This window comes from Puma concolor, chromosome E2 (assembly GCF_028749965.1).
Source record: "Puma concolor isolate L17-30 chromosome E2, mPumCon1.1.hap2, whole genome shotgun sequence".
Classification (NCBI taxonomy): Eukaryota; Metazoa; Chordata; class Mammalia; order Carnivora; family Felidae; genus Puma; species Puma concolor.
Window position 1 is genome coordinate 51,922,196 of NC_141681.1, and position 114,060 is coordinate 52,036,255.

The 114,060-nt window shown below is 55.9% G+C and overlaps 7 protein-coding genes and 1 pseudogene across 19 annotated transcripts; 2 read left to right on the forward strand and 6 right to left on the reverse strand.

Annotated features, from left to right (window-relative positions):
• The first annotated feature begins 431 nt into the window (after positions 1 to 431).
• On the forward strand, positions 432 to 20,381 carry MEIOSIN (meiosis initiator). Its single transcript, XM_086688648.1, has 14 exons — positions 432 to 828; positions 1,943 to 2,013; positions 7,745 to 7,835; positions 10,850 to 10,961; positions 12,719 to 12,853; positions 14,136 to 14,381; positions 15,108 to 15,216; positions 16,083 to 16,183; positions 16,641 to 16,796; positions 17,337 to 17,410; positions 18,275 to 18,439; positions 18,515 to 18,759; positions 19,567 to 19,656; positions 20,234 to 20,381. Exons 2-14 carry the CDS (start codon positions 1,943 to 1,945, stop codon positions 20,379 to 20,381), a joined length of 1,743 nt encoding a protein of 580 aa, XP_086544774.1. The 5' UTR covers positions 432 to 828.
• Positions 20,382 to 21,159: 778 nt separating this feature from the next.
• Positions 21,160 to 25,258, reverse strand: SIX5 (SIX homeobox 5). Its single transcript, XM_086690135.1, has 3 exons — positions 24,404 to 25,258; positions 22,611 to 23,440; positions 21,160 to 22,467 (listed from the first exon to the last, which is right to left on the reverse strand). Exons 1-3 carry the CDS (start codon positions 25,198 to 25,200, stop codon positions 21,857 to 21,859), a joined length of 2,238 nt encoding a protein of 745 aa, XP_086546261.1. The 5' UTR covers positions 25,201 to 25,258; the 3' UTR covers positions 21,160 to 21,856.
• A 62-nt stretch (positions 25,259 to 25,320) lies between these two features.
• Positions 25,321 to 26,445, reverse strand: LOC147573672 (uncharacterized; annotated as a pseudogene).
• DMPK (DM1 protein kinase) lies at positions 26,102 to 36,619 on the reverse strand. Of its 6 annotated transcripts, none has more exons than XM_086690141.1 (15): positions 36,276 to 36,619; positions 33,949 to 34,040; positions 33,564 to 33,647; positions 33,379 to 33,474; positions 32,679 to 32,827; positions 32,221 to 32,314; positions 31,724 to 31,930; positions 31,391 to 31,639; positions 30,584 to 30,669; positions 28,923 to 29,034; positions 28,094 to 28,269; positions 27,901 to 27,998; positions 27,691 to 27,737; positions 27,308 to 27,393; positions 26,102 to 26,969 (listed from the first exon to the last, which is right to left on the reverse strand). In XM_086690141.1, the coding sequence occupies exons 1-15, from the start codon at positions 36,433 to 36,435 to the stop codon at positions 26,810 to 26,812; spliced, it is 1,896 nt and encodes a 631-aa protein (XP_086546267.1). In that variant the 5' UTR covers positions 36,436 to 36,619; the 3' UTR covers positions 26,102 to 26,809. The 6 variants fall into 6 exon arrangements, with proteins under 6 accessions (XP_086546267.1, XP_086546268.1, XP_086546264.1 ...); XM_086690142.1 differs by having other exon boundaries at positions 27,308 to 27,397; positions 36,276 to 36,618; XM_086690138.1 differs by having other exon boundaries at positions 31,376 to 31,639; positions 36,276 to 36,618.
• Positions 36,620 to 37,775: 1,156 nt separating this feature from the next.
• DMWD (DM1 locus, WD repeat containing) lies at positions 37,776 to 44,859 on the reverse strand. Of its 2 annotated transcripts, XM_086690136.1 has the most exons (5): positions 44,341 to 44,859; positions 42,875 to 43,057; positions 39,606 to 40,886; positions 38,667 to 38,741; positions 37,776 to 38,323 (listed from the first exon to the last, which is right to left on the reverse strand). In XM_086690136.1, the coding sequence occupies exons 1-5, from the start codon at positions 44,779 to 44,781 to the stop codon at positions 38,276 to 38,278; spliced, it is 2,028 nt and encodes a 675-aa protein (XP_086546262.1). In that variant the 5' UTR covers positions 44,782 to 44,859; the 3' UTR covers positions 37,776 to 38,275. The 2 variants fall into 2 exon arrangements, with proteins under 2 accessions (XP_086546262.1, XP_086546263.1); XM_086690137.1 differs by lacking the exon at positions 38,667 to 38,741.
• Positions 44,860 to 46,779: 1,920 nt separating this feature from the next.
• On the reverse strand, positions 46,780 to 63,939 carry RSPH6A (radial spoke head 6 homolog A). Of its 2 annotated transcripts, XM_086690151.1 has the most exons (6): positions 63,121 to 63,939; positions 59,511 to 59,745; positions 54,131 to 54,895; positions 52,498 to 52,642; positions 51,638 to 51,755; positions 46,780 to 47,193 (listed from the first exon to the last, which is right to left on the reverse strand). In XM_086690151.1, exons 1-6 carry the CDS (start codon positions 63,786 to 63,788, stop codon positions 46,956 to 46,958), a joined length of 2,169 nt encoding a protein of 722 aa, XP_086546277.1. In that variant the 5' UTR covers positions 63,789 to 63,939; the 3' UTR covers positions 46,780 to 46,955. The 2 variants fall into 2 exon arrangements, with proteins under 2 accessions (XP_086546277.1, XP_086546278.1); XM_086690152.1 differs by lacking the exon at positions 51,638 to 51,755 and having other exon boundaries at positions 46,953 to 47,193.
• A 149-nt stretch (positions 63,940 to 64,088) lies between these two features.
• Positions 64,089 to 99,868, reverse strand: SYMPK (symplekin scaffold protein). 6 transcript variants are annotated; one of them, XM_086690148.1, is made up of 28 exons: positions 99,710 to 99,841; positions 95,605 to 95,727; positions 95,254 to 95,377; positions 95,044 to 95,109; positions 93,498 to 93,551; positions 93,333 to 93,406; positions 90,402 to 90,528; positions 89,462 to 89,711; positions 88,729 to 88,899; positions 87,230 to 87,469; positions 83,763 to 83,917; positions 81,229 to 81,379; positions 79,640 to 79,844; positions 78,620 to 78,770; positions 77,544 to 77,779; positions 76,449 to 76,530; positions 76,118 to 76,231; positions 74,945 to 75,092; positions 73,486 to 73,646; positions 71,893 to 72,001; positions 71,542 to 71,642; positions 70,851 to 70,941; positions 70,112 to 70,213; positions 66,412 to 66,599; positions 65,360 to 65,536; positions 65,088 to 65,183; positions 64,506 to 64,835; positions 64,089 to 64,336 (listed from the first exon to the last, which is right to left on the reverse strand). In XM_086690148.1, the coding sequence occupies exons 3-28, from the start codon at positions 95,356 to 95,358 to the stop codon at positions 64,202 to 64,204; spliced, it is 3,819 nt and encodes a 1,272-aa protein (XP_086546274.1). In that variant the 5' UTR covers positions 95,359 to 95,377; positions 95,605 to 95,727; positions 99,710 to 99,841; the 3' UTR covers positions 64,089 to 64,201. The 6 variants fall into 6 exon arrangements, with proteins under 6 accessions (XP_086546274.1, XP_086546271.1, XP_086546272.1 ...); XM_086690145.1 differs by lacking the exon at positions 99,710 to 99,841 and adding an exon at positions 99,066 to 99,610; XM_086690146.1 differs by lacking the exon at positions 95,605 to 95,727 and having other exon boundaries at positions 99,710 to 99,868.
• A 767-nt stretch (positions 99,869 to 100,635) lies between these two features.
• Positions 100,636 to 108,139, forward strand: FOXA3 (forkhead box A3). Its single transcript, XM_086690153.1, has 2 exons — positions 100,636 to 100,855; positions 106,751 to 108,139. The coding sequence occupies exons 1-2, from the start codon at positions 100,787 to 100,789 to the stop codon at positions 107,732 to 107,734; spliced, it is 1,053 nt and encodes a 350-aa protein (XP_086546279.1). The 5' UTR covers positions 100,636 to 100,786; the 3' UTR covers positions 107,735 to 108,139.
• The last annotated feature ends 5,921 nt before the right edge of the window (positions 108,140 to 114,060 follow it).

The following is a 114,060-nucleotide window of genomic DNA, read 5'->3' on the forward strand; positions in this document are numbered from 1 at the left end:
AATCCCCAGCCTCCAGCACGATCCTTGGCACCGAGCAGGCCTTCCTCAGCTATGCGCCGAAGGGAAAAGGTGGAATGAAGGCCGGAAAGGATCCCGGCCAGATCCTTCTCTGTTCCTGAGAGTCGGCAGTTGGGGAGACTCCGCCTCCTCGGGATCCCGGGGTCCTGGACCTCAGGAATCAGCTGAGGGGGCGAGGCCAGACGGGGGCGGGGTGGCGGGCAGCTGACTGAGCGCTGATTGGTTGGCCCTTTGGCGCGCACCGGCAGGGGCCTTGTCTGGAGGCGCGAGGCGAAGCTCCCACGGGCGCTGGAAGACGGGGCCCGTCCCCAGGCGCGCTTGCGCACGGCCCCTCGCACCCTGCCGTTTCGCCTCTGCAGTCTCGTGCCCCGCACACCTTGGCGGGAACCGGCGGGGGCGTGGCCTGGCCTCAGAAGCTCGCTTTTGCTCCCCTCCTGGGGCCTCGCCCGGGAGCCTCGAGCTAAGGGGGTTCGCGGCCACCCCACGCCCGGGTGGGGAGCGCGGTGGCCGAGGCCGGCCTGAGGCTCGCGGGCGCAGCCCGCCTCCCAGGAGGCGCGCCGGACGCTGTCCGATCAGGCTCCTGAGCGTGGAGCTGGCGTGAAACCACAAGGGGGGGCCTCGCGCCATTTTGCACGTCCTGAGGCGGGTGCTGGAGGCCGAGGCGAACTCGCCCTCCAGAAGTGGGGAGCCTGGGGTCCGTTCAGGAGCTGCACTCTGTGGTCGTGGCCTCCCTCCCGGAGGTGCAGGGGGACAGGAAGGCGGACGTGCCCGGGTGCTCGGAGCAAGGCAGGCCAGGGGCCGCAGAGCGGGGTGGGTGTTGGGTTTGAGGTTGGGCCGAGGTTTGGGGGTCCAGGCTCAGGTTTGACATACTGAAGACCCTGAAGAGTATCGGGGCTGTCAGATAGGGGATCCGGGACCTGGTATCTCCGGCTTTGTATCTGGGAGTAACTAGTATTGGAGTCTGGAGGTGTGGGGGCTTTGTGACTGGAAGCTTTCCTGTTGGGATCGGGAGATCCTGGGGAGATTTTGAGTTCCGGGGTACCACTTGGGGGCCCCGGGGCCTGATATGGGAGGTTTGAAGCCTTGCGTTGGATTTAGGGATCTAGCATCCCAGTGTGGAGTAGGAGGTATGAGATTTCGGGGCTGAAGTCACCATTTGGGACTTTGAGGCTTAACTTTCGGGGCCTGGAGTCCCCACGCTGAGTACGGGGCGTCAGTTTGGGGACTCACCTGTGAGATCTCGATTGTAGGGTTGGGGGGGGGGTCACAATTTGAAGGTCTGAAAGGATAGTTCTGGGGTCTGGAGGTCTTTGTGTTTGGATCCAACGTCACCGTGGGAGACTCTGGTTTGCTCTGGGGGCGTGGGTTTCTTATTTTAGGGTTTGGGTTCTCTGTTAAGGTTTGTGGTCTGTGATCTCAACTGGACTGGGATTGGGGTCGTATTTGGAGATCAGAAGTAGCCAGTATGGGGGTCTAGAGTATCTCAGTATCACTGTTGAGGGTTTTTAGGTTTGGGAGGGCATCTTTGGGGGTTTTAGATCTTCACTTTGAGAGTTCCAAGTCATGGTTTTTGCATCTTAACCTCACCGTTTTAGAGAGCTCAAGCCAGGTTGCAGGCCTGGCCGTGTGACGTGTCACTATTAAGACAGAAGTTCTGAAGTTAAAGTGTGGGAATGTGTTTTTAGTTTTAGGTACAGATCACAACTTGGCCCAAATTTACAGTTTGGGATTCAGGGACTTCGGTTGAGAGTTCAGGGGTTTGACTTTGGTCTCTGGGCCCATATTTGTGGGGGTCGGGGACCCTTGGGCTGTCGGAGTGCTCAAAGGAACAACTTGGGGAAAATGAAGGCTGCCCACCTTGCTAGCCATTCCTCCTGGAATCCCAGAGGTCACTAATAATTCTTTCTTTTTTCCCTCTTTGCAGATGTGGCATTCCAGTACACACTTGTGTTCCCCTGAATGGCCCAGAGCCAGTCCCCTGGGTCCCAGTGAGAGGTAAGGGCTCTACCCTGTCCATCTCCCTTGCAGCTTCGGCCACTCTCGTTGAATAATAACAATAATGTTTACTGAGCATTTACTGTTTGTCAGACTCTCCCCTAAGCCCTTGGTTTGTATGCTATTTGTATGGGCGAATGTTACCGCCATTTTCAAGATGAAAGAGCATCTCTGAGACCCTTGCAGGCTTTGACCTTCTGAGTTGCTTACACGCCCTCCTCCCTTTCTTTTTTTCCTGTATTCATTCATCCGGCAAACACCTATCAAGGGCCAGGAATCTCATAGAGGGGATTTTCACAGCAGATTGAGAGTTGGGTCGGGTTTCTCCTTCCCTCCAAAGCCTGGCTAAAGCAAAGAGAGCCACAGCTCATCTTATCCCCATTGTCTCCCCAAATGACTTACTGTCCATCCATCTCCCCATTCATTTATTAACTCTGAAACTCAGCATCTGCTTTGTTCAGGTTCTTGACTTAGGTTCTGTGCTCAGAAGGAGCACTATGAAGACAGTGAAGAATGCCTTTCCTGCTGCCCATTCCTCCTGGAATCCCAGAGGTCACCAACAATGTATTCCCTTTTCCCCCTTTCTAGATGGGGGGAGGGTGTTGGTCATTGTATTAATAAAGACTCTTAGTTGCAATTAACGGGAAACCTGCTGAAACCAGCTTAAGCATAAAAGGGTCATTGGTTCCTCACTGGGTCCTTTAAACAAAAAATTCAGGGGCATCCGGCTTGGCTGGGTCCAGGCAAGGAACCTGCCTCGCTTGGCTCTGCTGTTGCCCTCTGTTGGCTCCCTTCTTAAGCAGGCTCTCTCTTTGTGAGGGCAAGATGGCTTCCAGAAGCTCCAGAACCACATCCTGCCAGCCTGACAACCCCAGCAGGGAGTCTCTTTCCAGGACCCTTGATTCCGATTGGCCAAAGCTGGGTTAGGACCCCAATCCCAAACCAATCACTGTGACTCTTCTTAGCTGGACCTTAGTTCTATGCTGCCCAGTGGAGGGGGAGGTTGGGTTTGACCTTTCTGGGCCACATAGACTGAGAGTGGGGGAGGGGTGGTTCCAAAGGAAATTATTACCAGACAAGGGGGATTAAATGTTCATCAACCAAAACCAACAGGTTTGCCAACCTTCCACCCCCTCCTTCAGCATCCTTTCTCCCTAGAAAATTCTGACAAATGACCGTTCACCTTCTATCTCGAACATTTTGTGAGCACTCTCAATGTGCCAGGTGTTATGCTCAACACCCTCCAGACAAGATAAAACTTTCTAGCCACCTCCATTTTATAAATTAGTTTAAAACAGCCTCAGAGAGATCAAAAATTTTTCCAAAGTCACACAGCAAGTGACAGAGCTGGGATTTCCATCTAGATCTGTCTTATTCAAAAGCTGGAGCTTATAACGAACTATTATGCTGCCTCCGGGCACTGCCCCCTGCTTTGTCCCACTTTGGGGCAGCTCTTACTCTTAAATGTCTGCACATTAGGATCTGGGCCTTAGTTTTCCTATATCTAATACGAGATATTTGGACTGGCTCTTCCAGCTGCCGTAAAATAAAAACTAGGGAGGGTTTAGCCTGATTAGCTCAGGGAAGAGGAAACCCAAGAAATAGAGTCATTTGCCATTTCAAAGGCTGAGGCCATCAGAAGACAGAAGGAACATCCATAAATTCAATAATTTTTTGTTGAACACTTACTTAGTGCTGGTCATTATTCTAGGAGCTGGGATATAGTCAGGGCAACACATGACTTTCATGGGCCCTAGGCCATTTGCCTTCTTGAACCCCTTCCTCCATTAGAAATGTATTTAAAATTATTTTTTAATTTTTAAGAAGTTTTGTATTAAAACTTTTTTTTATTTAATGTTTATGTATTTTTGAGAGACATGGAGCACGAGTGGAGGAGGGGAAGAGAGAAAGGGAGACACGGAATCCAAAGCAGGCTCCAGGCTCCAAGCTGTCAGCACAGAGCCCAACACAGCGCTCGAACTCACGGACCGTGAGATCATGACCTGAGCCGAAGTCGGACACTCAACCGACTGAGCCACCCAGGCGCCCCTTAAAAATTTTAATGTTTTATTTACTTTTGAGAGAGAGAGGGAAACACAGAATTCAAAGCAGGTTCCAGGCTCTGAGCTGTCAGCACAGAGCCTGACACGGGTCTCAAACTTACAGACCAAGAGATCATGACCTGAGTCAAAGTTGGATGCTTAACCGACTGAGCCACCCAGGCGCCCCCAAAAACATATTTTAAATTATAGTTTACAACAACATCAGTATCGATTTTAAAAGAAATTAAAACATTTTTAGGGTGTTTGACTGGCTCACTCAGGGGAGCATGCAACATTTGAACTCAGGGTTTTGAGCTCAAGCCCTATATTGGGTGTAGAAATTACTTAAAAACAAAATCTCAAAAGAAAAAAGAAAATATTTTCATGAGCCCTTAAAAGCGGCACCAGAATTTATGTACTGTACTTACTGTACCTAATGGATAAGTCAGTGTGGGATATAACAATTAATAAAAAAGACCAAAATCCCTGCCCTGTGGTATTTATAATAAAGAAAGATTTCAGGTTCTGATAAATGATATGGGGAGGTGACAAAGAATGTGTTTAGTTCGATCAGTTGGTCAGAAAAGGCCTCTCTGAGGGGGTCATATTTAAGCTAGGTTCTGAACATACCAGCCATACAACAATTAGGGCAAAAGAACATTCCCGGTGGAGGAATAGTAAAAGCCCTAAGGCAGAGAGAAACTTGGCGGTTTAGAGAAACGGAAAAAGGACCCATGTGGCTGCAGCTGGCCTGTTCCTGAAGCCCCAGAGGGCAGAGCTGGAATTAGCGGGTGAAAATTATAGACACTATGAGGAAAGAGTTTGTCTGAAACCCGAACCATCCAGTAAGGAAAGAGGCAGCCATGGGAGGAAGTGCCCGGAACCCAGAGGCCCCTGGGGGCAGACCCCAGGTTACACCTATTCAGGACTACTGCCCACAAGATGCCAAGATTTTGTGATGCCTAGTCATCCTTTTTCTCCCTCTAAATTTTTTTCCTGGAACTTCTGTGTTTGCACACAGAAGGCTCTCTCGGTGCTTTGCAAAACCCCGAGTAAACACCCAGGGACTACATACAGTTGAAATGAAACTCTTTTTCCCAGACATGGTCAAATAACACCTTGAACTTAAATAGGCCTGGACACTTTTTCCTTCCTTGCTTCTCGCTGGGGCTTCCAGGGGCTCCTCTAGAACAGAAGGAAAGTGGTATGCAAAAAGTAAATATCAGGGCCCAACAGGACTTTAGAGGTCAGCCTAACCCAGTTTTCCTCCAAGGATAGAACGCTAACACCCTAGCCCCTCAAAGTTGTGGTTTCTACCAGGAAGTAACTTGAGACCAGAGATTTGTTTTTCTTTTATTCCTCCATTCAGTTGACTAATATGCATAGTCTTCTGTATTCATAGCAGTTTTGAGAGGGTACACTAATGATATCATCCCCTGTGTAAGGCCCTTTTATGGCTTCCTGTTGGTCTTCAGATAAGGGCAAAACTCTTCTGTACCATGAGCCTCTGAGACCCTGCCTCATCTGGCCCCTATCTTCTCCAGCCTTGTGTCACCCCACAAGACCCCTTGCTTTCTGTGGGCCAGGACACTGGCAGCTTTACTTCCTTTGAGTTCTCCATGCTTCCTCGTGCCACAGGGCCTTTACACATGTTCTCTCTATCTGAAATGTTCTTGTTCTCTCTTCACCTATACATCTCCACTCATCCTTCAGCACAGGTTCTGGCCAGGTTTACTTCCTCAGGGAAAAACCTCAGATTAGATCAAAGACACCTGTTACAAGTTCTCCTAACACCAAGCAGGTGTCTTTGTCTCCATCAGGGCCAACTTCATGGGTGTGCAACTCATGCAGTTACAGAGCCCTGTGCTTGGCAGAGCCTGATTCTTGGTTTGATGCTCTGCTCTCACCATCTAGAAATTCTTAATTTTTGAAAAAGGGGCCCCACATTTTCATCTGCAAGGCTCCCCTCCCCAGTAAGTTTTATAGCTGTTTCTGGTCCCAATTGGAATTTTATGTTTGTTTGTGTGACAATTTGATTAATGCCTTTATCCCTGAGTGTACTGTGGGCTCTAGAAGGAGCTGTATTTTGTTTTTTATACTTTTTAAATAAAGCTTACTTATTTTGAGAGAGAGAGAGAGCAGGGGAGGGGCAGAGAGAGAGAATCCCAAGCAGGCTCCGCATGGTCAACATAGGTCCCGGTGTGGGGCTTGAACCCACGAACCATGAGATCGTGACCTGAGCTGCAGTCAGATGCTTAACCAACTGAGCCACCCAGGCGTCCCTTTGTTTATATACATTTATCCCTACTGCCTATCACCATTACTGGCACATAGTAGGTGCCCAATCAGTAATTGCTAAGTGAATGAGTGAGAAAGATTCTTTTAGAGCTCCAGAGTTTGGTTAGGGAGATAAGTGTGTGTCCCTCACTACTCCCCCATCTCCTCGAGGGCAATGACCATGATTTCTCTCACCTTCCATGGTGTCCAGCGCGGGGCCTGAAAAGGAGGAGGTGTTAGTTTGTGGATGTGTGAGTAGGAACTAAACATCTGGCTGTAATCAAGGGAGTGTTTTGGGCGTGGCCATGCTGCAGGTGACAAAGTCCTGTGGCCATTCAGAGCAAGGGAGGAAGGCAAGGGTGGTCGCCAGGGGCTGCCTGGGGCAGGTGGCAATTGAACTGAGCCCCAAGGAAGGTGAGACAAAGATGGGTGGAAACGGGGGGATCTGGGCATTCAAAAGGAGTCATGGGAGTGGTGGCAATGGTGTGTAATTTGGGAGAGAGGCTCCATTGTCTTTGTGTCTCCATCTGTCAAGATTGGGGTGGAGGTGTGTATACAGGGATATATGATGAATTATGGATTCAGGGATTAGATCCTGGAAGTTCTGCATCCCCCCAGGAGTCAGCTTCTGCCATGCCCTTATTTATTTATCTAGCAAAGATGTGGCGAGTTCCCACGACGTGCCAGACCCTGTTCTAGATGCTAGAGATAGAGTGGTTCCCCCCTCCACCACCTCTCAGCTCAGAGCAGGACCCAGAGAAGTGCGTGAGCATGGATGGGGCTGAGGGACCTTAGCAGAGGTATCCCACCTGTCCTGTGGAGTTAGAGTCACTTGATGGGAGAGAACCAAAGAAAGTAAGAGATGAGACCAGGATGGTCAGCAGAGCCAGGCCTTGAGGGGCATTATAAAAGCTGTGTTCAGAGTTTAAACTTGACCTTTAATAATAGGATGGCCTTGAGAGATTTGAAGTACTTATTAGTCAAGTAACATATCGGGCTCTGTGCTGGGCGGCTTCACACACACTGATTTATTCAGTCCTGTTGATGATCCTCTGAGCCTGAATGGATCTCCTCATTCCCACTGCACAGATGAGAAAACCGTGGGCAGATCTGGTTTTCAGAAAGGTCACCCTGACTCTAGGAGACAGTATGGGCTGGAGGAGGCCAGACAGGAGGCCGGGAGAGCTAGGGGAATGTCAACATGTGGACCAGGCCAGGGGCTGGGGGTGGAGAGGAGGGATTGCAAGGGGAACGGGTGAGATTTGATGACTGAGGGGATGAGGATTCTGTCTGGGGTGTCAGGGGAGGGGAGCTTCTCTGAGAAGGGGAACACTGAGACCAGTGGTTTGGGGGTCAGGGGCCAATTTCCATTTTGGCTGTCCTAACCCAAACCGGCTCTTGGCCCAAAACAGGAGGCAAAGGAAAAACCACACCAGCAAACTGCAGGAGCTGGCATTGCTGCTACCCATGGCCCTGAAGAAGGGTACCAAGAAGCTCACCAAGGTATGGGGACCGAGGGAGGGGAGGCGGACGCAGGAGGCAGATCTGAAGATATCCGTAACCAGCTTAGCCTCCCTCATGCTGGGAACCCTCGACAGGCCCTTTCAGGGACGGCGCCCTCGATGGGGCATTTCTGTGATCCCATGACCAGAAGACGGGTGGTGGTGGTGGCGGGGAGGGTGGGGGGGTCTGTTTTTGCAAAAGAGGCAGGGGGACCTGGGAGGGGAAAATCGGCAAGGAGCCTGGTAAAGGTCATCACTTTGGGACTCAAACAGCCATGGGTTTGAGCCCTTCAGCCCCCAAACGATAGGACTCTGGGCCGGGCGCTCAGCTTGTCAGCCTCTCCAGCATCATGCCTCTCAGCTGTAAAACAAGAAACAATAACATCTACTACCCAGCAATACTGTGAGGCCAAAATGACATAATAGCCATGACCAAGTGTCGGTTCCCTCTCTGTGAGTCCCTTGTTTTGTGTCCTGTGGGCATCTTCTCCACGAGGTAGAGATAGATAAGGCTTCTCTGGGCATCTGCAGTGGCTCCTCAATAAAAGTATGCAGTGCTGAGCTGACACCTTGCTCCCGCCACTGGGAGCAACTTAATAAGGGACTCAAAGATCTGGAAGGCCTGGTGTGATGCTTTCTCACCCTAGTTCCTCTCATTCCGTCCTGTCATTCGTTCATTCATCAGCTGGTTATGGAAAGACGGTTGGATGTCAGAAGCTGTTCTAGTCTCAACAAGGGGAGGCAAAGAAACTTGGGACCCATCCTCTGGGAACTCACAGAGTTCCCAACATGAGTTCCCCATTGGCGGAACTCACCCCTCTGAAGCACAGAGGGGTCGAGGACACAGCTGGTTAATAGCAGAGAGAGAGAGTCAGGTTTGTGGCATTCCAAAGGCTCCCCTCCTCAACGGTTCTGTCATTCAGTGCTCCATAGGTGTTGAATGAAACAACGAGTAGATGAATGAGTGCATGAATTCCCTGAGTTGAAAATGTTACAGGACCATCTATCTTCCCTTCAGAAGGTCTCGGGGATTTGAACCTCTGCTGGTAGCCCCCATACTAACCTTCCTGAAGTATTGATCACTGAGCCTTTGGTCTTGGAGTCTGAGGTGATGCCCAATTGCCTTCTGCATAAAAACAATACCAGTATGAGGTGCCCGGGTGGCTCGGTCGAGCATCCAACTTCAGCTTAGATCATGATCTCACGGTTTGTGAGTTCCAGCCCGTCAGGCTCTGTGCTGACAGCTCAGAGCCTGGAGCCTGCCTTGGATTCTGTGTGTCTCTTGCTCTCTGCCCCTCCCCCCACTCGCTTTCTCTCCCTCTCTCTCTCTCTCTCTCTCTCTCTCTCTCTCTCTCAGAAATAAATAAACACTAAAAAATTATACCAGTAATAAAAAACATTTCATATTACTTTATAGTTCATAAACATTTTAGCTTAGCGAGTGCCAATCGTGTGCCAAGCCTGGTGTTGGAGATACCATACCTGATCTTGAGAAACCCACAGTTCGGTTCTCAAGAGTTAGAAAAGGTCCTCACTTAATCCTTTGAGAACCTGATGAAAGTGTTCTCATCCATAGTGTATCAGGCTCTGTGCTGGGCAGTTTCACACACACTAGTTTATTCAGTCCTAACGATGATCCTCTGAGCCTATGTGAATATCCTTATTCCCACTGCACAGATGAGAAAACTGAGGCACAAAGAGGTAACATGGCCTGCTCCCAATACCCAGCCAGGAAGTGGCACATGGGGTCCAGGTCCTTCCAAAGTAATACATAGTCTCCTGCCTGTGTCACAGATATTCCTTAGTTAGATTACAGCTTCCTTCCGTGGATCAGGTCAGATCATTTCAGCGACCATCGGTGTTATATCTTCTGGAATGGTTTCACACGTTTCCCTTTGTGGGATCGTGTTTCCTGATCTAGGGTTTGGAAGATTACTGCTAATGGTTTTGTTGTTATTCTAGGGATCCAGTTCAATCCAAGAAATACTTGCTGGCATTCTTCCCTCTCCTCTTCCCCAGGCTAACCCCTGTCATTCTTCAGGTCTCCGTTTAAATGCTTTTTCAGACACTCAAGTCCACTTTCAGAATCTCTTGTTACACCCTTATTCATAATGCTTATCACACGGTTGATAATTTTGCATCATTTCTGAGTTTATTAAGGCCCACTGCCCTCCCTAGATTGTAAATTCCAGGAAGGTAAACAGAAGTGTGTTGGTTCACCCCTACATACCTGGCCCTCAGTGGGTAGTAGTCTGTTTGAACTTCGTGTCTCCAAAACCAACTGAGTCAGTACTTGGTGGCTGGCTGGCTGGCTGATGCCCGCTGGGCAGAAGGCATCATGCTCAGTGCTACAGGGGAGGTCAGTCTTCAGCGAACACTGGCTAAGCTACCTCTTTATTCTGTGAGTAAGGGATGCAGGAATCGCTTAGCTACAATCTCTACCCTCAACTAGTTCAAGGTCAATGAGAGAAAATAACGCATAAACAGGTAATTATAAAACAGGCCCAGGGTATTACAAGAATGCTGAGGAGGGACATCTGACCCAGCCTGGGTGAGAGGGGTCAGGGAGGTGGAAAGTTTCTGGAAGGGGAGACCACTGTGCTGAGTAAGGCTCAAAGGTGGAGAAGCCAGAGCAGGGGTCTGTGGGGAGGGGGGAGGGGGGCTTTGCAGATAGAGAATACAGCATATGCGAAGGGTCAGGGGTGGAAAGCCAGATGGTGTGTGTTGAAAAACTGGGCCAGGAGGCAGGCAGACCCGAGTTCAGATCCCAGCACTGCCACTTCCTCTCTTTCGCCTTAGCGTTAGCACTCTGAGCCTCAGTTTCCTTAGCTGTAACAGAAGTCTCCCTGAGCGGCAGCAAGGACTAAACAGCAGAATAGGAGCACCTCTGCCAGTGGAGGGATTGTTGGGGTGGGGAACGCGGTCCCAGAGCCTTTCTGTCTCTGGTCCCCAGTAGCCTCACACTGTCGTGGGACCCCACTCTTGTGCTCAGCCTTGTCTTTCTTTTGAGGGCAGAAGGAGATTCTCCTGCACGTCCTGCACTACATTCAGTACCTCCAGAAAAACATCGATGTGGCCAAGGCCTTGCTCAAATTCCACACCGCCAATGGGGAAGGCAGACTTGGGGGTAAGTAAGTTCAGTCCCCATTTCCCAATGCCTGCCACAGACCAAGAGCTGTGCTGCCGTCGGGGGGCACCGAGCGAGTGACTTAGATGAGTCCAGGCCCTCCGGCCTCTCAGAGCCTGGCAGAGGGGACAGAGACAGAGAGATGTGTGTGATGCTGTGAACTTAGGGGCATCTGGGAAGACTGTGGCGGGGAGGGGCCTTGCAACTGGGCCTTGGAGGATAAGGGCAGGGGGACCCCACCAGGCAGAAGCAGCAGTGGGCGTGTATGAGGAGACACCTGTGGAAGGTCTGGGACAGGCCAGCAGCGGGCACGCTTGGAGGGACCGCGTAACATCAAGATGACGCGCGAGGTTCTTGAACCGGATCCTGACGCAGACACAGGTCTCGGGACCTTAACCTCTCAATGCCTCAGTTTCCACGGCTGCAAAATGAAGCCGATAGTAGTACAGTTGAACCTGGACTAACGTGGGTTTGAACCGCATGGACTCACCTCTACACAGGCACCTCAGGAGAAATATCGTACGGAACTGTAAATGTATTTTCTCTTCCTTACGGTTTTTTTTTTTTTTAATTTTTTTTTCAACGTTTTTATTTATTTATTTATTTTTTTGGGACAGAGAGAGACAGAGCATGAACGGGGGAGGGGCAGAGAGAGAGGGAGACACAGAATCGGAAACAGGCTCCAGGCTCCGAGCCATCAGCCCAGAGCCCGACGCGGGGCTCGAACTCACGGACCGCGAGATCATGACCTGGCTGAAGCCGGACGCTCAACCGACTGCGCCACCCAGGCGCCCTTCCTTACGGTTTTTTAACATTTTCTTTTCTCTAGTTCACTTTGTGGTAAGAGGTCAGTAGATAACACATATAATATGCAAAATATATGTGAATCAACTGTTTATGTTATTGGTCAGGCTTCTGGTCGGCAATAGGCTATTAGTAGTGAAGTTTCTGGAGAGTCCAAATTAGCTGTGGGTGTTCCACGGCGCAGGGGGATGGGCGCCCCTAACCCTGCTTGTTCAGGGGTCACCTGTACTTCCTTCCCGTGTTCGTCATGAGGCTTAAATGAGTTAATACACATAGAAAGTGTCACACGGTGCCTGGAACAAGCCGGTTGTCTAGTGCTACATGTGCCGGGTGCCGTCCTTGTTTCTGGCATAAAGAATCCACGGGCCACAGTGAGAGGAGGTGAGGTGAGGGTCCAAGACCCTGAAGGGCTTTGAGCCAGGAAAAGCCAGGATCAGATTTTCTTTTTTTTTTTTTTTGGAAGACGAGCCTGACATCTAGTGTGTGGGATTGGGTATTAAGTGAGAAACTGGAGTCAGGGAGGTCAGCGAAGAGGCCTTTAGGAGTGATCTGGACAGGATCACTGGACAGACCGATCTAGCACTGAGGGTAAGGCTGTAGACAGAAGTGGTACATTTGGGAGATGCTAACAAAGGACAGTTGAGAGGCCTGATCGGCCCCAGGCAAGCCAGGGTGGGCAGCGGAGTCTTCAGTGCCCTGAGGAAGGTAGGAGGAGGCACTGGTTGGGGATGAGGCCTATGGGGAAGCATTTGGGAAGCACTGAGCCCATCTTCCCTCTTGGCAGAGGCCCAGGATGGCCCTGGGGACACCTGACTTTTCGCCCTGTACCTCTACTGCCTGGATGTGCAGCCTCACACCCATCCATCCGATCTCTTCCCAGGAGCTCAGTTTCCACACTTGTAAAGTCAGCTGGTTGGGGCAATCCGACCTGACTCTTTCTCCATCCTGTGCAGGGCTGGCTCGGAACCCGGCCGTGGGCCCAGCAAAGCTGAGACGCTCCACCCCTTCGCGCTCCCCACACTGGAGGAAGTCCCGTCTTCAGGGAGGCTGCCGGAAACCTCGGAAGAAGAAACTGACCGGATCGTCAGGTACAAGTGAGGCTAGACAGGAAGCCAGGTCACTGGGAGCAGAGCTCCTTCCCCAGAGCCGTTCTTACTCCGGGGAGGCCCAGGCAGCAACCCAGAGCCCCTGACCGGGCTTTACAGTGAGACAGACCCACCTGGTTCAACTCCCAGCCCCTGGAGCGGTTACTTTCCTCCTCCGAGCCTCAGCTTCCTGGTCTGGAAATTGTAGTACCTGCCACTGGGTGGTGTTAAGGATGAGCCTGTGTACACACCCCTCGAGCAATGCTGAGTGGAGAGGCACATGGTCAGCGCTCAGTGAGTGGAAGCTGCTGTTAGCACGTAGTCTTTTACACCCAGTCATGCATCCTGGGCCAGGACATCAGGGAGCGCGGGGTGATGGAAAGACCCACGTGCGGAAAGCAAGCATCCTAGGGCTGGCCTCAGCCTTGCTACTGACTCGCTGTGTGTCCCTTCCCGTCCACATGCCTCAGTTTACATGTTTTTAAAATGGGACTTGTACCTAAACGATGATTTCCAGTCTTGGCTGCATATCTAATTGAATCATCCAGGGTACTTTTAAAAATGCTTATCCCTGGGGCACCTGGGTGGCTCAGTTGGTTAAGCATCTAACTTCAGCTCAGGTCATGATCTCACAGTTTGTGAGTTCAAGCCCTACTTCGGGTGAGCTCGTGCCCCGCTTCAGGTGAGCCCCGCTTCTCTCTCTCTTCCCCTCATAGGATTCTCGCTCTAGCTTTCCCTCTCTCTCTCCACCACTCACTTACTTGTGCCCTCTCTCTCTCAAAAAAAAAAAAAAAAAGAAAAAAGAAAAAAAAACCCAATGCCTGTCCCTGGGGCTCCTGGGTGGCTCAGTCAGTTAAAGGTCAGACTCTTAGTTTTGGCTCAGGTCATGATCTCCTGGTTCGTGAGTTTGATCCCCACATCAGGCTCTGTGTTGACAATGCAGAGCCTGGTTGGGATTCTCTCTCTCTGCCCCTCCCTTACTCGTGCTTTCTCTCTCTCTTGAAGTAAATAAACTTTAAAAAAATGCCTATCTCTGTGCCTCATACCCTGAAAGTCAAGTTCCAGTGGTCTGGGGTGGAACCTGGGCATCAGTATTTTTCCAGAGCTCACAAGATGATTCTAACGTGTGGGCAGGGGAAGGGAGCCTACGTTGAGCTGATCTCCAACTGAGGCCCAGGCTTACCTGGGCAAAGCTTTGAATAGGTTGTGGAACCCAGAGCAAAGATAGCCCCCCATCTGAGCCATATTCTGGCCCCCTCTGACGCCTGTCTCTCTGCTCCCCCAGAACGCCAGACCCGGGCCCAGAAGCCTCGCCGCTGCCTGGCCCTGGACAAGCCCAAGAAGTGGGTAACCCCATCCCCAGACCAGCAAGGAGGAAATGTGGGGAGGACCACCACTCCTTCAAGATGCACCACCTCCAGCAGTCACCCCAAAGCTGCATCAGCCCTGCCTCAAGATGACAGAAAGGGAGGAAGGTCCCGGCTGACGTTGCTGGACATGGCTGAGAACAGCACCCACTGTGACATCTCAAGTTGGTCTCCTTCCTCACTGTTATCTTAGCCGGTTATTTATACACTGCTTGTCAGGTACCAGCAATGTCCTGAGTCCGGTCCCAGTAGCTGGGGACTCCATGGGGCACAAGAGAGACGCTATCTCGAGCCTCTTTCCCTGTTCTCTTTTCTTCTCAGGCTCTGTTGTGGGACAGCCTCAGTGTGGCCCTCATGTGAGGCTGTGGGTCACAGAACTGGGGGAGGGCAGGCAGTCGCTCTCGTGACTCTGGTCCGTGTGCCAGGTTGAAAAGTTGCAGACACACACCCAGCAGGGAGCCAGGCGAGAAAGGGGTGCTTGGAAGGCAAGGCCCTGAGCTGTTCTATCCCCTCTGTTCACTTAACTGTGAAAGGCTTGTAAAAATGGCGCCTTTCAGCCCAGGGCTGCCGACTGCCACGTAAAATGTCTAAAACCTCGCTGGCACGGTAAGCACTCTGTCCTTGTCTTTGCTATCGTCATTTTCATCGACACTATTCCACTTCAGGATTTTAGCTCCCTTCCAGCTTCTGAGAAAGAGGTAGGGTTCCAAAAACCCAGGGGTCATTCGGGTTGTCCTGGAGCCTCACGCAGAGGCCCCGCAGCCTGAGGTCTTGCTAGGATCTGGGCGGGAGAGGCTGTAGCAGGGCCCCGGCACCTCTGCATCCCTGTGTCTGTGAGTCCCAGGAGGTGTTCCAGTCACAGGAGTAAGCATCCCGACTTGCCCCCGTAGGCTGCTGTTGCAGAGTCAGTGCCCAGGGTAATGGGCCCTACCCTGCCTTCAAGGCCCAACAAGGGGCCGAGGGGATCCATTTTCTCAACAGGACACAGCCCTGTCCCAGGTAAGGGAACCCCAAGGGCTCTGAGTGGGGGAGGCTGAGGTGTGTGGTCTGGAATGGCTGAAGGGCAGTGAGAAGCGAGGTTGATTTACATCCTCGCTGGTATCTGTGGAGAGAGTACCTCTGTGGGCCTAGCTTGGTGCAGGCGGTTGAGGCTCCAAGGAGGGCCCTGCTTCCGGTCTGCCGGACCAGGGCTGCAGCCCCTCGCCAGCCTCCCTGCCTCCTGTCTCACCCCTTCCAGCCCGTCCTCCCTAGTTGCCTGACTGACTTCTCTAACCACACACTGTGGTCACATCAGCTCATGGCTTTAAGGCCTCCCTCAGTGCCCATGGGGAAGAGCCCAAATAGAACTTCCCTGGCCCTGGTTCATCTTGCCAGCCCTCTCTGTTGCCCCTCACCCATGAATCTTACCCTTAACACCACGAAATATTTGCCACTCCACAGGAGCCACACGCCTGCCGCCTCTGGGCTTTTCACCCTCTGATCCCTCTTCCCGGCAAGCCTGTTTCCCTCATCCCCCTAGAAAGCCTCCACCCTTTCGGCTGACCTCAGTGTGGTCCTCCCTCCTGCCTTGTCCACCCTCTCTGTCCTCCTGGAACGCCACCCATCACAGCCCTGCCCCCTGTGTCACCAGCACCCCATGACACCTGCCTCTCCTCACAATCTGAAGCCCCTTGAGGGCAGGCGCCTCAGCTGATTAAGCTTCCGGCCCGCCCTGCCCCCCCCCCAGCAGCCAGCACAAAGCGACCCCCATCTTCAATCACAGTGGGTGACACCAAGACACCCCAGGGAGAAACGGCTCGCCCCAGGTCACATGCAGCTCCCAGCCCAGGGCTCCGGGTCTGCCTCTTAAATTCTACCTCTTGCAGACAGAAGATGGTGTTCTACGATTCCAGCGAGGAAGTGGACAAGGAGTCCCCAGATGCTGACCCTTGGCTTCCTGCCTGGACCCCAGAGGGCAGCCCCCATGGTGACTGGATCTGTCTGTCCTCCCTGTAGGCTAGTGTGGGGGCCTTCCTTGGTCGTTTCCTCCTGAGGCTTACTGGCGGGGAGGAGACCAGGACTGCTGCTGCGGGCAGGGCCACGTAAGCTTACCTGCTATCACTGAGCCATCGGTTGCTACGGCAGACATTAGTAATCAACCATCATTCTTTCTGTTGAGCCCCGAGACTGCCTCAGAATCTTTCTTAACACAGAGCTCCGGGGAGCTACAATCAATCTATCATATTTGGCACACCAGATATTGATGGTTTTGGATTTGGCCATCCACAGCATCATGCCGGGCATCTTGTCTCTTAATTTCCTCTCCCAAGCGCTCCAAATGAGCAATTGACAGAGTCACCTTTCCCAGTGCCCAGCACCACCTCCTCAAAGCCATCTGCTGTGTCGGGGCTGACACACCCTCAAGCCTGATGTTTCCTTTTCAGGGAGCTCGCTGGCCTTGGGGCCTCCCCAGGTTAACAGCTGGGCTGTGACAGGCCACCCGAGTGAGATCCTCGGGCTCAGCCCCTCCCTCTTCAGCTCCCCAGGAAACACGCTGCCAGAACAGATCCTGGAGGACGGTACTGAGTACCTGGTGCAAGGTGAGAGCCCAGGGCTAGATCTGACGCTTGGTTCATTCAGAAAACATTCGGTGAGGGCCGCCTGGGTGGCTCAGCTGGTGAGGTGTCTGACTTTTGATCTCAGCTCAGGTCTTGATCTCAGGGTTGGGAGTTCAGGCCCCACATTGGGCTCCACGCTGGGTGGCGAAGCCTACTTGAAAGAAAAAAAAGAAAGAGAGAAAACATACGGTGATGCCCACCCAGTGTGCTGCCCTGTGCTCGGCAGAACTGGGTCCCCAGGGGTGAATCCCACCCAGGCCCTGCCTCGGGAAGCCCACAGCCTCGTGGGGAAGCAGCCCAGGCCAGTGTGGTGAGGAGAAGGCTCCAGGAGCCTGCGGGGGGGACCCACTCACTCGCCTCAGGTTGGGGGTGCCCCAGGGGAGCTGGCCTGTGAGCTGGATTCGGACCTGGGACGGGAGATCCCAGAACAGAAATCTAGACAAGGGCGCTGAGGCTCTCCGGCCGGCCCTGCGAGGGAGGCATTTCCATTCCAGCCCCCGCCCTGGTCTCCCTCCCTGACAGGTCTCTTTGAAGAAGTGTTCCTAGATCCTGAGTCTCCACTCCCCGATGACTTGCTTGAGGTGCCACAGAACAAGGTAGGCATCTGTCCGCAGACACGTCCATCCTTCTTTCCGCACGTGTCACTCACCTGTTTCGTTTACTCCTCCGTCTCCTCTACCGTTAAGCCGCCTTCCCCCACCCACTCACCATCCACCTGCTCACCCTTCTCCTCGTCTTTCCAGAGATTCATCTACCGTCTGTGCCCTCGTCTGTCCGTCCTTATCCTTTGAACATTCACTGCTGGCCACCAGGCACCCCACTCTGTGCTGGGCATTTGGAATAAACTAGACACAAAGGATAAGAGCTAAAAGCTGCCAGGTGCCCATAAGAGACCCCACGTAATTTTACAACTGCTCTGTGAGGTGGGGTCTCTTGTGACCCGCATTCAACAGATGAGGAAACTAAAAACGGCAGACTGAGCTCAGGAATCTTCAGCTGGAAAGAGGACCCCCACACACACACACACCAGGCCCCAAGGCCCGCCACTCACCCAGCTGGTCCCCAGATAAGTGTTCCTTCGTGTGGGAGGCGGCCCCCTGCCTCAGCGAGTAACTGAATCACAGCATAGACACCTTTGGCGGAGCTCCTAGTAAGCACCGGGCACTGTGCTGGGTGCTTCTCGGCCCTGTGAGGCACGTGTAGTGACCGCCATTCTGTGGGCAAGCGTGATGCTCAGAGAAGCTTCGCTTTGCCCAGGACACAACGGCTGCTGAATTGACGGCGTCGAGAGCTATTGCCCCGGAGGACCCGAGCCCCACCTAGCCCCTCTCTGACCTGCTGCGGGAACTTGAGAACATTTGCCTGCATGTCCAGGAGGTGTTTGGACCAGGGAGTCTTAAATTTGAGCTGGGACACTGCGGTCTCCCCCACATCTCCCGTCTTTCTCCTTCACTCCCCAGGAGACACCCTCTGAGGCTCCCAAGGACCCCCCCGACTCCCACAGCCTGTGCCAGTCCTCTGTCTCACTGGACCACTGCTACCTGTCGCTGAGCGAGAACAGCAAGGCGCCGTCCAGCTCCAGCTCTGAGAACACGGACGAAGAGCCAGTGTGGAGGCAGCCAGAGGTGAAGGGGGGACAGCCATCGGAGGGGTCGGTCCCATGTCTCCGGCCCACTCTCACCTCCCTGTCCCCTGCCCAGGACGATGAGGCCGACCCCGAGCGCCTGCAGTCCTCCAGCGATGAGGATGGAGACTACACATGGACCCCCACCAGGCGGGCCGAGACCCAGCCCTCTGCCGGGAGAAAGGCCAGGAAGGGCTGGGCGGGCAGGGGCCAGGTGAAGCCCAAGGAGAACGAGAAACCCCCCTGCCCTACCCAGATGAAGAAAAAGTGTGTCAATGGCTTCATCATGTTCTGCAGGATGAACCGGAAACAGTACATCCGGTGGGTGGGGGTCCTTTGGGGCCCTGGGTGGGGCCTGACCTGCACTGTCCACCCGCCCCCCGCCCCCAGAGTGCGTCGTCCCTGCTGTCTGACACATTTGCCCCTTCCAGAAACGACCCAGTGACCCTTCCTCGGCCACACTCCCCACCCCCCCGCCCTGCCCCCCAGCATCTAACCTGGTCCCACTGCCTTGGTCAAGGCCTGCGAATTATAAGCAGTGAAACCCGACTCACACTTAAAGAAAAAGACAATTGGCTTATATAACCTGACAGAAGGGGAGAACGCGATTGCTTCAGGTGCCGCTGGGCCTAGGGCTCAGACGTTGCTGGCTGTCTGGAAGTTTTGTCCCCATCTCCTACTTGGCTCCTCTGGGTTGGCTTTGTCCTTCAGCACTCAGGGTGGGGTCAGTGCAGGGTCACACCAAACAACCTGGTGGGAGGAGAGCTCCTTGTTTCTAATGTTTCCGGCAAAAGTTCTTGGGGCTCACCTGCTAGATCAGTCGCCCAGCCCTGACAGCGGAGGGGGGGGGAGGCCCCCCGATCCACAATGGGGAGACGGTGCCCTGACAGGAAGATCCAGGTGCTGGTACTGGACCAGCAGATCCAGGTCCTCCGCACGTCCCAAGACACGGTGTCCCCTTCCCAACAACCATTTAGTCCCACTCCCTTTTCTAACAACTGAGCCCCAGAGGGTGTGAGCCCTTTTCGGGCCAACGTGGATGGGAAAGCCAGGACCCTGAGAGGGCCGGGAAACCTCCTTCACGGGCTCCCCTGAAGGCCTCTCCTGACCTCCTCCCCCCTGTCCCAGAGCCTGCCCTGGGACCGCATCCACGGCTGCCACCAAGGAGCTGGCCCAACTGTGGCGGGTGATGACCCAGCAGGAGCGCAGACCATACTGGTGAGGAGCCCCTGCCCTGAGCCGAGGGCCCTCCCTGCTCCCTGCTGCTGCTCTGTTTCCCAGAGCCTCCAGCTTCATGGTATCGGAGACAGGCTGGAGCTGACTGGGGTGGAAGAGTTGGGTGTTGCAAATGCCTAGGAACGTGTTAGGGGGTGATGGGTAGAGAGGGGCCCTACCTCGCAGCTTAGAAGGGCAAATAGCAGTCTGTGGACCCCCTTCTGCCCTTGTTGCCGCAGGGAGCTTCTCGGGGCTTATCGCCCTGTCACTAGGCCTCCTCCCTGCCTCCCCCTCTCTGCCACCCTCTCCTGTCTAACATCAGAGCTGTCACCTGCCCCTTTCTCACTGGCCCCTGAAACACATGACGTGTCTGTGCATGGTTTTTAACACCTCGTGGGAGTCTGAGGCTCCCGCGAAGAGCCCTCGACTCTTTCCATCGCACAGACCTGGACTTGGAGGCCCAGAGGTTGGCCTGATGGGGCCAGACAAGGCTCCCGTCTCCCCCTCAGCCAGGCTCTGGGCCAGGGGAGGTGGGACGGGGAACGGGGAAGGAATGACAGATCTGCCTCCCCTCCCCCAGCGTCAAAGCGCGCAGGTTCAGCCTCCAGCACAACCGGATCGTGAAGCAGGACAGCTCCAGCAGCGAGGACGAAGACTGGGGGACCCCCAAGCCCTTCTACCAGCTGCTGGCTGAGAAGCAGACCATTAGAAGTTACCCTCACAACTGAGAGGGTAACCCTGCCTCGCCTCTCCTCTCCTCCCCCCCCCCCCCCCCCCCCCCATCTCACAGCTCCTGCAGCTATGGATGGTTTGCAATGAGGAGCCAGGACAAAGAGGTTGTCCCCTTCTGGGCCTCAACCCTCCTCGAGCAGGTCCCTTGGCCAGTTCCTGTGCGGCTGGGAGGGGACGTATTTATTGACCCTGATGCTTTATGAGTTTGCCTCCTTGTACTAGGGCGGCCTGAACTGTGCCTGCCCGCAGTCCACTGCCCTTCCCTCACCCCCTTTCTAGCCAGTATATCCTGGGAGCTGCAGGGTGGGACGAAGCCCTGAATGAAATGCAGTAAGGTAAAGTCTACACGGAGGGTTTCGCCCTGCCCTTCCTTTGCCCACCCCAGAATCCAATGGTTTCAACCCCATTCATTCTTGCCTCACCCCACACCTCCCTCCCCTGTTCTATTTATAGACTATTTATTGTTCTCCACAAAATAAAGTAAGTGGAACCCTTGTTACCAGCAAGAAAGACAAGGGAGGCTCCTTTGGCCCCCTGGCTTCCTCAACGCTGGGTGGGAGGTGCTCCTTCTGCAGGATCTAGAGGCCCCGAGGCCTGCAGTTTGAGAAACACCCTGCCCACACCTTCCCAAGCGGCACCACGGAGCTAAACTCCCACCCCGGGCCCCCCCACCAGGGAGCAACAGTGAGAAAGCCAGAAGCTCAGGTGGGGCTTTTTAGAGTTCAGCTTTTCCTTTGAGCAAGTAATTTAGAAGGGAACCCACACCCCTGGAGGTTCTAGTTGTCTGTTAACTTTATTTTGATTGAAACGGAGGCATAACATGTCCTAGAAAAATAAAGATTTATGATACAAACTAGACACAGGGGTCAGGGTTGCCCCAGGGGTGAGGGGATCTTTGGTCTGGGGCTGGACGTGATCAGGCGGCCTCTAGTCCTGGAGGAGCCTCACCCAGGCCTCCCCGCACCTGCCTCCCTTTTCAGCAGGAAGGGCCCAGCTGGGAGGGGCTGGTGGTCTGGGGCGCAGACTGCCTGTCCTCCACCCTCCAAGTGGTTCTGGGAACGCTGGATGTCAGTGGAGCTATTAATAGTGTTTTAGGGAGTGATAGGGAGAAGGCTCAAGGGGGCTGGAAATCCAGCCACGTGGCAGGACTTTCTGCTCACAGCTAGTACTGGGTTGAGGGGGGCACAGCCCCAGAGTCAGGACCCCCAAATCTCCCCATATACTGGGGACACAGAGCAAGGAGAGGGCTGTAACAGAGGAGGCCTCCAATCCAGAGGACGGTGTCCCTGGGCAGGAGCAGACAGTGGGGAGCCCCCTGGCACCTCCAGGGCTTGGAGAGTTTAAGGGGCCCAGGGATACGTAGTGTGTGGGATCTTCAGCTCCCAGCGGTCATGTCCGAGCGATCCCCTCGTCTGGAGCTGTCCTGGACCTTGAGCACCATTGTCAGGAGAGGCGATGAGGCCCGGCCGGGTCACAGTTCCAGGGGGTCTTCCACAGGCACCGACTGTAGCTGGGTCAGAACCTTGGTCTCGGCTTCCAGCCCCTCATCAACTTCGCCCCCCGCCGTGGACCCCAGGAGCAGTCCTTCAGGGTCAGGGTCCGGCAGCCTCAGCACGGTGTGGGGGGCCTGCGTCCCCAGCCCCTTCTCTGCTTCTAGCAGCCCTTCTGTGCCTGCGCTCAGTTCCAGGCCTGCCGGCCAGATGGGCATAGCTGCAGGCGACAGCATGAGCCCTTCCGGCGGGGGCGCCGGGAAGCCCGGCAGGAGGCCGGAGGAGTCCGCAGGGAAGGGCAGGCTGGCGGCAGTGGTGGCGGCAGGGGCGGGTGGCGGCTGATGTGCAGAGAGCGGGCCGAGGGCGTGGACCTCCGGGAGGGCAGGGCTGGGCGCCACTGGGAGGGCTCCCTCGGGCACCGAGATGGCTGCGTCTGGCTTCAGGGGCAGGGCCAGGCTGGGGGCAGGTGGCAGGACCTGGGAGACCAGCATGCTTGTGGGGAAGGTGGCGGTGAGGATGATCTTGCCCTGTTGCACGGCCACGCCTGTCACGATGGGGCTGCCAGACACGGGGTTGGCCAGGAGAAAGTTTCCTGTGGGGACGAGAGGTGGGCCAGGCGTCGGGAGGGTTCTGGGACACACCGCCAGGGACAGGCTGCCCCACCTCCCAGAAGCCCACCGACAGCACTCTCGGCCAGCCCAGCCGTCACCCAGGCCCCAGCCAGGCAGGAGGTACCTGGGGCCGCAGCCGAGGGCAGCTGCAGGGCGGTCACGCCCACGCCGGAGTTTATCAGGTGCACGTTGGTAGGGCCCGCGGCAGCCGCCACCTTCACAGGACTGCCCGGCCCGGCGGCTAACAGTTGCAGTGGCCCCACAGCCTGGGGCAGCGTCACCACCTGTGAGGTGGGTACCACCTGGGGCAAGTTCAACAGCGGGGAGGTGGGGCCCAGGCCTGCGGGGTACCCAGGGGGTGGGGAAAGCGGCACCACTTGGGGAGCAGCTACAGAAGGCACCGGTCCCGGGGGCAGAGGAAAGGTGGCGGCCGGCGGGGGGCCGGGCACCACTTGGGGCAGAGGCCCCGGAGCCTCTTCTCCGGCCGGCACCGAAGCAGCCCCCTGGGCCTCCTTGGTCTCCGGGGCCTCGGGCTGAGCCTCCTCTAGTCGAACCTCCCCGGTCTGAGGGTCCAGGACCAGGGAGGTCTTGCCCTCACTGGCCCCCTGGGGACTGGGCTGCGGGGGCGGTGGTGGTGGTGGTGGTGGTGGTGGAGGAGCGCCACTGCCCCCCGTGAGCAGCAGGGGGCCCAGGCTGGAGGCCTCCCCCAGGGCCAGGCTGTTGATGATGACGGGGCTCCCATTGAGGAGCACAGCTGGGGAGCTGCCTGCAGCCAGGAAGCTCCCATTCACCAGGATGGAAGAGGAGGCAGGGCACGGTGCTGGAGGGGCGGCCCCCGCCAGAAATATGGAGCCCTGGGCAGGGGCCTCAGATGCCGCTGGAGCCACGCCCCTGTCCAGGTCCTCGGGACTGCGGCTGGACTCGTCCTCAGTCGTGGGGTTCCCGTCAGACTCGCTGGCCAGAGAAAGGATCGTGAGTTGTGGTCCTCCATGCCTGAGCTTCCGCATCGGCCAGCAAGCAGCCCTGCAGGAGCACAGGCCCACCACTGCCTCCCCACCTTTCCCCGGCCCAAACTTCTCTGGCCAATTTCAGGAGGTTATAAAACCTCCTCAGTCAGACCACCCAAGGCCCCCTGAGACAGAGCGTTTCCAAGTCCAGCACTGATACCTCTTCATAAGAGCCGAAGCTGGCCACATCGGAGGGAGGAGGCCCTCCTCTCCCAGCCCCTTGGCCTCGGGGCCCCAGAGGCTGAGCACTGGGCTGCCCGAAGTCCCCTGGCTGGGTCAGGCTGCAAACAGCCCAGCGTCTTCGGAGAGTGGAGAGGCAGCCGCCCGCTCAGTTCCCGGTGCCTTCCCCCCACCCCCGGGGCGTCAGAGAAGGGAGAGAGGCCGGCGCGAGGGGTGGGAGGGGAAGGGCTTGGGTTACAGGGAAACCGGAGCTGGGGAAGGTTCACGTTTCACAACAAAGACAGACGACGGACCACGCTGTTTGGGCACACAGGGGGGTGGGGGGGGTGGTGAGGAAGAGCCTCGGTCAGGGAAAGGCCCGGCAGCCCGCGGGCGTGAAAGATGCCCCCACGCGGGATGGATGGACAAAGGCCCGCCCCCCTTTCCGCAGTCCCCCCGTTTTCTTCACTGCCTCCCCCTGGCCAAGAACATGGATGGGATTCGGGATGGAGCTCCGAATGGAGCAGAGGGAAGAGGTCTCCCAGCCTACGCGACAGAAGTGAGGTCGGGGAGAGGGCCCCGGGCGTGTGCCAGTTCCGTCCACACGTATTCCCTGCGCTGGGGGGCGGGGAGCGCCTGAAAGTGTGTGCAGGAGGTGTCCCCAGGAGCTCGGCGCGGGTATGGGGGAGAGGGGGTTGGTAGGTAGCACGTCCCCGGGAAAGCGGGACTTGCGCCGCCCGGGTCCCCTCACCTCTTGCAGGGCGCGCCGCCGCCCCCGGTCCGATCGCGCTGTCGCCGGTTCTTGAACCAGTTGCTGACCTGCGTGAGCGAGAGGCCGGTGAGCGTGGCCAGGCGGCGCTTCTCGTCCGGCGTAGGGTAGCGGTTGCCGCGATAGCAGGCCTTAAGCGCGGCGCGGGAGCGCTCCTTGAAGCAGTAGACGGTCTCCTCGCCGTCCCATATGGTCTTGGGCAGCGGGAACTTCTTGCGCAGACGGTACTTGTCCACTGCGCCCAGCGCGCGGCCGCGGGCTCGCTCGGCCTCGTGGTAGCGCGCGCGCAGGTAGAGGTCCTGCAGAAAGGCGTGGTGGGCGGCGGGGAAGGGGCGGCTCTCGAGCAGCCGGTAGAGCTCGGCGTACTCGCCTCGCTGGAAGGCCACCAGGGCCCGAGCGCGCAGCACCGGATCGCTGCCACGTAGGCGCTCGGCCGGGGGCAGTGCGCCCAGGAAGCGGCTCAAGCGGCCGGCGTGGCCCGCCTGTAGCAGCGCCTCGCAAACGCACGCCACCTGCTCGGGCGAGAAGCGGAGGCCCGTGGGCGGCTCGGCAGCGGCCTCGGGGGGCGACCCGGGGACGCCCGGGGATCCCGGGCCCTCCGCTCCCGCCGCCGCTTCGCCCGCCCCGGCCCCGGCTGCGGCCGCCGCCTCACCCTCGGCCGCCTGCAAAGTCTGCAGGAGCTGGCGCGCTTCCTCCTCCTCTTCTTCGGTCGCCGCCGCCGCCACCGCCTCCCCCCCAGCCGCCGGCCCCGCGCTCGGCTCCGCAGGCAAGGTAGCCATGTTTTGCAACTTTGGGAAGTTCCTCCCTCCTTCTCCTCCTCCCTCGGGCTTTCCCCAGCCCCCTCCCCCGCCCGTTCCCCCCCCCCTCCGCCCTCCCCTTCGCGCTTCCCGATCTTCCACCCCCCGCCGACCCCGCGTCTCCCCCAGCAGTGCCAGGCCCAGCTCTCCACTAGGGTCTCTGTCCCAGTGTCTGTGTGTGTGCCCGCCCCCCTCCCCGTCTGTCCGTGATTCTCCTTTTGTTTTCCCTCCGCCTCAGGCCGCGCTTTTTCCTCCCCCCGCGTGTGCCTCAGGCTGAGGGCCTCAGTTTCCCCATCGGGACAACGGAGAAGGTAACGGGCCGTCCGGGAAGGCTAAGGGCGCGAAGCCACCTCCGCCCCGAGACTAAGCTTCTGCACGCCTCCGTCTCCAGAGTCCTCTGAAGGCCCCCCCATGCCCCATCTCGGCCCGCGCTCCGCCCCTCGGAATTCCCGGCTCCGCAGGGGGGCGGGTCCGGCAGGGAGAAGGGGCGGGGGAAACGGGTTAGAAAGTTTGCAGCAACTTTTCTTGAGCTAGTCGCTGGGACCGAGGCGCGTGGCCCGCGCAAGCGCAGTAGTAGGAGGATGGCCGCGCGCGCGCGCAGCCGGCCCAACCCCCTTCTTGCCGGCCTGCGGGTGGCACAGCTGGGCCACAGCTGGGCAAGGGGCGGTGCCTCCGGGCGGCTCGCTAGCCACCTCCTATTGGCCGGATGCCGAAGCCACGCCTTTCAGCGTCCCCATCCCCACCCCCAGCCCGGATTCGTCTGCTTGGCGGCCCTGTAGCTTCTTGCCAGGCCATTGGGCGCCTCCACTCGCCTTCCAATTGGCCCACTGAGCAGCCTCGTTCCCGCAACGCAAAGAGAGCGGACACCGCGGAGTCCAGAGCGTTGGGCAGACGGGAGGGCCTTTTATTCGCGAGGATCGGGGGTGGGGTCCTAGGTGTGGAGAGACAATAAATACTGAGGAATGTCGGGGTCTCAGTGCATCCAAAACGTGGATTAGGGTGCTGGGGTCCTGGAACTTGGCGGGTCGGAGGACAGGTCAATAAATACCCAAACTGCCGAGGCGGGCGGAGCCTGCTGTGGCCCCGAGAGCTACGTACGTGAGGAGGGCGCGCGAGTCCCCGAAAAAGCGGGGCTGGCGAAAGCAAAAGGTTCTCGAGAAGGCGGGCGGGGCTCGCACTAGACGTTCGCCGCGGGAAGAGAACATTCCCGGAATAGTAGGGCCTCATGCACAGGGATTTGTGGTCTGCGGGCCGATAGGCGGGGGGCGCGTGGAGGGTGAAAAACTGATGGCCGAGCCCTGGCCCTGCTGTCTCCTCTAGATCGCAGTTTGCCCATCCACGGCGGGGCCTCAGCCAGGCCGGAGTTAGTAGGTGGTTGGTCTGCGATTCTCCCCAGCAGCAACTGCAGCATTCCCGGTTACAAGCCTCCCTGGAGCCCCCTGCTCCTCCCTCCCCGGCCGCCAGGGGGCGGGCCCGGATCACAGGGCTGGAGCTCGGGCGGAGACCCACGCTGGGAGGCGGTGTGAACGGGGAGGCGGTAGGAATGGCTTCTGCGCCGTGCCCAGGTCACCCAACCCTCCAGCTTGGGGTCCTAGGGTTCAGGGGGCGAAGGCGGCTCCCGGGTGGCGCCAGACCGGGGCGAGATGGTGGGCGCAGGCCACCAACCCAGTGCAGCCCAAGGCGGCGGCAGCAGCCAGAGCAACGGCGAACAGGAGCAGGGAACGCGCCTCCGATAGGTCAGGCTTAGGGACCTGCGGACAAGAGGGCGTGATCAGGTCTTGGCGGCACGGCCCCCCGATTGGCTCCTGGGACTCGCCACGCCCACGCCTATAGGTGGGTTCACAATCCTCTCTCGTCCCGCCCCGCCCCGCCCCCGCGGGCAGTTGCGGTTGGTCCGCGGGCAAGCTTCAAGTCTCGTCCGAACTCGCCACTGGCTGCTTCCTAGCGGCCTGAGCTGATTGGCTGCCCGCGCATCCTCCCTCCCCGCGGCGGCCCCGCTCGACAGAGGCGCAGCTAAGCAGAGGAGGCTTGGGGTGCTTGGTGCGAGGAGGGGGCGCGGCGGCGGGCGGGCGTGAGCAGCCGGACGTACCCTGGCAGGGAGCAGCAGGTGGCGGCGGTGCATGGGGCCTGGCCCCACCAGCGGGCATTGGCCCAGAGCCACGGCCGGGGGGCCATCTAGCTGGAGAGAGAAGGGACAGGTGACCCGATCGGAGCCCAGCCCGGCCCGGCCGCCCTCGGGCAGGAGGCGAGAGACAGCGAACGGAGTCGGGGAGGGAATCTAGGGAGATCCTAGATGGGATCTGGTTAGAGGCCCGGACCGAGGGCTGTCTGGTAGACGTGGGGCTGAGTGGAGGGTGTCTGCCGTCTGGAACCCCAAAGAGATAGGGTGATCCCTAAACCCGGACGGGGAGACGGGGCCGGGGTTGCAGAGGGGCCAGCAGGCTTGATACAGGGGAAAAAGAGGGGTCTTACATGGGAAGGTGCATCCGTGGCCCGGGGACTGGGGACCCCCGTGACAGCTGGAAGGAGAAGAGAGAGGCGTAGGGCGCGTGGAGGGACGGAGGAGGGCGGTGGCGCGGCGTGCCCCAGCCTGGGCCCCTCGCCCTCCCCCAGGTGTCCACACACGCCGCGGGCCCACCTCCCCCCGTCGCCCTCGGGAAAGGGGACGGATGGGGGACTCGCCTGCGTCTCCCCCGGCCTGCAGCAGCTCCATCCGCTCCTGCAGCTGCCGGACGCGCGCCTCCAGGTCTCGGTTCCGGGCCTCGGCCTCACGGAGCTGACTGCGGGGAGGGAAAGACCGTGAGCCCTTCCGGACCGGACCTGGGCGAGACGGGCTGCCGACGGTAGCGACCAGCCCCGGCGCCCCGACTCCGACCTGGCAAAGCTCTGGTTGGCTGTGCGGATGGCCTCCAGCTCCCGGCTCAGGCTCTGCCGTGTAAGCACCTCCTCCTCCAGGGACTCCTGGAGCTCCCGCAGCGTCACCTGGGCCTCCGCCGCCACCGCCGCCGCCGCCGCCGCCGCGGGAACGGCCTCCGGAGCTGCCGCTTCGGCCTGCGTGCGGGACCTGGCTTAGGGCTGCCCGCTCCTGCAGCGCCCAAGACTTGGGCACCGGTTCTAGGCTGGGATCTTCCCTTGTCCTCTAGATCTTTCCGGAATCCCCACAGCTCCTGCAGTGACCCAAGTCTCCTCCTTCCCTAACTAACCCCAGCCCCTGCCTTGGTCTCCGGCCTCCAGTCTGGGCCCTTCCCACCCACCTTCCACACAGGAACCAAAGGGCTATTCCTACAACTCTTACCCAACTTGACCATGGCCCTCCCCTCTTCTCCAGTCCCCGGGCGTCCTCAGGAGAAGGCCTGCCTCACCAAAAGGCCCTGTTTGGTTTGTCTCTGTCTCCCCTCCCCTCATTCTCCAGCCCCCTCTTCCGGGAACAATTCAGCCTAACTACCCTCCTTTCCGGTTCAAGAATAAACCTTTGCCTTGAGGTTCTGTCTGCTGACCAAGGGCCGGCCCCCTCCTCCCACACACAAAGGCCTTTATTTCTTCAGAGGGATGATTTCTGACTGAAGTAACTTTGTCTCTACTTTGCATTCTCTCTTTCTATCAAGCCAACTCCCAGAGGGCTTCAGGCCCGCAGCACACAAGACCCCGGAAGCCCCTGCCTTTCTCGGATTCTCCCTGACCGACCTTCTCCTCCAGAGACTCACTGTTTCCTCTGGTGGCGGCACCGTGGGCTCTGGGCTGGGCGCCCGCACAGGTGGCTCAGGCAATGGTTCGGCCTCCAGTTCCATGGCCGTGGGGCCTGGGACCTCCTCGTCCCTGGGGAGAGGAAGAGGGCGAGGGGAGGGAGAGCCAGGCCCCCTCAAGAGGTTATCCACCCCCCTGGGTTTAGAGCCAGGACTCCCTCTTCTGTGGGCGTGGGACAGCCAGGCCCTGAAGGGCCCCTGGAGTGAGGAGGGGGCGGGACAGGTTGATGGGACTGGGACGGGTCCCCTTCTTGTTAGTAAAGGCCGGCCCTTCACATGGCCTCAGGCCCCTGGGAGCTGGCCTCTCTGCACCTTCTGTGGGAACCTTGGGTCGAGACACCCATATGCGGGGTCACTCATCTCCCCGTCCACGTGACCTTTGCAGACCCCTCTCCTTAGGACTTCAGGACAATGAGGGGGACCCCACCCAGCTCTGGCCACCTCCAAAGATACAGTGTTAAGACTGGGTGTGGGATCCCAGGACTGATTCTAGTTCTCTGCACCCCGCCCCCTGCCATCCCCAGCTGCTGGAGGGAGACCCCTCCTCCCCAGGAATATGAAATTGCAATAAAAGTGGATGGCCCCTCGCACCCAGCACTCCCTCTCTGGAAACAGGTCTCAAGGACCCCAGGATCCTGGGCACCCCCCGAGACCACGCTGCAGCTGTCCATCCAGTCTGGGTTATAACAGAGAAGACGGGTTAACGGAGTCCTGTCCCCACCCCCAGAAAGGAGAGTACCGCACAGTGGCTCATGTTTGGCCTTCGTTCAGGACAAGAAGGGACATTTTGATACATTGTTCGGCAAAAGACTAGATTGGATCACAGCATGTTCTCACAGTTGTCCAGTTTGTGTGTGCGCATGTGTGAGCCAGGGAGCTCCTTTCCCTTGCCAAAATTTTCTAATTTACCAGTGACAAACGATGTATTGTTTGTATAATTAATGTTTTTAAAAGGCTTTATGGTTAGGGGCGCCGGGCTGGCTCAGTCAGTAGAGCGTCTGACGCTTGATCTCAGGGGTGGTGAGTTCAAGCCCCACATTGGGTGTGGAGCCTCCTTTAAATAAACAAACAAGGGGCGCCTGGGTGGCTCAGTCGGTTGGGCGTCCGACTTCAGCTCAGGTCACGATCTCGCGGTCTGCGAGTTCGAGCCCCGTGTTGGGCTCTGGGCTGATGGCTCAGAGTCTGGAGCCTGCTTCCGATTCTGTGTCTCCCTCTCTCTCTGCCCCTCCCCCGTTCATGCTGTGTCTCTCTCTGTCTCAAAAATAAATAAACGTTAAAAAAAATAAAAATAAACAAATAAAGAAGTAGCTTTATGGTTATATGAGCGATTCAAAAAAGTTTGTATTCCTTTAAGACTGATTTTAAAATTCTATGCTTCTTATTTTCTAAGATTCTGAGGTCCCGTGACTGGACTAGCAATCTAAAAGTGGATGCCTGGAAGATTCTGGAAGGCCAAGTCTGTGGCTCCGAGGTTTTGCAAGGGAATCTAAAACTTCACAGTACTTACGGTCTGACATTGTAAGGTCCTACAACTCCGGACTCCTAACAGTCCTTGGTCCCAAGACGCTACGCTTCTGAGCCTGATCCTGCAACCCTACTGGGAGCCCCTGAACAGAGCTTACCTGAGGGCCATGCAGGAGTAGGAGTAGCCCACAAATGGCAGGTGGACCCCCAGGGGCATGCCTTCCCGCATGTCGGACAGCGTCTCCTGTACCAGAGAAATCCAGATGTGGAGTGACCTGTGCTCCTCAGGGCTGGTGCCTCACCCCTTCCCAGTCTAGGCTTAAATGCCAGCTCCCCACCCCACCCCAGCTTGGGGCCTCGTCTAAAGTGGTCCCTCCCTCATCTTCTTTCATTGTATCCGGCTGCTTCCCTCAGGGCGCTCTCCACAGCGTCATTCTATACTTCTCCCGACTACACGTGGACCGGGGCTGGCCTGGTCCCTGTGGGTCCCCAGCAGTGCCCAGCACTGGGGTGGCTTGTACAACAGTGGAGAGAGAGATGGCCTAGGAGAGATTCCTCTACGGTGTTTTCCTGCCTCACTTCTTACCCTTCCAGGTCTCGGCTCAGATAGCCGAGGCTTCCTCCTCCAGGAAGCCCTCCAAAACTTTCCAGGCTGGGTGGGGAGCCCGCGCCCCCCTCCCCACACCCCCCCTCCCTTGTCTCACCCCTGAACTCTCCCTCTGGGGCATCACTGTCTGGGGACAAGTCTATGTTCCCCACTGGACTGCGAATCCAGATCACCGCTGGGTTCCCGGCGCTGGGTGGGCACAGAGCAGGCGCTCTGGGGGAGGAATGATTTCAAGACCCCAGGAGATGGGTACTATTCTAACCCCAGCTCTCTGGATGAGGGATGGGGGTGGGGCGTGGGTGGGGGGAATACCCTCTGCCCAGCAGGGGTCGCAGGTACCTACCCCGCCCCCGCTCACCATGGCAGTGAGCCCGTCTTCCACCACATCGAAGTTGCACGTGTCAGTGGCACCCTCGAAATCCGGTGTAAATGGGGGCACGCTGTCTCGGAGACTGTCCCAGTCAAGGCCAAAGAAAAAAGGATGATTCTGGAAATCACCTGCTCCGTCCCGGCCCAGCCGCGTCTCAGGAGGACACAGCAGCCGCTGGATGAGGTCTCGGGCCTCCTCAGGGACCCCTGCGTCGGCAAGCGGTAGAGACAGGTGCTCCTGCACGAGGGAGAGGGAGGGCAGGGGATGCTGGCCTGGCGTTACGTGCCAAGGGAGATCAGGGGTTCCTCTGGCCGTGCTCACCTTGTAGTGCACGATCTTGCCGTAGGTCTCAGCCGTGGAGTCGGCGTAGAAGGGCGTCTGCCCGTAGAACATTTCATAGGCGAACACTCCCAGTGCCCACCAGTCACACTCGGGCCCATAGCTTCCCAGCCCGGGCCCGCCGCCCACAGCCTGCAGGATCTCAGGGGACAAGTAGTCCGGGGTGCCCACTGCCACCAGCGACCGCACCTGAGCCAAAAAGGTCCAGAGCTGGGCTCGGCCCCGCCCCTCCCAGCTCTGGCTCCTCCCCTCCTCCTAACCACGCCCCGAGTGCTTTAGTCCCTCCCCTTTTCTGTTCTAACCGGGAGCGGCTCACACACTTAGGCGTGGGTCCCCTCCCTGTAACCCCTCTAAATCTGGTCGGGCCCCCACCTCTACCTGGGCGCCTCAGCCCCGCCCCCACACTCTGCGCTTCTGTCCCCCCACCTGTCCCCACTCCTCATTGGTGGCCGCAGTGCCCGAAGCGGCGCCCCACGCACCGTTCCGTCCGCCCTCAACTTGAGGCAGGACCCGAAGTCGGCCAAGCGGATGTGGCCACAGCGGTCCAGCAGGATGTTGTCGGGTTTGATGTCCCTGGGCAAACGGAAGGGTGGGGGTGGATGTGAGCCTCCCTCCATCCATCTCGGCAGGTTCCACCCCTCCAGGCAGCGCGGCCTCGGGTCCCACCCTCTTAGGGACCATGCTCTCCAGCTCCGGGCCCCCCCACTCCCTACCCCCTCAGAACCCATTTCCTCGGCTTCCACCCCTTAGGGGACTCTGCAATTCTGAACCCCACTCCTCTGGCCCTGTCCCCAGTGGCCCCCACCAAGGAGGTCCCTCTGCAGGGCCCGCCCCCTCTGGGTCCCCACCTTTGCGGTACCGTGCCCAGGTGCAACTTTGCTTTCCCTCTCTGGGCCCCGCCCTCAGCCCCCCGCCCCTCAGCCCCTGCTGCGCCCACCTGTGTACATAGCCCAGCCGGTGCACTGAGTCTATGGCCATGACAATCTCGGCCAGGTAGAAGCGCGCCATTTCGGCTGGGATCCGCTCCCCAAACTTGCTCAGCAGCGTTAGCAGGTCCCCGCCCACGTAGTACTCCATGACCAGGTACTAGCAGGGGGCGTGTCATGGGGGGGGGGTCAGTAGCACCCCTCGGCACCGATCGCCGATAGCCCGGGACAAAGACTCCCACAGATGCCCCATCCCTGGGGAGAGACCCCGCAGCCCCAGCCCCAAGAGAGCCCAAGAGATCTCCGAGGCCAAATCAGAGACACTCCCCCCCCCAAAAAAAACCCTAATTTCCCCCAGGATGTCACCGGACAGAAGGAGGGAAAAAGAGAACTCAGAGAACCGCCCCCCCCCGTGCCCAGATACCCCCTGCCCAGTGGCCCCCACATCGACTAGAGAGCTATCCCAGTCCCGGTGAGAGATCCCCGCCCCACCCCCACCCCCGACGGCGGCATCTTTTGCAGAGTCCACTAGAATCCGCCCGGGAAAAGAGCCGTAAGTGACATCTCTCATCCCGGGCAAGGAAGACCACTTCCTACCACACCCAAGGGCAGCTCCCCAAGCCTAGCACTTCCTCTGCCTGACCCCGTCTCGTTAACTGCCAGCCTCGGGGTCGGGGTCCAGCTCTCCAGTCGCCCCGGCCCGGGGCTCACCAGGTAGTTCTCGTCCTGGAAAGCGAAGTGCAGCTCCGTGATCCAGCGCCGGTCCCCGTTCACCAACACATCCCTCTCCTCGCGGAAGCACGACACCTGCGGGGCACCCGCGGGCGCTGAAGCGGGCCGGGCGGGAGTTGGGGTGGGTAATCCTCGCGTCCCGCACGTCCAGCCCCGGCCCTCACCTCGCCTCTCTTCAGCATGTCCCATTTATTCATGATCTTCATGGCGTACACCTGGCCCGTCTGCTTCATCTTCACCACCGCCACCTGAAGGCCGAAACGGGGTGACTGGGGCTGAGGTGGCGCGGGGGGGGGGGAGGGGGCGGAAACACCCGGGCTCGCTCGGATCGGACTCCACCCCCGATACAACCCAGTCGTGGCCCCGCCCCACCGCCAACGCCACGCCCATCGACCCAAAGTCCCGCCCCCCCGCCCCTCTGGTGTAGTTTTTCTAAACTCAGTCATTCATCAATTTCTAAGGACCCGCCCCGAACCCCTGTGTCCCGCCCACTGCGTGAGCAGTCGCGTCTCCCGCTCCGCCGAGCTGCAGTGACAGCTCACGGCTCACCTCGCTGAACGCCCCGCGTCCGATCACCTTCAGAATCTCGAAGTCATCCCTCTGCAGTCGGGCCTCCTTAAGCCTCTCGGCGATGGGCTCCACTGGGGGGCGAGGGGAGGTGAGAACCGAGGCTAACTGGGACTGACACCCCAGATAGGAGGAAGTCCCACCCTCTGCCCCTCAGTCTCCCCCTCTCTCCATCCTCGGTCTCCTCTGTCCCTTGTTCTCTCTTCTCTCTCTCTCCTAGGACTGTCAGTCTCCCAAGGGCTTCCCCACCAAAACACTGTGAGGGTTGGGGACACCCCAAACTGCCCTCCTACAGAAAAAGGTGGGATGCCTGGGAACCCCTTTTTGGGAAGGCCATTGGGCCGGAGGGCCCTAGTGGCTGCAGGTGGAGAGCGCGGGCTCTGCAGGACCGACGGGGAAGATAGGAGACCCAGGCCTTAGGGCCCCCTGAGCTTCAGGCCCCACCCCCACTCCGGCTGGTGGAGGGAGTGCCCAACAGGCCCACCCCAGCATTCTCAGTCTGTCTCTGGAACATTCGGTTTAATCCAGTACCTCCAGGTTTATGATGCAGGTGGCTTTGGACCACACTTTGGGAGACACTGGATTTGGGGCTGGGGCTGGGAGAAGGAACAAGAAACACAAAGCCAGCGTGGACCCCCAAATCCCAGGCTCTAGTGTATTCTCTTTGCCCTCAACTCCACAAAGAGGGCTTCTTCGGTACCCCTCACTTACAGGTGGGGAGTCAGGGCCCAGGCGGGTGAAGCGGTCGTCCCAAGGCCCCACAGCTAGGAGTTAAAGGGGGCAGGTTGGGAGGGGGAGACTGGGACATGGAGAGGGAGGGCGGGAAGTAGCAGACGCTGGGGACTTGAGAGGCAGGACAGAGAGAGGGACGTGTGCAAGTGGGAATAAGGGGAGACGGAGTGCGTTACGGAAGGGAGAGAGGAGCCCCCCATGAGGTTCGGGGAGAGTGGGCCGCAGGCAGGGAAGAACCAGCCAGGGCCCAGAACGGGGGAGGGAGGAGAGAGCCAAGACGTTGAGCCCTTTTAAGGCAGCAGGAACCCAGGCCCCCTCCCCCGCCCGGGCGGCCCGGCAGGGGAGGGGCCGCAGGATGCTGCTCAGGCCACAAAAGGAGCGCTCCTTACGGGAGAGCCAGACCCCTGCCCCCAGCTCAGGGCTCAGTTTACCCTGCTAGCCCCACTTCACGCTCTGCGAAATCAGGGCTGACAGAGGTACTAAGGGTTGGAGGAGGCGGAGAGAAAGTTCCCACAGGGGCTGAGCGGTCTGGCCTTTGGTCTCCACCTTCCTATCTGTGAAATGGGAGGGACAGGAGTGGGGCCCGGGTCAGAAGGAGATGGTCACAAGAAAGGAGCAAGAGGGAGAAGGCAAAGAGAGACACACGGAGCCCACGGACCAAGAGCAGGCCGCTGGAGGGGCAACCCAGTGTGGGGACCAAGTGGCAGGGTGTCAGAGAGACAGAAAACCCAAGGAGCCTGGGCCCTGGGGTGGAGGAAGGGCCGGGCAGACAAGGCCAGAAGCTGAGGCAGGCACATCTTCCCTCCAGACCTGTCTCCAGGGAAAGACCTGGCAAGAAGGGACTTTGTGGGAGAGCCGGGAGGTCGGAGGTCATGAGCTAGGAGAATGAGTGATGGGAGGGGGGTAGTTAGAGGGGAGTCAGGGCTCCCCATGCAGACCACAGTGAAACAGGGCTGGGGGGGTACACCCAGAAGAACCTTAAGTTGTTCCTCCTCCATCCAGTGGGTGAAGGGCGCTGAGCGGCGCCTGTCTCAGAGCTGGCTCTCCCCCGGGGCCCGCCTGAGTCACCGCACCCTCCCAGTGCCTGGGCACCTGTCGGGGCAGCTGGAGAGGCTGGAGCCAAACACCTGCCCGTTGGCCGCGCCCCTGGCAGCTGCCCCGTGCTGTCCTTTCTGCCTGCCCCTGCGCTCTGGGAAACCAGGGTGGAAGGCCATGGGGCCCGTTTCAGTGGGGGCGCCCTAAAATACGGGGCTCCCGGCATGTCCTTAGGCCTAGACTTTGTGGAGGGGGTACAGAGGGACCACGGGAAGCTGTGCCCAGCCCAGCCTCCCAAGTCCTGGTTGTGAGTCCTGGCTGTCCTGGCCTCTGCTGACCCCAGCCTGCCCTGCCAGGGTGGCACGGGGGAAGGGGCATGTCACCCTGGGACCTGGCACTGAGTTCCGGGCTCCTGAATGGGAGGCTCTCCCACGTCCATCCTGCCCCCAACCACCAGCCCCCCGTGCCCAGCCCCATCTCCTGCCTCTGCCCTGCCCCCACCGCCCCCCAATCCGGGGGCGTCCATGCAGGCGGGCACTCACCCCACTGCAAGAAGTCGGCCACATACTTGTCCTGGGCCAGGTCGGAGGCGCCCAGCTCCTGGTGGACGCCCAGGAGAAGGTCGAGCAGGGGCTCCAGCCCCAGGAAGCCGGGGTCCAGCACCAGCTGCTCGAGCCGCCTCAGCCGCACTTCGGCTGACATGTCGGGCAGGCAGCACCATGGCCCCCTCCCCGGGCCGGGGGCTCGGGGTCCTCCCGTCACGGGGCCTGGCAGCCCCTGTCCAGGCCTCGGGGCTCTGGCTGCATGTCTGCCTGTCCCTGGCTGTCCCCTGGGCCTCTCTGGCCACTTCTCTCTGCTGCTGAGGCCTCCTCCCCTTCTCCCCACCCCTCGGTTCGGCCCCCTCCCGCCTCCCAGCCTTAACCCCTCATGAGCCAGGCCCCCCAACTCCCTCCTCCCGGGGCCCCTCAGAACACTTCGGAGTGAGATGGGGGGGGGTGAAGAATTTCAACTCTCCCACCATGCACCCCCCCAAAAAAAGGCGGAGCACAGAGGAAGCTACAGGTGTGGCAGATGCCAAAGATGAGCCCTCCCATTCCATTCCGAGGGGGCCAATTGAGGTTCAGAATGATCGGGTAACGCCCCCTTCTCAAGCCCAGGAATCGGGGTGGGGTGAGAAAGGGGTGAGGCCTGGGAAGGGGGGGGTAGGAGGCCAGCTTCGCGGGTGACTCAGCCACGGAGTCAGACTTTGGGATGGTTTAAATTTAGCCCTCAGGACCTCTGCTTTACACTGACTTTTTTTTTTGGCAGGAGGTGGGGAAGGGGTGGTGAGAGAATTGGGAAGGGAGGCCCTCAGGAGCCAGGACCAGGGGTGACCCGCTGGCCAAAGCCTGGGGGAGAAAAAGGAGCCCCCAAAATAGCTCCTTGGACCCTGGCCCCGCAGCCACATTCCTGCCCGGGCTAGGATTAGAAACAGAAACATTTCGGGGGGTGGAGGGCAGAGCGGGAAGACACCACTCCCTGCAGCAGCCGGACGGACTCTCGCTGTTCTCGGGAGGGCTGGACAGCTCTCCCGGAGGAAACCGCGGTCTCTAGCTGGCTCTGGGCGCCTGGGCCGCGTGAGCCGGCCCGAGGCGGCGGGAGGCCCAGACATGCGCACTCCGGGCACCTCAGGAGCTGCCCGGAGGACCCATCCGGACAGGCCCCCCGGAATATCCGACTTGGGCCGGTTTGGGCCCTCTCAAACGGCTCTGAGGGGGGGGTCCTGGACAGACTTTCTTCTAGAGTTTGGGAGCCAGAGCAACGTCCTCCTCCGTCCCAAGGGCCCTGCCTGGGGCTGGACCGGCTGGGTGTCCCCCACTGAGTGAGCCCCCCTCCGTCCTTCAGTGTTCCGGGCTATTAGAAGGGAGCAGGGAGAGGACTGGGTGGGGGAGAGGCAGGGAGGGCCTAGCTCTTCCTTTTGGTCGAAGCAACTGGATTCTAGGACTGCAGCAAAAGTGCGCACGCACTCCCTCCACACCTCCCGGAAGGGAACAGAGACGCTGTGAAAACAGGGAACTTTAGTATAAATAAGAGGTCCCGGGGGGACAGGGAGGGCCCCCGAGGGGCTTCCATAATTTAACACTCTTCAAAAGCACAAACAACAGCACGGGCAGGGTGCGGGCCAGGGGAGGGGTAGGTCACCCCTGCCCTGCCCACAGGCCGAGGGGCACATTGCAGAGCTTGTGGGGGGGGGGGTCTCCCCCGGGAGTGACCAGTCACATGCTGGGGACAGGGACGAGGCGAACACTGATGTTTCAGAGGGAGGGGTCATTGTACTTGGCAGTGGGTGGGGACAGGGCTGAGGCCACACAGGCCACTACGTCCCCCCAAGTGCTGGGCCGGTCTGGGGGACCCTCTGATCCCCTAATCTGTGCAGGGCAAGGGACTGGAGTAGTCCATCCGTCATGGTTAGTCTTGTTAATCATACGTTGATCCGTGAGGTCGGCGGGGGGGTTATGGCTAGGAGGCGGGGAACAGAGGGGGGACCCCGACATCCATGGTTTCACACCACTGTGCCGCTCGGGGAGTTGCTGGGCTGGGAGGAGAGGCCCTGGGGAAGACGAGAGGGGAGACAGGAGGGTTAGAGGCTGCCCGGGGCTCCCGTCAGTCCCATGGGGAGGGAGCCAGCCCAGAGTCCCCAAGGCGGCTGCCGCCCTGACCTTGCCCTTCAGTCCGCCCCAGACCCCGCCCAGACAGAGGCCGCTGCTCTAGGTCAGGAACTTACATCTCAGCTAGCTTCCCTGTCCCGGCAGGCGGCACTCTTAGACAATAATTAAAGTCCTCGGGGTGATCCCGAGCAGACAGGATGGGGTAGGGGTGGAGAGGATGGGGAGAGGATGGGGCTCTTTCTGACTGGGGGGTGCGGGGGATAGAGAACTCAGGGACAATCCTACCTCTACCACTGACTTGCTGGGTGACCTGGGCCAACTTCCTTCCCCTGTCTGGGCCTCGGCCTCCTCGTCTGTGAACTAGGGAGATAGAGGGGTCTCTTTTAGGACTTGCCGGACTCCCCAGATCCCAACGACCCTGCCTCTGAGACTGTGCTATTACGTTCTAAGGATTCAAGACCCTACACAATCCTAAAACCGCTCTTCGAGGGAACCCAGCCTCGGCCCTCAGACCTGGCATCCTGGGCACTGTGCCCACATCCCCGAGAAGCTGAGCCACGAGACAAGAGCTCCAAAGAGACAAGGCGCCAGGTCTGTGCTTCCCCTACTGGGACCTTCCCGACGGGGACCTCGCCGAACCCCACAGCTACAGTGGGAGGTGGACACATCCGCCCACCACCCACCTTCAAGGCTCCCTAAGAGGTGATGGAGGTCAACGAGCAGTGACCTGCCCGAGGTCACAGGGAGCAGTGCCAGAACCCACGCTGGGACTCCCCAGGCCGTGACTCCAGCGGTGGGCTCAGGTCCAGAGTCTGAGACCCAGGCCGGAAGCCGGGCCCACGGGCTCGGTGTCACCCAGAGAATTTGACCAGCATCATGCACCAGGTTTCACAACTGGCAAATCACATGTCCCGTAGAAACAGAGATCTGGCTTCGAGTGACATGTGATCAGATGGGGCCATTCCGGGCCCACTGGCTCCCCGCTTCAGACAGCTGGCCACGGTCCCCACTACTCCCAGCTGTCTTATCCCCAACCCTCTCTCGGTCGTCACAGAGAGTTCTAGAAGCCCGGCACCCTAGGACCTGAGGGGTCTCACTCTGGGACACTAAGAGTTCCCTGGCTCCCCCTCATCCCACAGGGCTAAAGGCTGTGGCGGAGGCCAACCCCTCCGCCGACGCCCGCCTCTTCCTGGGCCCTGGGGAGGCTGGCGCGGGGCGACTCACCGCCTTGCCCGGCCGGGCCCAGGTACAGATGAGGCCCTCCTGGCAGGCGGTGATGATGCAGTCCTCCAGGAAGAGGAGGACCGTGAGCCGCTCCTGGGCGATCTTCTTGCACACCAGGGGCTCGAGCAGCGGCACCTCGTGGATGCGTGGGCACAGCGCCGTGCCCAGCACCTTGGCCGGGTCCAGCCGGCTGCGCGGGGCCGGGCCGCTGGGCTTGTCCCCGCCGCCGCCGCCGCCGCCGCCGCCCCCGCCGCCGCCCCGGCTGATGTTGCCCAGGCTGTGGTAGCGCTTGTGCTCTTTCTCTGACCCCCGGTCCCTCCGCTCCTGCAGCGTGAGCGTGGCAAAGCGGCCGATGCTGAACGGCGTGCCCGGCTCGGCGGTCGCGCCCGGGCCGCCCGCCTTGCCGCTGCCCGCCGGGTGCGGAAGGCTGTTGGAGCGGGACAGCGAGCGAGGCAGGGGGCCGGGGCCCGGCTCGGCGCCCCGAGAGCTGCCGGCGGCGGGCGGCGTGGCGCCGGGCGTGCCGGGGAGGGTGCGGGTGCGGGCCAGGGGCGGGTGGGGGTAAAGCACGTCTTCGGTGAGGTCCCACAGGCAGAACTGCGTGTCCTGGCCGGCCGAGCCGAAGCGGTAGGTGATGGGGCCGGCTTTGGGCAGCGGGGAGAGGGGGGCTCCCCCGCCCGAGCCCGGGCCCCCGGCCTCAGGCTCCTCCTCCTCCTCGCCGCTCCGCTCCCCGTCACCGCCGGCCGCGGCTGCCTCCTCGGCCCTCGTGGTGTAGGGGTCGAAGGCCACAGCATTGACCCAGGACTTGTGGCCGTGGCCCCGGGCCACCACACGGCCCTCGGTGAAGGACCACACGGTGACCAGGTCGTCTTCGCCACCCGTCACGACGTAGCGCCCATCCGGGCTCCAGCACACGCAGAGCAGGCCCCCAAAGTAGCTCTTCATGAGCCCCCGCAGGAGCATGGAGTCGAAGTGGAAGACGCGCAGGCAGCCGTCCTGGCTGACGCAGGCCAGGTGCCGGCCATCCGGCGAGAAGGCGAACTCGTTGAGGGGGCCCTCGCCCACCGCCCACTTGGCCAGCGGGTTGCGGGGCGCCTTGCTCTTGGCGGCATAGACGGCGAAGCCCTCGCCCTGCTTCAGCAGGCTGTACTGCGGCGGGGCCGAGGCGCAAGGGTGGCTGACGTTGTACAGGTACAGGTGGCCACTGGCGTGTGAGGCCAGGAACAGGCTCTCTGATTCGGGCAGCCACTTCAGATAGGTCACCTTGGTCTTGTCGATCAGCCGCTGCCAGGAGAAACCGTGGGGGTTGGGAGAAGGTAATCCGCTCCCGGCGCCCGGCAGACCTCCTCCCCAACGTGGTTCCCCCGAAGAGGCCCTCGGATGTGGCCCAGACCTTCTCGGACGGGGCCTCCCACACCGAGGGTAAGGGATGGACGCCAGGCCACGGGAACGCAGGGGAAGAAGGGTGGCCTGTGAGGCAGCCACGGGGAGCTCCATGGAGCCACGATGCCCCATCTTCTGCAAGGGGACGGTCCTGCCTTTCAGAGAACTATCCTCCTCCGTCTAACCCTCTCCACAGTCTTCACCACGTCAGGCTTAAGGCAAGAGATCGATTCACAGAACATCAGCCCCCAAAGAAGGGCTCTCGATCTGTGTGGTTCGCTGGCCTAGCCCCAGAGCACAGCGCTGTGCACACAACATCTCCTAGACACGCGAGGGGCAGCACCAGCCCGCCAGCCGCACACGCGCCTCTGCTCCCGTCCGCCTTCCAGCCCGCATCCAGTCCTTCCAGAACACCCGGGACCTGCCCTCTTCTCGCCCCACCCCCACTCCAACCACGCAGGTCCCAGTCGCCGTCAACCCTGCGCTGGCCTAACTGGCCACCCAGGCTGCCACTGCCGCTCGGCTGCCAGACAGAGGCTGTTAAAATGGAAGTCAGCACTAGGCACCGTCCAGCCCCAAACACCACGGCGGCCTTTCTCAAGCAGGGTTCCAGAGAGAACGAAGCCCTGGGCACCCGCAGTACACAACGAAGTAACTTCCTCCCCAGGCAGCGAGGTGGCTCCTCGTTGTTGGGAAAGATTCGGAAACCATCAAATCACTTCTTTGTTCTACGGCTGAGATGAACCCTAGTCAAGAAAGGCTCTAACAGCCGAACTCTTCTCTTTTCCATGGCCCTCCAGACCCTACACGGGCTGGTCCCTACCAGGTCTTTCTCAGAACCCATCCACCACCCTCCCCTCAAGAACTGCTCTGGCCACTCAGCCTTTCTGCTGTCCTCCTCCCACACTTCCCCTGATAACTTTCTGGCCTCCTTCAGGTCTTTATTTCAATGTCCCCGTCCCCTCCCCCTGCCCCCTGCAAGGAGGCCTCTCCTATTTTGTGAATGGACGAGCTAGTGCGTTTTTAATCCATTCACCGTTCCGCTCCCTTCTGCCATTCAGGCACTCTGTGTATTTGGAACACCTCCTCTGAACAGAGAGAAAAAGACAGAGGACAGGGCGCCTGGGTGGCTCAGTCCGTTGAGCGTCTGACTTTGGCTCAGGTCACGATCTCGGGCGGTTCGTGAGTTCGAGCCCCACATCGGACTCGCTGCTGTTGGCGCAGAGCCTGCTTTGGATCCTCTCTCTCCCTATCGCTCTGCCCCTCCCCTGCCTGCACGGTCTCAAAAATAAACAAACATTAAAAAAAAAAAAAAAAAAAGAGGACAAGAGCAGCCCCTGCCCACGGATGAGGTCGTTCATCGGCACGCCCTCTTGTGCCGAATCCAGCCAGGACTGGGCAATCCCCACATATGATTTTGTAACAACAGTCCTGTGAGGTAGGGATGAGAATCCCATTTTGCAGAGGAGTAAAACTGAGGCTCAGGGGGCGGGGGGGAGGTGTCACCTTCCCAAAACCACACAGCGAGGAAACAGTGCGGCAAGGACTTGAATTTGGAGACCAAATTCTGACGTCAAACGAGTCCCAACAGCTGACTAGGCTCAGCTGTCTTCTCCGCAACACGGGCACCACGAGCCCTAACCCAGCAGCACAGGACTTGGGCACAGCAGGCGCAGCTGTCATTATTGGTCTTTTTCACGCTAGCTGTTACCTCGGCCCACACATCCGTCAGCCCATCCCCTCTCTCTCCCATATCCTGCACCGCCCCCCCCACCCCCACCCCACCAGGTCTACACGGCTCCCAGGCAGCTGCAGTCTCGTGGCCACAGTGTACGGGTGGGTGAATGGGAAGGGGGGAGCCGCTCTAGGCCCCGGGGGCCCATAATCACCTCTTCATTGAATAGCTTGCTGGTGTCCTTCTTGATGAGATCAAGGTACTGCACCTGGCCGGCTGAGAACCCCACCAGCAGGGAGATGGTCTCTGTGGCAGCAGTGAACTGGTTGAAGTCATGGCAGGTGGGCTGGGTGCCCTTATAGATCCGCTTGTCAATTGGCTTGTTGAGATCAATGGACTTGAGCAGCGGGAGAAAAGCAGTTAATAGCTTCTACTACTGAGAGGAAGGAAGAGGGTGTTGAGGTTGGGGGAAACCACTAAGAGGAAGCAGGGTTAAATCCCTGAGGGAAGTGGGTAGGTGGATGGGTGAGTGGGCAACCACAGACAGGAAGGGGGAACCAAATCACAGACCCAGTAAAGGAAAAACACAGACAGGAAGGTTTCCCCCCCCCTCCACCCCACATGAGACCACGGTGCTTACCCCCAAAGTTGGACCCCCTAACTTTAGGGGACACCCTTGCCCGTAGTATCAAAGCTTGCAGACCCCCACAGTCCCATTCCTTTCCAGTCCTGCCCCACGGCCTCAGCAACTCCCCTGGATCTTAGCACCTCAATATCCAAGCTTCCCCAAACTCAGGGCCGCCCACATCCCCAGGACTCTAACGCCCAACATCCCAGGATTCTGTTTCCTTTGGAGTCCCTAAATCTCGGGACCTCCATCACAGTTCACAGACGCACTAAACCTCATGGTCCCCCACATTTTTGGTCCTTCATCACCTCTGGGCTCCCAGGATCTCCATCACGTCTGGGGACCGCCATAACTTCCACGGGCCTCATCCCCCTCTGGGACCTACATCTCTCTAGAGACAACCATCACACCTGAGGATGTCCCCTTGGGCTCTCATCACCCTCAGCTCTCCATCAGTTCAGAGATTCTCACTCCCTCCAGGACCCTGTGTCTCCAGAACCTGCATCCCCTAAGATCCCATTCACCTGCAGGATCCCTATGACCTCTCAGAGCCCCATCAGTTCCGCAATCATCCTCACCTCTGGGCTCCCAAAGTTTCAAGACTCCCCCCCCCCCCCCCCCCGCAATAGCTGCAGACTTGCAATACCCCTGGGTTCTCCATCACCTTCCAGCCTGCATCACCTCAGGAATCCCTATCACCTGCAGATCCCTACCACCCAGAACCACACAGGGTCCCATGCCATCTGGGAATCTCTCCAAAATACCAGCACAGAACCCCCCACGCATAACTCGGAGATCCCACATGACCTCACGATTCTCCATCACCTCTACGATGGCCAGCACCTCGGAGGGTGCTAAAGGGCTAAGAGGCCACCACCTTTTAGAATTCTGCATAACCTCCAGGCACCTTTGCATCCTAGGACATCCGTCACATCTAGGATGCCATTTCCAAACCCCACATCAATCAGAGACCCTCCCATCACTTCTGGATCACCTCAGAGGGCCCTATCCTCTCTGCCAGCACCGAGGCCACCACGATGCAGGCCGCTCACCCGTTGGCTCCCGCGGCGGCAGCAGCCGGGGTAGAAATACAGCTCGCGGCCCAAGTTGAAGCAGACGCGGTCTCCTCCGGCACCCAGCCCCGCGGGCGTGGCGGGCGGTTCCCCGGCCCCGGCGCCGTCGGGCTCCCCGAGGCGCACGAGGCTGAGGCGCACGGCGGGCAGCGCGGGCCCTGGCCCCGGGCCTGCGGGCGGCGGGGACGGCGCGGAGCCCGCGGCGCCGGGGCCGGAGGAGGAGGCAGGGCCGGGCGGGGGCTGCGGCGGCTGGGGCGGCGCCGGGGTCTGGGCGGAAGCCGGACCCGACCTGCGAGCGGCGCCATCGCCGGGGAGCAGCTTGTAGAAGCCCTCGCGGGTGCGGAACTGCGACTTGATTTCCGCGCAGTCCCCCATGGCGGCGCCGGGGCCCGAGCCGCCCTCCGCGCCGCCCGCCGCCATCTTGGGCGCCCCCCTCCCGCCCGGGCCCCGCCGCTGCCGGACCGCCGCCCGCCGCCGGGCCCCTGCCGGAAGCCGCGGGCTCGCGCCGGAAGGGGTGGGGTGGTCACCCGGGCGACGCCTCTTCGATTGGCAACAGGATGGGGAGGCGGGATGAGCTCGGGCCGTCGCTCCGGTAACGGTTCAGGGACTGGGGGCGGGGCGCAAGATGGGGCGTGGCCTTTGTGCCAGCGGCCGACTTGTGGTTGGCTGCGGGGCGGGGCCCAGCGGGGGATGGGCGGGGTCGTGGAAAAGCTCAAATCCCTAGCAACGGCGCCCAGGGAACCGTTTGCCTAGCAACGGAGGGACCCTCAAGAGGAGGCCTCCTTCATAACTGGCCTTCCCATCGCTTCACAGACGACCCCAGGTGGTTCTAGTGCCTTCTTAGACTCGCAACATACACCTTTCTGATCTCCAGTGTTTCGCACTGACATCTTAAAATCCCTGACTGACGACAGCATCTCCAGACATTCCACCCCACCCTGGATGATGTCCCAAATCCTGCTGATCTCCAGTGTCTCCATAAAACTCTTAGGGCTACACCCACCCACTACTGATTAGTGTTAACCCCAAACATTTTCCACATTTCCCTCCAACCTCCGATATATGTCTCCATGACTTCACTATCTTTAACAATCTCACTTGGTTCAACACCCTCTTCTGATGCCAAAATTCCATCGATCCCCGCAATGCCCGCAGTGTCCCGATGACCCACTAGTAATCCATGACGCCCCACTGATTGCCAGTGCCCTTCACTTCTGCTGAAGCCACCCTGACCCCATCACAGATCTTCCTAGACCCATTCTCAGTGGTCTCTCAGATTTCTCATCAAAATGTCCCAGAGGCATCTCACACTCAGCAAGACCTACAATGAAGTTGAAATCTTCCTCCAAATCCTGCTCCTCTCCTGTGTCCCCATCTTAGAGTTCACAATGCCATCCCCCCACTCACCCAGTCTGCAGACCTCAGTGTCTCCCTAGACCTGTATCATCTTCCTTCACCCCCTGCTTCTAGCCCCCAAGTCTTTTGCATTCTGTTACCTGAATTCCTCTTTTCTAGTCCCTTTCTCTGCATCGCCCTGGTCCAAAGCCCTCCACTCCAGTCCTGCCCTCCCAGCAGCCTGGTCTCTGCTCTCCCAGACTCCCATCCCAACACTCCACTTGGCATCTAGGGAGGTCTTTCTAAACATGAGTATGACTGGGGCCCTCCCTTGCTCCAAGACCACCTGTGGCTCCCTAGTGTTCTTGGGGCAAAATAAAGCCCTGAGTGATCTGCTCCTGCCAACCTCTCTTTCCAACCTCATCTCTTACAACTAACTCCTCACCCCATGTCCCAAACATGGAGATTCGGGAAACTACCTCAACGTAGAACTCTCTCTTGCCCTTGGTCTTTGCACATGTTGTTCCCTCTGCTTGGAATGCTCTTCCCCACTCTGTTCTTGACCCTTTGAGAGCCAGCCGAGGAGCTCGGTCAGTTCTCTGGGCTCCCCCATCCAGGTTGTCACTGCCGAGAGATGTGACCGCCTCTCCTTGTAGAGAGTGAGACCCCGGGAAAGCAGAGCTGGAGCTGCTTGGCCCCCCCTGTGTCCCCAGCACAGGGCTGGGCTGACAGAAGGCACTTCAATAGTTGTTTGGGGGCACCTGGATGGCTCAGGTCAAGCATCTGACTCTTGATTTTGGCTCAGGTCATGATCTCACGGTTCGTGAGTTCATGCCCTGCGTTGGGCTCTGCGCTGACATCGTGGAGCCTGCTTGGGCCTCTCTCTCTCTGCCCTTCCCCCTCTCTCAACATAAATAAAGAAACATTGAAAAAAATAGTTGTTTGGTGGCCAGATGAATGAATGAAACAGATGGGAGGGCCTATGCAGCAATGTCTGTTCCCAGCAGAGCTCAACAGCCCTGACTTGGGGGCCATGTCAACAACTGCAGTGAGAAAATGCAACACACAAATGAGAAACTAGGCCATAGTGCCATGGGGAAATTTTATTTTAGAGCAGCTACCTCCCTCTTCTACTCCTGCCCTCCAGGGGCAGAAAGCAAACCGACAGTGGGGGGAAAAAACAACACCCCATCACTAACTATGTATAAGGGAAAACCTACTATCTACCTGCTTGCGGAAGGGGCTTGGGGGGGCCCCCTTCAGTCATCCAGATCCTCCTCCTCGTCTTCCTCCTCATCTTCTTCCTCTTCCTCCGCGGCCGCCAGGGCCTGCTCCTGGGCTGCTTTGAGGGCCTGCTCTTCCTCCACCGTGGGGTCACTCATCTCCAAGATCTCGGGGCTGTTGGGGTACTCCTGCTGAACGGGGGCTGGCAGGGGTGGGTTGAAGTTCTCGGGGCTGTACTTGTGGCCCCAGCCAATGTAGATGTTCTCAAACTTCCTGGAAAGGCAGGGAGATACTGAGAGATCCTTCCTCCAAGGCCCCAGCCTGGACTTCCACTGAAGGTGGGACCCCGCGAGGGTTTGGCCTGGCTGCACAGGTGTGGGTGGTGGGGTGGAATGTGCTGTGCCCACCAGGTCTCTCCGTTCACGTGCTCTTGAGTGTTTACTGAGCATCTGTCTCCTAAGTGCCGGGCTGTCTAGAGCTGTACCCTGCAACAATGCATGTCACTGCTGAGCACTTGAAACGTGGGACCAAAAACCTGAGTTTCTTTCCTTTTTTTTTTTTTTTTTTTTTAGTGTTTTATTTATTTTTGAGAGAGAGAGAGCCGGGGAGGGGCAGAGAGGGAGGGGGGCGGAGGATCCGAAGCAGGCTCCAGGCTCTGAGCTGTCAGCACAGAGCCTGCCTCGGGACTCAAACTTGTGAACTGGGAGATCATGACCTGAGCCGCAGTTGGATGCTTAACCGACTGAGCCACCCAGGCGCCCCAAAAGCCTGAGTTTCTAATTGTATTTGATGTTCTAAGTTCACCCATGCTTTCTCCTTCGGCCCCCTGGTCACTTAGGGGGTGTGTTGTTTAATTTCTACATATCCGCGAAAGTCCCCCAAATTCCTTTGTTATTGATTTCTAATTTCGCTCCAGTGTGGCCAGAGAACATATTTTGTATAATCAATCCGGTTAAATTTATCGACACTTGTTTCCTGGCCTAGCATATGGTCTAATCCTAGAGACAGTTCCATGGGCACTTGAAAAGAATGTGTGTTCTGGGGCACCTGGGTGGATCAGTCGGTTAAGTGTCTGACAGGCTCAGGTCATGACCTCATGGTTCATGAGTTCGAGCCCATGGGGGTGCCGACAGCTCAGAGCCTGGAGCCTGCTTCAGATTCTGTGTCTCCTTCTCCTTCTGCCCCTCCCCCACTCGTGCTCTGTGTCTCAAAAATAAATAAATGCTAAAAAAGAAAAGAAAAGAATGTGTGTTCTGCTGTCGTCTGGGTGGATTTTACTTCATTTTAATGAATTCAAATGTAAACAATAAAACCGATATTCAGTTCTGTTATTGGATAACGGGAGAATGTCGAAGTGTGCCTGGGGCAACTTGGGTCCATGAATCTATTTTCTCAGCTGTAAATGTGGTGAAATCTGAATCCAAGGTCAAGTACTTCTGATGAGAACGTAGCATCCAGATGGAATGTGCTGTAAGTGCGAACTTCACACCAGATTCTGAAGACAGAGTATGAAAAGTTTAAAAAAAGAATGTAAAATAGCTCGTTAAGTTTTACATTACCGATTTCACATAGCGATGACAACATTTAAAATATAATAGGGTGGGGCGCCTGGGTGGCGCAGTCGGTTAAGCGTCCGACTTCAGCCAGGTCACGATCTCGCGGTCCGTGAGTTCGAGCCCCGCGTCGGGCTCTGGGCTGATGGCTCGGAGCCTGGAGCCTGTTTCCGATTCTGTGTCTCCCTCTCTCTCCGCCCCTCCCCCGTTCATGCTCTGTCTCTCTCTGTCCCAAAAATAAATAAACGTTGAAAAAAAAAATAAAATATAATAGGGTAAAATAAACTATTAAAAGGAACCTTGCCTGTTTTTACTCTTGAACATGGCTAGTTGTAGGACATTTTATTTATTTATTTATTTACTTACTTACTTACTTATTTATTTTAAGTAGGCCGCACATCCAGCATGGAGCCCAACGTGGAGCTTGAACTCATAACCCTGAGATCAAGACCTGAGCTGAGATCAAGAGTCAAGACGCTTAACTGGCTGAGCCACCTGGGCGCTCCTCTAGAAAATGTAGAGTGATGCAGGTGGCCTGCATTTTATTTACGTTGGACAGTGCTGGTCTAGGTGTGGGGACGCAGCAGCGAACACATTAGACAAAGATCCCTGCTGTGGTGCCTGCATTCTAGAAGGAGGAGACTGATAATGAACAAGAACAGAAGGGGTTGGGGCCAAGCCTGCCAGCCCGCCTGTTCCCAGAATTTTAACTAGAGGAGGAAATGGGAGGAAAAAGAGGGGACTGGGAGATAGGGAGAGAGGCAGTGAGGGGCAGGGGGTGGGGGGGAGAGAGAGGGATGGAGAATTTGCCCCGCAGGCTGTTTGGCTATGCCCTTATTTTCACAGCCTTGCTGTTCTTGAGACCTTTGCTTTCCTCCAGGTCTTCCTAGAACCTTCGAAAACACTGCTTCCTTGGAAGCCTCACCAGGGAGGTTGAGCTTCTGTAGAAAGACAGACCTTCAGAGGGGCGCCTGGGTGGCTCAGTTGGTTAAGCGTCTGACTTTAGCTCAGGTCAGGTCATGATCTCACACTCCGTGAGTTCGAGCCCCATGTCGGGCTCTGTGCTGACAGCTCAGAGCCTGGAGCCTGCTTTGGATTCTGTGTCTTCCCCCTCTTTCTGCCCCTCCCCTGCTCATGCTCTCTCTCTGTCTCGAAAATAAATAGAAACATTAAAAAAAATAAAAAGATAGACCTTCAGGCCCCAACCCCACTCCTGTGTCACCAGAACCTTCACTTGAATCAGATCCCTGGGGTCGTGTACACTCACAGTCTGGGAAGCTCTGGTCTACCTGCTTCCCCCTCCCCCGCTCCTTACTTCTCTCTTTCCCCAGAGATTTCACCTCAAGGTTGCTCTTCCCAGGAATCCCACTTTGATCCCCTTAAGATGACAGGTATGAGCTTTTTTTTTTTTTAATGTTTATTTATTTTTGAGACAGAGAGACAGCATGAATGGGGGAGGGTCAGAGAGAGAGGGAGACACAGAATCTGAAGCAGGCTCCAGGCTCTGAGCTGTCAGCACAGAGCCCGATGTGGGGCTCGAACTCACGGACCATGAGATCATGACCTGAGCCGAAGTCGGACGCTTAACTGACTGAGCCACCCAGGCGCCCCGACAGGTATGAGCTTTAATTGGTCCCCGCACTGTCCCTAGTGGTACTTAGTTTGTAACAGGGTATTTATTTGGCTGGTGGGGGGGGGCGCTATATTATTAGTTTCTGTGCTTCCTCTGCCTGCTCTCAGAGGCAGGATCCATATCGCCTTTTCAATAAGGGCCTGGGACCTAGCATACATCTGGCAAACAGTGACACCCAAGAGGGTTTTATAAAGAAAAAACAAATGGATGATGGGAGGGATGCATGATTGAGTGGTGGATGGATGGGTGAGTTGAGTTCCCAATTTGGATCTATCTTTTGCTTTCAGAAAGATGTTGGCAGGGCGCCTGCCTGGCTCAGTCAGTGGAGCGTGTGACTCTTGATCTCGGGGTTGTGTGTTTGACCCCTGTGTTGGGGGGTTGAGATTACTTAAAAATAAAATCTTTAAGGGGAGCCTGGCGGCTCAGTGAGTTAAGCATCTGACTCTTGGTTTCGGCTCAGGTCATGATTTTGGGGTTCATGGGTTCGACGCCTGCATGGAGCCCTGTGCTGGCAGTGCGGAGCTTGCTTGGGATTCTCTCTCTCCCGCTCTCTCTCTCTCTCTCTGCCCTTCCCTGACTCATGCTGTCTCTGTCTCTCTCAAGATAAATAAATTAACTTAAAAAATAAATAAATAAAATCTTTAAAAAGAAAAGAAAGCTGCTGGCAAATTAGGGTGCGGCCAGAAGATGGGGCTGGCGAAAGCAAGCCAAGGAGACTCTTCCCTGTTTCTGGAGGCGAAAAAATCGCCAAGAATGTGGTGAAAGTAGCCAGATGACACGAAATCTCATCATAGGATGGAACAGTGCACCCTGGGCACGGAGCTGGAAAGGGAAAAATCTAGGAAAACTTATCCTGCCATCTGGTGGACAGAGTTGGTAAGTGCGCCCAGCGCGGGGCTGCCCAGGGCGCTCCCTAAGCGGCAAAGCAGAAAGGCTCCGTCGCGCCCAGTGGGAGAGACTGAGGGCCTCTCTGTGCCCGGCGAGTGTGTGGTGAGTGTCTCAGTGAGTGTGCATGGGTGGGAATATGCAGCAGTGACAAATCTTTGGGGAGCAACTTGTGGGGGATCCTGGCAGGGAAGACTTCTGCCCCATGGACCCAAGACCCTTCAAATTGGAAGAACTGCCAGGGGGCCCAGGGAAGAAGTTAGGTCCCCCGGAAAGAAGCCGGTGCCCCTGGCAGGGCCACATCAAAGTGGACTCCTGAGTCCTGTCTGGCTCTGTGACTCATAGAGCTGAGAAGCCTGGGCCGGGAGGCCAGAGATCCAGGTTTGAATCCCGCATACGCTGTGTGACCCTGGGTCAGTTCCTTACCCTCTCTGATCCTCCGTTCTCTTATCTGAGGGGCTCTCACTTTTTGTCCGGGATTTCTCATTTTAGCCCTGGTTGGAAGTCCTGGAGCTGAGTGAGGGGGTCAGCCCAGGGGGCTTCTTGAAAGGGGTTCCTTCCACTCTCTGCCCCCATCCACCCTCAGCCTGGCTCGGAAGAGGTTATAGGGGCTTCCTCTTCTGGAAGGGACTAGGAGAAGACCTACTTGCCACTGGCGTAGGCATAGGCCCCTGGCCAAAGATTGGAGCGCACGACAGCCACGGAGTACTGTGGGCAAAGGCTGCAGGACAGGCGGGTGGTCCACGGTGACATGTGCATGATTTCTGCAGGGGAGTGGAGAGCACCAGGGGAGGTCAGAGCTCCCCACAGCCCTGCGCAGCCCCCTGGAGGGGAGACTGAGAGAAAGAGGGGAGGGCGCAAAGAAGGAAGACAGGGAGAGGCTTCGTGAAGGGAGTGTGGCTGGCTCCAGATCACTTTCTCACCGTGTGGCCCCAGGAAGCCACCTCGCCAGTCTGAGCCTCAGTGACCGCATCCAAGAAGTGGGTATACTTATGTCACCTCCCTTGCAGGCGCTGCCGTGCTCGGTGATCGCCCTTCCAGGTCAGCCATGGCTTTGGACCAGGGTCAGAGGGCACGGCACAGGCCCTGTGGTCCCGGAAATCCGGGTTCAAATTCGGGCTCTGCCCGTTCACCGGCTCTCGGCCTCTCCTTCCTCCTTCCTCCAGGTGCCTGAGACCCTGACCTCGGGAAATCCCCATCCAGTCTTCCAAATTCCAGCTCGGGTCCTGCCTTCTTGGGGAAGGCCTGTCTAATTGTCTCTCGCCCCAAACCCACACGGGACTGGAAAGATCATATCCCACCACCCGGGCCACTGCCGTATGCCAGACACGGCTCACAAGATGGACGTGTTCCCGCAACCCCAGGAGGGAGGCACGATCACCAGGCCCGTGTTATAGATGAGGGAGCAACTGAGGCTGAGAGAGATGCCCCCCCCCAACCCCGCTTTCTCCCCAGTCCCCACCTGGGCCGGTGGGCTGGCGTGTGTGAGGCCAAGAGGACTGTTACCTGCGTCTTCGGAGAGCGGCGTCAGCAGCGGGGGCCCGACCTCCTGCTCCACGCCTTCCATCCCCTCGTCTGCCTTCTCTTCCTCCTCCCCTAACTCCTCTTCCTCCTCTATCTTCTGCAAAGGGTTCACCCAAGTGCAGCGGCCCTGGAGGTGGTGGGGGGGTGGTCAGACCACATCCCCCGGGGGGATAGTAACCCGCCTGCACCCTGGGAGGTGGTGAGGGGCCAGGAAGGACACCGGGGCCTGGCCCTGTCCTCAGGGACCCAAGTATGGGCAGGGGGGGCAGGGCTAGTCACACGGGTTGGGGGAGAGAGAGCTATAGTTGTGAGATGGAGACTCCTGCCACCTGCTGGCTGTGTGGCCCCCCATCTGGGCATTCATTCATTCATTTGTCAGATATTTAATGAGCATCTACTACATACAGATAGGTGCTGGGGAAACATCCTTGAGAGGAGAGACCCCCCGCCCCCAATTTCTGCCCCAGGGAACTGATATTCAGCCTCCCATATGATCTTCTGCTCATCAGTGAAATGGGGGTAGCATAGGGGTTCTCTCGTTGGATTGCTGACGGGCTACACGAGGCCCTGAAGAGCTGATATGTGTCTGTTAAGTGAACGCACCTAAGTGCACAGCACAGAGCAGACTCACCTGCCTCAGCGAGGCAGTGGGGATGATAGTCGTGCAACACTCCCAAAAGAAGTTGTTTGGATTCAAGAAGGCGTGGCAGAGTCAATAAAAGTTTGTGGACTGAATGAATAAAAGCTCCTAGCACACAGCAGGGGCTTCCTTGAACCAGTGAATGCACGAATATAGAGTTCAACACATCAGGCGGTCAAAAAAGGCAGGCCTTGGGGCGCCCGGGGTGGCTCAGTCGGTTGAGCGTCCGACTTCGGCTCAGGTCACGATCTCGAGGTCGGTGAGTTTGAGCCCCGCGTCGGGCTCTGTGCTGACAGCTCAGAGCCTGGAGCCTGCTTCGGATTCTGTGTCTCCCTCTCTCTCTGCCCTTCCCCTGCTCATGCTCTGTCTCTCTCTCAAAAATAAATAAACGTTAAAAAAAAAAAAAACTTTTTAAAAAAAGAAAAAAGAAATAATGAAATCTTTTTTTTTTTTTTTTTTTTTTTTTTAAAACTTTTTTTTAATGTTTATTTATTTTGGGGACAGAGAGAGACAGAGCATGAATGGGGGAAGGGCAGAGAGAGAGGGAGACACAGAATCGGAAGCAGGCTCCAGGCTCTGAGCCATCAGCCCAGAGCCTGACGCGGGGCTCGAACTCACGGACCGTGAGATCCTGACCTGAGCTGAAGTCGGACACTTAACCGACTGAGCCACCCAGGCGCCCCAGAAATAATGAAATCTTTAAGCACCGGCTGGTGTCCCAGCCCCTCCATGAGATGAGCTGTTGCGTAATATTCTGGTATGTGTGCCCTGTCACCTTTCTGGAATCTGAAAAGCTCGGAACTCCAGGATGCATCCGGCCCCAACAGTGTCTTACAGGGCATCGTCAACCCATATCTGCCGGATGGTGAATATTATGCAGCACGTCAGGCAGAGAGCCAGCCCTTGAGAGCATTGCCTGGAGCTCCCCTTCCCTGCCCCCCCCCCCCCCGACCCCGGTGAGTCCCCTGTCCTCACCTGCAGCAGGATGTGCTGGGCGTGATGCACCCAGTTGGCCATGGAGTCCACCAGCTCGAGCACCGGGATGCCCTCAAAGTCGGGGTTCTCCTCGTAGGAGTCGCGCCCCGCGCCGCCCTCCTCCTCTTCATCGCCCTCCTCCTCCCCAAACTGGTAGAAGCCGAGCGGGCTGATGTGCGTGGCGGCCGAGATGCGGGCGATCTGGGCCCGCAGGTAGTTGGCCTCGTTGCCCGGGAAGGGCGGGTAGCTGACGACTGGCGCGTCCAGGAAGCCGGTGAAGAATTTCTTGATCTTGCGGGCCTGCACGATCTGCACGGGCGTGACGTGCGGCAGCCGCGTCCACGGCCGGCCCGGCTCGTTGCACACGAAATACAGGTACTTGTTGGTGCCCGAGCGGCTCTCCTCCCTGGGGATGACGGGCGGTGGCTTCCACATGGGCTTGGGGATAATGTCCGTGTCCTTCTCCTCGTCCTCCTCGCCCTCCTCCTCGTCGGGTGCGTCCATGCCCTCGCCGCCCTCCATCATCTCCTCCGCCTCCTCCTCCTCGCCCTCCTCCTCGCCCTCCCGGAAGGACACCTCGGCCACCAGGTAGCTGCGGCTGAGCCCCAGGATCTTGCCCCAGAAGCGGCAGGTATGGATGGGCTGCTGCTCCACCAGCTGCTTCAGGGCCATGAAGATGCGGAAACTCTCGTCCGAGCTCAGGCCCACGCCAGCCTGTTCCAAGTAGAAGGCGGTCTCCATGACGTTGGGCACCGCCGTCTCAGCCTGCAGAGGGGCGGGTGGAGGGCAGAGGAAAGAAGGCTGAAGCCCTGCTCCCTAGCCTGACTTGTGAAATCCGGAGAGCTAAACTGCTCTGTAACCCAGCTGCTCATGCGACCGCTGCAGGCCAGTGGGATGTAGGGACAAGTCCTTGGGGAGGAGGTCCCTTAAGGAAAAGAAAAGGGGTGGGGGGTGGGGGGAGAAAGAAAGGAAAAGGAAAATCACCAGGAGAAAATCCTTTGCTCCTTCATCCTTCCCCCTTCTTTCTGCCTGCAATGGGATGTGAGATCTGGAAGCACAGCAGCTATTTTGGGACCATGAGGCAATGCATGGGATGGTGTGTACCCATACCTTAATGATGGTAGAGTTGAAAGGTGGAAACTGCCGGGTCCCTGGTGGCATCACTGAGCCACCTTACCTCCCTTCTTGTTGTATGGGGCAAAGGGGCCACTTCTAGTCATGTTTTCCATTACTTGCAGCCAAATGCACCCCTAACAGATACCCCAAATCATATAACAAATTAAGGGAAGATGCAGGTCTTGAGCCCAGGAATCAGTGATGCTGGAGGATGGTGGTGATGACTGTTGCCCCCACCACCTCCTCCTTCACCATCTACTTGGTTCAGGGAGACAGAGGGGGAGAGGCAGAGAGACGGAGAAGCGGGGGCAGAAAGGGAGTGAGAACAAGCAAATTGAGGGCTGAGACTAGAATACAGTGAGGTTTGGACCCAGGCAGCCACTCCCATAGCCACATGGCCACAGGCTGACCCCAATACTTTTCAGTCAGTCCAGAAATCTTTATTAAAGACCCAGTGGGTGCCAGTCCCAGGCTAAGCAGGCATTGAGATATAGCAGAGACCAAAACACATGAGGTCCTTCCTCAGGAGACTGGCATGACCCACCCTTGGCCAACATGACTGGCCCAGGGAAACACATTGCCCAAATCGGGGAGACCACATGCTCTCTTGCCAGAATTTGAAAGCAGAAGGGAGAGAGAGGAGGTATAGAAGGTAGAGTAATGATCCCCCCAAAAGATGTCCATGTCCCGATTCCTGGACCTGTGACTACCTGACACGTCAAAAGTGACTTACAGGTGTGATTAAATTAAGGATCCTGAGACAGGGAGATCATCCTGGATGGTCCGGGTGGGCCCCAAGTCAACACAAGGGTCTTGCTAAGTGAAAGTGGGGAAGGCAGGAGGGTCAGAGAAGATGTGATGAAAGCAGAAATCAGAGTCAGAGACTGGAAGGTTCCAGAGGAGGGCCCAGGAGGAAGGAAGGTGTGCTGCTTCTGGAAGCTGGAAAAGGCTAGGAAATGGTTTCTCTTCAAGAGTCTCCATCAGTAGGGCAACCCTGCCAACCCTGACCTCAGCCTGGTGAAGCCCAATCCGAAGCAGACTTCTGACCTCCAGAGCTATAAGGTAAAACATTATGTGGTCTTAAGCCACTAAGTTTGTTACAGCAGCCATAACAGACTAATATGGGTCCACTCTGTGCGTGTGGCGGCAAGTGAAACAGGCAAGTGTGGGAGCCACATGCTGGATGACTGAGACTTTGTGTCCAAACTTCACCTTTTGTAAGGACACTAGGCATAATGGACGAGGGCTTCACCCTATTCCAGAAGGACCTCATTATAACTCATTACATCGGCAATGACCCTCCTTCCAAATAAGGTCACATTCTGAAGGGTCTGGGTGAGGGATACATCACCCTTCATAAGAATACTTCATAAGGGGGCGCCTGGGTGGCTCAGTCAGTTGAGCGTCCGACTTCGGCTCAGGTCATGATCTCACAGTCTGTGGGTTCGAGCCCCGCGTCAGGCTCTGTGCTGACAGCTCGGAGCCTGGTGCCTGCTTCGGATTCTGGGGTTTTGTTTGTTTGTTTGTTTGTTTTTACCTCAGCTCGAGATGTAGCACACCCTAATGCTCAATAGTAGGAGAATCGTTCTTTTGAAAGTGGTTCTGGCGCTTTCTTCCCATCATAAACGCAATGCAAAAGCTGGTTTTCCTGATTGGTGGTGACACCAGCCACTCAGGGGGAGTGGAGTCAAGCTTAATTCCAAGACACCTCGCTGACGGGGAGGAAGACAAAGGAAGGAGGGTAGAGCGGTGCCCAGGTGGCTCGGTGATCTCGGATTCAGATTCGGGAGTTCAAGCCCCAGATCAGGCTCTGTGCTGTCAGCGCAGAGCCTGCTTCGGATCCTCTGTCCCCCTCCCTCTCTGCCCCTCCCCTGCTCTCTCTCTCTCTCTGAAAAATAAATAAAACATCTTAAAATTTTTATTTAAAAAAAAAGGGATGAGTGTGTGCCTGGCCCATGAGCCAACAATGGCCATCACCCTCTTTCTGGGAATCCCCACCCTCCATCCACATGGCAATGGAGTGGCCTCACCAACCCTGTTTAAGTGATATCACTCCACCCTGCTCACTGTTAATTTCAGCAAGAGTGGGAAACTGCCCCCCAAGGTCAGGTCAGACTCTGCTTCTCTCCCCATCCTCTGCTATCGCCAGTAATGCGTGTCTGGGGGGAGAGAACGTACATGTGGCATCCTCCCGCCATCTCCAGATTGCTTGCACCTGACCATTGGGTGTGAGGAGAAACTTCTGTCTTGTTTACATCTCTTGTCTCCACTTCTGCAACATCGTCTGTTTCCTGCCCTCACATGGTCTATGTTGTCAAATAAGTAAAGTGTCAGCTTTTGGAATGTGATGCAATAATACTGAAGTTAGTCTGAAATTATAACTTGGAGAGTAGTCAGGAGCTTTATGAAACAGAGGCGCAGTGAGTTCCGGGGCAGAAAGCCATCTACAAGGGCGGAAGGAGAAGGATAGAGAATCCACAAACAGGTCGAGTCCGTAGAGGTGTAAATAAATCAGAGATGGCATTTCAGAGGATGGGGGGAAAGAATGCATTATTCCACCATGGCTGTTGGGGATCGTGGCTAGCGACTTGGGAGAAATAGAAAAAAGGAAATGACAGCCCTACCTCCTGTCAGAGAAATATATAAAAAATGATGAATCACTGATTTCTTTGAGTCTCTTCCTAGAAACATGCACAGGCCACAAACGTCCACAATTTTGCCACGAGTTTGCGGACCTCCCAGAAAGAATTCCAGCTCCAAATTCTAAGTGGGTGGGGCCTTCAGGGACAAGCCCATCAGGGGGCGGAGTCTCCGGGGGTTGGCATTTCAACGGGGCGGAGCCTCAAGCGCCGTAGTGCTCCAAGGGGGCGGAGCCTCTAGGAGCCAAGCGTTCTAAGGAGGCGGAGCCTTCGGGGCCTTGCGTTAGATGTGGGTAAGACCCGGAGGTGGAAAGGAAGGGTGTATTTCCAAGTGGGTGGGGCCTCCCGAGGAGAAACTGCATCTGAAATTTAAAACCATATTCCCAAGTAAAACTTGGCGCGAGGCTTGGTATTTCCACCTGCGCTTTGCTCACCCAAGGGCTCATTCCTTTGTCAGATTGTCGCTCCCGTGGTCTCTCACCATCCCACCCCACCGTCGCCAGAATCCCAGACTCTCAGAAGCATGGACGTGAGCACAGAGCAATCGCATCCGCAGATGGGGCAAAGGTTCTGTATAGCACGGGCTTGGAGGTCACGGTCCTGCTTTCCTAGTTCTGTCTCTGGTACGTCCTAGCTTCCCGCCCTCTGAGCTGAAGTCTTTGCTCTACAAATAGAAATTAAGTAGCGCTTGCTTTGCAGGGTTGTTTCGGGGGATGAGCCGAGACAAGGCTCTCAAGGCTCTTAGCGGGGGCCTAGGAGGCGTCGGAATCATCATAAATAGAGTCCCCAGCAAATGTTTCTTGAACGAGTGGAAGAGTCCTTCACCTGAATTTTATGCCGTTGTCCAAGCCTGGAAACAGAATTGTGGAATTAAATATTCTGAGGCTAGTGAAATGTTACTGGGCCAGGAGGTGAAGAGCTCTTAGCAAGGGGTTGACTTACAAAAGGGGAAACTGAGTCTAGGGATAAGGGGCACTTCAGTGTTGAGAGACTCCAGGAGGCAATGAGTTTCACAGAAAACGCCTGCAAAGCAGAATTATTTGGGGGAGGGAGGAGTAAAGGACGGCAAGAGGGAGACCAGCCTCCACCTCCGCTTAGCCCTGGAGTCAGCTTTTTTTTTTTTTTTTTTTTTTTTTTGAGAGAGAGAGAGAGGGAGGGAGAGAGCGAGTGGGGGAGGAGCTGAGGGAGAGAATTTTAAGTAGGCTCCACACCCAGCGCAGAGCCTGATGAGGGGCTCGACCTCACAATTGTGAGATCGTGACCTGAGTCGAAATCAAGAGTCTGCAGCTTAAACCGACTGAGCCACCCAGGGGCCCCTGGAGTCTGTCTTCTAAAAAGAAAGCCCACTAGCCTTTCCTCTGCTTCAAACCCTTCCGTGGTGCTCCAGCGGCCTCAGGAGTAAGCCCAATCTCCTTGGTCTGGCATTCAAAGCCCTCTGTGATCTGGTCCTCCCGCCCCACCCCCACCCCCACCCCCCGTGGCCAACCTCGCACACTGACCTGAAATTGTTTTTGGTTTCTGGGTCCTACTGTGCATCCCCTCGCCCCCGGACCTTAGCACCGGCTGTGCCTAAGCCTGGGTCACTGCCCCTCATGCCACGCGCCCCTCCCCATCGCCTCTCTCACCACCTCCTCTTCCATTTCCTGTTGGCCCTCGCCTCCGCCGCTCCGCAGGAACAGCGCCTTCTGTCTGTCCGCCATCTCGTAGGTGGGCTGCATCTCTGGGTCGTCCCGCAGGGTGTCCAGCTTGGGGTGGAACCACTGCCATTGGGTGGTGCGGTTCAGCGACTCCAGGATGGACAAAGGGTCCTCGGGCCGCTGGTTCAGGATCTTGGTCAGCAGGTTCACTAGGTGCTGATACCTGCCTCCCGTGGGAGGGAGTGGGAGGTGGGAGACATCACTCGCTCAGCTCAGTGAGCTCAGCGTACCTGGCCCCCGTGCCTGGCGCTGGGGACACAGCACAGAAAACGTCCCTGCCCTGGTGGGGCTGACATTCTGATGATGGAGACAGAAATGAACCGAATGTGCAAAACATACAGTGTGTCGGGAGGTGGTAATTTCTATGGAGACAAAGCAGGGAGGGGGGCTGGGAATGCCAGGGATAGGAGATGGCTTGTAAGTTTAAATAGGAAGGCCAGGGAAGGTCACACCAAGGTGACATTTAAGCTGAGATCTGAAAGACGTGAGGAGGCAAACCATACAGATACTGGGGGTGGGGGTGGGGGGGGGTGGAGAAGTATTTCAGTCAGAGGGAACAGCAGGTGCATAGGCCCTGAGACATCTCGTGAGTCTTACATGATCTTGACAACAAAACTCAAGGAAGGGGCGCCTGGGTGGCTCAGTTAAGTGTCTGATTCTCGATTTTGGCTCAGGTCACAATCTCATGGGCTCATCAGATGGAGCCCCACTTAGGATGCAGAGCCTGCTTGGGATTTTCTCTCTCTCTCTCTCTCTCTCTCTCTCTCTCTCTCTCTCCCTCCCTCCCTCTCTCTCTCTCTGTCTCTCCTTCCACTCATGTGCACTGTCTCTCTGTCTCTCTCTCAAAATAAATAAACTTTCAAAAAAAAAGATTAAAAAAAAAAAACTGAAGGAAACTAGGAGAAAGGAAAATTCCATGCCAATCTTGCTTAGAAATATAGATGCTGAAACCCTAAGCAAAATATTAGCAAATGACATCCAGCAAAAAGATGCTCTCAAAAAATGATGCACCATGATTAAACTGGGCTAATAACAGGAATGCAAGCCTGGAAAGATATTAGAAAAACAGAAAAAAAATTAACTCATCATGTTAATATGTTCAAAATATATGTAAGATAACCTCAGTAGGTGCAGAGAAGTTGTTTGATAACATTCAACACCCGTTTATGATTTTTAAAAACCCTACCAAACTAGGAACAGAAGGTAATTTTATTTTATTTTTAATTTTTTTCATGTTTATTTATGTTTTGAGAGAGAGAGAGAGAGAGAGAGACAGAGAGTGAGCAGGGGAGGGGCAGAAAGAGAGGGAAACACAGAATGTGAAGCAGGCTCCAGGCTCTGAGCTGTCAGCACAGAGCCCGACCCAGGGCTTGAACTCACGAACCATGAGGTCGTGACTTGAGCTGAAGTCAGGTGCTTAACTGACTGAGCCACCCAGATCCCCCTAGAAGGTAATTTAAAAAAAATGTTTATTTATTTATAGAGAGAGAGTGCACGCACACACATGTGAGTGAGAGTGGGGGAGGGACAGAGAGAATATTAAGCAGGCTCTGGCTGTCTGCACAGAGCCTGATGAGGGACTTGATCTCACGAACTGTGAAGTCATGACCTGAGCTGAAATCAAGAGTCGGACTGACTGAACCACCCAGGCGCCCCAGAAGGTAATTTTTTACAATCACATAAAGGGGAACCTATGGCACATAATGGTGAAGGACTGAACACTTTTTCCTTATGAGATTGGGGACGAGGATGCCTGCTTTCACGACTACACTGGAGGTCGTGGCTAATGCAATATGACATGAAAAAGGAAAGGCAAAAAGGATCGGAAAGGAAGAAGGAAAACTGCCATGGTTTGCAGGTGGTATGATTGGGGGTGATGTGCAGAAGCCTTGAGTGGAGGGTGTGCCTGGCATGTTGGCTGGAGTGGAAGGAGAGGGAGGGATCAGGGGAGGAGAGGAGTCAGTGACACCGCCTGATACACAGTGAGACAATACTGTGATAACAGTATTGTATTGGCTTCCTTCTACCTGAGCCAGGGACGATGCTGAGCACTTGAGAGCAGTGTTGGATTCTCACCACAATTGTACATCTGAGGAACAATTACAGTCCCTACTCTCCAGGTGAGGAAACTGAGGCTCCGAAAAGTTGAGGCCATGAGATCACACAGTGGTAGCACAGTCACGATTTGAAACCAGGTTGGTCTGATTTCAAAGCATGTGTGTCTGTGATGCGCCCGGGTGGCTCACTTGGCTGAACTGATCTCGATTTCAGCTCAGGTCATGATCCCAGTGTTAGAGGATCGAGCCCCACATCAGGCTCCAGGTTAGGTGTGGAGCCTGCTTGGAATTCTCCCTCTCAACCCCTCTCCCATGCTGTCATGTTTGAGCGTGCTTTCTCTCTGTCTCTCTCTCCAAGAAAACATGTATGTCTAACTGTCTGCAGGGTGGAAACCCTTCGGCAGTTGTCTTGGGTGTGCTGGAGAGCCATCACTGAATTGGGGAGGGTAAGGAGAGGTCAGACTTTGACCATGGCTTTTGAATAAAGGACCTTAAAGATTCCAAGGGTGGGAACTGTTGGGAAAAGCTAGAGGTTAATTCTGGCTAGACTCTAGGATCTGAAGCCAGGAGCTGACTAGAGATGAAGTTTGGAGAGCGGCAGGGGCTGAATGGCTCTTGTGAGGAGGAAGCACTTACTCCTGAGCCATGGCAAGCCCTGTGCCTGGGAGAGATGGGGTCAGTTTTGTGCTTTAGCAAGAACTGTTACTTCTCCAACCTGGCCCTTTCCTGCTCTCCCTCTTTCTCCCTTGGTTCCAGTTGTACCAGCCTCCTTGCTGTTCCTCAAACACAGCAAGCCTTGAAGCCTTTAAATGTGCTTCCTCTGTCACCTGCAAGGTGCTCTCCCTCTTCTCCTTCAGGTCCCTGATCAAATGTCACCTCCTCAGAGGCCTCCCCAGAGGCCTTCCTTGACCTCATGCTATTTCACATGCACTCCCTAACTCCCCTCGCCATGCCTTATTTTCCACCTTAGCTCCCATCATTACCTATCATTTATTATATTTATTGCCCATTCTCCCACCAAAGTGTAAGTTCCATGATGACATAATGGGGACTGAGAAGTGTATTCTAACTACAGCTAAGAGGCTTTGGCAAGTTAGTGGCTAATAGGGCCTCAGGAGCCAAATCACACATACTCCGCCACATCCTAGCTGTTATCACTTTGGATATGGGACCGAATTTTTCTGTCTTGGCTTCGTCCTCTGTAAAACGGGGACAGTAGATGTGCTAATCTCAGCTGTGAGAACTAGATGTTAATGTATGAATGGTGGCAGCCTGGTAAGTAAATGCTAGCTGTTAGCGTTTCCATCCCGACTCCTAGCCTGAGTTAGATGCCCCTGGAACAGTCCCTGGTTACCCATGAGGGGTGATCCCCGGTCTGACTGAAGGGACCTGGGAGCCTGAGGCAGAGCCTTGGCTGGGTCCTCTCCTGGCTAGGATCCCACCCCCTCTCCCCCCCCCCCCACTTAGGAGCCCCTTCTCACAGGCTGAGGCTGCAACTGACGCTGGTCTGCAGCAGGTAGGCCTTGGCGTTCTGCACGGCCAGCTCCAGAGGCTCCGGCTCGGGCACCTCCAGAGTGAAGGGCGTGAAGCCCGGCTCGGAGGGTGAGAACTGGAGGGTGGGCTCATCCCTCAAGTAGGGCCCATGCTGGCTGAACTGCAGGTCATCTCTCTGGTACGTGTTGAACTGGCCCAATAAGTCCGGCTGGGTCTCCAGGTAGGCAGACTCCAGTTGCTGGAAGAGGTTGCTTTGGCCCCGCTGTAGTTGCTGCAGCATTAGGCCGGCGTTTTGGGTGGCCTGGATCCCACCTTCTTCCAGATAAAGCTGGGGCTGTAGCTCGGAGGGAAAGCCCATATTCGGGGACGGGTACTCCACCCCACCCAGCTGGGCCTCCTCAGCCTGGAACATCGTCAAGTTCTCCTGCTGGGTCGGGCTGGCCCCTAGCGACCAGCCCTGGAGGTTGGCCTGGCTGGCCAGAATCCCCCGATTGCTCTGCAGGATGGAGGTATCAAGTGGTATCTGCTCCGCCTCCTCGGGGAAGGCGGGCTGGGGCCGAGAGAGTTCCAGACCGCGCCGCTGGGAAACCTGGGAACTCCTCCGACTTGAAGGCGGCTGGGAAGGGGGCTCAGGGTCGGACGGTGGGTCCCCCATAATTCAAAAGGGATCGCCGACTTCCAGGAGGAAGGCTTGCAGACAGGCAGGCTAGACCGGTCGCCCGCCTGCCGCCACAGGCCGGCTAGCCTCTATGCCAGCCGCCCGGTTTCTAAGGAGGGAGGGGGCGGGCCGTTACCAGGGGAGGGCGCGCGGGGACGCCGGGGCCTAGGAGCCGGTTTCCGCGCAGGCGCAGCCCCACGAGCGAGGGGCTGCCTGTCCTCCAGGCAGCGGCTGGGCGCGTTCACTAGCTACCGCGCAGTCCCACAGCTGACACGCAGGTAGAGACCAGAGACTGCATCCACGCCCCAGACCCGCGATCTTTTTAATTTTAAAGGCAAAGCCCCGCCGGCTAGGCCCCGCCCTGCCCTCCCCGAGCTCTCTGCCCCACTCCCCTTCCCCACCGAGCCCCGTCAGCTGTTCCCCTTGGTCTCGGGTTCCCCGGATTCCTCGGCGGCGGGGCTGGGGGTCTTCACGGTATCTTCTCCAGCAGGGGTGAGGGTCTGGGGGCTGCGCTCCTCCTTTGAGGTCAACCCGCCTGTTGCCTCCTGGTGACAGAAGGGGGAGTAGGTCAAGGACAGTGTGATCCTACCTCCGAGCCTTCCTTCGGGCTGTACCCTCCCCTCCCCACCCCAACCTTGGGCACTTGGCACACACCCTTCACCCCGGGGCCCTGATTGTTTTCTTCCCTTGCTGCTTTGAAGTTGTCATCCCTACCTTCGGTAGGGGCCCCTCGAGACTAGAGTCCAGGAGTGCGGCCTCGGTCAGCCCCGAGTCGTCATCCATGCTGATGAAGATGGCGGGGGTCTCACACTCAGGCCCCTCCTCCCGGAAATCTATGGTTTCCTCGGGCTGGGGAGGGCCTGGCCGGGTGGAGGAAGAGGAGGACGAGGAGGACGAGGGCGCTCCCACTCCTCCCGGCTTCAGCTTCTGTTCCTCCTCCAGCTGCCGCTTTAAGGCTTTCTCCTGGGCCAGCCGAAGGCCGATGAGGTCCTGAGGGGGCCGGGGGGCTGGGGCTGGGGCCAGGGCCAGGGGCTCCAGGTCGTCCTGGGGGTCGGGAAGGGCAAAGAGAAGCTCAGGGGAGGGGGGCGGCAGGTCACAGACTGTCAGGGGATGGTGGCAAAGAGCCAGAAGACACCCTGAGGCAGACAGCAGGGTGGGCACAAGGAGTAAGTACGGGGCAACTGTTCCGCCACCTCCCATCCCTTTCGGCAGGAGCCTCTCCCAGACAGGTGTCTGGGGTGAGGAGAACAGGGTGGGCCTTGATGGCTTGGGGAGTGGGGGGCTGTGGGCCCTCACCTCTTCCAGGGGCCCCGCGGGCACTTCCTTGGCCTCTGGCTCCTGCTTGCCACTGGCCTCCAGGATGGTCATGATGGAGTTGGGGATGTGTGCTTGCTAGGGGAAGAGCAGGTTGGGGGCTCTACGGAGTGCTCGGACTCGAGACCCCAAGTGGACACCCCAGATCCCTGATCCCTGACCCTCTGTGGCAGTGCAGGGCTCCCCTCTCCCCACCCCCATCCACTCCTCCAGGACTGAACCCACGAGGCCACCCATCCCACACCCTGGGGTACCTGGTGGGGGGTGAAGGATCGGACGTGGGCCAGCAGGGGCTCCCGGAGCTCTGGGCACTTGTCAAAGACGGCACCCAGCTGCTGGGGTGGCAACTGCAGGATGACCTGGAAGCTCTGGGGCTTGGTGCGTTGACAGCACTTGATGAAGCCCTCCCACACCTTGGGATACTTCCACACCTGGACGGGGCAGGGAGGGAGCGGTCCTGAGGGGGTGTGCAGGTAGCCACCCCCCGAACCAGGAGAGAGACCTGACCAAGATGGGGCCCAAATCCCTACCAGGCAACAGATTGCTCTGGGCTACACGCCCCGCGACCTCTGGCCCTCCAGAAGACCTTGTGACTCTCTTTCTGATCCCAAGCGGCTCATGAGGGCCACTTAGGAAAAGAGGAGAGGGAAACGGGAGTGGCCCTATCAGGCAAGCACCATCTCATTTCACTTCCACAGCAGCCTGGAGGGGCAACACCGGCCCTGCTAGACAGATGAGGCCCAGGGAGGCAGAGGCACAGGGTACCGTGGGTACCGAGGGGGCAGAGCCGAGATTTGAACCCAGGGTCGTCTGAGTCTGCATTTTACCTGTGAGCCAGATGTTGCAAAGTGGCAACCTGTGGGCTGGATCTCGTCTGAGAGCTTATGAGTGGGGTTTGTTATTTACTTCCTCTTGGTATTTCTAAACACCCAGATTTCAAGCTTCTCTTGAAAAACGGGCCCACCTCTCAGCTCTAGTGTGCCTCCTGGCCGGGTGCGGAGCTAGTGGCAAGGGGCACTGCGCCTCTCCTGGGACGCCGGCCCGTGAAGCCTGCCAACTGCTCCTGCCACTCAGTGGCCATCCTGGAGCTGAGTGAGCGCCCCCTGTTGGGCTGTCTCGTCTTGGCCCAGGCCAGGGAGGGCAAAGGGGCTGGCGGGCCTCCTGGAGCGTGCTCTCCTCCCGGCTCCCTCTGGGGGGCGGCAGGCAAGCTGGCCGGGAAAGCCTGGGGTTCTGCCCCCAATCTGTCTCCAGCGTGTCCTGCTGTGGTGTCCTGCCTGCGGGACTGGGGTGGTCAGGGGCGGGTTACCTGCTTCATGATGAGGCGGGACAGGATGTTCATGACGAACCCCCCCAGGCGGGGGTACATGGTCAGAGACTGGATGACGGTCCTCATGAGCAGCATGGGCAGGGGGCTCTGCTCCATCAGCTGCTGCATCACCACGGCCAGCACCTCCGACGTGTACACGTTCCGCTCCGCAAAGCACAGGTTGGTGGCTGCGAGGAGGCGGAAAGTGGGCCTGTCCTCTTTGCCCGCCTGCCCCCTGGGAGGTGGGAGCCACCCCCCCCCCCCGCCCTGACAGAGCCCCATTATCTGCCCATGTTGAGTGGAGACCTAGCCTTCACTTCCTGAAGCTCCAGGCGAGAGGGACTTCCTCGCCCAGCAGGTCCCTGAGGGGATGTACTGTGGCCTGGTCCTTGGAAAGCCTGCGGTCTTGGTCCAAGGTTAAAGACATGCCCAGCTCCTGGGAGCCCCACGCTGGGCGGAGCGGGCAGACCTTGGCCCTTTTTCTCCAGGGACAACCCATGGGAAGGCTGAGGCAGGAAAGACAGGTTGCCAAAGCCTGGGGGCCCATTCTGGCTTGCCCTCCCCACCCCCACCAGAGTGGGAAGGCAGCTTTGACTTCCATAAGCCCCCTCATAGGAGAGATGCTCTCCACCAGCAGGCTGGCCTCGGGGCTGCCCACTCCCCATCCTGACCAGGGCATAAGGGTTTGTGCTGGTGCTGGAGGGATACCAGGCCTGGGGCCATGTGGGAGGCACGGTCCACAGAAGAAGGGAGGAAGGAACAAGAGGAGGAAGCCTGGGCATTCGAAGAGCTCTCCAGCTCCAGACCCAGTGTGGGGAAGGGCTCAAGGAGGGTGGGCACATTATGGGCATCCATGAAGGCAGGCAGGCTTTAGGGTCTGTTCCCTCAGGAGTGGGTTGTGGCACCCCAAAATCAGGATTGGCAGTGCTCTGATCCATTGTGCTAAGGGGAAGACCCCAGGAACTGCCTCCGAACCCCTTCTTCCCCAAACACCACTTGCCATGTGAGTCTGTCAACCAGGAAGTCTTTATTGAGCCAGAAGAGAGGCCCCCAATCCTTGAGAGGCTAATGGAGAACAGGGGTGGGTGCCTATAAGGAATGAGGGGGCTCCTATAAGGAACAGGGGGAGGACGGAGGCATTACAGGAATGCAGGCAGGAAGGAGACTGGATGGGGACAGGGCAGGTATCTGGGCCAGAGGAGAGTGTAGAAGGGAAGGACAGTGTAGAAGCCAGAGTGAACCTACCAGAAACCAAGAAAGCGCCTCCTCCTCCCTTCCAGGCAGTGGCTGGCTCCTGCCTGCTCTGCCTGAAAGGGCCCACAACCAACCCCCTGTCCTCCCCTCCCCCTCTGCTCCAGTCTCCTCCTGGGCCTCCCACCCAGCCCTCTAATCCACCCTCCATAGCAGCCTGAGGGGTTTTTAAAAAGCTTACTCTGAACCCCATGCCTCCCAGAAATCAAGCCCAATCTCCTACTGTGGGCCTATGAGACACTCTGTGGATGGGGCCCAGGCATGGTTTTCTTAATGCTTCCAGTCTGACCTCTCTTGACCGGGCCCCTTCCCCTAAACCACAAGGTCTAATCAGCTTCATGTCTGCAGTGCCAGAACCACACCATGCCAGCACATCTCTTGGCCTCTGCAAATAGTCTTGCTTTCTCTGGGATCATCATCTCCCCGGCTACCTCAGTCCTACTCCTCCTTCTGTGGTTTCAGTTTTGGTGTCCCCTTGGGGCTCCCCTGTCTCAGCCCTGCTCACTGTGGGTTGTTATTGTCCGGGGATAGACTGTGAGTCCCTGAGGGAGGACTAAGGCTGTCTCCATCCCAGCACCGCCCAGCAAAGGGCTGAGCAGAGGTGCTCAGTGAGTTTTCTTAATTGCTGCACCAGGCCACCGGGGGCAGGTCCAGTTATAGAAAAACTCACCACAGAAAGAGGGTGGTTTAAAAGAGGTGTGAATGCCATGAAAGAATGCTTATCCTGGGGGGCTCAGTTGATTAAGTGACCGACTTCAGCTCAGGTTCATGATCTCACGGCTTGGGAGTTCGAGCCCCACATCGGGCTCTCTGCTGTCAGCATAGGCCCCGCTTCGGAACCTCTGTCCCCCACCCCTCTCTACCCCTCCCTTGCTCGTGCTCTCTCTCTCTCTCAAAAATAAGCATTTAAAAAGAGATAAACTTAAAAAGGCTAGGCCTTGAGGATCTCTCCAGGGACCTGGCCACTGTTCACTGGAGCAACCTGCAGCCAGGTGTTCCCCCAGGGACTACATCTGGGTCTGTGAATGGGGTTATGGGGGTGGTGGGGTCTGTGAATCCCCTCAAATTGTACACAAAACTGTGAGCGTACCGTCCTTGGGAGTGGGCCCAGAGCTTCCCTGACATCAAAGGGGTGACAGTGTGTAAAAAGGCCACTCCTAGGGGTGCCTGGCTGGCTCGGTCGCAGGAGCATGCGACTCTTCATCTCTGGGTTCTGAGTTTGAGCATCACGCTGGGTGTGGAGATTACTTAAGTAAGTAAATAAATAAACAAACTTAAAAAAAAAAAAATAAGGCCACTTCTGGATGCTCAGCTTCGAGACCCTTTTCGCTAGAGGCCTTAGTGCCTCCTCAGTTGTGGTGCGGGTTTTAAATTTCTGTTAGCTCCTGTCTTGATCTAAAAGATTCTGACAACTTGCTGAGGAAGGCTAGGAAACAAGTAGTCTTCTAAGAAGCTACTTTAGGCCACACGTGAAACTAAGTGGCGAGGGGAAGACCCCCTCCTTGTTCTTAAAGGAGACGGGTCAAAGGGGTCTTCTGAGGACAGCAGGCGACAGTAAGGGCTCCCACCTCCGTGGGAAAGCACGGCTTCTGGACCAGAAACCTCCCTCGGGGAGGAGCGGGGGTAGTGCTGAGGAGGGCTGAGGGACAGAAGGCTTCCTAGGGAGATGGCCCGAGACCCAGGGTGCACGCACAGGTGGAACTGGCAGAGCCGGATTCCAGCTCGGGTCTACTGGACGTCAGCTCCTGTTACATTCTACTACACCACTTAGCTGTGTGTGGCCCTGAGCAAGTTACTCAATCTCTCCAGAACCTCCATTTCCTCATCTATAACATGGACGTCGGCATACTCACCAGGTAAGGGGCGGTGCGCAGGGGCGGGCGGGCAGGCAGGCCCGCAGGGCACAGAGGACGCCCGGGCTCAGTGTAAGTGCTCACTAAACGGTGACAGCAGCCATTATGAAACTGCTGATTGTGGTGAGCCGGCCAGCTTGTCCCCAAGCCCCTGCCCTGGAGGCACATTCTCCTGCCTCAACCGGAGCCCAGGAGCCCAGACCGGACTCCGCACCTACTCCTCGTCCAACAAGTGCCCCGGTGCGCTCCATCTGCTCTGCTGGCCACACCTCTGCCCCTGCTCGGCCGAGGGCTCAGCTTCCTTCATTCCTCAGGCCAGGCCTGGGGAGGGAGGGGCTCCCCACCTTTCTTGAGGGCTACTCTGTGCCAGCGCATAGTAGAGAAGCCAGTTCCTTGGATGGAGGGAGGGAGGGAGGGAGGAAGGAGAGGAGGAGGGAGGAAAAGGGAGGAGGGCGGGTATCCAGAGCTGAGATGGGGTTGCAGGTGGCACAATCTCCAACTTGGCAGATTCCAGCGGGGACATGTGGGTGACTGAGGTTCTTCCCTGGGTCCACAGCAGCCAGGCCACTTGGGGGGGGATGGGGGGAGCGCCTCACCTTTGATGATGGACTTCATGTCACACTTCACCGAGTCAATGTTGTGCAACGCAATAAGCAGCTCTCCAGGGTTCAGCGGGGACAAGGCCGAGTTCCCTTCACCTGCAGCGGGCGGGGGCGGGAAGGGGAAGGAGACAGTGCGGAAGCCTAAGTGAAGAGCTGTGTCTGTGCTCCCCAGATCAGGGTAGTGGCGAATGAGGATGAGGCGCCCTCTTCTTCGATGGGACTGGGAGGACAGAGGGCTGGAGCAGGGGAAGAAAGACGGACTAAATGCCACCCCTTCTGGGAAGCCCTCCTTCACAGCCGGAGGCCTTTATCTTGCTCTCCTCCCCTTGACGGGTTCCTTCCCTCCTTAAGACAACATCTGATGTGGTCCAGCAGTTTCTCTCCCTCCTCCCTGGGCTGTGCACGCAGCAGGGCAGGACCCCAGCACAGCACAGACGTGGGCATTCACTGGACAGGCCGAGCCAGGCCGGGCCGGGCAGTGGGCTTGCTAACAGAGCTCCGAGACGGCGCTGTGGGGAGGCGCCAGGGCAGACGGCACTCTGCCAGTGCTGTGCTGAGGGTCCCAGGCGCTCTTGCGTGTGGGTTTTAAATCTCCGTGTTATGTGTGCACCAGACAGCCTCCACGCCGGCCACGGGGGTGAGGGGAGAGGAGGTCATCCTTCAACACCGGGTAGCTTCTCTATCTTGGGGTTCTACTTCATTGCTTTCTGACCACGTCCACGACGTCACCTACCGTGCTGGGTGCCCAGCAGGCGGTTGAAGACCTCTTTCACCACAATGGGGTTGAGTTTGATGAGCTTTGGCAGGGCCTGGATCACTTCTTTCTGCAGGCGGAGGGCAGGGGAGGCAGGTCAGATCGTACCCCATCCCAAATGCTCACTCTGGGGAAGTGAGGAGATGCTCTGGCCTCATCATGCCCCGACGCTTCCTTCCTCTTGCTCCCTCTCTCGCCTGGAGCTGAGCTTTGTCTCCAAGTCACTGGGCCTGACTCAGCCCCAGTTCATCGCTCCCCATCTGAGCCCTCCTTGTGTCACACGCCCTGAGGCCCCCTGCAAGCGGACAGTGTGGTCATCGTCTCTTTACACACGAGACGACTGAGGCTTGCTAGGGCCTCACAGCCTGTCAGGAGTAAGACCCAAGCAGGGGAAGCACATACGTGCTGTGTCTGCAGTTTCATTTAGGCCTGGAGACAGTCTGTGTGTGTGTGTGTGTCACTGCGATCCTCACTTGACAGAAGGAAACCAAAGTGCAGAGAAGGGGGTGGCTTGCTAAAGGTCACAGAGGATGAAGCAGAGACTGACCCCTAGTCTGATGAGCCCTGGGATGGGCCCACAAGCATCTGACTGGTGGTGCCTGCCTCCCCATCATCCCTGCCCTGCCACGTCTTCATCTGTGGGGGCATCCGGGGACACCCTGCTCCGTACCTTCTCCAGTCCATTGAGCACAGGGATGAGGAAGCGGACATCTGGCAATCGCTTGTGGTAGAGATCCCGGACCCGCTTCACCAGCTCCGGGGAGGGCGGGACTGTGGGCAAAAGAAGCAGGAGCACAGACGGGGTGGGGGTGAGCACCGAGGGGAAGGTGAAATGACGGCGGCCGTGTGCGAGGGGAGGGGAGGGCCAACTACACATCAGAGCGGGAATCTGTGGCCCGCGGTTTTTCAAATGCATTTGGCAATATACCCCGCAGCTCTGATCCTCAGGTCTTGGGAAGGGGAAGCAGGGAGGGTCTAGGGCACGGAGGAAAAGGATGAAAGGTGCGGGTCCTGGGGGCACCTTTGTCCGTGAGGCTGTGCAGACATCGTGTGACCAGTGTCTCTGCCCCCTTGGGACAGTTTTCTACCAGCAGGAGCAGCTCTGGTGAGTTCATGCCCATTCCTCGGATCTACAGGGAGAGAGAGGGAGAGCAGGCTGGGGAAGGAGCTGGGTGATGTGGGGAGGGTGAGGGGGCCCAGGAGAGCTCAGGGCAGACCCAGGCGTCAGAGGCAGGGTGGTTGGGGGGATGACAGGACTCTGGGGCAAGAACTGGGGACAGAGAGATCTGAAAAGTTCTCATCACCAGAGAAAAAACTCCATGAGCTGATGTTAACTGAACTGTGGTAATCATCACTTTGCAACACACGAAAACACACCAAAGCACCATTTTACACCTCAGGCTAACACAATGCTCTGCGTCAATTTTACCTCAGTGAACCTGGGGGGGAAAAGAAGCCTTGAAGAACTGGGGGGAACGTGGGGAAGGTGGGGAGGGGGCAGGGCGGCAGCATCCGGGCTGCGTCTACCCCCATCTCACAGGGTACAGACTTGCCGCAGCCCCCACGCCTTCGCCAGTGCCGGCTGCCTAGTCAGCAGGCCTGGCCCTTTCTCCCCGTCGCCTCTGACCTAACCCGCCCTCTAATGCCCAACCCGCCCTCTGATTCCTCGGTGAAGACTTTGCAGGCTTTTAAAGGCATCGGTGACTGCCAGTGCCCGGGCGCGGCGGCTGGCTCAGATCGGGGCTCCGTCTGCAGCCCGCCCCACTCCAGAAGCAACGAATGCAGAGAACGCGGGGCCCGGCTTCAAGGGCTCACGCCTTCCTCTGCCAATAAATGTTCATAATCATCCGGGAACCAGCAGTCTTTGCCCTCCAGGAGCTCACAGTCTGGTGGGCTCACCGTGAAAACAGGGAGAAGGATCTGCTTCTTCCGAGCAAACCACGATTATCCCCATGCTACAGGTGAGGACACCGCTGAATCTGAGCGGCAGCTATTTGGGAATTAGCATTACTGTCCTCCCTCCTTTTGTTTATGTTAGAAATTTTCCATAATAATAAAAAAAAAAACCCATCAGGGACAGACATATACAAAAAAGTGGTTTCAAATCCAGCGGCAAATTGGAAGGACAGACGCTCTGAATTGCTTCTTGGGTGGGTGGCCGAGTGGCTTGGAAGAGAGGAGCAGGAGGGACTGTGTAACGACAACTGAAGACTGCCGTAGGCAAGGCAGGGGAAGGCCAGTTCATAAATGATAACAGTGCCACAGATGTCTGCGTGCATGAGGTCACGGAATCCCTGCAGCAGCAAACCTGGGGGACTGAATTATCCTCGCTAATTTTACCGAAGAGGTGTCAGCCTGTTCAGGGGGAAAGTGAGAGGCAGAATGTGAATCCAGGTCTGTCAAACTCCAGGCCGGTAACTGCGGGGCTACCCTGCTGTCCTTTCACTGGCAGCTGGCGCACGTGGGCCACCCCCAAGCTACAGGGCCACTCGGCCCGGAGTGGCGACCACTAGTGACCAGCACACGCCGAGGTGGAGATACCAAGGGAAGGGCTGGGCGTGGGGCTGGGCCCTGCCCATGAGTGGGCAGAGCCTGGTGAGCTCAGGGGCCTCACCGGCTGTTCGATGACCCTCAGCACCGTCCGCTTGATGTCAGCGATGGCCTCAGTGTACACGGCGGCCAGTTCGTGGATCAGCTTGTGGTTCTGAGGCAGGAGAGCCAGGTAGAGGTACAGACACTGCTTTACTGTCTCCTCGGTCCAGGGCGCTGCCACCTCTGATAGGGCAGGGGGGCGGGGATCAGGGACCATTCTCCTCCCAACCACCTCCCGCCCTCGGTGTCTGTCCCTTCTTGGCGGGGGAGGGGGCGGCAGGCACAGAAGGGAGGTGGGCCTGGGAAGCAAACTGTTCTAGGGCAGGAAGTCAATCATCAGGGAAATGGGGTCGGACCAGGACTGCTCCCCTTTGAGAAACCTCTGCACCGGAAGTCCCACCTCGTCTCTGACCATCAACCCACCGGGGAGCCAGAGGGATCTTTCCAAAGTGAAGTTCTGACCCTGTCCTCCTGCTCAGCGCTCCCAGGACAAGTCCCCAGCGCCTCACCTTGCTCTACCCGCAGGATGCTGTTTGGGGCAGCCCCTGCCCCTGGGCTCTGGCCATATCCTACTTCTGACAGTCCCTCAGAGCCCCAAGTCACTTTGCACACATCACTCCTTTGCGTGTAACTCTGCTGTCCAACTCCTCTCTCTATCTCATGCTCCGGGCCTCAAGCAACAGTGTCTCTGCTAATAAGTCCTCAGGGCACCTGGGCTGTGCCAGGGCCCCTATTCTCCCAGAAGGTCCTGTGCTTCCTGTCACAACCTGAACCTTCCACTTTTTAAATTTAAGTATGGGCACCTGGGTGACTCAGTCGGTTAAGCATCTGACTCTTGGTTTCAGCTCAGGTCATGATGTCATGGTTCATGAGATTGAGCCCCACATTGGGCTCTGCAGAGACAGTGCAGAGCCTCCTTGGGACTCTCTCCCCCTCTCTCTGCCCGCCGCGCCCCCCCCCCCCCCACTTATGCTTGTGCTCTCAAAATAAACAAAATTTTTTTTTTTTTTTTAAGTAAGCTGTATGCTCTTCATGGGGCTTAAACTCACAACTCCTAGATCAAGAGTCTCATGCTCCACTGACTGATCCACCCAGGCACCCCTGAACCTTCCAGTTTAATGGTCCAAGGGCCTGGGTCTCCCCATCTGTAATTCTGGGGGACCCAGGGCTTTGCTGAAGGAACAGGCCTGTGATGACCTGTCTGGCCCTTCCCAGAGCACCATCACAGGCTAGCTGTCCTCGTCCTCTGACTCTCAGCCCAACCACTCCCTGCTCCAGGATGCTCTCCCTGACCCCTGGCTGGGGTCAGACGCCCCTCTTCCCGCAGCCCCTAGGCCTGCTCGTTCTGGCTCTTGTTGCCTGGCTCTCTTCCCTAGCAGGCTGAACAGCGCTCAGTTTCCATCCGGTTCTATTCCCAGGGCCCAGCCTGGAGCCTGGGGTTCGGCAGGTTCTCAACACGCATCTGATGAGCTGCAGCAAACCTGTGTCCTTGTCAGCTCCAAATAGCACAGATGGCGGGTTGGGGTGGACCAGGAGTTGCAGGTAGTTGAGGGCAAATTTCTCCACATACTCTCGCAGCTGCTCCTTCTCGTACATGCGCTTGATGAACAGCAGGGCCTGGGAACGCACCTGAGAGAGTGGGGGCAAGACGGTGTAGGGGGGGAGACCGCTGTACTGAGCCTGGAAGTACCGGTGGGAAACAAGTCCAAGAGCGAGAAAGGCCTCAACTCCCTGAGTCACCTGTGCCCCAGGCTGCTCACCGGCTTGGGAGAGAGGTTTCCTGGCCCGGTCAGGGCCCTGTATCACCTCTCCATCTCCCTGCCCGCCCCCTCTTTTACCATTTCTCGCCTTGCTTGCTACCTTCCAACCAGAATGAGCTTTCCTTAGTTCCTCAAAAGTGACAGCATTCTCCCCGGCTTTGAGACTTGGCACTAAAGGTCCCTGCTGCCCAGAATGCCCTGAGGACAGGGACTATTCTTGGGCCCTGCTCTGTGCCCAGCAGTACTGAAAGGCCAAGCCAGAGTCTACAGTGAGGGTCTGCTGAATGAATGGACACATGACACCAGGAAAGGAATTGGAAAACACTAGACAGAGCAGGGATGAGTCAAGAGCCCTCTCAATCACATGCATGCACGCACCTTGTCTCCTCTGTTCAGTTACACCCATCTACTTAGATTCCAGGTCTTGGCTTACCCGCTGCCTCCTCCAGAAGCCTTATGCCCTGCCCCTGCCTGTCCCCCATCAGGTAGGCCAGGCCCCGCCCCAGGGCTCCCACAGCTGCATTTGCTGCTCTAATGCCACTCGACTCCAAGAGCTCTCTGTGTCCTCCCTGCGTGCTGACAGGCCACACGGCTCCTCTCCTGTCAGCTCCCCAACCAGGTCCCAGCACAGCAGCAGGCCTTAAAAGGGGCTCCCCAACACAAGTGGCGTGAGGAGGGAGAATGGACCCCTCCTGGGAGGGTGTGTATATACGTGTATATATCTACGTGGTTTCGTGCCACCAAAAATCAAAAACTAAGCACCACTGACACACTACTGCAGGAAGGGCAACAGGCCCAGACAGGACTTCCAGGGAGAATGTGGAAGAGGCTGGGCAAGTTCCTCAGGACACGGGAAAGGCTGAGTGTAGCCCAGCTCAGGGTGGCGGGGATCACCTTGTCCTTCTCGTGGGAGCTGAGGTCTAGCAGAACATGCAGGTACTGGAACTGGCGGGACGGGCGCTTGAAGATCAGGTCTCGAAGAGTAGACATGCCCAGGTAAGTGCGACTCTGTGGCAGGAAGGAGGGAAACCAGCAAGGGGGATTTCTCCCTTGCCTCCCTCCAGATCTAATACTGGGCAAGAAAGGACCTGCCCCCTCACAGCATCCCCTGACACTAGGTCTAGGCCATGTGCCTCCTCTCTTCAGGTCCCCGTCCCTCCGCAGGGTTCCTGCATGCATCTATCTAGGTGCTAGGGGCTGAGGGAGATCTGCCGCCTGTCCTCACCTCATCCTCGCAGTACTTGCGAATCACCTCCAGGGCGCTCTCAGTGATCAGCGGTGCCTCTAGCACAACCTTGGTGAAGATCCTGCCAGAGAGGAAGGGAGGGGGAGTGGCTGCAGACAAGCTTCCCAGTCCTGCTGGAGCTGAGCCGGCAGGGCTGCTCCTCACATACAGCTCGTTCAACCCCCTGGTTAGAGAGTTTTGGAGGTAAACGGAGCAGGATTCAAAAGCTGCCGGCTGGGCGACTTACCTCTCTGAAACTCAGTTTCTCCCCTCTGTCAAACAAGGATTTCTAACGTTACTCATTTACTACAGTAATGGAAGGGAATGATGGGGAGTGGGAAGGGGTACTGCCTTTCAGATGTGGTGGCCAAAAGTGGCTGCTTTGAAGTGACCCTGATTTGACACTGGGGGTGGGGGTGGGGAGAAAGAGCCAGCCATGCCAAGACCTGGGGGATAGCATTCCAGGTACAGAAGCAGAAACTGCTAAGCCCTGCACTTGGCATGTTCAAAGATCAGAAACAGAAGGCCAGTGTAGCTAAGGTTTGGGGGCCGTGAGGAAGAGGGCAGAAAAAGAAGGAAAAGAGGTTGGTAGGAACGGGATTACGCAGGTCTCATAGGGCATAGAAAAAAGGCTGCATTTTATCCCAAGAACAACAGAGAATCATGGAGGGTTTTAGTGGGTAAATAACAAGGTAGTATTTACATTATAAAATGTCACCCAGGCCGCTGTGTGGAGAATGGATAGATAAGCAGGAGGTCGAGGACAAGGAGGAAGCTACAGAAGCAATTCAGGCGAGAGACGGGGCTGGAGAGGTCAACCTGCGATACAAGCCCACGAGGCAGGCGCTGTTATTTATGAAAATGGAGGCCCAGAGGGGGAGTGACACCGATCATTTAGAGGGCAAGCAGCAGAGCCGGGAACAAGCCCGGGGAGTGTGCCCCAGAGCCCACACTGCATCTGCCTCGTATGCGCCTCCAGAAGGTAAGGAGACAAGGGAGTCTCGGGATGGATACACGGACTTGGGTGGTAAAGAGGGAGGTGATCAGAAACCAGAAAAGGCAGGACACAGGAGAGCGCAGGGCTGTCTCCCTCACCCATCCTTCTGGTCTGGCTTCTCCTGCAGGCCGGAGAGCAGGCGGATAAGGCAGTCCTCGTACTTGTCCAGGGTGCCCGAGGCACCAGCTGCCAGGTAGGCATTGTACTCCTGGTAGAGCCAAGCGAAGGCCAAGTCCAGGCGGGCCCGCACATCCTCCAGGATGAAGGACAAGACCTCGGCCTTCAGGCCCGAGTCAAACTGTGTCACCAGACTGGCCAGGATCTTTATGCGCACCTGACAAGAGAGCGGGTGTACGTGTTGGCGTGCGGGTGGGCGATCCCAGATACCTTGTGGTCGTGTCTTGTGACTCTTCCTGCTCAGGGATGCCCGGTGCAGACCCAGCGTTAAGTGAGGAAGGCCAGCTGAAGAACCTCATACCCCCACAGGTCTCATTTGTGCGGGAGGAAAAACAAGGCAGGGGTGGGGGTGGGGGGATCAATCATCATAGAATAAAACTGAGTTTGTAAAAGTAGTATCTACATACTTAAGAAAACAGAAAGAGATCCTAAAGGCTTCCCTTAATTTGTACATGGTCACCTCTGAGGACGGGAGACTGGAGGCAGGTCGGGGAGCCAGGGAAGACGGACATGGTACCTCTACGGCCCGGAAATTTTTTGTTTTTAACAGAGAAAGTATTCTTACATACTTCTTGGTTATTTAAAATTAAACTTAAAGAAATGGGAAAAAAGTCGCCTGGCTGAGGTTACAACGCCAGCAAGTGGCAGAATCAGCACTTAGACCAGGTCTGTCTGAACCTGAGAGGAACAACACTATTAACCACCAGGAAGAAAGCACACGGCGGCAGCCCTCACTTGCAGGGCTCTCCGCGCAGCCACCCTGTGCTGGGCGAGAGCCGTGCGCGTCCGTGCGTTTCTTCCTCATCACTGGTGCGGCTGCTGCCGCCACCTCCACCTTAAGGAGGGGGACAGAAGCGAGGCACGGAGGGCTGGCGGGCAGCACAGGTGGGACCCGGAGCCAGGGAGGTTTGGGTCTAAGGCTGTGTCTTTCTCGGGATATGAGGCGAGCTGGTGGGGGGAGGGCCGGGAAGAATGGGCTGGGGGGACCGGGGCACACCTGGGCCGCCCCGCTGCAGGCCACGGCCTTCTCTGCCCGGAGGATCCGCTTCACGGCGCCCAGCTTCATAGCCTCAACCTGGGCGTCGGTCAGGGGCTTGAGCACATCGCTCAGACGGAAGATTTTCTTGCGCCCACCAGCGCCCGCCAGCCTACATGGGGAGCAGGGACACGGACACGGTGACTCAAACAGCCTTTCTGGAGCAGAGGCCCACCAGGGGCCATACGGAGACCACCCTCCCCATCCCAGCCCCCACCGCGCCGCCCCTCTAACTCTCCCGTGACTCAGCCACGGCAGGGCACAGGGGAAGGAGAAAGGAGGAGGGTGCCATTTTGTCTTTGTAAAGCGTGTAAAGGGAATGCTTATAGGAGGAGGCAAGGTGGGAGTGCAGATCTGAACGAGGCAAGGGGACAGGACGCACAAACACCTGGAGGATGAGCTTTCTAGGTAGAGAGAACAGAAAGCGCCAAGGCTGGAAGCTTCCAGTGGGGACCTACCTGCCTGGCTGTTCAAGAGGCAGGTGTGACTGCAGGAGGGAGTGAGGGGAAGGGAGGGCTGGGAGGGAGGACCAGGAAGCAAATCATGGTTGGGGATGGGCAGGGACTAGTTGGATTTTGTGGTCTGTAAGGGGGATAACAATGAGGAGGAGAACAACCACCAGCAGCACTTACTACCTGTTAGGAATCAAGCTAAATACTTTTTATCAAATTCACTTCCAACCTCAAGAGTCACCTCATTTAATGATCAAACTATCACTGTGAACCCACCCAATTCTCCCTTGATCCTTAGAGAGAGATACTACCATCCCAACTTTAGACCTAAGTAAGGGGGCATTTTTACGTAAAAGAAAATGACAGGTAAGGCTTGGTGGCCATGGCATTGACTCTGGGATCAGACAGATCCTCCTCCAGCCCCACCAGTTTATCTGTCTCTGTCTCTAACACATGCACACACACAGGTGCACGTGCGCACCAAGAACCAGGCCCTCAGTCCTGCACCTGCACCTACCAGGGAACTCACCGGGGCTGTGTGACAGGGATGATGGGCTCTGGCCTCCTCTTGGCCTGGGGCGCCTCCTCCTCCAGAGTAGACATGGAGCTCAGGGAGCCCACCACTGAGATGGCCTGGCCCTGGGCCGACAGGCGTCGCTTAATCAGGACACTCTCTGGCTTCACCACCTTTTCCTCCTTGGGCTCCTCCTTGCACTGTTTGGTCTGCTCCACACCTGAGAGGGAGGTAAGCAAACGGGCTCCAGGACTGTCACACCCACCTGCTCCCATCCAAGGACCTCCCGTGTGCTGGGCTCTATTTTAAGCCTTGTATACACGAAAGTCGTGTAAATCTGCAAAACACCATTCTGGAACAGGCATGCTTTTCATCCCCATTTGGCAATATAACCAAGGCTCAAAGTAGAAATGCCATTTACTGCTGGTGAGAGTATCAAATGGCACAGCCCCTGTGGAACACTGATGGGCACCGTCTAATAACACCGAACATACCCTAACCTATGACCCAACAATTCCACCCCTTAGTGTATATACTCAAGGAAAATGAGGGCGTGTGTGTACCAAAACACTTACACACACACCAACTACACTCAAGCACACAAAAAAGACCCAACCACCCCCGCAAACCCAACCAACCGGCCAAAAACACTCGCACACATTTGTACAGCTTCACTCGCAGCGGTCAAAAACTGGACACAAGCCACAGGCCCATAAACAAATGATGGCCTAGTCACAGAAGCAAATACTATTGAGCAATACAAATAAACCACTGGGTCACATGAAAACACGGGCACATCTCAAAAACTTATGTCGAGCAGGAGCCAGACTCTCTATGATCCCATTTTATACGAAATTCAGGACTAGGAAAAATTAATCTATGGAGACAGGAATCAGAAGAGTGGTCATCTGGGGCACCCAGGTGGCACAGCCGGTCGAGCGTCCGACTCTTGATCTTGGCTCAGGTCATGATCTCATGAGTTGGGAGTTCGAGCCCCACATCAGGCTCTGCACTGACAGCGCGGAGCCTGCTTGGGATTCTGTCTCTCCCTCTCTCTCTGCCCCTCCCCTGCTTGTGCTCTCAAATAAATAAACTTAAAAAAAAAAAAAAATGGTGATCATCTCAGGAAGTGGGATGCCGTGAGTGCGACTGGTAGGAGCAAGAAGGAATGTTCTAGAGTGGTGGAAATGGTCTATATCTCTATCTGGATGGTGACTACGTTGCTGTGCTCTCTTTACGAAAATTCACTAAGATGTACAGTTCAGAGTTGTGTCTCTCTATATAATTTATAGCTCAAAAGTACTGTTAATGTAGGAAAACACCTGAATCTCAGAGAGGTTAAGTAACTTGACCAAAGTTATACAGCTATTAAGTGGCTGAGGCAGTCTGGTTCAATACAGACCTCACACCAAGGTCTGTTGGATTCAAAGCCCAGGGACTGAAAATATCAAGCACTCAAGGTATCTAGGGGACTTGTAATTATTTACCCCTAACATCTCCCGTGAGTGTCATTTGTACCACCAGGAAGAGGTGCTCCTCCAGTAAGCAGAAGCCAGCGGCCACGGGGACAAGCCCTGTCCAGGTCAGCTCCACGTGACACTCACCTGGCCCCAGTCCCGCAGCCGTCATCTGTGTGGCCATGAGCCGAGCCAGGTGCTTGATCTGGGCTTCGGTGCCTGCTGACTCCACGGGGGTATAGATGGCTTGGAAGGAGGCGGGCATGGCCTCGGGCAGGTACACCATGCTGATGAGGACCTGCAGGATGCCCAGGGAGAGGAGTCCTTCCTTACTCACTGACTCGACAAACACCTGTTCCAGGCCCAGGCCCAGGCTGGGCAAAGGACGGTGACTAAGACGGTCCCGGGCCGGGTCTCACGGGGCTCAGACTCCTGGGTAAGTCAGACAGAAAATGAGCAATGCTGCAGCATGGTGCCCAAGAGGGGGAAGTAGAGGGTGCCATGAGGTGCTCAGGAGGGCCGGGGCAGCTTTGGCTCCCCGGGGAAGTGGCACCTAGACTGAGATCTGAGAGGAGGGCAAGCTTCAGACTGGTATACTGTGACATCTCACAGTGGGAGGGGGTGCGCATTCCGGGTATAGGAACAGCATGGGGGCGCTAAGGAGCAGCAGAATCCTGCCAAGAGCCTGGAAGCTCTGTGAAGAGTGTCCTGTGAACCAGAAATGGGCTTTACAAAAATCCATTGGGGAGCCTGGGTGGCTCAGATGATTAAACATCCCACGCTAGGTTTCAGCTCAGGTCATGATCTCATGGCGTGTGAGTTCGAGCCCCACATCAGGCTCTCCGCGGACAGCACAGATCCTGCTTGGGATTCTCCATCTCCCTCTCTCTCTGCCCATCACCCATGTACGCATGATCTCTCCCTCTCTCTCTCTCTCAAAAACAAACAAATGTGAAAAGATGGCTTAAAAAGAAATCCATATCCTAAGGAGAGCTTGTCTATTTTGGTCAGGAGCTGGTGACAGAAAGTAATTTGAAAATCCCTACATGCTTAGATGTTTAAATATATACCTGAAATAATCAAATAATTAGAACAGAGAGATACTAAAACAACTACAAATCAAAATGTGTGGGATGCAGCTAAAATGGTACTTGGAAAATCAAATCCTTAAATGCTTATGGTGGGGGCGGGGGGGGGGGCAGGGAAGGAGGGAGGGGGCGGGGAGGGCTGGTCGGGGGTAAGACAGTTGAAAACTTATAAGCCAAGCATTTAACTTAAAACCCTGGGGACCAAGATATTCAAGGAAAGAAATAAAGACAACAGAAATAAAACAGAAAAGGTTACACAAGAGTATAAACAAAACTTCAGAGCCAGTTCTTTGAAAGGCAAACCTATGGCAAGACTGAATGATAACAAAAAGAGTAAAAAGACAATATTAGAAACCAAAACGCTGCACATTACTAACAAACGGCAGTTATTACAAAAGTAAAAGAATCTTGTGAAGAGCTTTCAGCCAATAATTTTAAAAGGACAATTTCCCAGGATGTGAAGAGGACAGATGAGGTACACCGACTGAACGGAAGCATAATCAGGCAGGGCCTGAGGCAAGCTGCATTCAAATTTTATCTGGAAGGAAATGGAGAGCCACGGCAGGGGTTGGAGCAGGGGAGCCAGGGGAGCGGCAGGCCCGGTACTTCGGGAAGATGTCTCTGGCTGCCACAGGGAGAGTGGGAGTCAGAGCCAGGGAGCAGGCGGGTGGTGCCTGGGCCATGCAGGGGCCCGTGGCGGGGGTTGGGGGATGGAGAACAAGGGGAAGGACTGGAGGAAAGGCAAACAGCTTAACTCCCAGGTTTGTGGGTTGGGAACTGGGAGGCTGGTGTGCCAAGAGCACAGAGAGGGCTGTGGGCCTGGAGAAGAACATACGGAGAAATTCTGCAAGTTCACTTCTGACATAATGAGTCTGCGGGGCCTGTGGAACATCTGAGGGGAGAACGATGCATGACGTAGACACGTCTCCAGGCCTGGAGCTCACCAAAGAGATCTGAGCGCGAGAGAAACCTCCTTCTTGCTGCCCTGGTGACAAAAATTCCATTCCATGCACCCAACAACTAAGCCCCCTGGAGCCTCTAGGCAGAGAGCAGGGAAGGACTGCAGGGGAAGAGGCGCTGTCCAGCAGCACCTGATGGACAGGTCTCAGTGCCGCTACAGCCTGAGGACTGAGGTGAGACACACACCCCGCCCCCACCAACTCAAACCAGCGGTTCTTTCAGTGCACAGCAGGGTATCTTCGAGAATCTAAGGAAAACACTGGCCATCCCGCCCCACCAATGCCAATCCCACGCCACTTAGCAAACAGGTCATGGTGTTCACTCCCCAGTTAATACAACCTCCGTTCAAAGGAGAGGAGAGAGCGAGAGGGGATGAGTTTGGATGGGGACTCAGACTACCCAAAGAGGGACTGCTGGGAGTGGTGACAAGGGACCTCCTAAAGGAGTAAAGACAAGAGGAAAGGTCCATCCAAGGTTGGGAGGGCCCACGGGATCACACCCTCCCAACGGAGAACAGAGGTGTTCTGGGACTCATGCCATCTGGGAGAGGGGGCAGTGTGGAGCGGAAGGGGAGGGAAAGACTAGAAGGCCTTCTTCCCTGCCCCGTGGGAAATGGCTCCCGTCCATCCTCACCAGATTGGCCACGTTGTCAGGTGTCAGCAAAGGCTGCAGGAACTCGGCGGTGATGTCTGTATCTGACTGGCCTGAGATCTGGGCTGAGGCCTTGGAGGTTCCCGATGGGCCTGGCTCCAAGTCCTTGTCCTCATCATCTTCCCCCAGGTTGGGCTCTGGGAGAGGGAAGGAGAGGAGGTGATGGTGCTAGAGTGAGCACCGGGCCCTCCCTCCTCCCAGGGGGCCCCGGGGGTCCCTGCCTCCAGGCAGCCTCGGCAAGTAGGAGCCGTGCGGTGAACACAGACCTCAAAGCACCACAGGACCCTGCAGAATGACTTGCCTCTCTTTAGGCCTCATTCTCCTCATCTGGGAAAAGGGGAATAAGCCACACCAGCCCGGCCGATCACACCAAACTCCAAGAAGATGAAAAGGTTAACTAATAATTTCACCGAGCTTGTTTAGAAAAACCTCGATCTTGGGGCGCCTGGGTGGCGCAGTCGGATAAGCGTCTGACTTCAGCCAGGTCACGATCTCGCGGTCTGTGAGTTCGAGCCCCGCGTCAGGCTCTGGGCTGATGGCTCGGAGCCTGGAGCCAGTTTCCGATTCTGTGTCTCCCTCTCTCTCTGCCCCTCCCCCGTTCATGCTCTGTCTCTCTCTGTCCCAAAAATAAATAAACGTTGAAAAAAAAGAAAAACCTCGATCTTTGGGGATGCCCGGGTAGCTCAGTTAGTGGGGTGTCCAACTTTGGCTCAAGTCATGATCTCGAAGTCTGTGAGTTCGAGCCCCACGTCAGGCTCTGTGCTGACTGACAGCTCAGAGCCTGGAGCCTGCTTCGGATTCTGTGTCTCCCTCTCTCTCTGCCCCTCCGCTGCTCGTGCTTTCTCTCTCTCCCAAAAATAAACAAATGTTAAAAAAAAAAAAAACAAACCATGAGAAACAAAAAACATAAAAATCCTCTGTCTTTGGAATATTGCTCAACCTCACCAAGAATCAGGAAAATGTAAAAGCCACCTAATGAGATAGCCTTTTTGCCTATATGACTGACAAAATAAATAAATAAATAAATAAATAAATAAATAAATAAATAAATAAATAAATGAATGAATGAATGAATGAATGAATGAATGAATAAATAAAAAGGCTGGTAGTGACCGTTGTTAGGAGGGGTGTGGACTGTGGAAAGGTAAACTGGTAAGGCCTTTTGGAAGGGCAATTTGACTGAAGGCCAAAATTTGCCATGTACACACCTTTCCGACCCAGCAAACCTACTTCTAAGTATTGACCCCAAGCACATAGGTCACGGGCAGACTGAAGGTAAAACGTACAGGGAATTCACTTCGCCACTGACTATACAATGAGAAATGGCACACAGTCTCCATCAGGAACAGGCTGGCTCATCCAAGTACAGTGGTTCCAGCTCAAGGACCAAAACTAGTACTTTGAGTCTCAGAGTACAAACATGTTCCTGGAAACTGTATTTATAAAAAACGGAAAAGCTGGAATGTTTAACGGGGTAATGATTTAAGTAGATTATGGCAAAAATAGGATGCCACGTCACACAATTTTTTTTCTTTTTTTAAAGTAGGCTCCATGCCCACTTGGGCAACCCTATGATCAAGCATGGTGTGCTCTACTGACTGAGACTGCCAGGCACCGCTGTTATGCAGCCTTTTAAAAAAGTTTGCAACACATGTTAACGAAAAGCTGATACTCTGCGTTAACCAAGAGCAAGGGTATATACAATTCAGTTACAAAATGTCAAACAGAACAGGCACCTCACAGACAAGCAGACAGCTAACGAATGGCTAAGAAGTGTAAAAGGACTCCCAGCCTGACTCCAATACCTGCAAGAAAGCAAATCTAAGCCCAGGATACTGTTTATACCCAGGCGGTTTATAGAACATTCAGGGCTGTAAGAGTGTAGTGACTGCCATTCACAGGCTGCGGGGGTTTTGTACGTGGTGAAGTTGTTTTGGAAAACAGTCTGGCAGTGGCTATCAAGAATTTCCACACCCAGGGCTCGAGTCTTAGTTTCTGAAACTACTCCCTACTTAAAAGAATCCAGAGCTCCTTAGAGAAAAGGCTGATTCCAAAGCTGGGGTAAGTAAAGTCTAGAACATCGTGTTATGCCAGAAAGTAAAAAATGCTCAAAAAAAGTATGGGATACATTAATGTTATGTATTTTGGGGAGAGAGAGAAAGAAAGAGAGAGAGAGAGACAGACAGACAGACAGACAGACTGTGAGTGAGGGAGGGGGAGAGAGAGAGGGAGACCCAGAATCCGAAGCAAGCTCCAAGCTCCATACTGTCAGCACAGAGCCCGACGTGGGGCTCAAACTCACGAACCGTAAGATCATGACCTGAGCTGGAAGAAGAAAGCTCTTCCTTACAGAATGCCAACTAATAAATGCAGAAGGAAATCTTCTCATAACCATTATAGCAATAACAGATGCAGGCAATAATCATCAACAGATGTTAAAGCCACTGGGTCAGAATTTGAAGGGGAACATGTATTGTACACAGTACAAGTACCTCCCTCAACTTAGTATTTACAACGGGGAAAAGGGGCGCCTGGGTGGCTCAGTCATGCATCTGATTCTTGGTTTCAGCTCAGGTCATGATCTCACGGTTTGTGAGTTCAAGCCCTGTACTGGGCTGCACGCTGACAGTGTGAAGCCTGCTTGGAATCTGGGGCGCCTGGGTGGCTCTAGTCAGTAAAGCATCTGATTCTTGTTCAAATCCCATGTTGGGCGTGGAGCCTCTTTAAAAAAGAAAATCTAATTCTTTCATAAATGTTCTAGAACTGAACATCGGTGATTTAAAAAGAAAAGTTTTATAGTAAGAAAGTCTGCCATGGTTCACACCATTGACAAAATAATACAACCATTAAAAAATTACTTCAGGGGCGCCTGGGTGGCTCAGTCGGCTACGCGTCCGACTTCGGCTCAGGTCATGATCTCGCGGTTTGTGAGTTCGAGCCCCGCGTCAGGCTCTGTGCTGACAGCTCAGATCCTGGAACCTGCTTCGGATTCTGTGTCTCCCTGTGTCTCTCTGCCCCTCTCCTGCTCACGCTCCGTTTCTCTCTGTCTCTCAATGATAAATAAATGTTAAAAAAAAAAATTTAGGAAAAAAAAAAATTACTTCAGAAAACAAATCCAATTATAAAGGAAACAAAGCAAAGAAGAACTCAGAGGTATTTCTGAAAGAAAACCTAAGTGTTACTACCTAGGGAGTGGTTACTTTTGGGGAGAGGACCAAGAGGGAGACTTTTCAGTTTATTCACCTTCTGCATGATTTAAGCAATTCGTAATTCTTCAATAATTCTATTTTGATATCATTTGCTAGGTCATATCTAAACGCTATAATTTACAATGTAATATTAACCAACATAAATAAAGCTGACGGTTGAACGTAAGTAACTGAATACTGCAAACGCGGCCAGTCCCTGCCCCCACCCCTCACCAGGCCTGGCTCAGCTCCTCGGCTCACCTAACTTCATCTTCTTGAGCGTGGAATCCGAGTCGTCCCGGGGCCGCTTGCGGGCATCCTTGCCGCTGGGCATATTGCGGGCAATCTCAGCCTGAGGTGTGCCTAGGTCCACCAGCAGGGTGGTAATCTGGGCCTGAAACTCCAAGGAGGCCGGGTGCTTCAGGACACTCAACAGGTGCAACTTGAGGTTCTTGCGCACGCTGCTCACCTGGGATTTGGCCAGCGTAGGGGGCAGGTTGGCTGTGAGGAAAGAAGCAGGGGCTCTGTCCTGTGGACGGAGCTTATGGGGCCCTGCAAAGCTCAGTTCCAGAGTCCCCAGCTTGGGCAGTGGTTGCAGGCGCCCCCTAGGAAGGTTCCTGCGCTCTCAGATCTCATGTGCAGCCGTCCCCCTGCACGAGCTGATGCTTAAAACCCTCAAGAGGTCTCCATCGGGATTAGTCAACCTTAAAACAAAAAGAAAGCTCACCCTCTCTCCTATTAAACATAAAGTCTCATCTCCTTCCATCTCTGGTCTGGAAATTCCAGTAAGCCTCCCCCGGGGAAGGCTATCATCACCAACTTCACCTCCACAATGTCCCAACTGAACTGCCGTCAACAGTGCCTTGTCGGTCCCTGCCACCAGAATGATATTCTAATGTCTAACAGTCACCTTCATGAGCAAACCTTCCCTGTTCTAGAGAGAAAGAGGATGCCTGTAATTCTGCTTGCTCAGCATCCTTCCCTCCTTCATCAGCCAACAGTGCTCCCATTTTCCTTTGAGGGAACCACCCCGGCTCCATTCTCAGTCCAAGTGGGCAAAAGACTCCGAGCCAGTAAGAACAATGTAAATCCCTCGGGCATTGTGATTGGTTCAGAGACAGGTTACCAGGGTCTTCTCAGCCAATCAGGCACAATGGGCATCAGCCCTTGGACTTCTGATGGAATGACTGGGAAGGAAACACTCTGTCCCCTGGGGTTGCCAAGTGGACAGAATGGAGGCCTGGAGGTATTGGGGGCCATCTTTGCCACCCCAAGGAAAGTGACACAGAACAAAGCCAACAAGGAGAAAATAAGAGCCAAGAAATGGAGACAGATCCTGATCTGTACATATTCACGCCTACACCCCAGACATTTCAGTTTTCATACATGCACAAAAGCAGAGAAAAGAGTATAACAAATAACCAAGTACCCATCAACACTCTGCTTATCTTGGCACATCTACCCTGCCCTTTCTTTCTTTTTTTTTTTTTTTTTTTTTTTTGGTGGGGGCGGGAGAGTCTGGAATATTTTAAAGTATTTAGCAGACATCATATGATTTCACCCACACATATCTTAATATTAAAGCCAGATTTGAACCAGGTTTCTGTCATATGCAACCAAAGATTCCTGTCTAAAGAATGCTTCCTGTGTCCAGACCTACCAGAATGATGAATCCCTCAGGGACCCACTACCCGGCTCACATTTTCTCAGGAAGGAGCAGACTGGCCAGTGGAGAGTGGGAGGGCAGTGGCCCAACCTACCATGCAGGGTTTCATAGGCCTGGATCACCTCTGACATGAACATGGGCCTCTGGCGGGCGATGTTGGCAAGAGAGCCCAGAGCTGTGGTCAGGTTGATGGAGGAGATGGCGGGATGCACCATGAACTTGAGCAACTGCTCCAAAGCTGCCTTGCCCTCTTCCCACAGCACATCTAATGAGGGAGAGAAAAGAACCAGTTAGCAGGGGCCTTTCTCCCTGGCCTCTGGAGAAAGCAGTCTTTGGGGCCAAAAGGGGAGAGACCCTTCCACATGGCTCAGAATGGCTGGAAAACACCAGAAAATTTAGTGGCTGACGAGTCCTAGGAGATGGACTATTAATGAGCATAAAAACTTAGGGGCGCCTGGCTGGTTCAGTTGGTAGAGCATTCCACTCTTCATCTCAGGGTAATGAATTCAAATCCCACACTGGGTATGGAGCCTACTTTTAAGAAAACTCTTAAAACCAGCCAGCATTTACTAAGTGCTCACCTCCTCATGGGACCTCACTACAAACCCGTGGAAAAGGAAATGAAGTTCAGAGAGAAGTAACTCGCCCACGTTCATATAATAAGTGTTGAAGCTAGGATTTGACCCTAGCATCTGGGCTCTTAACCAACGTCTTATACTGTCTCCAGAAATGAAAAACTAAGAGAGAAAACAGGGGCGGAGGAAGGGGAGGAAGGTAGTTGGTGTAGAGTGACTCACAAATGGGACGGGCTGATGGGTGGCACTCACTGTACTGGATGTAGGGGTGGTCACGAGGGATGCGGTCCAGGCTGATATCATGCTCCTGGCGGCGGGGCACCTCCGAGTCTGCCATGCGGGGTGACAGGGTGACAATGAGGCCCTCCACAAACTTGATGGCGTGGGTACGGATGCCGTCATTATCAGAATCCAGCAGCAGAATGATGTCACCAGCCATGGCGGACACCATGTCCCAGCAGGCCTCCTGGAGCTCACTGATGACTCGTGACTTCACCATCCACTGCGAGAGGGACAGGGACAGAGGGACGGGGACAAGACATCGCCAACTCCATCATTACTCAGAGGTCCATACATGATGACGCATACATTCATCTGGAAAACATTTACTGAGCTACACCTCTGCCCCAGACCCTGTGCTAGGTGATGGTGGGGACAAGGCCCAGTGATGACCACGACAGGTCTGGTTCCGCCATCATGAGGTTCACGCACGGTTAACAACCCGGAGTGAAGAGGCTCAAATCTTACGACAAAGGGATAACAACGCTGACCTCACGACATGGCAGCGGAAATCAAATGGATTCATTTATTTCATTCACGCTAAAGAATACCACATCACAGTGTGTTCTTTTCCTTATAGAACTTACTAGATCTAAAATTAAAATTTCTGTGATGCTTTTGACACAAGTCGGTCTCTCTCACTAGGCCATAAGCACCACTGAGGCCCCTGTGAGTCACAGAGGAAGTACTCAGGGAATGTTTGTTAAATGCATGGATGGATGGATGAATGGGGAGTCCCTGACCATTAGGACATTAGACCCCTTTGTTGTCTGTTCCCAAAAAGCAACAGCACATCTTGCCCATGAAGAATTTGACCCGTCCCTGGTTTAACACAGCTGTCCCTGTCTAACCAAGGAGGCTATAAATGAGACCTGTCAGATCGGGACGCCCCCCGGTGGGAGGGAGCGCTTACCTGCAGGGCCACCTTGTAGAGCTGGGTCATGGTGAGGATGGCCTTCTTCACCACATTCACATTCTCATCCCTCAAGAGCATGTTGAGGTTTGCGATCAGTTTCAGGAGTAACTCAATGTCTCGTTTGCTAGGGGATGGAGAAAAAATGGCAAGGGCAAGCTGGTTCTTTGGGTATGTGATGGGAGCCTGGGGTCCATGAGGAAAGGGAAATTGGGATCAATGTCAGGAGACTGGAGTAGAGGCGGGGCAAAGTCAGGGACTGCACCTGCCCTGTCTGTCAGCAAACAATGCTTGGCACCTTCAGACTTAGCCACCCATGAACCTTCTCTGTAGGTTAGTGCTGCAAACCCCACTCTTTCACTGTTAGGACTCTGCTGTTCACGTAAGGCACGGCATCGCCAGACAACGGTGTGAATCTGGCCAAGCCAACTGTCTCGTCTAGGATACTGCTCACCTCACAGCTTGCTGTGAACACTGCAACAATACTTGTAAAGTACTTAGAACAGGAGAGAAAGCATCTGTAAATACGGGCTGGCATTACTAGAAAGCACTTCGCTTTATGTAATCACTGGTCTTCTTTACTAATTTGTTTACCTCAATGTGGGGGCTCTGAAAGCAGGGGACCCTTTCAAAGTCCTAGTGGAGCCCCATTTTCTGTTGAGAATGAAATACGTTATTTGTTTGATGAACTAAAAACTTCAGGAAGGCCACACCTAGAGCTCAGGTCATGAATGTAATTTTCACGACATTCTACAACGTGAAGTCAAATATTAAGCTCATCGGTCAAAAAAAAATGTGAAACTCAACTGCCAGCTACATCACGGCAGAAACAGTATCCCTACTTACTCACTGTTGTATTCCTACAGCCTCACACAAATGCCTGGCACGTACCTGCTGAACATTCGGTTTTTCTGCAAACTCTGGAAATTTACCAGATATTCTCCCAGTAAAAGGTGGCGATTACGAATCTGGGCAATGGCATTACAGATATGGGTTAAAATCCCAGCCCCGCCACATACTGGCCGTGTGATCTTAGGAAACTTACTTCACCTCTCTGAGTCACGGTTTTGTCTTGAGATAAATGGGCCAAATAACTAATCCATGGTGTTGTTTTGAGAATCAAAGTAGGTAACTAGGTAAAGCGTTCAGTATGGTGCCTGACAAACAGAAAACAGTCACTAAATAGGGGCTATTTTATTTCCTGCATCACAAAGCACCAAGTAAATGCTGAATGAACAAATGACTCAGCTTGAACAAATCACTTTATCATTGTGAGCCTCCGTTTCCGTTCCCTTAAAAGGAGGGTAACAGAGCCAAGGCTGCTGCGAAGATGACAAGTGAAAACAGACGAGAGGTTTTCACACAGGGCATGGCACAGTAAGCGTGCCATGTGGTCACCACTGCGATGAAATTTCTGTTCAACCAGTATGTATTCAGTTCCTCCTACGTGCCAACACTGTTCCAGGCACTGGGATAGAGTGGTCCACAACACAGAGAAGGCCTGTCCTCACAGGGTGGACATTTTTGAAAGAAAAAGCGTCAAGGTATTTCCAACTAGTAAAAACACTATAAAAAAACAGTGCAGATGGGGATGCCAGAGGTGTGGCAGCGGACTGGCGCGGCCAGGAAAGGCTTACTGAGGAAGACCAGAGGGAAGTGAAGGAGCGAGCCAGGTGGATCCCAGGGCGGGGCCTGGGGGGAAGTGAGCATCCTTTGCAGGTACAGCAAGCTGAGAGAACAGAGTTTTTTAAGGAACAATGGGGGGGAAGGGCAGGAGGGGGGCGGAGGATGTGAGTGAAGACCAGAGAGGCCACCAGGAGCAGATGACGTGAGGGGGAAGAGACTGGGTTTCAATCTAGGTGAGACAGTGGGCCAGTGGAGGTCTGACAGCAGGGGACTGCCAAGATCTGACTGACATTTTTTTTTTTTTTAATTTTTTTTTTTTTCAACGTTTATTTATTTTTGGGACAGAGAGAGACAGAGCATGAACGGGGGAGGGGCAGAGAGAGAGGGAGACACAGAATCGGAAACAGGCTCCAGGCTCTGAGCCATCCGCCCAGAGCCCGACGCGGGGCTCGAGCTCACGGACCGCGAGATCGTGACCTGGATGAAGTCGGACGCTTAACCGACTGCGCCACCCAGGCGCCCCAAGATCTGACTGACATTTTAACAGGATCACTCTGGCTGCTGTAAGAAGGAAGCAGGGAATGGTTATGGTATTTCCTCTGGGAAGGATAAAAATGTTTGAACTAGATGGGTGAATGTACTATAAATGTCACTGAACTGTTCACTGAAAAATAGTTAATTTGGGAGCACCTGGGCGGCTCAGTCGGTTAACCGTCCGACTTCGGCTCAGGTCATGATCTCACGGTTTGTGAGTTCAACTCCCGCATGGGGCTCTGTGCTGACAGCTCGGAGCCTGGAGCCCGCTTTGGTGCGTCTCCCTCTCTCTCTTTCTCTGCCCCTCTCCGGATCACGCTCTGTCTCTCTCTCTCAAAAAGAAGTAAACGTTAAAAAAAATTTTTTTTAAGTAGTCAATTTTATGTCATGTGAATTTCAGTTCAATTAAACAGGAGAGAAAGTGGAAGCAGGGGAACCAGAAAGGCCCCTCCCTGAAGTCATCTAGGGAGGAAGTAATGGTGGCTTAGAGCAGCCTAATGGCCCAGGAAGTGGTTGAAAAATGGTTAGATACTGTTTAAATTCTGAAGGTAGAGCCAACAGTCCTTACTGATGATGTAGATGTGAAGTGTGGGAGAAGTAGACGAATCATGAATGACTCCAAGATTTTGGCCTTATTAAATATTTGCTGAGGAATCAGTGCACGTAGGAGGGAAAAATGGGTCTGAGAAGCAGAGGGTAGGGCCAGGCAGGGAGCTGAAGAGGCGGTCTCCACCAGGGGTGCTCCCGGGGGCTCCCTGCACCACCCCGTACCATGCCTCCTCGATGAAGCCGATGACAAATTTGCGCACTTCAATTGACTTGTCTGCCTGGAAAGCGATGATCTCCTGCCAACATCAGGAAGGTGGGTCGGGGTTGCACCAGGATCCTTCCCCTTCCCCCTACACCCACACCTTTTCTCTCCCGTTGGTCACTCACGTCCAGGAAGTTGTCCAGTAGTGTGGGATCTTTGTTGATGATCAGTTCCTGGACCTGGAAGGAGACTGGGGATGAGGAGGAGGGCCATACGTATAAAACCAGGGGCCAGTCAGTACAGATAGGAGTGTGTAGAACACAGCACGGAGGGAGGCAGCAGATAAACTCAGTTCAAATCCTGGCTCTGCCACTCCCAACCACAGCCCAGGCAGGTTGGCTTCCCCTGAGTCTGTTTGCTCTTCTATGAAACGGGGATCTGAAATGCCAACTCACAGGGCTCCTGTGAGGCTTGAATAAGAAGATCATACAGGGGGCGCCTGGGTGGCTCAGTCGGTTAAGCGTCCGACTTTGGCTCAGGTCATGATCTCTTGGCTTGTGAGTTCGAGCCCCGTGTCGGGGTTCTGTGCCGACAAGCTCCGAGCCTGGAACCTGCTTCGGCTTCTGTGTCTCCTCCTCTCTCTCTGCCCCTTCCCTGCTCACGGTCTGTCTCTCTCTGTCTCTCAATAGTAAATAAACGTTAAAAAAAATTTTTTTTTTTAAAAAGTAAGAAGATCATACAGGGCACAGGGTCCTGGTGGGTAGCAAGCACATGATATACAAGGGGGCTAAAGAAAAGAGGAAAGTGCTGCCCGAATTCCTTCTTGAGGCCCATCCGTCAATTCTCTCCACTCTGCGTGTTTCTATTCCCCATTCACACTGCCAGTTATGACAGTGAGAACCCGTCTCCTGATGCTCTTGGACTTGCCAGGCTCTTTGGAATTAGCCCTGCCCACAGACAGTCTCATCTAGGCCCAGGGCCAGCACAGGCCTGGCTTCCACTGCTGAGGAGTCAGCTACTCAAGGCCACACGCCGAGCAAGTAGCAGAACGAGGGTTCTCATTCGGCCAACCCAAACCCCTGGCTCCTGAACTTCACCTGCCTCCCGGTCTGAACCACATCCAGCCCCCACTCCCATCTAATTCTTCACGCCTTCTTTTGCCTCTGCATAACCGATGGTGCCCTCTGCTGGAGACACTCTCCCTCTCTCACTTAGCCTGCTTCTCTCCTTGTCCTCCAGGTCTCAGCTCTGATGTCCCCTCTTCCAGAAAGCCCTCCCTGACTCCCCACCCCTAGGCCAGGTCAGCAGGCTGGGCTCCTCCATCCCAGCCCTGCCCACTCTGCTCCCACTGTCTGGTGACCTGCACGTCTTCCCCACTGGACAGAAACCCGGCAGTGAGGAAATACAGGCATGAAGAGCAGCGGATTTGGAGGTGGAGCCCAGCATTCAAGTCCTGGTTCAGCCAGCTCCAGCAGACTGACCCGAGGCTCATTTTTTTTTAAGTCCTGAGACTCTGCTGCCTTCTGTAGAAACCGGGGACCAGAGTACCCTGCCTCTCAGCTTTTGTGAGAATTAAGTGAGAACATGCCTGTATGGCACTGAGCACCACAGCAAGCACATTCTAAATGCTTAAACGTGGATGCCGGTGTTACGCCAGCATCTTGTTTTGCGCATGTTCCCACCACCCCCTACCCTCGCACTGCTCCGTCCAGCATCCCCCTACCCCCTCACCTGTTTGAGTACTGTGATCTTCGAGTCATTGGTGATCAGTGCCGCCTGGTTCAGGAGATCCACCACCTGGACGGAGGGGAGAGGCAGGGGATGGTGCCAGCCTGGCCAGCCCAGCCCCGTTGGCACCCCCTGGGCCCCGTCACCTGGGGGTGGACTGCCCCAAGACAGGGGCTGTGGCTCCCCATTCCAAGCCCTTCTCTCCGTGCTCACTCTCTCTGAGGTGGTCATGCCATCGATGCCCGGCCCCTCCTCTTGTGTGAAAAACTGGGATGCCACACTCCGGCGAGTGATACTATCTCCGCTGCTGCCTGCCATGCCTGCTGTCCCGTATCTCCTGGAAAAGGAGAGGAGAGATCAAGCTCCAGGGCCCTGCGGATGGGCTGGACCTTCACCCCCACTCCACAAGGGGCTCAACCCTCCTTTCCATTCTGCCTCGTCCCTGTTGGGTCTTCTGAAGTCCCTCCCCGATCCAGGGTCTGTCTCAGACTTGGGGGTTATAATCTGGGAGAAACTGATGCCTCCCAGGTCAGAGGCAGTACCTCGTGGAGTACCAAGCCTCACCTCCAGCACTTTACACACAGCAGGCTGACCACAAACGTCTGCTGAATGACTGAACAAATGGACACACAGCAGCCACCTCGCTGGTTTCCGTGCCCCGTCTTGCCATCTGGGCTGTACTCTGGACTAGAAGTGAGAGCAAGTCTTCTAAAACATAGCTCTGAGGAGCACCAGTCACAGAGTCCTACATGCTAAGTATTCACATCAGAAAAGGCCTAAAGAAATGTTTCAACCATTTTCTGGAATACTCTGGAGGGTGTTTGTTTGTTTGTTTGTTTGTTTAAAGGGAAGGAGGGGCGCCTGGGTGGCGCAGTCGGTTAAGCGTCCGACTTCAGCCAGGTCACGATCTCGCGGTCCGTGAGTTCGAGCCCCGCGTCAGGCTCTGGGCTGATGGCTCGGAGCCTGGAGCCTGTTTCCGATTCTGTGTCTCCCTCTCTCTCTGCCCCTCCCCCGTTCATGCTCCGTCTCTCTCTGTCGCAAAAATAAATAAATGTAAAAAAAAAATAAAAAAAAAATAAAATAAAATAAAATAAAAATAAAAAAATAAAAAAATAAAAATAAAAAAATAATAAAAAAAATTTAAAAAAATAAAAAAATAAAAAAATAAAAAAAATAAAAAAATAAAAAAAAAATAAAAAAAATAAAAAAATAAAAAATAATAAAAAAATAAAAAAATAAAAAAAATAAAAAATAAATAAAAAATAAATAAAAAAATAAAAAAAAATAAATGTTTAAAAAAAAAATAAAATAAATAAATAAAGGGAAGGAGAAGGGGTGCCTGGGTGGCTCAGTCAGTTAAGCATCTGACTTCAGCTCAGGCCATGATCTCACCATGGTCCTGAGTTCGAACCCCATGTCCAGCTCTCTGCTGCCAGCACAGAGCTGGTTCTGGATCTGCTGTCCCCCCGCCCGCCTCTCCCCTGTTCACGCTCTTTCCCTCTCCTCAAAATGAACATTTTATATTTAAAAAGGGGGGGGGGGGAGGCAAGGCTTGCGCATCTGTCCCAAAGTCACACTTGGCAAAACTATGAAATAAGGATCAATTACAGCATTATTCCCAACAGCAAAAGACTGTTAGCATCCCAAGGATTCTCCAACAGGGAGAGTGGCTGAAAAGCCATGATAAGTTCACATAATAAAATACTAGGCAACTGTATAAAGAAAGGAGGAAACTGTATAAGGAAGTGAGGAAAATCTCTCTGCGTTGATAAACAGTGGATTCCAGTGTATGTTAAGTGAAAACAAGCAAAGTGGAAGCAAATGTTTACTGTATGCTCTCCCCGCCCTTTTTTTAATATTTATTTTTGAGAGAGACAGAGCATGAGTGGGGGAGGGGCAAAGAGAGAGGGAGACACAGAATCCGAAGCAGGCTCCAGGCTCTGAGCTGTCAGCACAGAGCCCGACACGGGGCTCGAACCCACGAACTGTGAGATCATGACCTGAGCTGAAGTCGGACGTCTGACCGGCCGAGCCACCCAGGTGCCCCTGCTCCCTTTTTACAAAAGGGAAATACATACGTACGCATACATACTTTGAAAAGACTGAAAAGATGAACCAAAAAGCGGAAGTGGGAGAAAACAGTAAAATAAATCTGGTGGATCTCAACGTATTATCAAAAAACGACGTGCCTGCATCAGCCCACAGACCACAGAATAGAGTGATTCCTTTTTGTCAAGTTTGTGTGTGGACACACAGAACTAACCGGGTCTGTTTCCTTTTCTATAGAACAGGGGTGGTAACAATGTTTACCCTCCCAGGACCATTCTGAGGACTAGATAACTTAGGAAACATAACACGTGTGATAAGTATAGCTACTATTTTTATGTACACCTGAAAAGACCTGGAGGATGTTGCACAGACTGTTAAGGATCCTTTGAAGGCAAAAAAAAAGATGCACTTTCTAAAAGGAGTGTAATTCACCAGACGTCTGCTGAATGAATATCCAAAGACCTCCTTCCTGTCTCCCTGCCATCTGTCACACCCACATCTTGCTTAGAGTCAAAGCCATCATCCTCACTACAAGACCTCCTATGAGTGGCTGCTTCCACCTCTGTCCTCGCTTTCCTCTAGTCTCCGTGCCCCGGGTCTTCCCTATTTTACAGGTCAATTCCGTCTCCTTCTCTAACTGTGTTACTCTTTTTCTACACAGCATTTATTACCACCAACATACTATATATTCATAGGCTCCATGAAAGCCGGGGTGTACACGTGTGTGTGTGTGTGTGTGTGTGTGTGTGTGTGTGTGTGTGTGTGTGTTCGTTCACTTTCTAGATCTTCAGCACGGAACAGCGCTCGGCACCTATTAAGTGCTCAGTAAATATCTGAGGGAATGCCAAAGGGCTTCAGCAACCACTGGACTTAGTGTCCATGCCCTTTGGTTCTAGAATGTCTGAAAAATAATAGCTAACATTTAATAATACGTGCCAGGCACGATTCTAATACATATATTCACTTATTTAAACCTCACGGCACCAACTCTTTGAGGCAGGTACTATTTTTATTTTTATTTTTTAAAGCAGGTTTCACACCCAACGCGGGATTTGAACTCACCACCCTGAGATCAAGAATTGCATGCTCCACTGACAGAGTCAGCCAGGTGCCCTGAGGCAGGTATTACTTTTAATCTGCATTTCACACATGAGGAAATTGGAAGGCAAGGGAGGGAAAGTCACTTGACCGAGGGCTCACAGCTTCTAAAACGCAGACCCAGCGGCAGGACCCCAGGATCTGTCCTCCTCCCCACCACGCGGGGCTGCCTCTCTGAATGGAACACCTGCTCCCGTCCAGGTCTGTTCATCCAACACGAGGGGCATGGTCACCTGACAGCCAGCAGACTGCTGTCTCTTACCAGATCACAATACACCTTTTTCAGGATGAACCTTTCACTCTGTCCACGATAATAATGTGTTGACATCTCCCATTTTATTTTTTATTTATTTATTATTATTATTATTATTATTATTTTTTTTTTTCTTATTTGCCCTGCCTTCTTCCTCTTCTACTTTTTGGTTTATCCTTTGCTGTCGTGGGGGCATAAACACATTTCCCTTTCTTTCGTAAAAAAAAAAAAAAAAAAGGGGGGGGGGAGCATATAATAAGCCCTGCCTTCCATTTCAGCCGTTTTCACTTAAGATATTCTGGAGCCCACTCTCTGTATCCGTGTACAGGTATTTTCTTCCTTCCCTTCCCCCCCCCAGCCCCTCATTCCTTTTTACGGTTGCATAGCTTTTTATTACGTGGATGTTAACCAGCTTTTTTTTTCTGCCAGCCTTTCTGCCTAGTAAAGAACATCTGGGGGTGTTTGCAGTCTTTTCGCTAGTGCCAACGCTCATTGTTCCCCTTTCCCTCCCGGTATACTTCCACCCGGGAGTACGACGACTCCCCTCATTTACGCAGTAACCCCAGGACTATCTTTCTTTCATTCATTCATTCATTCATTCATTCATTCACTCAACGAACAGTACCCGGGTGTCTTCAGTGCGACCAGCGCCGTGCTGGGAATTCGGCGATGACCAACACATACTCAGTCCCTCCCTGTCCCCGTGGAGCTCACGGTCAAGGACCTAATCAAAAAGCCTCACAAATAAAGGTCCAATGGTAAATCAGACCACGTGTGACATGAAGGAAAGGAAGAGGGACCTATGAGAGCGTTTAACAGGCGGATTTCGGGACGGAGGGCGGGAAAGGAGGGCTTCGCATAGGAAGTGACGTTGGTGCCGAGCCCCGAAAGATGAATGGGAGTTAGCCAGGCAGAATGGGTAAAAGGATGTTGCGGGCAGAGGGGGACAGCATGTGCAAAAAGCCTGAGGCGGGAAGGCCCATGGCGAGTTTGAGGAACCGGAAGGCCGGGGCAGCTGTGCGAAGTGAGGAGCGGGCAGAGAGGCCGAGCCGAGGCCGGCGGGGCCGACGCGCCTTGGGGGCCACGTTGGAACTTTGCCCTGAGGGCACTGGGGAGCCACGGGAGGGTCCTGAGCAGGAGAAGAAACCGGGGTCCCGAACGTCACTGCTCCCCTTTCCTCGCAGCGCCCCAACCCCCCGGCCAGCGCCCCTGCCGCTTGGGGGTCCCTCCTCCCTTCGTTCCCGGGCCCCCACGCCGCCCCCCGCTCACCGCGGCGCCGGCCTCCGTCCCCCTCGCGCCCCCTCAGCAGCGCCTCTTCGCAGACGCCGCCGTCGCCATCTTCCGTTCGCCGCCGGGACACTGCGCACGCGCCGCGCGCGCGGGGCCGCCGGGAAATGGAGTCCACGGTGCGGCCCGAACCCGCCCCTACCTCCGGCTGCGCGAGCGGCCTTCCGCCCTCAGCCAGACCACGCTGGGGCGCCCTTCGTTTCCGGCCTTTGAGCGCCGTGCCTTAAGGGAAATGTAGTCCCTTGGCAGAGGCACTGGACGGAAAGGAAGGTAGAGGCTTTTGGGAAATGGAGTTCTCGGTGGTTCTGAGTCCCTGGACGGCCGGCGTTAGAGCGAGCGGACAGTCCGGGCGACGAAGCCCTTAGGTCCTGGAGATGGTCTGTCGCCCCAGTGGATCCCAAGCAGAGGCTCCGATCCCCTCCACCGTTGGTCCTGACCATTTACACAGGCTGGAGCACTTCCAGCTGTCGGAAGCTTCAATCATCCAGTCTGTCCAGTGGGAATGTGGGTTCGAGGGCCTCTTACGGTCCTTATAGCAGCATAAGGACCTCTGCAATCCTCTGCGCTCTGAGCCCCCTTCCCTCCGCCGCCGTCATACTGGGCTCTGGCTATTCGCCCTCTCCTGTCGAGATGACGAAACCCACTGGAGTAGAAAAGCCCCAGAGTTCTGCCCTTGGCTTTAGCATCCGCAGCGTCTCCCACCTGCAGCTCCGTCCCTCTTCCGCCACCTCCAGCTTTCGCGGCCACGGGCTGCGGCTCCCGGCGCCTGAGGTCTATCTCCTCGCAATCCCGCAGGGGGCGCCCCAGCCCGAGCGCGCCGGCCCTCGGGGAGGCGGGAGGGGAGCCCGGGGCGGGCGAGAGCGGGGGGGGGGGGGGGGGGTGTCCCAGCTATAAAGCGTGGCCGCCTCCCGCGGCGCCCAGGACGGCTGGGACCCCGGGCGGTCGGACGGGCGGGCACCGGTCGGAACTCGGGCCGTGCCGGCTGAGAGATCTGAAGCGCTCGGTTTCCCCCCCCACCCCGGGCCGGAGCGGGGGCGGGAGGGGGCGCGGGCCCGGGGGATGCTGGGCTCTGTGAAGATGGAGGCCCATGACCTGGCCGAGTGGAGCTACTACCCGGAGACGGGCGAGGTGTGTCCTCGGGGATGGCGGAGCGGGAAGCGGGGGGCAGGAATCAGGGTGCGGGTGTAATCGAGGACAAGGATGGGGATTAAATGGGGGCCCCAACCACGGTTGAGGGGCGGAGGAACTGGAGACACCGAGACCAGGTGTAAGAGTCAGGGATGGGGGGGGGGGGAAGCACGGGAGTGCGGTTTAGGCTGACCGGAGCCAGGGCTTTAATGGGAGTCAGAAAAATTTAGGCAAGGGTCAGGTCATAGTTTACGCGTGAAGACTGGGGCTCGGGGACCCCCAAATCCAAGGGACTGAAATTTTAAAAACCAAAGATGGGAATCCGAGGTCCAGGATAGGGGACCCAGCTGGGGGATTGAGAAATGGGGTTCAAAATGGGGGGTGGGGGGGTGGGGGGAGGAAGACCGGAACGAAGAGATGAGAGAAAGGGGTCACCATGAAGGAAAGCGTGAGGCGGGAACTCAAGGTTAGAATATAGTTAAAGATGGGGGTTCTGGGGTAGAAATCAGAATTGGGGGCTGGGAGATAAACACGGGGGTGGCGGTCTAAGAATCAGAAAATAGGGGTTGGTGCTCAAAGAGGCGAGACATGGTTTGGGGGAGTCTGTAATAACAGGTGGCTGAGAGTTGGGGCTCAGATAGATGGGGGCCCAGATGGGGTCAGAGTTGGGAGCCTGAGAGCAGATGTGAGCCACGGCATTGGCTGGAGAGGGGTCAGTCTCCACCCTCCAACCCTATTCCTGATCCTTACGCCTCCCGACTGAACTTCAGTGGTTTAATTGTTTTCAGAGACCCTCAGCAGGGATACTCCTAATTGGAGGCTGGAGGGTTTCAGATTTCACACCACCACCCCCCCTTCCAGTTATCTCCAGTAATTGCCAACGTCCTTACTGTCCCACCTTCGACAAGGCCGCCCTTGGAGTAGGGGGCGGGGTGTATCTTAATTCCCGCACCTCAGCTGCCCGAAAGTCCTTACCCGAGTCTAACTCCCATTCCAGTTGCTGCAAGGGCTCCCCCTTAGCTCATTCTTTCTAGAGAGTCAAGATTGTGAAGTGACGGGGGAGGGGTCCTGGTAGGAGGGTTATGGGGGTCCAGACATTTGGGTTCCTAGCCTGGAAGGGGGCTTTAGGCTTCAGGTCGGAGTGGGGCTGGAATGGCTGAGAGCTCCAAAGATTCTGAGATCTGGAGGTTCCAGGGGCCCCACCGTGCCTGAGTTCTGGGTCTGGGGTTTGAAGCTTAGGGTGGGACTCCTGGTTCCCCAGGCCTGCGGGGCTTGGCAGGGTGCCCGGGAGGGGCCAGTCCTGGGGCTGTGGAGGTGTGAGGTGCACGTGGGGTGGGGCGGGCCGACCAGGGAAGGGATTGGGGGTGCCGAGAGACGGAGCTGGGACCTACTGGAGATATCAGTTGTGCAGTGGGGAAGGCACAGACCAGGTCCGACGTGGAGGCTCCCAGGGAGTGAGGGATCCCAGCTGAACCTAGAGAGTTCAGCCTGGGGACATGATTTAAGAGAACCAACTGCCGATCTGTGTTGGTGGGGTGGGGGGGGTCACATCTTGAAGAAGTAAGCCCTGCGGGGTCTAAGGACGGAGGAGTTGTCATTTGGGGCACAGTCTGAAGTTTAAGAATTTGTATGGAATCTGTCAGATATCCAAGGACAGTCTGGAGAGTCTAGAGAGGATTAGCATTGGGGGGCATATTTTGGAAGAGTTAGCATGTTGGGGGCTGGAAATGGAAACACGATCTGATGGTACCCCCAGCCTTTGGATCAGCCACCAGCAAAGCCACCTCCTCCCCCTTGGGTCTGAACAATAGAGAAACATCTGCACTCACTCAGCGTCTAAGAACTAAGAGGGTCCCCAAACTGCTTCCTGCGCACAGCACCCTCCTGCTGGGGTGATTGACACCCCGGATCAGGCTCCCCATCTGGAAGGAAATTGGAAAGTTAGCACCCTGGGGTGTCCCCCCTGGACTCCAGTTCTACAGATCAGCTGGTCCGAGTGCTCCCCCCTGTTAGAGATGGGAACTCTGAAGCCTCTCCGAGTGTCCGGGGGCTGCTTGAGGATCTGGACTGGGGCTGGGACCAAAAACTAGGCTTCTGGTTTCACACCGCCTTCCTCTGCCCGCTGTCACACCCTTCCTCAGAGACAATAAGGAAATGAAAGGAGAGAAATTCCAGCCTCCTGGGATAGGGGTGCAGGTCCCCTGAAGGCTTCCCCCCAGTCTCAGCCCCGCCCTGGCTGGGGAGATCCGGTTCACAGGCTCACACCCGGACACTGGGGGTTCATCCCAGCCCTAGGGCGTGGGAAAGCCCAGGGTGGATTAGGGCAGCAGGAGAGCTTGAGGTCAGATGCGAAGGAGGACTTCCGGGTGGGTGGGGACCAGAAAAAGGAGGGCCCTGGGGTCCTGGTCAGTCTTCCTCTGTGATACAAAGGAGTCCGATGGAGTTGGAGAATTGGAGTGGAGGTTGCAGAGGGATTTACCAACTCTCTGTGGATGCCCCTGAGTCCACTGCCTCCCTTCAGCTCCGAAGGACCCGCTTCCCTCATTCTGGGGAGAAGGCAGACGCAGCCAAGGTGGTGGTGGGGAGACCGGTGCAGGGAAGACGGGTAGCTGTGACTCCCGGTTTCATTGTGAGGCTTCTGGGGAGACGGCGATGCTGAATGGAGAGAACAGAGATACAAAGATGTGCTGGAGGGCAAGAGACCTGGCAGGGGAATGGGGTAGAAAGAGACAGGGAGAGAGAGGGTGGGGGAGAGAGAGATGGGGTTAGAAAGAGTTAGGAGGAGGGAAAGGCAGGGGGGTTGGGGAGAGATGAGCGAGAGGGAGAGACTGGAGAAGGAGGTGAAAAGAGAGGGGCGAGAAAGAGATGGGGAGGGACAGGGCTAGAAGAGATCGGGAGTAGAGACGGAGGGGAGGGAGACGCGGAGTGAGAGAGGGGAGGAGCACAGAGGTTCTGAGACAGGGAAAGAGATGGACAGATACATATGGAGCCAGCTGGGAGATTCAGAGACAGGGGACAAAAGAGCTACCTGAAAGCTCATGAGAGAGAGAGAGAGTCTCTACCTGCCCTCAGACTAAGGTTGGTTCCCACCTGTCTCTGACTCTCTGAGTGACCCTGGCAATTCCCTTTTCTCCCAGGACTTTGGGACCTGCAGACCCTTGCAGTGACAGGGTCTAAGACGGGACCCACTGACTCACCGCAAAGGTGGCTCCTCCCGGAAATAGGAAATAGAGCCAAATAGAGCCGCAGGAGACCCCAGCGTGGGGGAGGGAGCAGGGCAGACGGGGCTGTGAGGGACAGAGGACGGTAGACGGTGGATGGGAGGGTACAGGAACACCAGAAGGGAGAAATCTCCGCTTTACATTTTCCTTGTTTATCTTGTTCACTTCCTGCTAGACTGTCAGGTCTGCGAAGGGAGGCACTTCCGTCTGTCTTGGTCACTGCTTCTATAGCACGATCCCGAGTGGTGGTCTGGAGCCAGACTGCCTAAATTCAGAATCCCAGTTCTGCCCCCTTCTTACTGTGTGACCCTGGACTGCCTCTCTGGGCCTCAGCTTGCCCAGCTATGCGATGGGTGTCATAATAGCACCTCCCCCATAGTACCTTTGTAAAGGTTGAAAAGGAGACCTTTCCCCGTGAAGTGTTTGGAGCTGTGCCCGGCACAAAGTAGGTGGCCAATAGATATTTGTTCAATGGATGAAAGAATAGAGGGTTATTTAGAGAGACATAGCAACGTCTGCCGTAATCCATTGAGTGCAGATGCGTGTTTTTCCCCATTTGAACGTTTCTGAAATGTTTTACAGTCTGGAATGGGTCTTCTAGTCGGTAGCGTCGAGGGATTGACCGTGTTTTCTTCCCCCATTTTTATCGCTACTTGAAACAACGCTGCATCTTACCAATGACGATGTCTTAGATTTGACGATATATTGTAACTACATAATGTATATTAGGTTGGGGGTGGGGCGCCTGGGTGGCTCAGTTGGTTGAGCGTTCAGTTCTTGATTTTGGCTCAGGTCATGATCTCACGGTTTGTGAGTTCAAGCCCCAAGTTGGGCTCTGCACTGACAGCAGTGAGCCTGCTTGAAATTCTCCCTTTCTCCCTCTTTCTCTGCCCCATCCCTGCTGGTGCTCTATCTCTCTCAAAATAGATACAAATTTTAGGGGCGCCTGGGTGGCTCAGTCGGTTGAGCGTCCGACTTCAGCTCAGGTCACGATCTCGCGGTCCGTGAGTTCGAGCCCCGCGTCGGGCTCTGGGCTGACGGCTCAGAGGCTGGAGCCTGTTTCAGATTCTGTGTCTCCCTCTCTCTCTGCCCCTCCCCTGTTCATGCTCTGTCTCTATCTCAAAAATAAATAAACGTTAAAAAAATAAATAAATAAAAACAAAATAGATACAAATTTTACACACACACACACACACACACACACACACACACACACTAGATTGAAATCTATCATTTTGGATACTGAAACATTTTTGACCTATAACCACTGTAATTCTATAACCTAAAAGATTGATAGAGAGTACCCATGTAGGTGAGATGGTTGGAGAGATCAGCAGTTTCCAATTTTTTCAGTTTCAAGACCTCTTTACACGCTTAAAAAGTTATTGAGGACCCCAAACAGTTTTCATTCATGTGGATTATGTCTATCAGGAGTTACTGCACTAAAAAAAAATTTACTGCATTTGAGATTACAACTGAAAAAAATTTTAAGATATGGATTAATTAGTTTAAAAATAATAATTGTTTAGGGGGACCTGGGTGGCTCAGTCAGTGAAGCGTCTGCTTCAGCTCAGGTCGTGATCTCGCGGTTCGTGGGTTCGAGCCCCACGTCGGGCTCTGTGCTGACAGCTCAGAGCCTGCAGCCTGCTTCGGATTCTGCGTCTCCCTCTCTCTTTCTGCCCCTCCCCCACTTGTGCTCTGTCTCCGTTTCAAAAATAAACATTACAAATATTTTTAATAAAAAAATAAAATAATTTTTTAGTATACATGCTGTGTTTTTTGTTAAAATAACTATACTTTGGGGGTGCCTGGGTGGTTTGGTCGGTCAAGCTTCTGACTGTTGATGTTGGCGCAGGTCCTGACCCCAGGATCATGGGATCAAGCCCCGAGTTGGGCTCCTCACTCATTGCAGAACCTGCTTAAGATTCTCTCTCTCTTTCACTTTGCCTCTCTCTCTCTCTCAAAATGAATGAATGAATGGCTATATTTCGGGGTACCCGGCTGGCTCAGTTGGCCAGTCTTAGGATTGTCAGTTCAAGCCCCACATTGGGCATGGAGCCTACTTAAAAAAATAATAGAACAAAATCGAATAGAACAGGAGAGGAGAGGAGAGGAGAAAATAAAGTAACTATATTTCAAAACATTTAGTGAGAGGAGTGGCACTGTTATATTTTTGGCAAATCTCTTCAGTGTCTGGTTCAATAGGAGACAGCTGGATTCTTGTGGCTGCTCCTACATTTGGTCTGTTGTGATATCCCCTGCCCTGTGGCCTCTGGAAATCTCCACTGTATACTCATGAGAGAAAGTGAAAAGGGCTAGTAATATCTTAGCATTATACGCAAATAGTTGTGACCTCATGGACACCCTAAAAGGGTCTTGGAGACTCTCCAGGGTGTCCTGGGCCACGCTTTGAGAACCACTTAATGGGTGAGCTTCAGTATACGGGGGGCCTGGGGGGGGTGGAGGATGAGGTCAGGGATGGGGTGCATGAGGACGGAGAAGAGAGAGACTTCAAGAGACAGCCATCCACAGAGAGAGGTAAGGATGGGAGGGACTTTGTAGAAAAGGCAAGGCAGACAGACGGATAGATGCACAGAGGGGGCCAGTGATCCTTTGCTGACCAGCAGAGTAGAAACTCACTGACCTCTCCCCTTGTGTCCTTCTTTCCTTGCAGGTCTACTCACCGGTGACCCCAGTGCCCACCATGGCCCCCCTCAACTCCTACATGACCCTAAACCCTCTGAGCTCTCCCTACCCCCCCGGGGGGCTCCCTGCCTCTCCGCTGCCCTCAGGACCCCTGGCACCCCCAGCCCCCGCGGCACCCCTGGGGCCCACCTTCCCGGGCCTGGGTGCCAGCACTGGTGGAGGCAGCAGCTCAGGGTACGGGGGCCCGGGCCCGGGGCTGGTGCACGGGAAGGAGATGCCAAAAGGCTACCGGAGGCCACTGGCCCATGCCAAGCCGCCATATTCCTACATCTCGCTCATCACCATGGCCATCCAGCAGGCGCCGGGCAAAATGCTGACCCTGAGTGAGATCTACCAGTGGATCATGGACCTCTTCCCTTACTACCGGGAGAACCAGCAGCGCTGGCAGAACTCCATCCGCCACTCCCTGTCTTTCAACGACTGCTTTGTCAAGGTGGCGCGCTCCCCAGACAAGCCAGGCAAGGGCTCCTACTGGGCCCTGCACCCCAGCTCAGGTAACATGTTTGAGAATGGCTGCTACCTGCGCCGCCAGAAGCGCTTCAAGCTGGAGGAGAAGGTGAAGAAGGGGGCTGGGGGGACGTCCACCTCCAGGAACAGTGCAGGGTCTGCTGCCCCGGCCACCACGCCTGCTGCCACGGTCACCTCTCCCCCCCAGCCCCAGCCTCCACCGCCTGAGCCCGAGGCCCAGGGTGGGGAAGACGTGGGGGCTCTGGACTGTGGCTCTCCCCCTTCGTCCACCCCCTACTTCGCTGGCCTGGAGCTCCCAGGGGAGCTGAAGCTGGATGCACCCTACAATTTCAACCACCCCTTCTCCATCAACAACCTGATGTCGGAACAGACACCAGCACCTCCTAAACTGGACGTGGGGTTTGGGGGCTATGGGGCAGAGGGTGGGGAGCCCGGGGTGTACTACCAGGGTGTCTATTCCCGCTCTCTGCTTAACGCATCCTAGCAGGGGCGTGGGAGCATGGTGGGTGGGGTATGGCTGTAGCTCCCACCATCTGGCCCTTGGGGCCTGACCCACCTGGTGACACTTTGCTTGTCCCGTCAGTTAACATCTTGGCTGGTCTGTTACTGTGGTGACTGCTGTCTCTGTGGGCATCATGTCTATCCTTTGGGTACTGTGATGACTGCCATCGACATGGTGGTGGGCCCGCTGGGTGTTACAAAGACTGCCGTATTGATCGATGTTATAAGTTGATCCATTGGGTGCTCTGATGGCTGCCATCTTGGATGACATTTTAGTTGGCCCTTTGGACATGGTGATGGACGTCCTCTTGACTGACCCTTTGCATGTGATGGTGATACCATTGCAATTACAACTTCTTTGGCCCGTTGGGGGCTGTGATCCCTTCTTTCTTGGGGAACTTCTTGGCATAGGAGATGCCAAGTTGGCCAACATCCTGCATAACATCTTTATTTGGCCCATTGGGTGCTATGATGGCCACTATCTTGGTTGGCTGACATTACCAGTGCACCCTTGTGCACCATGACGGCCATCACAGCCCCTGTGTTGGCCATGTCATCACCATCTCTTTGGTGCGAGTTGAGTGAGGAATGGAGGTGAGAATATTCCTTGTTTTTTTTTTTTTTTGGGAGCCTATTCCCCCTCTCTGGTCCAGGAGAATCCAGAAAGGACTGGCTAGGGTGTGGGAAATTTCTACTGAAATCTGGTTCTTGCCTGGGAAGCGGGATACTGGCTGTGTTTGACCATTAAAGGCACTGTTTCTGCCTCTCGTGGAATGTCTCGTTTCCTTGGCCGGCGGGCCCTGTGGGGCTTGAACACCTGAATTGTCGTTTCCCTGTCCCCCAGGAGCTGGCTGCCTCTGGGGGAGGGGCTGGGGGAGGCATCGACCTGACCTTTGGCTCTTTGCTGTCCCTGACCCCAAGGACAGTTTGCTCATAGATAGCAGCCCCCGCAGCAGTGGGGCCAGGGCAGAAGGGGGAGGTGGCTCTGCAGTGACCAAGGCCATCTCCCCACCCCCACTCCCCAGACACACACCTCTCGCTCTGGGGCCCAAGGAGCCCAGGGGGCTGCTCAATTTTTGGTTAAGCTGGGGAGGAAGGGAAGGGACAAACAAAGCGTTAATTGAAGGACATGTTGTGTGGGGCTTATCCGTGTGTGTGTGGGGGGGGGTGGGCCTCTACTGGTCCTAGGATATTACTGTGCCCACTGAGGTCTCTGTGGTCTGCCTGTTGTTACCTCTGATTGTTACCTATTGTTCATATCCCTCGATTGTGTGGGTTTGCATGTCTGTTCTTACCCTGGGTGCTAACTGTAGGTGTCCTGATTTTGTGGGGTTTTTAAAAAATTTTTTTAATGTTTATTTATTTATTTTGAGAGAGAGAGTGCAGGCGGCAGCAGGAGGGGGGGCAGGGGGAGGGGCATGGAGAGAGAGAGAGAGAGAGAGAGAGAGAGAGAGAGGGAGAGAGAATCCCAAGCAGGCTCCACACTGTCAGCGCAGAGCTCGACGCGGGGCTCAAACCCACAAACCGTGAGATCATGACCCGAGCCGAAATCAAGAGTGGGGCGCTCAAACCGACTGAGACCCCCAGGCGCCACTGGCCTGGGATTTCTTACCATTTTGTGTGTGTTGTTCTCTTCGTACACCTACCCCTGGGGCCTTCTGGGTCTCACACTATCAGGTGCGGGTCTGTGTCTCAGTTTGTGTGCAAACCCGCGGCCCCAAGGAATCTGTGTGTGGCTCTATCCGTGTCGCGGGCCTGCCTGTCACTATGTGTCTTACGTGTACCTCTGCGAGTCGGCATCTGCCTGCGTGTTGACAAGCGCCCGCCTGGGTTTGCGCAGCGCGCCTGTCACTTCTGGCCGCAGGCATGTGGGGGGAAGGAGCTCGGTCTGCCTTTGGGAGCTGTGGGTCTCTGGGTGTCTCTGTTCCTCCAGGTCTCTTCCCTAGGCTCTGGGTCTGGTGTCAGTCGCTCAGATGTCCCGAGCGCACGGATCTCATTTCACGGAGGAGAAGCGGAGTTCAGAAGGAAAGGCCCTCGGCCAACATCGTTCAGCCGGGCTAGAGCAGGTGGCCAGGCCTGCTCTCGTTTTTTTTTTTTTTTTTTTTTTTTTTGTCCTTTCCTTATTTGGGGTTTGCCTTTCTTGGTTCTTGCTTGCCCGGTCATTCATTCATTTGTTCGTTAGCATTCGTTCAGAGACCAAAGGCTGTCTGTTTACGTGTTGTGTGATGTCTCCCCCGGTTTCTCTGTGTTCATCTTTCGGTCTCTTAAAAAAAAATTTTTTTTAATGTTTATTTATTTTTGAGAGGCGGTGGGGAGGGGCAGAGAGAGAGAGGGAGACCCAGAATCCGAAACAGGCTCCAGACTCTGAGCTGTCAGCGCAGAGCCCGACACGGGGCTCGAACCCACGAACTGCGAGATCATGACCTGGGCCGAAGTCGGACTGCTCAACTGACTGAGTCACCCAGGCACCCCCATCTTTCTGTCTCTTAGTGTCACCTTTCTGTGGCACCCTGTCCCTAGCCCTGTCTCTGGACTTTGTCTCTTGGCTGTTTTGAAAATTTTACTCATCCTCGGGATGCCTTCCTCTTCTGTGGTCTGCCTTGTGCTTTGTCTCTCATTCTCTCCATTGCTTTGACTCTGTCCCTTGCTCTCTCTGGGCTCTGGGTCTCTCCCTCCTTCTCTTGGGGACTGTGACTCCTTTCTGGGGTCGGCCTTCCCTTTCCCGCCTTTGGATCTCTGGCCTCCCTCCTCCTTCTCCCTGAGTTTCTGCCCCTACCTGCCACCTCGCAGGCCAGGCCCTCTATTTCTGTCGCTGTGCCCGCCCTGCCGCCGCGGCTGTGTGTCACCCCCCCCCCCCCCCCGCCCCCTGCCGTGCTGGCTCGCGTCAGCCGTCCCACCGGCCTCGCTGTCCTGGGCAGGCCGGGGAATTCCTCCTGGTTCCTGGAAAAAACAACTGGGGCCGAGAGAAAGGCCCTCAGTCTCCCCGGGCGCCTGCCCCCCTCCCTCGGGCCTGGGGGTCTCTCCCGGAGTCGGCCGGCCCGAGGCAGGAAGCCCTGCGGTTTCTGGCTTCTCCCAGGCGGCCTCCGGATCTGGCCCCCGCCCCCCGGCCAACAGCCCAAATATTATTCCGCAGGAGGAGTCGGTGGTGGCGGGAGGAGGCCCAGGCTGAAAGAGGCTTTCAGGGCGGCCAGGCCTGGGGCTTCCTGTCCCCAGGCTTGGGCCTCAGATCGCCCCAGTAGGGACCTCAGGTGGCCGGAGGGGCGGGTGTTGTTGTAGGGTCCTGGGGGGGAGGGTGGGGCCATCCGTCAGGGTGTCTGGTGGCCACCAGCTCGGGCTGGCGTGGGCAGGTGTGACCCCCACCCCAGGGACAGCCGGCTGATGTCCAGCGTGGAAAAGTACCACGGTCAGACGTGGGACGCATGGACAGACATGATGATGCCAGCGATTGGGGATGGAGGGACAGCCGTGGGGACACAGAGAAGCCTGGGCTGGGACAGGTGAAACTGGACAGAGCCTATAGGCCTGAGGTGACATGGTCCAAGGGAGGGGCCCACGGCTGGGGTAAAAGAGGGCCAGGGCAGGGTCCCAGCTGCAGGCAGAGGTCCAATTGTATCGGGAGGCGTGCGATAACCATGACGGAGGGAGTAATCCTGACAATGGCTCCTAGGGGCTTATCACCGGTCAGGTATTATGTGAGCACCTTACAGAATGGATTGGCCTCACCCTTCCCACCACCCCACCCCCATTTTATTCTTGTGGAAACGGAGGCCGGCTGGAAGAGGTGAAGCCACCTGCCCAAGGTCACACGGTTAGTGTAGGGGGGGAGCTAGGCCTTGAACCCAGGCAGTCGGGCCCAGAGTCAGTGCCCTCCACCGCTGTGCTGTCCTAGAGCACAAGAGGGGTGACAGCAAGGTGGGTGGGGAACTTGGGGTCCCGACCTGTCCCTCAGAGTCCCCCCCCCACCACCATTCCCTACCACAACCTGCACCAGGAGGAGGGAAGCATGCCCAGAAGCCAGCAGTCGGGGTGCATTGCAAGTGTGTGTGTGTGTGTGTGTGTGTGTGTGTGTGTGTGTGTGTGTGTGTGTAAAGTGTCCCATCTCTATCTTGGTGTGAACATGTCAGGGTCATTACGTGACAGGCTTATGTGTTCCTCATGACATGTGTCTCCGGTCAGCGTATCAGTGTGTGTTGTATGTGCCTGTCACTGTGTCGTCTCTGTCACTGCTTGTGTTTTGTCATCGTCCCTCCGCGCCTAACAGTGTGCTTGCCCCTCCTCGTATCCCGATGTCCATTACTGTGTGTGTCTGTCACTGCGTCTGTTAACAGTGTGCCTCTGTGACTGGGTCCTATGGGTCTGTTTATGTCTCCGACACTCTGGGTCTGCCTATATCTGTCCCTGTTTGTCACCATGTCTGTTCCCCTATGTGTCACCATCTACCCAGGTGTCACCGCGTTACTCACCACCCAGGCCACAGGTGGGCGTGTCGGGCCCACTGGTGCCAGGGCTGGGGCCCAGCCCATCCCACCCTCGCCTGCTGTGGGCCAGGCTGGGTGCCTGTTTGCAATGCCCGGCCACAGGTAAACACCAAGATCCGGAACCCAAGGGCCACCTCCCTCACCTCTGCTCCCTGTCCCTCAGCCTGCCCCGGACCGGGCTGCGCCAGAGCCCCACGGGCGCTGTCCCCAAACTGGAGACTTGCCCTGACCCTCCCCTCACCCACGGTCACCAGCCTCCCAAGCCCCCAGCCTCGGCCCAGCCCTGTCTCTCTGTCTTCTCTCTCCGTCTGTCTCTCTCTGGCTTGTCCCTTTCTCTGTGGCTCTGCCTTTCTCTGGAATGACCTTTGTCTTCATTCTGCCACTGTCCCCTCTACTCCATCTTTCTCTGTTCTTTCTTGGTGAAGGTCGATTTCTCCCTTTTCCTGGTCTGTCTCCGTTGGAGTCTGCCTTCTCTCCCTGCCCCTCGGGTCGCTGACTCTGTATCTCTCTCTGCCAGTCCTTCTGTTGCTCTTTCATACTTGAGAAGTTTTTCTCTCTCCTCCTGTCTCTGTGTCCTTCTCAGCCCATGTCTCTCGCTCTTGGCCACTCTCTGTGTGTGTCTCTGAGCCCCCAACCCCCACAGGAGCCAGCTTCTGTCATCCTGGGGCCCTTGGGAAAGTGCGTGGCCCCCAGCCTCCCGCCCCCAGCCCGCTGGTATATATATATAAAGGTATATGTACATATTATTTATATCTGTACCCGGGGGCAGGAGGGGCAGACACTGGGGCCTTTGTGTAGCCACTGCCCGCTGCCTGCCCGCCCGCCACTCCTCTCCCTTCGTCCCTGCTACCCGCCCGCCTCCACTCCCCCCCCCTCCCGCACAGAAAGGTTCCTGTGGGGCCTGCCAGCTTCCTCTGCCTGAGGTGTGAGTGGGCACGCCACGGGCGAGGCGGGCAGGGGGGCCTGGGGACTTTTCCAGCTGCAGGGAAGCTTTCCGGGTGGGGAAGGAATGGGACTTCTCAGCCGGCTGCTGTCTGTCTGTGTCTGTTGTCCCTGGGTGTCCCCCGGGTCCTTACCTGGCTTCTCCCTGGGAGTCTGTCCATCCATCTAATGTCATTCTGACTTTTTCTCTGCTGGTTTGGGGCGTATTCGCTCGTGCACACGCTGTTGTTGGGCACATGTACTAGGCCCTCTGTTGAGCCCCAGACACAGATAAATGAGATGCCGTCCATCCCAGCTGATTCTTTGCAATTACTGTCTCACGGCTGCTATCTCTTCACTCAGCGCTCTTTCCCTTCCCATGAAAATATAACCCAAAGTCCTTACCGTGGCCGATGCTTCCCTGGTATCCCTGTGACCCCATTCTTTTTCTTTTTCTTGGTTAAGATCTTATTTTTTTAATTAAAAAATTTTTTTTATGTTTTATTTATTTTTGAGAGCAAGAGAGACAGAGCACGAGTGGGGGAGGGGCAGAGCAAGATGGAGACACAGAATTGGAAACAGGCTCCAGGCTCTGAGCTGTCAGCACAGAGCCCGACACAGGGATCGAACTCACAGACCTCGAGATCATGACCTGAGCCCCAGCCGGATGCTTAACCAACTGAGCCACCCAGGCACCCCGTTAAGATCTTGTTTTTAAGTTATCTCTATGCCCAACGTGGGGGCTCGAAGTTACAACCCCGAGATCAAGAGTCACATGCTTTACTGACTGAGCCAGTCACGCGCCCCACTCTGACCTCATTCTCCTAACTCTCCCCTTTGCCATGGCTGCCCTGGCCACCTGGCTGCTTCTGGAACAAACCAAGCAGACTCCTGCCTCGGGACCTTTGCA

Bases quoted from the DNA above. Each gene is read 5' to 3' on its own strand.
- MEIOSIN (XM_086688648.1), top strand. From the start codon at position 1,943: ATGTGGCATTCCAGTACACACTTGTGTTCCCCTGAATGGCCCAGAGCC. The intron at 16,184-16,640 runs GTGACTGGATCT...TTTCCTTTTCAG, and splicing joins CCCAGAGGGCAGCCCCCATG to GGAGCTCGCTGGCCTTGGGG. The intron at 17,411-18,274 runs GTAGGCATCTGT...TTCACTCCCCAG, and splicing joins TTGAGGTGCCACAGAACAAG to GAGACACCCTCTGAGGCTCC.
- SIX5 (XM_086690135.1), bottom strand. From the start codon at position 25,200: ATGGCTACCTTGCCTGCGGAGCCGAGCGCGGGGCCGGCGGCTGGGGGG. The intron at 23,441-24,403 runs GTGAGGGGACCC...TTCTCTGGCCAG, and splicing joins GGCGGCGCGCCCTGCAAGAG to CGAGTCTGACGGGAACCCCA. The intron at 22,468-22,610 runs GTACCTCCTGCC...TCGTCCCCACAG, and splicing joins GCCCTCGGCTGCGGCCCCAG to GAAACTTTCTCCTGGCCAAC.
- DMPK (XM_086690138.1), bottom strand. From the start codon at position 36,435: ATGTCAGCCGAAGTGCGGCTGAGGCGGCTCGAGCAGCTGGTGCTGGAC. The intron at 31,931-32,220 runs GTGCGTGGGGCG...TTTTTGGCTCAG, and splicing joins AGTTGAGGGCGGACGGAACG to GTGCGGTCGCTGGTGGCAGT. The intron at 27,738-27,900 runs GCGAGTCCCCCA...TTCTCCTTCCAG, and splicing joins GCAGGCCGGGGGAGACGCAG to CTGTCACGGGGGTCCCCAGT.
- DMWD (XM_086690136.1), bottom strand. From the start codon at position 44,781: ATGGCGGCGGGCGGCGCGGAGGGCGGCTCGGGCCCCGGCGCCGCCATG. The intron at 43,058-44,340 runs GTGAGCGGCCTG...CCGCTGCTCAAG, and splicing joins GCCGCCGCGGGAGCCAACGG to TCCATTGATCTCAACAAGCC. The intron at 40,887-42,874 runs GTGATTATGGGC...TTCTCCTGGCAG, and splicing joins GCAAGCTATTCAATGAAGAG to CGGCTGATCGACAAGACCAA.
- RSPH6A (XM_086690151.1), bottom strand. From the start codon at position 63,788: ATGGGGGACCCACCGTCCGACCCTGAGCCCCCTTCCCAGCCGCCTTCA. The intron at 51,756-52,497 runs GTAACAGTCCTC...ACTCCCCTGCAG, and splicing joins GCCGCTCTCCGAAGACGCAG to AAATCATGCACATGTCACCG. The intron at 47,194-51,637 runs GTAGGTCTTCTC...CTGCCTTTCCAG, and splicing joins TATGCCTACGCCAGTGGCAA to GAAGTTTGAGAACATCTACA.
- SYMPK (XM_086690146.1), bottom strand. From the start codon at position 95,358: ATGGCAGGCAGCAGCGGAGATAGTATCACTCGCCGGAGTGTGGCATCC. The intron at 78,771-79,639 runs GTGAGTTCCCTG...CTCCCCATGTAG, and splicing joins ATCCCTGTCACACAGCCCCG to GCTGGCGGGCGCTGGTGGGC. The intron at 64,337-64,505 runs GTAGGGATGACA...TTCTGTCACCAG, and splicing joins TCGAGGGGCCCCTACCGAAG to GAGGCAACAGGCGGGTTGAC.
- FOXA3 (XM_086690153.1), top strand. From the start codon at position 100,787: ATGCTGGGCTCTGTGAAGATGGAGGCCCATGACCTGGCCGAGTGGAGC. The intron at 100,856-106,750 runs GTGTGTCCTCGG...CTTTCCTTGCAG, and splicing joins ACTACCCGGAGACGGGCGAG to GTCTACTCACCGGTGACCCC.